The sequence below is a fragment of the Microtus pennsylvanicus genome, chromosome 5, assembly GCF_037038515.1.
Source record: "Microtus pennsylvanicus isolate mMicPen1 chromosome 5, mMicPen1.hap1, whole genome shotgun sequence".
NCBI classification, from domain to species: Eukaryota; Metazoa; Chordata; class Mammalia; order Rodentia; family Cricetidae; genus Microtus; species Microtus pennsylvanicus.
The window spans coordinates 66452-210630 of record NC_134583.1 but is presented as its reverse complement, the minus strand read 5'-3'; the positions used below and the strand labels follow the sequence as shown (position 1 = coordinate 210630).

Genomic DNA, 144179 nt, shown 5'->3' with positions numbered 1-144179 from the left:
TGATTCATGGGACCTGAGGCCATCACTCTGCATTGCTGGATGCCATTCTGAGCCGCTTCCGGAAACTTGGGACACACACAGTCACAGAGGTCCTGCTGTACGATGACTACAACTTGCTTGCAGTCTGAATCCTGTTTACTTTGGAGCTGAAATGCAGACTGAAATTTTGACTGTTTTAATCTTTGGGACACAGAACTCATTTTGATTAAAATATTGGACCTGCAAACTAAGACCTAAGCTTTCTCCTCATGGAAGGAAAGACACAAAATTAGAAATGATTGAAGCCCTTCTTCACTCAAGAGGGGGGCAGGCCTGAGGGTTTAACTGTGGCCCAGAGACTGGAACTGGTATTTGATAGCAGCAGTGTCGTTGGACTCTCACCTATCAGAAAAAACTTTTATTGTCTTTTGATTAATATGGATTTAAAAATATGTCATATGTTAAATTGTGGGTTTATTGTTAATTCCCATTCTAGAATTATAGTATTGACCTGATAATGTTTGTAACTGCTTATAAGATGTTGAGAAAAGTTTTGACATGTCCTGTAAATGTTTGGACTTAATGCATGTGTTAAGAAGTCTAGATTTTGAAACAGTATAAAATTATCAAGAGGTGCTCTAGACCAGCAGAAGAAACATTTTCAACTCAGGCGATCTTCCTCTCCTTTAAATAGGAGACTATATCTTATAGGAGCATGATTATTCATAAAACATTATGATCTCTCCTGACAGAAAAAGTATGGCTCCGAAACACAGAGCCCAAAGGTATTTCTCTCCCTTAATCTCTTTTATTCACAGAGGTCGGAGATGGGTTTGAAGCTTCTCCCCAGATGCCTAAGACAGGAACTCCATGATTAGAATGCTAGTTTCTGATGGTAAGTGTCGGTAGATGCAGGAGTCTTTGCCTAAGGCAAACACAATCATCTGCCCTGTTGCAGAAGCAAGGCTTTATTAAAGTTAATATAAGGGAACGGATGGTAGAGGGTGGATTATACAGGCCCATTTTCTTACATTGTATGGCATTCAGAATTCTGAGTGGCCTGGCAAGGCACAATTTGCATCTACTACACAGAAAGGAGTCTCTGCCTTTTGAGAGTGAGACAACTTGACACCATCCTAAGTAAGTGGTCAGGCTATGCTAAGGCCATCCTGTTCCTTCTATTGTGATTTAAGAGATCCCCTGGGGAAGAGGTGTTTTTCAGTCTACGTGACAGAGCAGGCACAGGTGTGGATGTGACCTAAGTCATTCTCCCTGCTATCTAGGAAATGGAATGTTAATGAACATTACCCTCGGTTTACATTTTGATATAAAAATGGTTTAAATAATAAATGCAGGTGAATTTCAGAACGTGAATTTAGGATTTCATGAAGGATCTCTGAAACGTCCTCCCTATAAAGTCGTGTGAGTTGTATTTTCAAATCTACACCGAATAGTTTCCAGAATTTAATAGTTTGGGAATATTATGAGACATATGCGTCTTTATGTAAGTGTAGGGCTCACTTCTCTAGTTTCATTAGGAGTGGTATTACTAAGTTTCGAGGTTAATTTACGTGTAACTTCAGGCTAACCTGCCCTTAGCTCTCCATATCCTCTTCAGTGCTTGTTGTTTGCAGCATAGTCTCGTTATGGTTTTCAGTGGTATTTCCCAAATGGGTAAAAATGTTGAATTATCTGCAGATATGCATATTTGTCACCTGTCAATCTTTTGTAATGAAGCATCTATTCAGAATGTATGTCTACTTTTATTGGCTGGTATGCACATTTTTGTAGTAAATTTGTAGGCATAGGTTTGAAGTTTTCTTTTTATTAAGAATAGCTTTAGTTTTATTTGCATCAGATTCTTCTGTGTCATCTGAACAGCTTTACACATAGATATCATCTTCAAATAAATGAAACCTTTTTATTTATTTATTTTTAATTAATTAATTTATTTATTAAAGATTTCTGCCTCCTCCCCGCCACTGCCTCCCATTTCCCCTCCCTCCCCCAATCGAGTCCCCCTCCCTCATCAGCCCAAAGAGCAGTGAGGGTTCCCTGCCCTGTGGGAAGTCCAAGGACCTCCCACCTCCTTCCAGGTCTAGTAAGGTGAGAAATTCTCATCACAAAACATTCAGGTTTGAAGTTTTCAAAGACCTTGTAGACATCTCATTCCTAAAAATCTTCCTTTATGCTTTTGTTCAGCCTCTTGGCAACTCAAATGGCTTCATTTTTCTCATCCAGTGGCTCTCCAAAAAATTATCATCCTACAGACAGCTTAGTCCCTGAATGAGCTCAGAATGAGGTCACATAAAGTAAATCTCAGTAAACAAGTGTTAGCGAGATAGCTTATTTTGCAAAGGTGCATGCTGCCAAGCCTAACAAGCTGAATTCAAGTTCTAGGACCCAGATAATGGTACAAAAGACCTGACACTAAATGTATGATTTAGAAAATGTACATGTGTGCACACCCTCATGAGCACACACACACTTAGACACAAAATTAATAAGTTAATTAAGTAATAAATTAATATGAAAAAGAGAATCTCTGTAAATAAATCTTTTCCATGTAGTTACTGGACTGATCAAGTGGTTTAACTATCTGGAGAGGGTGTGGGTAAGAATCCCAAACCTCTCCCCCCCTTCCAGTGGTTTCTAGGGTGCTGTTTTTGGCATGGATTGCTTGTTTTAAATGCCAGAGTATAGTCTGTGCTATTAAAGCAAACTGGCAGCAAGACCTAGAGTTTAAAACAAACTAAAATGACACCGATGATTACAAGAATGAGGAACCCTTGTTTTCTGTAAATGATGTGTATATAATATATATTATATGCATTGTGACTGATTTAATAGGCTGATAACAGTCCATTACTTCATACAGTCAACAATCGTGAGAACATTTGAGATGCCCAATCTAATCCTTAGAATCTGTAAATATGTTAATAGCACATGAAAAGGGAGAATTAAAGTTGTGTAAGGTTTCATTAGATGGCCCTTGGAATAGATTATCTGTGTGGGTTAAGTATAATCTCTAAGTTGCTTTTAAATGCAAGAGGGAAATATAGAGGGAGTGCCAATGTGATACCATATGAGAGACTGAACCAGACTCAACACTCTTGCCTTTTAAGGGGAAAGGGGTTGTTAACCAAAGAAGGCAGAAAGTTTCCAGTGATAGGAACATAGATTTTCTGCTAGAGTTTCAGAAAGTTCAGCCAACACCTTGACTTTAGTGATGAGAAATGAAGGCTGATAGGCTTCATCTTACATTCATACACAGTTGTATGCAGAGTTCAGTATCTCAGTCTATTGGGCTGAGGACCTAGTTTCTTGCTGGCTCTTGAGCAAACACTTCTCCCCGTTCCCTGTCACATGTTCCAAGACATTTCACAGCATTGTAACTGACTTTAATCAGAGGAAAGGGAGAAAAAAGCCAGTTTGTTTATAGCCTAATCTTGTGAGTTCTTTTTTTCACCCAGACTTTGAAGGGACTAATTGACAATTAAATGTTGCATTTTTATAAGTATAGCATATTTGATAGGCATGTGCATTGTCCTGACACTACCTACCATAGGATTATTTCTATTGTGGGGGCCCACAGGTGTGAGTCCATTCCACCTTGCCTAGTGGTTAATGAGTTTGAGCTTGTTTTGCTTTCTCAGAGTTGTTAACTATGGGTGGCTACAACACAGAGATCCTGACCTAGGCTACAGCTATTTAGTATTTTGAGTATAAAGGTGTATCTGCTCCACACGGACAAAGATTGTGGACGCTCTGTCTATTCCTTGTACCATGTTAGTGAAGTATGCTGCATTCCCCATCCCCTTTTGGAACGGGGTAGAAAAAGGTGTGGAACATAAACAAGAACAGATTCAGGGTTCATTATTCACTGAATTTCTCTCCCAAGTGCTAAGATTAAAGGTGTGTGCCACCATCACCTGGCAATATTCATTTTTATAATTTTTTTTATCATAGTGAAAATATTCAACAGTATGCCTTCCATAATTCACTGTTTGAACAAGATATCATAAGTGTACTTTAAACTATGGAAGAGCATTGTTTGCTTTTGTTCTCTGTATATCTTTGTGGAGAACAGAGTGTCCTTAAATTTAGTAGTGGATATAAGCTGATGAGCTTCCCAACTTCTCTGTTGAAATTTGTTAGAAATAGCTTTTGTTTCCTGCAAATAATATCATCCCTTCATTCTTCTAAACCACTCCCCATTCTTATGCATATTGTATATTGAACAACTGTACACACAGACAGTTACATTTTATATAAAATTCTGGACAGTGAATAGAAATTTTAAAATTTATTTCTGTAAGCAACAATATCATTGCAACCAAATTTTCAATCTAAAGTAATTTGATTCAATTTCAAAATGAAGTAAGCCAAACAAGAATATCTGAACAGCTGAGCAACAGTAGGAAATAGCATACCATCTTGCTCAGTCCATGGTCAATGCATATATGCATTGAAGAAAATTTTATGCCCTCATTTCAAACTCTCCCAGTTCTGGATCCTAAAATAGTGAGAAATACAAAGCTGGAAGTTTCTGACTTTAATTTTTTAATTAGAATAGAATTATATAACTGACACTTATATTAAAAAACAATTAAATTTGATGAAAAATAATTTTTCTAAATTGAAGAACAGTATCTAATGTTATGAAAAAGTCAGAAACCTCAGTTTGTCTCCTAGTTCCCATTACTCTAAAGGATGAAGTTTCTCTTCATGATCAAAAGCTTTCTGTTCATTTTAGTACTGAGGCTATTCCTTTTTGGTAGACTATATTTTACTAATGAAACATTATTTTAGGAAATTAGTTTAAAACTATTGACAGTCAAAAGAAAGGAGAGTGTTCATAAATCTATAAGATGAAAGTAATGAAAGCATGCCAAAATAAAGTTCTCTTAACAGCAACACTGTGTGTCTGTAACACCCTATTCTGTGTTACCCCCTCGGTACAGTTCGTGTGCCACTGTACACGAGTTGGTCAAGGGCCTGGAAATTGAAAGAACACACAAAGAGACCTGGGTCATTCAAAAGGAGATCAGTGGAATGCTGTTTATTTAACCTTGGGGAAATTCTTATATACCTTGCTGCTGTGCAAAGATTTCCACCTAGGCAGGTAGGAAATTACCACACCAAAGATGGAGTCAACAATGCCCTACAGCTAATCACCAAGTGGGGCAGAGGGAGAATAGGAATGAACAAAAAGCTTTAGTTAGCTGACCAAAAACTGTTCTCAAGATGAACCCCAGGAACAAGAGTAGACCAGAGCCCAACACTTGGCCAGTGACTCAGGCATATTTCTAGCTAGCTCTTACACCTTGAATTAACCCATTTCTATAATCTATGTATTGCCACAAGTCTCTGGCTTACTGGTAAAGGTTCTGGGTGTCTGTCTCCTTTGGCAATTACATGGCATCTCCTTGAGTCCACCTACTCTCTTTCTATATTTCTGTTCAGATTTCCTGCCTGACTTTACTCTGCTAAGCCACTGGCTGAAACAGTTTTATTCATTGACTGATAAAAGCAATACTATACAGAAGGACTTCCTACATCAATCTTGAATGAGGGAGCAATTTGGAGGTTATCATGAAACCTGGCACCAGAGAAATTCCCAGGAATCCACAAGGATGATACCAGCTAAGACCCTAAGCAATAATGGAGAGGGTGCCTGAACTGGCCTTCCCCTGTAATCAGATTGATTACTACCTTAATTGTCATCATAGAATCTTCATCCAGTTACTGATGGAAAAAGATGCAGAGATCCACAGCTAAGCACTGGGACAACTCTTTAGAGTCCAGTCAAAGAGAGGGAGGAGCAATAATATGAGCAAAGGGGTTAAGACCATAATGGGGATACCCACAGAAACAGTTGACCTGAGCTAGCAGAAACTCACTGACTCTAGACTGATAGTGGAGGAACCTACATAGGGCCAAGTGAGGCCCTCTGAATGTGGGTGACAATTGTATGGCTTGGAAAGTCTGTGTGACTACTGGCAGTGGGACTAGGATTTATCCCTAGTGTTTGAACTGGCTTTTTGGAGCCCATTCTTTTTGGAGGAATATGGGGCCCCGGTCTACCCTTGTTCCTGGGGTTCATCTTGAGGACAGTTTCTGGTCAGCTAACTAAAGATTTCTGTTCATTCCTGTGCTCCCTCTGTCCCACCTGGTGATTAGCTGTAGGGCATTGTTGACTCCATCTTTGGTGTGGTAATTTCCCACCTGCCTGGTCAGAAATCCTTGTGCAGCAGGGAGGTACAAAAGGATTTCCTCAAAGTTGAATAAACGGCATTCAGCTGATCTCCTTTTGAATGACCCAGGTCTCTTTGTGTGTTCTTTCAATCTTCAGGCCCTTGCTTGACTCATGTATGGTACAGTGGCGTGCGAACTGTACCAAGGGGGTAACACAGAATCGCGTGTTACAGAGGAATACTTTGCTTAGCCCAGATATACAAGGGAGAGCCTTGGTCCTGCCTAAGAGAGATGTGTCAGACTTTGTTGACTCCCCATGGGAAATCTTACCCTCTCTAAGGAGTGGTTGGGGGTGGGGTGGGGGAAAGGTGGGGTGAGCGGGAGAAGGGAAGGGAGTGGGAATGGAGATAGATATGTAAAATGAGAAAAGATTGTTTTAGACAGATAGATAGATAGACAGACGATGGATGGATGGATGGATGGATGGATGGATGGATGGATGGATGGATGGATAGCATGATGCTAACAAATCTTCAGGTTACAAAAGGGGATTTATTAGAGTAGCATGCACAAGCACGAGATGCTTTACAGTCTCCTCGTTGTCTGTCAGGCTGGAAAGCCAGAGAATCTAGTAGCTGCTCTGCTTTAGATACAATTAGTGATGCAGTCCCACCCTGAAGATGAAGGTTAGAAGCCTCTGAGAGCTACTGCTGTAGGGCTGTGCTGAGGGACTGGAGAATGAGATGACATCCAAAGGCAACAGCAGCATATTGATGCGCTTTCTGCAGAACAGCGGGGTTAGCATGTGATGGCTGTTTCTCCTCTTTCACACACATGCTGTTGGATGGCACTGCTCCCATCCATCCTGGGTCCTCCCCTGTCCATTTACTGTCTTACATGTCAGTCATCTCTAGAAATGCCTTCAAAGACACAGAGAGATGCTTTATTAATCTCACAGATCATTATCTAATCACATTGATGTTCAAGATGAGTCATTACACAGCCCAGGCATGGAGGTTGGAGATAACGTTTGTCTTGAATGAAAGAGTTTCAAATTCACCTTGAGCCAGAGGATAAAATTCGGGAATGTTTGTAAAGCAGAGAGAGAGAGTGTCCTGTGCATGTGTACTCAAACCTCACAGCTCTCATGGGTCACAGATTCAGAAAATGTTGGCGTTAATGTGAGGTGAGGTCCCCAGGGGACACTTTGCACAGACCAAGTGAAGGGTTGATGATTTTAACAGAGACATCCTTCACTCAATTCCTCCAAATTAACCACCACAGATGCTTTAGAAATGGATAAAGCATGACCATTCTGGGGTGGCTAGGTTTCCATCTAAAACTTGGGGCTTTATTTCAAAAACTGGGAGAGTAGTCCTAACTAAATAGAAGAATAAGCTCTTTTAATTGGTACAACGACAATCTGAGGTGGGTGTTCTTATTCCCATTTTACAGATGAGTACACTGTAGCTCAGACTGGCTGAAGCAACCTGTTGCTAGCTGAAGGACAACCCTGCAGTCCTGAGAGAATTTGGCTCAGGCTCAGATACTGCTTCCTAGAATGTCCTAAACAATGTCTTTACTCTGTGCACATGGTTCCTTTTAGCTCCAACCTTCCGCAGTCACACAAGTCTGAGGTAGCACAGCTTCAGAGATCCAGAACCTACTATTTCCCAGCCAAGGATTACTCTAGGGCTTGTCTAAGCCCATGTTAGTAGACACCTGGTCTCCATCACTCCCACCATATTCACCAATATTCACCAATATCCACCATATTCACCAAGGCCATATTCACCAATTCCCATATAGGAGTTTGGGGACCATCCTTAACTTTTTTTTTAACTCTTTCCTAATATCTGGTACTGACTGAGGAAACAGAATGATTAGTAGAAAAGGAACCTAGCTGCTTTTATACCTGAGGGAGATTTGGAAGAGAAAAGGGAGCATGGAAGGGGCTAGCCCAGTGCACAGAGGGGGTTCAGCAGTGGAGCAGTGAGGTAGGAGGGGAAGGGGAAGGTGGAAGTTGAACCTCCACATTGGGAAAGCGAGGGGAAAGAAAGTAGCTCCATAGGAGGAGGTTGGGAAGTGTGGGCTTGAGGGAGTGGGGGAGGGGCCAGTGCCTCTGGCAGCATGGTGCTGAGAGAGACTGGCTACTAAGGGAAGGGAGGGGTGAAAGCACAGAGACCAAAAACCATGGGCACATATATATATATATATATATACAAAAGTCTTTTAAAATTGAGCCTGTCTGATACAAATGAACAGAGCAGGCTCAATTTAAAAAGATTTTTGTAAGAGGCTTACAGGGGAAGAAGCGGACTTGGCTTTGAACTGTATAACGCAAGCTCTCCGGTGACCCAAAAATTCCCAATCAAGCCAAATCAAAACAAGCCGAATTAAGAAATATCCAGGTTTAGCTGGGACATTGATGGAGGAAGGTCATTGGCTAATAAAGGAACTGCCTTGGCCCATTTTATTGGTTAGGACAGAGGTAGGTGGAGTAAACAGAACAGGATGCTGGGAGGAAGAGGAAGTGAGGTCAGACTTGACAGCTCTCCTCTCGGGAGCAGACGCCTCAGCAGAGACGCCATGCTCCCCGCTCCAGGGAAGATGCACGCTATGAAGCTCCGACCCAGGATGGACTTAGGCTAGAATCTTCCCAGTAAGACTGGTGCTATACAGATGATAAGAAATAGGCTAGTCCAGGTGCGAGAGTTAGCCTAGAAGAGGCTAGGTAGAAATGAGCCAAGCAGTGTTTAAATGAATACAGTTTGTGTGTTGTTATTTCGGTGCAAAAGCTAGCTGAGCAGGCAGCTGGGGTGTTGGGGACGCAGCCCTGTCGCTGCTCCTTATTACTACAGGCCATGGTGGCACACGCCTTTAATCCCAGAACTCGGGAGGCAGAGGCAGGTGGATCTTTGTGAGTTCGAGGCCAGCCTGGTCTACAAGAGCTAGTTCCAGGACAGGAACCAAAAGCTATGGAGAAACCCTGTCTTGAAAAATCCAAAGGAAAAAAAAGAAATATCCAAGTTTAATCGGAGATCTGCGCTCTCAGGTGACCCCAAGGGGAGCTGCAGGAATACGATCCCCAGGAGGAAGAAAGTGAGACCAAGTGTTCCTCTTTCTGGAGATCACTTAAGTACCCTGGGGACCTGGCCTGCTGAGATTTGGAGTCCAGACCAGGCCTTGGGGCTGGGATAGATATGAGGGACTGGGGCCTACGCTCCCAACTTGACACTGTGTTGTGCCTATTATGCTTTAAGTATTTGAATGTGGTATTGAGCCAAACACCATCCACTCATGCATTCATGGTTTTATATTTTAAACTTGGAACCTTAAAGAATCATCCAGCAAGCTGACATTCCAGATCCATTCCTGATGTTGTGACCCTTTAATACAGTTTGTCATGTTGTGGGGACCCCAACCATACAATTATTCTTATTGTTACCTCATAGCTGTAATTTTGCTACTGTTATGAATCATAAACACCTGACTGCTCTGAAGGTCCTGGCTGACCCCTGTGGAAACGTTTCTCTTCCCAGGGTCCATGATGCACAAGACTAAAATCCCTGGCTTGCTGGGTAGAGAGGCTTGATGCTGAGCTGCTAAACAATGTCTTGTAGCCTGAGTTTGGCCTTTGGTGCAGGAGGGCTGAGGAGCCGGGCCTGTGCCTTGCGCACGTCCCTGGGCAGCTCACCCTGCTTTGCCAGTTTCTTTTGCCTGAGCTTCGCAGCATTGGGGACCTGGTGTGCGAGGATGTCTTTGGGAGCAGGGATCTTAGACTGAAAGAAGGAGCTATGGGAGAAACTGAACTTGGGTCTCTGCAAGAGCAGCACCTGTTCCTAACTCCTGAACCATCTGTCTATCTTTTCTCTTTTGACTTATAAATACATGTTTTGTTTTGTCTTGTCTTTTTGACAGCTCTGTCAGATCCACACAGGCACTTCAAATATATTTCTGCCTGAGAGGCTCAGTCTACTACCCCTGTGCACGTTTGAATGAAGAATCTTTGCCACAGGCTCACCTGTTTGTACCCTTGCTCATATTGGGGAGGTTATGGAGGATTTAGGAGGGGCAGTCTTCTGGAAGAGGTGCGTGTCACTGGGGGTGTGTTTTGACAATGTGTTTCCCACCTCACTTCCGTTTTCTCTCTGTGTTTTCTGCATGTGGTTGAGATGCAACTGCTCAGTGTTCTGTTTCAGCTGCCCCACCATTATTAACCTTCCTTTGGAGACGCAAGCCAGAATGAACTCTTCCTTCCACAAGGTACTTTTGATCATGATGTTTTATCCCAACAGTGGAAAAGTAACTGCCATTGCACACGCTCAGACAGACTTCCTCCTTCAGTCCCCATATGGCATGGTGGTTTCATCAAAGTGTTTTCCAACAAATGAGACTTGTTCCTGTTCTCTGGCACCAGTACCAGTCTAATCACTCATCTTTGTTTGTTTGAGATCTTCTGCACCCAAGGATGACTTTGAATGTTGATCTTCCTGCCTGCACCTTCCACACACTGACTTACAGACATGTACTACCACACGGGGCTAATCACAGAGTCTGAAAGCTTTTGCCTCAAAATGTTCCTGGTCCTGGCCATTTGTCTCCATGTGCAGCCCCAGTGGTAAACTGATGCAGCCAGGCCCACGTCCAGTCTGTCCTCTACACCCTACGACTGCAAGGTTAGAGTCCAGCAGCTGCTCAGGCTGCAGCACTACCCTTCAGGTCTCACAGATACACTACTGAGACACTGTGACTCTCCAGCTGACATACTTCCATCCAGGCCCAGGGTTTCTCAGCTGGGGAGTGACTTATGTCAGAGGGCATTAGTGGCCACACATCCTGCTCCCTTTCCTCCCTCCTTCCTGGTTTAGGCTTGTGCAGTAAAACCACCACTATTCTCAGAAGGATGCCATGTTGGTGGGGCCTGAAATCTTATAGCCCCACTGCCATGCTGACATGCCACTACCTTTCTGACTGTCTGTGGCATTGGTAACTCTTAGTAAACACCTTTCTCCCCAGTAACCAGTCTCAGTGACACTCTTAAACCCTGAGAACTTTCACACATGCTGATGTCATCACAGCAGGGTGCTGAGGTGGCCACTTCATTTGCCAGTGGTATCAGAGGCTTGGGGACTTGACTTACAAGGTTCCCTCTTGTCATCTCCTGTCACCTTCGCCAGCACCATACTACTCAAGAGTTCCTGATATGGATTCCCTTTCCTGGAAGGCCAGAGAGAGTCCTACATGACTTCCAGCACTTTCTTGGCTATTCTGTGGAAGGGAGAGAGTTTGAGATAAATTCTCATGTAGTCAAGATTCTCCTGCCTCCACTTCCCAGGTGCACAGACTGAGGTGTGGATCACAGTGGCTGTCATTGTTTTAATTTTTAATTGTATTATATTTATTTATTCACCATATGTGTGAGTGTGAACAGGCCATGGTGTGTGTGTGTCAGAGAACAACATACAAGAATCAGTTCTTTCCTTTGGTCCTGTGTGTTCTAGCATTTCCAGTGTCTTGACCTCCTGAGCCATTTCACTGCATTTCGCTGTCATTATTTATTCTTTGACATTGTATGCAATTTTTCTTTCTCTGAGAGCTCCCCTACCCACTTGTCTCTGCTCTGACTGTGTCTGTCAACACCACAGCTCTCTCTGAAATGAACAGTCAATCTTTGGGATGCCTCCCCCATCACCCACAGTTACTGTGAAGCTGGAAATTCATCTACTTGGAATTCTCCAGTTTCAAGTCAAACTTTGGGAAGTAGAGCAATACTTCTGAGCTGAGGGTACTTCCGGTCCCTTCTGCTTTTCCCTCCCCCGGCTTTCTCCTAGGCAGGCCCTTTCTCCTCTGTAAAAGGGGTGGACTGATGATGAAATGACTGAGTCAACAGAGAAGAACTGAGCTGTGACTGGACTGTGTGCTTCACAGACTGAACCCTCAGAGGTCTCACTTGGGGAACCGGCTTAGAGCAAATTTCCAGTGGGGTTAGCAGTGCACGACTCCAGCAAAACTAAACTGAAACATCAGCAACAAAAGACCCCAGCTACTCTAAGCGGAAGCCTCAGAAACTGACTCTGGACTCTAGAGGAGGCCATCAGGGATCTGCCTTGGGGAGGCCGAATGCCACCCTTAGCTATTACTACTCAAAAGCTGTCCACCTTGTTGTTTTTAAAGGCAGAATCTCTTACTAGGACCTAGGGCTCAATAATTAGGCTAGTATGAGTAGCCATCAGCCTCGGGGGTGATCTTGTCTCCTCCTGCTCAGCACTGGGATTACAAGGATTGTGGTGATAGATAAGCAAGCTTGCATGGCAAGCACTTTACTGACTGAGCCATTACCTGAGTCCTAGGATCTGTGCTGTCAGCAATCCCCTTCGATGACTCTGATGTAGATTTTCCTGTGAAAACACATGAGGAAGTGTGCTGGGATGCAGTCTTGGACCACTTACTGTTCCTCCTCTTCCACCTGAGGAACACCAGCAATCCCAAAACCCCATCCAGGAGTACAGCAGCAGCCACTGCCAACCCAACTCTGGTTCCCAGATTAAGGATGTAATTGTCTTCACTCATCTGACCTTCTGTGGCCATGAGAGCATTTTTGCTGCATACAGAAGTTGTAGGATGGGGCTTGGAGAGGTGGACCTGGGGTCTAGGAAGAGATAAAGGAAGTCAGCATAGAACTTTCCCAGTAGGAATGAAGATATTCTAAAGATACTTCTCAGAATCTTTGCCATCAGATACTGAAGCAATGGATTCCAAGGAACTGGCATCACCAAAGAATTCTGAAGAAGCTGGGAGAAGGAAAAGGCAAAGCTTGGAGCCAGTCAGTGAAAGAACTGATCTCCCAGAGAGTTCACACAGTTCTGATAACCCCTCAGATCAACTTGCAGGAGAGACTGGAGACAGAGGATGATGGCTCACAGTGGGTGGAGCTACACCAGACCTGAGATTGCTTAGCTATGCATATGTCTTGCCTTCTATTTAAGCCTAAACCTCATGTCAGATGTGTCAAATCCCAAATATGGTTTTGTCACTGGACCTCCTTGTTCCTCTTCCCAATCTGGCCAAGCTGAGTGCTGCAAGCTGCTACATTACATAGAACTGCCCAGTCATCTTTTCATGAGCGACTTATCAGAACCAAGGGATCCATTAAAGGCTAAGCCCAAAGGCAAGGCTTTTGGTGTTCTTGTTTTGTGAATAAAGTGGCTGTCCTTTGCCGTAGATTTTTCGCTATAGCTGGCTTCCCTTCTGTTACATATTTGGGAGTTAATTCCCTAGTTCAGAACAGTTTCCCACGGCCAGGATTTTTTCCTCTCTCCAAGGTAAGCACAGAGCTCTACTTTCCTGCAATTATCTTTATCAGCAGGCATTTGGTCAGTGCTTAGGGTCCAGGCATAGATCATTACCTGCCCACGCTGCTGCTCTGCTTTTATCCCACTTCAAAGATTCTTAACTCCTTTTGCTCACCTCCACCTCAGTTCACTGATGACTTTAGTTCAGGACCCTCAAGGACAGCAGAAGAAATAATTTTTCTGCAATCCAGAGAAAGACCCACAACACCCACAATCACAACAACTGATAACAGCATAGCCCAGAAGCGTTAATTTAGAGGTCTGGCTGTCTTCTTGGTTTAGAGCACTAAGTCTAACTCCTGACCTAGACTATAAAGACTGCAATGTCTGGTGTGTGTGCTATCTGATCAAGGGTCATCAGCTTCTCCCTGACTGTTTATGTAGGTTACCTGGTAGCCTCTATGCATGCTGGGAAGTGGTAGTCTGATTTAAACAATCTGTGCCCTGTTCATAATTTTACTGAAAATAAACCTTTTAGCTCTTTCTACCACCTAAAAATGTAGTGTAGTACACTAACCTTCCCAATAGAATTCTCTGATTTAATTCTCTTAACCAACTTTCCCCATTAAGGAGTTCATATACAGACTCTCTCTCTCTCTCTCTCTCTCTCTCTCTCTCTCTCTCTCTCTCTCTCTCTCTGTGTGTGTGTGTGTGTGTGTGTGAAAACCTTTATCTGACTTTCTATGGGGCAAAAGAATCTGGCCCTGGAACCTGCCAGGGCTGAGGAATTGCTGGTTTTAAGGATATATATGTCTGGGAACATTTGTAACAGGTAGAACTGAGAACAACATAGAACAAGGAACAAGGGAGAACAAGAGGAACCATGAGAAATAATGGATTGAAGAATAAAAAATTATGGATAAACGGAACCTGTTGGGAGTAGACTTCTTTCCCCTAGATCTTTACCCTCAGATTTTTAGGCCCCCTTTAGCTCATCCTGGCATCTTTAATTGAAGCCTGAATGGAGAAATCTTAAAGGCAAGAACTTTAAGGCTCCTGTAAGCTGAGAAAGCCTCTTTCCTATGTTTTTCACTGTGATCTGCCTCTCTAATTGTCCTGTTGAAGACAAGTGGCCAAGACTGGATTGTTAGAGCTGCCATGGCTCAGGCTGGGATCCTACACTCAAGTAACAAGTGGGTTCTTGTCAGATTGGGGGAATGGACAGAAGGGCATGGGTATCTTTTCTCTTTTGGGGGATGCAGGATGAGGAATAGCTCTTTGAACCTCACACAGAAAGAAGGGAACAGATGCTGATGCTGAGAACTGGGTGAACAATGACAACTTTACTTCCTGGTAGGAATGTCCTCAGACGCTCATGTCATCCCTTACAAAGAGCAATCTCTAAGTCATACAGATCTAAACAGTCATTTTCTAGTAACAGTCCTTGTTAGAACAGAAGTAGCCAGCCAGGGTGGACAAAGATGCTCCTTGGATATGAGTTATTGAATCAAAATCTCAGTGCCAGAAATGGCTTGCCTCCCCATGCCTTATTGGTGAGCGTGGCTCAGAGCCCCCAATACCACACAGACTATTGCCATTGCTCTTGGTTCCCTACATAACTAGATGTTAAGAACCTATTGCTGAAGATGCTGCTCGCTTTTGGTGTAGATACAATGAAAATACATTGTAAAATGTGTGAAATAATCAAATACTACTAAAAATCTTTTAGCCATTTCTTTTATGTATGTCTGCAGTATGTGTCTGCTGAGTGTACATACACGCAAACAAGCAATGAGCACACACACACACACACACACAGGATAGAGTTGAGCACCTGAATATGATTTTGGGGACAGAAGAGGCTTGTGAGTCCTCTTGTACATTCTCTATCTTTTCCTCAGGAGCAGCATCTCTCTGTGATATGGGGGCTCAAGTATCAGCTAGACTGAAAGCCAACAAACTCTGCAATCCTCCTGCCTCCACCTCCTTAGTGTCACAGCATATGCAGGGACACCTAGCTTCCTCCATGGGTGATGGGATTTGAACTTTGGTCCTCACAATCACAAAGCCAGTGCTCTTAACATTTATTTAAAGTTGAAGTCCATGCAGCCCAGACTGGTGTTGAACTTGCTGTGTAGCTAATGACCATAGACTCCTGATCTCTTTGCCTCCACCTTCCACTGGGATCACAGGTTTGCACCACCCAACCTAAAAATCACTTTAAAATTGACTGTGGTGGAGCACACCTGTCACCCCAGCATTCGAGAGGCAGAGACAGACGGATCTCTGTGAGTTCAAGGTTCATCTAGTCTACATAGCAGGTTCTGAGCCAGCTAGGGCTACATAGTAAGACCCTGTCTCAGGTATAAATGGATGTAACATACGATATATCATTTGAACTCTGCAGTATGTGGTCCAGTGGCTTACAGCACATTCATTTTGCCGAGCAGGCACCATTACTATTCATTTCCAGACATTTCTTATATAACGAATTTCTTTGTTGTCCCAATCTTAACAGGGAGTGTAGCCAAACATATATATGTATGTGTGTGTGCAAATGTAGGTGCATATATCTATACATATATTTCACCTTCTTTCCCAGAATGTCTCAAAAGAACAAAACAAAAAAATAAAGTTGTTGGAAGCATAGTGGTTGAGTAATGACTGAGAAGGAAAGAGTCACTTCAGCCACTGTCATGGATAAGGTTAGAGTCACTAAGAAAGTGTAGTCCTGAGAGGAGAAAAGGCAGGTCAGCTACTGAGGGGATGGCTCAGTCCAGAAAGCACTTGCCTTGTTAGTTATTTTGTCAATTTGACAAAGCTGTAGGTATCTGAGAAGGGGAACCTCAACTGAGAAAATGCATCCATCAGATTGCTCATAGGCAAGTCTGTAGAACATTTTCTTAATTTGATTGATGTGGGAGAACCCAGCTCACTGTGGGTGCTACCATGTCTGGGCTGGTGGTCCTGGATGCTATGATCAAAGCAGGCTGAGAAAGCCACAAAAAGCAAGCCAGTAAGTAGCCCTCCTCTATGGCTTCTGCTTCAGTTCCTCTTCCAGGTTCCTGCCTAGAATTGCTGCCCTGAGCTCCATTGATGATGGATTGTGATTGGGATGTGTAAGTGAAATAAGCCTTTTCCTCCCTGAGTGCTTTGGTCATAGTGTTTATCATAGCAATAGGAACTCCATCCAGGACACCTTTTAAGCACAAAGGCCTGAGTCACATCTGGAGGGACTGGTGCCTGTCACCATGCACTTGTAATCCCAGCACTGCAGAGGGAACATGGGCAAATCCCTGGGCTCACTGCCAGCTGGTTTGGCCTACTTGGTGAGTTCCAGGACAGAGAAAGACCACAGGAAAAAAAGAAAGAAAGAAAGAAAGAAAGAAAGAAAGAAAGAAAGAAAGAGAGAGAGAGAAAAAAAGAAAGAAAGAAAGAAAGAAAGAAAGAAAGAAGAAAAGGCATAAAGGGTCTAGGGAAAGGTTTCCAAGGTTGTTACCTGGCCTCCACATGTATGTCCACACAGACACTTGCTTCTAAATATGTAACCACACTGACAATAACATACACATAAATTAAAAATTAATAAAAAAAATTAACCAGAGTTACTAGATAAAACATCTTCTGTGAGGTTTGATCCCTCAGAACCAACATAAAAAGCCAGATGTCATGAGCATCTGCAACTGCAGCACTGCTTTGGGGAGACAGGAGGCAGAGGTGGGAGAATCACAGGGAGGCTGTCTCAGCAGCCATCTTGCACTCTGTGGTGAGGAGGCACAACAGGGGGAGACCCTGCTTCAAAGCAAGTTGGAAGGAAAGAATTCAACTCCAAAAGTCCTCTGAGCATCCCATTGAGACACCCATGCCCACATGCCTGTGCACACACAAACAGTAAGTACAAATAAAAATGAAGACAGTGGAGCAGGATGGGATAGACAGGCCAGAAATGCATGCTGTTCTACAAGAGTATCTAAAAACCATATCTGGATTTGCACCTAAGTATACGTTATGGCTGCTAGTTTGGTGTTTATGGGGGACTCCTACAGTGGGAGTGGTGTGTCTCTGGCTCTTTAACTTGCTTATGGGACTCTTCCTCCTACTGGGTTGTCTTGTCTAGCCTATCACAATAGAAGGGCTTTTGCCTTGTCTTATTGCGTCTCACTTTGTTCTGTTTGGCTGTGGTTTCTTGGAGGTCTGCTCTTTTCAGAAAACCAAACGGGAGTGGAGTGGGGTGGATCTGATGGAAAGGAAAGATGGACAATGTCGGGGGGGAGGGGGAGAAGAATCTATTTTCATTGAGAGAAAGAGAAAGGGGCGTGTCATCAGGGGTCTTTTTGCTTAGAAATAAAAGAGAAAAATTTGCAAAGGAACGTATTATTGAATTTGACTACAAAAATAAAATTATGTGAAAAATAATAAACCAACTGAAGGATTCTTTCTCAATACTTGTTGCAAATATTTCTCTGGTTGTGACTTCTTTACACTAAATGTGGGAATTTTGATCAGATAAACACATTTCTTTTGGGGGTCTTTGGCTGTAGCTCAGTTGGTAGAGTGCTTGCCTATCATGCATGAGGCTCTGAGTCCCATCTTAAGCACTGCACACAGGAGTGGAGACACACCCTTGTGATCTCAGCACTTGCGAAGTGGAGGCTGGAGAATTAGGAGTTCAAGATCATCCTCAGCTACAGAGCAAGTTTGAGGCCAGCCTGGGCTATATGAGACTCATCTTTAAAAATGGAAAAAAAATGTCTTTTTATCATTGATTTTAACATTTTAAAAACAATGGGCGGGAATATTCAGTTAATGAATTGATTTTAAAAATATAATGGAAAGAAAATGTCTTTTTATCATTTATTTTAACACTTTAAAAACAATGGGCAGGAATATTCAGTTAATGAATTAATTTAAAAAATACTGATGGAAGAACCCATGGTGACCATGAGGTATAACTCAATGACAGAGCCCTGGTCTCACATGCATGTGGCCTTGGGGACCATCTGAAGTCCTTCTAAAGAAGAACAACATGGTGTGTCTGACTGAAGCACAGACAGGCACGGCTGCTTTAAATTGGTCGTTCTGTCAAGCACCTAACAGGTTATCTCAAGGTCCAGGAGAAATTAGGAAAGAAGGAAGAGGGAGGAGGCTGAGAAGAACAGAAATCTCAGAAAAGTTCACTTAGGGAAATGTGTTGGGGCACAGGAAACACAGATGTAAGGTGGCCTGGCCAGTTCTGGCTGTGGACTTTATCCTGAACCAGCACAGGGGTTAAGATGAGGAGTGGTTGGCCAGGGCGAGGCAGGTGGGCCCAACTTGGAGGGCATAAACCCGTTTATCGCTGGCACCCTGAGAATTGACAATGCAATTAATGATAATTGATTATTATTTGGTTCTTAATTTTATATTTTATTTTCTAAATGTTTATTTTTATTAAATTTTTGCAAACACATAGTGGTATGTGCATGTGTATCTGTGTGTGTCACAGATTAACCTTAGTTGTTCCTTCCTCAGATATCATACACCTCACTTGTAAGACAGCATGCACCAGATGCTCAGGTACCTATATTGGATTGTCAGCATCCTGTGGGAAAATACAAACAGCCCTCTTCCCCACACCAGTACAGGATCTGGACCATACCAGTTGCTGTCTGCTAGATTCTTCCATTTGACATGAGGCATCCTGGAAGAGTCTGGCCGCCAATGCCAGTCAGCAGCTGTATGAGATTGAGCATCAACAGTCCAAAAATTTAAAATGTATAAAATAAAAGACAAATGGTCTCTGGGGTTGGAACCATATTCCTCCTTTTTGTTTTATGCAAATAAGCTTTGAGCGTACAATGTGCTCGCTCCACTATAGCTTGTCCTTGAAGCTTATAGGGTATTTTTGTCTTATGAGAAATGGAGAACTCAGAGCAAAATTTAGCAAAGCCTGTTTTGGTGTAGGCTGGCCCATTATTAGTTTTTACAGTTTTTGGAACTCCCGTGTATGCAAAAGCCTGGAGACAGTGACTTCTAACATCCCGTAATTTTTTTCTGTATGAGCCGAGGCAAAAATAAGATGAGAATATGTATCCACAGTTACGTGAACATATTGTATGTGCCCAAAAGAAGGAACATGGGTAACATCCATTTGTCATAAATGAGTAGGAGCAAGCCCATGAGGATTAACTCCCAAATGGGGAACAGTTAAAAGTTCTGTACACAGAGAGCATTTTTTAAACAATATCAGTGGCCTTCTCTCAAGATATCTTAAAATGAAGTCTTAAACACCCAGCATTGAGATGAAAATGATAATGAGTGTTTTCTGCAGCTTCATAAGATTCTTGACTAACTGCACAAATTTGGTGAGTAAACTGATTAGACAATGCATTCCCCTTGCTCAAGGGACCAGGAAGGTCAGTATGAGCCTGCAAATGTCCTATGTAAATGGGAACAGATTGGGCCCAAAGCAAAGTTTGAATAGTCAATAACTGCATTTGGACTCAAGATACAGAGGCAATGTAAGCTGCAGTTTCCAAAGGTGCAAGAATTTTGCTTATATACTGACTGTTAGTAAAAAGGTTAAATGGAATATCAGGATATTTCTCTAGGGCCATCTGGACAGCAACCAATTCAGCCACCTGAGCCGATTTAACATTAACAGGCTGAATATCAAAATCAGGAGGGGATGATTTTTGAAAAAGGTGACCAACTTATAAACACAAGGTCCAGTTTTTAGCAAAATTCTGTAGCCAAGTTATTTCTGCCTGGGTATATGGTATAATAACCTTATCAGGTAACATTTTAAAGTTGGTAAACTAAGTTTATACCCTTTCTGAATAACACGTAGCACAGCTCATGGATATGAGATAACAATTTTTACAGGTGACACATGTTCATGTACCCATAGGATGGGTCCTTTCTGCCAAAAAACTCCAGTAGGACTATGTTGAGAGGGAAAATTATCAACAGCAGCGGCTGACTAAAGTCAATATAATGAATATGAGCAGAGGCAAGCTTTTCTTCAATTAAAGTAATACATTGGATTGCCTGAGGCATCAACTCTTAGAAGGAGGTTGGGTCTGGATTCCCCTGCAGAATGTCCATACAACCATTTACTGCTCTAAGATCTCACAGCAACTTCCATTTATGAGACTTTTTTAAATAACAAAGTATTTTTACAAGAGTATTCCAAGGAGAAGTGGATGCCACTATGCATCCTGTTTTTAGCTGTTCTAGGAGCTCACTCTGTAGACCAGGCTGGCCTTGAACTCAGTTTTGCCAGTCTCTGTCTCCAGAGCTGGGATAAAGTTGTGCACCATCACATCTGGCTTTTTATCTGGGCTGATTAACCTGCAGGGCAGTTTTTTTATGCATCCTGACCTTTGCATTGAAAACAATTTCTTGATCTAGCTCCACCTTGACCCCCCCAAGGGCAGAAACAATTACCTGACACATCACATGTGTAACTGGATAAAGTCATTTAAATTTCCATTTCTATGGGGGTGTAAAACCTCTTGCCAAAATCTGTTAGTATTTTTAATAGGTCAATTGCTTTATGATTGGTATAGCTGAGTCCACATCCCCAAAAATGTGACTTCCCATCGGGTCAACAAACTCAGAATAAGGTTCTTGAAGGCCCTTGAAGGATCTTAGAAAGCTGTTCTCCTGCCCCTTGGTTAAGTAAAGCTTTCCAGGGTTTACTGCAGCTGAGTGTAAACAGCAGGATCATAAGTGATCTGTGCTGCTAAACCAGCATACTGTCCTGCACCAGTTAGCATGTCAAGGCATTACAATCCTTCTGCATTTTACCTTCCATGACAATCTCCTCCCAAAAGACAGGCTCTGTAAAGCTGCCTTTTTTCTTTTACTAACTTTTTTAACAGTGCAATCTTTTTTTAAAAAGGTTTTTCTTTCTCTTTTATATTTTTCAGTACTCTTAAACTTCCTGCTCCTCAAAACTCTTAATAGAACTCACAGATTCTGCATCCTGAATCTCCTCAAAGGTTTTGTTCAAATTCTCTAATTGCTCTTTTACTTTATATCATCACTGAGAAGAGCATCTCTGACTAAATGCCACAGTGAAAATATCACTATGGAAAATCCTTCTGGCACTCACACTTTTAATACTTTTACCATTACCTGCTCCCAGTTAGTAATATTAAAGCCCCCTGCATGTAGAAACCAGGGACTAAACTCTCTCAAAAAATTGGCAACAAACTACCTTACACAAAAGAAAATTGTCTTAAGGAACTCTTGTGCTATCTTATTTTAATACCGGTGCCTTCCTTGCCTTGCTTCTCTAAAAGCACTATCAATTGGCCCTTTAGTCAGCCATCAATACCAAAACAGAATTACTTGCACCCATTACCAATACACCCTCACCACTCAATTTCTTACCTGCTGGCCAGCCTTCTGAGGGCGACCTCTCAGGGATCCCTACTTCTTCGACTGCAGTTGCTGATGATCCCAGAGTGACCTCCAATTGTAACACCCAATTCTGTGTTACCCCCTCTGTACAGTTCTCGCACCACTGTACCGTATGCGAGTCGGGCAAGGGCCTGGAGATTGAAAGAACACACATGGAGACCTGGGTCATTTGGAAGGAGATCAGCCGAATGCCATTTATTTAACCTTGGGGAAATCCTTATATACCTCGCTGCTGCACAAGGATTTCCACCCAGGCAGGTGGGAAATTACCACACCAAAGATGGAGTCAACAATGCCCTACAGCTAATCACCAGGTGGGACAGAGGGAGCACACAAACAAACAGAATGTTTTAGCTGGTGACCAGAGACTGTCCTCAAGATGAACCCCAAGAACAAGGGTAGACCCGGGCCCTACACCCCTCAGAAAACCACTGCCCTGTGGACACTTTAGCCCTGAATGCTTGCTGCTGCTGAGTCTGTAACCTCTCTGGGCTTCTTGGGTGATCGTTTCCCTCACCTCAACAGTGACTTCATAGCTACTCCAGTTTCTGAAGGAACCTTTCTGCCTCCCACCAACCTTAACAGACACTATGAAGAGGAAACCAAGTATCAGAGATGCCCTGGCACATGTCACGTGACTGGCACATGGTAGGTAACTGCATTTCAGTAATATCGAGTTTTTGTATTGCTCCACTCCACACTGACTTCTGGCTGCCTGCTTGGTGCAGCCTCTGAACTCTCCTCAAAGGCTACGGATCTGCTGCTGTCCCCCTGGGAGGCTGTTCCCACAAAACACTTGAGTGGTTTCTTCTAGCTGTGCCTGTTTTAGAGCCTTCTTGGGATGAAGTGGGCAAAAAAGGCTCACAACAGCAATGTGTCTCTCATGACATATTGCCTGGGACATCTCTGAGAGTGGACACAACTGAGTAGGTTCATGAGAGATGGAGCGGTGGCTGTGGTGGCCTAAGGGCTGGTTCTGTAGGAGGGTCATCCCTACCCTTTTCCTTGACAAGGTGCCATCAGTTCCCTGAAAGGCAGGAAAATGTGATTGTACCGGAGGAAGTGGCATCATTCTCTCTGAGTGACAAGGGCAGAGGTGGCTTCCCATTCCCTTAGATTTCCTGGCATTGATTGTCTTCTCCATGCTTCTCTGCAAGTGGCTATTCAGACTGCCCTCTGTCATATCTGCTTTCTCTGGCTTTCTCACAATTTCCATGGTCCTCATATCCCATGACCTGAGCTCTCTTGGTCATGGACTCATTCTCTTGGCTTCACTGCCAACTGCACATGGACACACTTCTATATCCATCCACCCTGTCCTGGATGCAGAGCATAGAAACTTTGGGATGATTTAGGCCCAAATAGTCCATCAGTCAGGAGAGGGGACAGGGCCTATTGTACCTTTCAGAAAGTCCCACTTTATTGGATGTGGTCTCATGTAGCCCAGGCTGGGCCTTGAACTTGTTATGTAGCAAAGGATGACTTTGGATTCCTACAGATCCTCCTCTTCCCTCCCATGTGCTAGGTGACAGGTGCACCCCATCATGCCCCTTTGTCCCCTGCTGGAAATAGAACCTAGGGTTCTGTGCGTGTCAGGCTGGTAAGCATGCCACCAGATGAGCCTTGTCTTTAGTCTTAGTGGAACTGAGAGGGGGCCCTCTTGGTCATGAGTATTCACCTCTGGGCTTCACCTGGCCTTGCTTTACAGTCTAGGATCTTTAGGAAAGGTTACTTGTTGGCTAAGTTTCTCAAGAAGGGGCTGCCCCCCCCGCCATGACCTGTATTATGTCAGTTGTTGGTCTCCAGCATTTTTATACAACAGGCTCTGGATGGTTCTTCAGGAACCCAGCTTTGCCTTGTGTTCAGCCTCACTGCTTCCACCTGCTGGCCCCTCAGTCCCAAGTCATGGGCTCTGTTCAGTTTCAAGACCTGGACTCAACTGGATCCCCATAGGGACACTGCTATGGGATGTGATTTCTGTCCAGGATGCTATAATCAGACTCCTGCAGTTAGAACCCAGTCTCCTCTAGTAGCAATGACTGGGCCATGCAGCCATGATGCTTTTACAGGGGAGGGGTACTTTTTTTGGAAGAGCATCCTGGGGCTGTAGTGTGCACAGATGGGGCTTTTACATACATGTAAATATGGGAAGTATCAGACTGCAGTGTTAGAACCTGGCTGCTGCTCAGGCTATACCACAAGTGTGCCCTGAACCCACAGAATAAATAAGCATAATTTTAAAAGTTAAAGCAAAGTGAGCTAGGCATGGTTGTGCATGCCTTTCATTCCTTTGGGGAGGCAGAGGCAGAGGCAGAGGCAAACATGAGTAGATCTTAGTGAGTTAAAGGCTAGCCTAGTCTATATATCCAGCTCCAGGCCAGCAATGGCTATACAGATCTTGTCTCAAAAAAATAAACCAAACAAACAAACAAATCCAAGTGGAATGTGTCCTGAGTAGTAACACCTAAGGTTGTCCACTGACCTCCACATTGGTGTGCACACGCTTGCACACATATGCTCCTGAATACAGACACAGACATATGCAAGGAGACATCCATAGCTGATGTGCCACCACATGTTTACCCAGTCCTCATCCTGAGTAAGCATGGCCTCCCGAGGCCAGTCTCTGTGACTCTTCAGACTTCAGTTCCTGATGGTATCCCCAACATCCAGACTCTGATTTTATACCCAGCTGTGTTTTCCCATGACAATGGTGGCAGAGAACAGGCACAACCCTTCCTATTTCTCTCTGACCCATCCAACTCCAAAAACTTCCCTCAAATAACACACAGTGAAGGGCAGATGGGCCCTAACCCAGCAGATAACTCATAGATGCAAACTGCCCATCTGTCCACTAATATGTCCCACCACCTACTCTCCCACTCCTTCAATTATTTTCCCCAGTGACAACTAAGACAGCCCAGAAGGAATCCAGAGTAGCTGTCCAGAGTGGGTCCTGAAGAGAGGTGAGGAGATGCTAGAGTGGGTGGAAGGATGGAGGCTGGTGGTGTAGACTGGATACTTAGGCTGCAATTAGAACTTCACAATAGTATAGTTGCCCTGGACCCATCTGAACCCTTCTCTCTCCCTTAGGATGACACAATCATCTTCATCTCTGTCATCTGCTGCTCAATCTCAGCAGGAGCACCTTTCTCCATCCCTGTAGAGGAAAGCCACCAGAAGAGACTCTCTACTATGTCCTAAAGTCCAGTGAGTGGCAGGGTAACGAGGGCTGTCACCTACTCCTGTGATATGAAATCCCCCAGATTCTACAGGTAGCCAAGGCAGAGGAAGGAAATCATATGTTTGAGTTTGAGGTCACAGAAACTGAGAAACCCAATCTCCTCTTCAACTTTATATACTGCTTAAATGAAGCTATTAATAGTCACAAAATGTGTTTCAGTGATCTAAAGAAAAACTGGTTACATCTTCAAGTTCTCTGTCTTCAATCAAAGTGAAATAGTGGATGACCTGCCTCCATGACCTCTCTACTGTTTGGAGTTTTGGTTAACTTTGGTTTGTTGGTCTCAAGGCAGAGTCTCATGGAGCCCAGGTTGACTTCATACTCTACAGGTACCAATGATAGCTTCCAATTCATAATCTTGCTATCTCTACCTGTCAGTCCTTGGGATTACAGGCTTGTGGCACCATGCCCGGAATCCTGGGTGGGGAACACAAATCCTAGAGAGTGGCAGCCCGGCTAGACCCCATGTCTGCTCCCATTCAAACAGCCATGTTCCCTTCATCCTGAGGGAATTTGACCTAAATGTTGTTGAGAATGTTGGTTTTGTTCAATGCTTTGTTATAGGCCCCTTTGTTGTTCCTCCCTTTTGAATAATGGAAACTTGTATGACAAGTCACATGACTGTTGGAGTACCATCCATGAGGCCTCTTCTCTGTTCCCAGCTACCTAGACGGAGGAGATGGTGAATGGACCTTTCTTCAGATGACTGGACAGACAGTCATCATGGCAGTCTGCTTGTATGAACACTTCATGGGTGCTCAGAGGAGTCACTACCCCAGCTACCAAGGTTACTGTGACCACAGCTGATGCTAAGTTCAGCCTCAGAGGGTTGGATCCAGTTACACCACAGCAGACATCTTGCAGCTGCCCCAGAAGACTCTACTTTAATCAGGAGAAGCCTTGGTGACTTCTCCATCTCTCCTATCTTCAGCTAGTCTGATCAGGAGGGGACAATTTTTTCCACTGACTCAGCAAAGAACCCAAATTGATATAAATTAGAGGCTTGTCATTGAGGGAATAAAAGCTCCAACTATGCAGGGCTGTGATTGTTGAATCTTAATCCTGCATGTCTGTCTTAGGGTTTCTATTGCTGCCAAGAGAGACCATGAGCATGGCAACTCTTAAAAAGGAAATAATTAATTTGGGGTTGCTTACAGTTTCATAGATTTAGTCCATGGTGGGACATGGTTGCATTGAGGCAGACATGGAGCCAGAGCAGGAGCTGAGTGTCATCCATCTGGATCCACAGGCATCAGGAAGTGAACTTCATCTACCATAAGTGTAGCCTGAGCATAAGAGACCTAAAAACAGCCCCCATGATGACTCACTTCCTCCAACAAGGCCTCACCTATTCCAACAAAGCTATGCCTCCTAAGAGTGCCACTCCCTATGGGCACATGGGGGCCAACTACAGCCACACTGCCACATGCCCATGCACCACCTCTGGCTGTCCTTATTGGTCAGTATGGATGCTGTCCTTATGTCCCAGTGGGCCCTTTGGTAGAAACTGACTATTAAATGTTAAGACAGACTGGACTTGGGAAGGAAGTCTTGTCCTAGAGGAGACCCCAGATGTCAGAATATCATCATGGCAGGAAATAAGGAAAGAGAGTGTTTGTAGATGGGCCTGTGAGGAAAGGAAGCTGAATATGAACTCAAGCAAGCCATGGTCTGTCACCTGATGAGGAGCATGGAGGACTTGGGGCCTGTAGCTGAGATGATGCTGTCTGTGGAGTAAGGGAGGAACCAGAATTTTCAGGCAGTGGTTCTCACTGTGGTCCATGGTCCCTGCCACTCTCAGTGTCCCTGCTTCTGGACACAGTCTGATATTCTCTAAGATTTCACGTGGAGTACTAAGAGAGACATGAGATGCATTGTTGGGAGGAAGACATTTGTTAAAAAGTGTTATTAACTCCATGGACAGAGAGGAAACAGCAGAGTTGGGATCTCGGGACCAGACACAGACAGACTGACCTGGGTTCTGAGGAGAGGAAATCAGAGTCCACACGGCAGATGTGGGGGTTCTCTCCTTGTACCTGTCCAAGGATGTGTGTCTCACAGCACAGGCCTGCAGCCCAGCTCTCTGATCCTGAGGCAGGAAACAAGGAAGCTGGTTAGATGTGTAGTCAGCAAGCCCTACTTTGATGGAAACTCACTACCCTGGTGAGAGATCCTGGCTCCTGGAGTTCTGTTAGCTGGGGATTCACAGACAGTGTTGTGCTTAAGAAGGAGAGGACTGTTTTCCATAGTCTGTTTTCTACTTCCACAATTTGTGTCCCCAAAATGAACTCACATCATTGGGCTTGGCTGCAGACACCTTTTCCCACAGAGCTATCCCTCTGCTCCCCACTCTTCTTTCATCCCTTAATATGTTATTTTCAAATGCTTTATTCAAAATGAACTTGGAAAATACCATATCCATGATTTATGCCCTTGAAGAATCTACATTATTTTTTAAGACATGGTCTCTTATTGGCCTGGAACTCAGCAATAATGCTATTCTAGCTGGACAGACATCACCATGACTCTGAATGTCACTTATTTGTCCAGAACTGGGACTACAAATTTATAATGTGTGTGCTCCCAATTAAACTCAAGTCCTCCTGCCCATGTACAAGGGCTTTCTAACTCCACTGTCTCTTTAGCTCCTTTGCATGCCTCTTATAACAAACTTCTCCTTGCCTGCTCCATGGGATGACAGTCGCTGACCTAGCTGGGGTTTTGGCTTCATTCTGTTGGCCTGTAGGAGAAGAAACATTGTCAGTGCAGCAGTCATGCTGATCCTCTATCTGCCTCTCAGCTGTTCTCTGTGTTCAGAAACATTAGGGGCCCAGGGCAGCTCTGCAGCAGACATTCAGGCACAGGTCTGACAGTCACCAGGATCTGAGGCTAGTTCTCAGCTGTCCTTCTCCAAAACACAACCCATCAGAGGAACACTCCCCAGCTCCATGGTCCCTCATCCATGCCCTTCTTCCTTTCCTTCCTTCTGCTGCGTTGAACTCATGTCCCTCCCCTGCTCTCCCTGCTTTGCATTCACAATGCCTCTATTGTCCCCCTGGAAACGGGCTCTCTGACTTTCCCTGTGAGTACAAGCTGTTGAACCCTGCAGATTCAATCTAAGGTTTAGAATCCCAGTCAGACTTCTGCTGCCTCCCAGTCTGTTGCTCTCCAGGCCTCAGCTGTTCTTACCTATTGAAGGGCTGAGCCCTTCTGAAAACCAGGGCCTGCAGGATCAAGTCTGTGTTTCTGTGCTTTCCACTGCACTCCACTATCTGCTCATCTCTGCTCCTATGCTGTACTCTTCTGCTTACCATGGATTTAAGTCTGTTCCTAATCCAGTCCACACTTTGCTTTTTTTTTTTTTTTTTTTTTTTTTTTTTTTTTTTTGGTTTTTTCGAGACAAGGTTTCTCTGTGGTTTTGGAGCCTGTCCTGGAACTAGCTCTTGTAGACCAGGCTGGTCTCGAACTCACAGAGATCCGCCTGCCTCTGCCTCCCGAGTGCTGGGATTACAGGCGTGCGCCACCACCGCCCGGCCCTTTGCTTTTGTTTTATGTGTGTCCAAGGTCTTGTGGAAGCCAGGGTGATCTTCAATTTTCCATGTAACTTCAGTTGACCTTGTACTCTTAGTTCCCCCTGAGCACTTCCCAATGTTGGTATTAGGGTGTCACCTACTGTGTCCCCATATTTGTTTCTTATAATCCTTTTGATTTTAGAAGTCAAACCATTTATCTTTACAAAAAAGCATTTGGGATTTGTATAGGATTGCATTGAACTTTGAGACTGTTTTGCATTGTAAGGAGTCATTGTATAACATTTACCATTATACAAATATCCTTACATATTTCAGTATTTTTCTACTTTTCAAAAATTTATTTTCATGCAGCATGTATATGTATGTGACTCTAGAGAACCCTGACTAATACATTTACCCATCTCCATGTCCCACAACTGTGAAAACTCAGAGGGATAGCTCAGGTGAGGCCCTCTCCTGGGCCATTTACCTTTGTTTCCACCATAGGAAGATTATCAGCACAGAGACTGGTGTTATGAACACAGCTGCGGCCACTGTGGTTCTCGGGTTCACATGTGAAGGATTCCTCTGGTCCTCTAGTCCAGCTGTGGTGACTGCGGAGGTGACAATGGAGGGGCTACGCATGGTGGCTGACTGCTGGAAAGAGATGAGGAGTGAGCATATCCTCTCTGGAGGAGGAGGAATGGGGAATGAAGTTCACACAGAGAAGGGAACAAATGCTGAAGGCTGAGACCCTAGGAGAGCAAGCTCAATGCATGCTTTCCACCTGTCCTGGCTGAGTGTCCTTAGATTTACATTGTTCACAGATAATTAAACCATTGAAATAGAGTTGTTTTAGTCATAAGTGTATGGAACAAGCATGTCTCAGTCCATATTGTGTTTGCTATTGGGTACTTGTATTCTGAGCTTGATCCCTAGTATCCATATGGAGAGCCTGGTGAACTGGGCATGGCCTTTAATATTAGCCTTAGAGGCAGATGCAGCCAGATCAAACAGAGCTGAGTGAATTGTGTCCCAGTAAAAGGAGGCTGAGACAGTTATGTCCCTGCGGCTCAGAGTGGTTAGCCAGCCCAGTTTACTTAGCAAACCTGTCTCAAAAAATAAGGGAATGGCTCCTCAATTTGTACTCTAGCCTCTGCATGCATATGAAGAAATGTCAGCATTTGCACACATACATATACACAGAGAGACACGTATACACACACCTGAATTAACAGACCCTCGTGACCACACACACACAAAATACATAACAGAAAATATATAACTTTGATCATAAGTGTCCAGCCCAGTACAGGGAAACACACATTCATCTGGTCTTCAAACATCACCAAGGTCACTTTCCACATTTACCTATTTGGAGACACTAGACCAACAGGTTTCAACCTGGGGTTTGCTACCCCCACGGGGGTAGATTATAAGATAACATGCAGTCAGATATTTACAGTACAATTCATAACAGTAGCAAAATTACAGTTATGAAACATCAATGAAAATAATTTTATGGTGGGAGGAATCACCACAACATGAGAAACTGTATTGAAGAGTCTCTGCATTAGGAAGGTTGAGAATCACTGCTCTAGATCCAAGAAACAGCTCCTTTCTCTCCTTTCCCTGAGCACTGGCAGCTGCAGTTAGACATTACATCAGGTCAATATGGCAGCTGTAGAGAACTGTGCTGTGGGCGTCCTCCCAGAGGTTGGCTTTAATCCAGTCAAAAGTCACTGTTGGATGTGGTGGCACTTGGGAGACAGAGCTAGGCAGATTTCTCTGAGTTCTAGAAGAACCAGCACTAAAAGGTGAGATCCTGTCTTATAAAAGCCAATATAGCACATGCCACAGAACAAGGTTTTCGTCACCAATGAAGCCTACAGAGATCACAGCTTCTGCTGGATCATTTATGTTTTCCTTTTTTAATTTTTATTGAGTCCTACATTTTTCTCTGCTCCCCACCCTGTCTCTCTGCTCCCCTTCAACCATCCCACATTGTCCCCATGCTCCCAATTTACTCAGGAGGTCTTGTCTTTTTCTACTTCCCATGTAAATTAGATCTATGTATGTCTCTCTTAGGGTCCTCATTATTGTCTGGCTTCTATGGCACTGTGATTTGTGTGCTGGCTTTCTTTGCTTTATGTCTAAAAACTACTTATGAGTGAGTACATGTGATAATTGTCTTTCTGTATCTGAGTTACCTCACTCAAAATAATGTTTTCTAGCTCCAACCATTTGCCTGCAAGATCTTTTTCTTCTGTGTAGTACTCCATTGTGTAAATGTACCACATCTTCCTTATCCATTCTTCAGTTGAGGGGCATTTAGGTTGTTTCCAGGTTCTGGCTATGACAAACAATGCTGCTCTGAACACAGTTGAGCACATGTCTTTGTGGCATGATTGAGCATCCTTTGGATATATACCCAAAAGTGGTATTACTGGGTCTTGAGGAATGGTGTTTCCTAATTTTCTGAGAAATCACCACACTGACATCCAAAGGGGCTGTGCCAGCTTGCATTCCCACAGTCAATGCAGGAGTGCTCTCTTTACCCCAAAACCTCTCCAGCATTAGTTGTCATCCATGTTTTTGACCTTGGCCATTCTTACAGGTGAAAATGGAATCTCAGAGTTGTTTTGATTTGCATTTCTCTGATGACTAAGGGTGTTGAACATTTCCTTAAGTGTCTTTCAGCCATTTTAGATTCCTCTGTTGAGAGTTCTCTATTTAGGTATCTACTCCATTTTTTATTGGATTATTTGATGAGCAATTTCTTGAGTGCTTTGTATATTTTGGAGATAAGACCTCTGTCTGATGTGGGGTTAGTGAAGATCTTTTCCCATTCTGTAACCTGTTGTTTTGTCTTGTTGACCGTGTCCTTTGCTTTATAGAAACTTTTCAGTTTCAGGAGGTCCCATTTATTAATTGTTTCTCTCAGTATCTGTGCTGCAGGGGTTCTATTTAGAAAGTGGCCTCTTGTGCCAATGCGTTCAAGTTCACTTCCCACTTTCTTTTCTATAAGGTTCAGTGTGGCTGGCTTTATGTTGAGATCTTTCATCCATTTGGACCAGAGTGTTGTGCACGGTGATAGATAAAGGTCTATTTTCATTCTTCTACATGTTGATATCCAGTTATGCCAGCATCCTTTGTTAAATATGCTTTCTATTTCCCCATTTGATATCTTTTGCTTCTTTGTCAAAAATCAGGTGTTCAAAGGTGTGTGGATTAATATCCGGGTCTTTGATTTGGTTCCATTGGTCCTCCTGTCTATTTTTTGTATCAGTACCAGACTGTTTTCAGTACTGTAGCTCTGTAGTAGAGTTTGAAGTCAGGGATTATGATGCCTCCAGAAGCTCTTTTATCATACAAGATTGTTTTGGCTATCCCGGGTTTTTTGCTTTTCCTTGTGAAGATAAGTACTATTCTTTCAAGGTCTGTGAAGAATTTGCTGAGATTTTTATAGGCATTGCATTGAATCTGTAGATTGCTTTTGGTAAGATTGCCATTTTACTATGTTAATTCTACTGACCAAAGAGCAAGGGAGATTGTTGTATCTTCTGATGTCTTATTCAATTTCTTTCTTCAAAGATTTAAAGTTCTTGCCATACAAGTCTTCCACTTGTTTGGTTAGAGTTATTCTGAGCTATTTTATGCTATTTGTGGCTCTTGTGAAGGGTAATTTTTCTCTCCTTTTTTTTTTTAACCCCATTTATCATCTCTGTACAGGAAGGCTGTAGTAAGAGCTGCGGGCCTCTTTTCATAGCCTGACTCCTGGCTGCCTGGCTAGCTTATGCCCCGAAACAACAACACACAAATCATATTCTTTTAAACACTGCCTGGCCCATTATCTCTAGCCCCCACCGGCCAATTCTCACACCTGGACCAGTTCATTTCTAATAATGTGTGTAGCACCCCAAGATGTGCTACCAGGAAGATTCTAGCCTATGTCCATCCTAGGTTGGAGTTTCATCACATCTGCCCTGGAGAGGGGAGCATGGTGTTTGAGCTCACTTCCTCTTCCTCCCAGCATTCTGTTCTGTTTACTCTGCCTATCTAAATTTTAACCTATCAGGGCCAAGGCAGTTTATTTAACCAATGACCTTTCTCCATCAGAGGGCTACTAATGTTTTTGAGTTTATCTTGTATCCTGCTACATTACTGAAAATGTTTATGATTTGTAGAAGTTCCATGGTAGAATTTTTTGGGTTGCTTATGTAAACTGTCATATCATCAGCCAATAATGAGAGTTTGACTTCTTTTCCGATTTGTATCCCCTTGATCTCCTTTTGGTGTCTTATTGCTCTAGCTAAGACCTCAAGAACTATATATCATAGATATGGAGAAGGTTATGGACAACCTTGTCTTGTTCTTAGTTTCAGTGGGTTAGCTGTGAGTTTCACTTCATTTAGTTTGAGTTTGCCTGTTGGCTTGCTGTATATTGCTTTTATTATGGTTAGGTATGCTCCTTGTATCTCTGTTCTCTCCAAGACATTTATTATGAAGGGATGTTGTTTTTTGTTGAAAGCTTTTTTGGTAACCAAAATTCAAATTCAGACCATGGATGAGTATATACTATACTATTAAGCACTGTATAACACCTTCTTTACTAGTCCAAGTAGCATTTTGAATTGTTCCAAAATAATGATGTCCAGTATCCTATGACTAAACCATCTCTGTAGCACCAAGAAATGAAGCCCGAGGAAGGAAAGAGATGTTTTAACTCACATCTGATGAAGATGGGATTGAGACCAGATCTTCTCATTCCAAATATTATGGTCTTTTAGCATTAGGATAATAGGAACATTTCTCTTTCAAAGACAAAGAAAATCCTTCTGTCTACATGGAGATTTCCTTAATTCTTTTTTTATTCAGAAATTGTGTTAGCTGAGTCAGCCACCCGTGTCTCATTTCCAGCCTCCTACTATATGAGACCATGCGGTGTCAAAGTCTTGTTACTACTCATAATTCCTCACTGAGGATCCTCATCATATGAACAGGTGTCCAAAGCTCAGACCTGTCAATAACTTTCTATGATTACATAGCAAGTAAGTGTGAGGACCCAAATGATTACTGAAGGGATCTTAGAGAAGACGGGCTTACAGTGATCTTTACTACTTTAAAGGAGATCTTTATTTACTCAAAGAGATTTTCTTGAAAAGACTTGCATTGACAAGTGTCATAAATATGGATATGCGAAATCAAATCTGTGTCACCGTCTTTTCCTTTCAAAGACACCTCTTATATCTGCTCTAATGGATATATCAGAGATGCCAAACAAATGGAAAATTTCCTTCTGTGAGCTCTGGGTATTCTCCACCTAAAATACACCAGCCAGACAAGATGACATCATTCAGATTGCACACGTCCTCAGGGAATGATTAACATGCTCACTGTGAGTGAATCACCTTCCTTTGGATGTCAGAATCAGGCAGGATCAAATCTAATAAACATTGATAGGCCAGAAAGGATGCTAATGTGTTCAAGGAGGTCAAACAAGTCCACTGCCTGAAGCAGAGGCAGTAGAAACTCAGTTTTGTTTCTCCTCTGAAACTTCACCTTTTACTTTTAATGTATTTTGAGATATTCAGGAAATAGAAAAAAATAAATAATAACACAGAGAAGTAAATATATCTCTGGATGAAACTGAAATGATTTCATCGTTTCTTCCTCTACTCAGTCTTAAGAATTGTAAAGAACCACCACTGTGTACCAGATACATGCCACTGGGGAGCATGCCATGCTTCTGCGTGGTGCCAAACATGAAATCATTTCGAGAGTCACACCAGTTCTAGGAACTTGATTTGTGGCTTAAATGGTGGCTCTGTGGTTGCAATGCTCCCTTACAAAAGGTAGCATTTCTGAAGAAAAACTGTTTCCTTTGTTTACTGTGTTTGTTTTGCTCATAAGAATATAGAACATTTATAGTTACCAGGTTTATAAATCTTCATGGAGTCTAAAATATCTGGTTTGGTCTATCTTTCCCCTTCTAGCTGGAAGTATCAGCATCTGCATTCTACTGTTCAGTCCTAGGAATGCATCCCTTTTTCCTTTTGAAACTTTTGTTTTCTTTTTCTTTATTTTCCCATTATATATTACATCCTGATTGTAGTTTCACCTCCCTTCTCTCCTCCCCGTTTCTCATTGCCACCTCCTTTCTTCCTCAAACCCATGCCTCCTTTCCCTTCAGAAAGGGCAGGCCTCCCAGGAATATCAACCAAACATGGCATATCAAGTTACAAGACTAGGTATTATCCCATCATATTAAGGCTGGGTGAGGCAATCCAATAGGAGGAAAAGGGTCCAAAAAAAGCAGGCAAAGGAGTCAGAGGCACCTGCTCCCACTGTGAGCAGTTCCACAAGAACATCAAGCTACACAACCCTAACATATATGCAGAAGACCTAGCTCAAACTTTTCCAGGCTCCTTGATTGTCACTTCAGTCTCTGTGAGCCCCTATGAGCCCTGCTAAGTTGGTTCTGTGGACCATTTTCTTGTGATATCCTTGAACCCTCTGGTGCTCTGATTTTTCTCCCTCATCTGTAAAATTCCTAGAGCTCCACCTAGTGTTTGGCTGTAGTCTTTGCATTTGCTCCCATAAATTGCTGGGTGAAGCCTCTCTGATGACAATTATGAGGGACTCTAGGGCTCCAATCTACGAGATAGCAGGGTATCATTAGGGATTATTTCATTGATCTCTCTCTCTCTCTCTCTGTTTCCCCCCTCCCGTTCGTCCCTCCCCCCTCCCCCTCTCCCTCTCTCTCTCTTGTTTGGTTCTATCCTAGGTCTTTGGGATACCCAGACTCTGTTTCCTGGCTATCCAGGCAGTGCATGGGCTCCCTCTCGTGGCATGGGTCTCAAGTCGCACCACTCATTTGCTGGCTACTCCCACAAATTCTGTACCACCTTTATCACAGCATAACTTGCAGGCAGGACAAAGTGTAGCTCAAAGGTTTTGTGGCTAGGTTGGTGTCCTAATCCTTCCACTGGAATCTTTGCCTGGTTACAGAAGACGTCTTGTTCGGGCTCTGTATCCCCCATCACTAGGAGACTTTGCTAGGGTCACCCATATGGAGAGGTAGGTTTCTACTCTCCCCTAAATGCCCCTCAATCTCAGTAATCTCTTCCAGTATTCTGTCCTCCCACCCCCATACCCGATCCCTTCTGTTGGGGAGATCAACAGTACAAGGCACCTATCCAAACATAATAAAGGCAATTTACAGCAAGCTTATAGGTAACATGAAATTAAGTGTAGAGAAACTCAAAGTAATTCCACAAATCAGAAACAAAACAAGTCTGTCTACTCTTTTCATATCCGTTCAATGCAGTACTTGATGTTCTAGCTAGAGCAATAAGACAATTAGAGAAGATCAAGGATATACAAATTTGAAAGGAAGAAGTTAAAGTATTGCTATTTGTAGATGATATGATAGTATACATAAGCAACCCCAAAATTTCTACCAGGGAACTCTGCAGTTGATAATACAAGGAGAGTCCATCAACCAGTAATAACTGGGCTACTTTAATCTTATTCCCTGACCTTAAAGAGTTCTGCATTCAGCTATGTGCCTTTCTAAAACTTTAGATTGTCTTCTGGGGTTTTTCAACTCAAAGTTATTTAAGAAAACCATCTTAGTCTAACTTTCTTATTTTTAAAGCTTGGTTTCAGCCGTGATGCACTACAAGACCTGTGAACACATCTCCCAACAATAAGGTTAAAAGAATTTAAACCAGCTGGGCTATGGAGACTCAACTGTTAGTCATTACCTTGAGCTCCAACCCGTGCTGCTCCTTAGGTGAAACTCAGACCCTGGCTGTGAAACACATCCTTTTATTTATTTTTATTTATCAAAACTCTATGTAAGATATGATTATTATTATTCTTATTATAAAATTAGTACAACATGGAGGGTCATCTTCTTGAAAATCCAAAGGTAAACATGCCCAGTAGAACAGGATGCTTTCAAGAAATAGACAACCTATATTGTAGGCAGTGGAGATATCCCTACGTCTACTCACACCATGCTAGAGACCAGAGAAAGATAGCCACAGCAAACATGTAAAGGCACAGCAGAAACAAGAGACATTCTGGGACCTGCAGTCCCGTGGCCTTGCCTTAATGAGATGGGCCCATCAGAGCATTCCCTTCTGCTGGGCTGATACCTGCAACTTGAATTGCATCTCGCTGCTTCTTTGGCCAACCACAGTTTGCAGACTTTAATAACACTGACTGATTTCCACCCAGCTCCTCATCCATCCTCCTTATTCTCCTCCTCAGTCACCCTTCAGCTCTTCCATAACTATGGCTCCTGTAACTCCCTTGATCTCTTTCCTCAATATTCCCACAGCTGATTTCACTTCCTTCCTTGATTTCCCACATTTTAAACTCACAATCTTCTCATGCCCTTATTTGGGATAAAACTTGCCCCTAGAGCTCCCTGCCTTTCCTTGCCATCCCTGAACACATGGCCCTCTACTCTCCATTATCCTCATGAACTTATCAAGGATTTTTCTTTTTTCTTTCTTCATTTCCTTTTGGATTTTAATCGTAACAATTTTCCCCTCCCTCCTCCTCCCAGTCTCTCCCCCATCTCCTCTCTTCTCCAACTCATGCACTGCTCCTTGCCAAGCCAAGATGGACAGGCCATCAAAATTCCTGCATCTCAAAAATGTCTGTCAGATATTCGAGGCCTGTAGGTCAAAATTGGATGCTCCAAAATAATGAAGTTTGGGTAACTGTCCAGGCATCCAGATGTACCTGTCATTAGATAACATTTCCCCCTTCTGGGGTCCTTGATGGAGTTAAGGTCTAAATAATTAGACTTGAAGTTCTCCTTAGAGGAAAGGACACAGCTAACCTGAGTTTTCTGGTATAACTAAATTTTATGACAATGTCTTGGATGTTATAGAAACTTCTGAGAGAAAAAATAGTTTATGAAGTGATTTTTAAAATGATGTTTAAATAAATAAATAAAATATTTAATAAAAACTGCAGTGAAAATTGTGATTCATCATTGGAAATCAAAGTCAAAATCATGAAGTCTTTCAGTATATTTAGTACATAAAAGTGTAAGTATAAAGAAGACTAAAATTATTTGTTTTCTTTAATTTAACTCTTTTACATCCATACGGCAGTGTCCCTCCCTGTTCTGCTCCTACTCCCTCCCCATCATTCCCTCTGTACCCCCATTCATCTCTCCTCTGCTTCTGTTCAGAAAGGGGCAGGCCTCACATGGATATAAAGAGAGCATGGTATATCAACTTGTGCCAACTAAATATTTTGAAATCATATCTATTATTTATTTATTGATAATTTCATGTGTAGAGTCTAACTTTATTACTTCATTCCTGATTCCTACACTGATTACTGAATTATTGCAGCACAATTCCTTCCTTTTAATTCTTAAGGGGGACCTCTCAGCTAAATTGGAAATGCCCATGTGCGATCGTGTGGTTCCATCCAGTGGACAAAGAGCAACATTGCAGCTATTGTCTAACCAGGAAGGAAAGGTATTAGCTTCAACAAAGAAAACTATATACATAGAGTAAGAACAATATTGAGAGATATTTGATTATGCTGTGCAGAGACATGTCACTGTGATTGGTTTAGTAAAAGGACAAGTGGCGAATAGCTAGGCAGGTGTATAGCAGGAACTTCTGGAAAAAGAGCTCTGATAAGAAGAAAGAGTCGTCAGTCAGAAGCAGAGGAAACAGGAAGGGAAATACAGAGTAAAGGTAACTGAGCCAAAGGAAAATCTGTCTACAGTAACCAGAATATTTTGTAGTAAGACATCTTTTGTCAAAAAGAGAAAAGGAATAGAACCTGTTAACTGACAGCGTATACAGCCCTATCAGAATGTGGTGTTCCATTCTGAACAGAAGTGGGGAGGGAGAGGCAATTCTAAAGTGTCCCGAAGAATCCAAAACCAGAGAAGAGGCACAGCTCAAGTTTAAAACAAAACTGAACTGAACGCCTGCTCTCTGAGAGCTTCGTCTCTTCCCATGGAGTGAACATATATGAATAAACACGAAAAGGCTGTTTTCTGTTTGTCAATGTTAGCCTCAAGATCATTGTGATATCACAGATAAACAGCAGTTTCTTAAAGACACTGGCTTGACGGTGGATTAGTTGTCTATAAAACTGTCCAGGCATCCAGATGTACCTGTCATTAGGTAACATTTCACCCTTCTGGGGTTTGATGGAGTTAAGGACTAAATAATCAGACTTGAAGTTCTCCTTAGAGAAAGGACCCAGCTAAACTGAGTTTTCTGGTATAACTAAATTTTATGATAATGTTGGATGTTATAGAAATTTCTGAGAGAGAAGTATTGTTTATGCATTGATTTTTTTAAATGATGTTTATTAAATACATTTTAATACAGCAATGAAAATTATGATTCCTCATTAGAAAGCAAAGTCTTTTAGTGTATTTAGTACATAAAAGTGTAAGTATAAAGAAGACTAAAATTATTTGTTTTCTTTAATTTAATTATTTTACATCCATATGGCAGTGTCCCTTCCTCCTTTCCTCCTACTCCCTCCCCATCATCCTCTCTGTACCCCCATTCATCAGAAAGGGGCAGGCCTCACATGGGTATAAAGAAAGCATTGTATATCAACTTGTGGCAAAAACGAAATATTTTTAAACTATATTTTATTTTTTCATTTATTGAGAATTTCATGTGTACCGTCTAAATTTATCATTTCATTCCTGATTCCCCCTCTGATTACTGATTTATTGGGTACCACAGCACAATTCCCTCCCAACTGCTTGTCCTTTTGTTTTCTTTCTTTTTTTTATTGAAAATAAAAAAAAAAAATTGTGCTTCCTCCAGCCTCCCATTTCCTTCCGCTTCCTCCTACAGCACTCCCCTTTCCCCCACTCCTTTCCCCATCCCTCCAGTCCGAAGAGCAGTCAGTGTTCCCTGCACTGTGGAAAGTCAAAGGTCCTCCCCCCTCCATCTAGGTCTAGGAAGGTGAGCATCCAAACTGGCTAGGCTCCCACAAAGCCAGAACATGAAGTAGGATCAAACCCCAGTGCCATTGTCTTTGGCTTCTCATCAGTCCTCATTGTTCAGAGAGTCCGGTTTTATCCCATGCTTTTCCAGCTGGCCTTGGTGAGCTCCCAATAGATCAGTCCCTCTGTCTCAGTGGGTGGGTGCACCCCACACGGTCCTGACTTCCTTGCTCATGTTCTCCCTCCTTCTGCTCCTCATTGGGACCTAAATAAACGACATTGAGTCTAAAATTTGTGATCCTAAAGAACCTAAATAAGAAGGTGAACCCAAAGAAAAACATATCCTCCTGGATATGGGAAGTAGACAAATTGCCGAGCAAAAATTGGGAGTGGGGTAGGTGTAAGGGGAGATGGGGAGAGAAATGTGAGAAGGGGAGGATGGGGGGAACTTGGGGAATTGGGATGGTTGGGATAAAGAAAGGATCGTTATGGGAGCAGGGAAGCATATATCTTAATTATGGGATCCAGCTTAGGGTAGGAAGAGACCTGAACCTAGAGGGGCTCCCAGGTGCCCAGGGGGAAGTCCCCAGTTAGAGCCTTGGGCAGCTGAGGATAAGGAAATTGAAATGGCCCTAACCTATAACCACACTGATGAATATCTTGCATAACACCATAGAACCTTCATCTGACGATGGATGGAGATAGAGACAGAGACCCACATTGGAGCACCGGAATAAGCTCCCAAGGTCCCAATGAGCTGCATGTCCTTTTAATTCTTAAGGTGAACCTCTCAGCTCAGTTGGAAATGCCCATGTGCGATCGTGTGGTGCCATCCAGTGGACACACAGCAACATTGCAGCTATTGTCTAACTAGGAAGGAAAGGTATTGGCTACAACAAAGGAAACTATATACATACAGTAAGAACAATATTGAGAGATATTTGATTATGCTGTACAAAGACATGTCACTGTGATTGGTTTAGTAAAAGGACAAGTGGCGAATAGCTAGGCAGGAGTATAGCAGGAACTTCTGGAAAAAGAGCTCTGAGAAGAAAAAGTCGTCAGTCAGAAGCAGAGGAAGCAGGAAGGGAAATACAGAGTAAAGGTAACTGAGCCTTGTAAAAGACTGCAGATTTTAAAATACAAGTTAATTTAAGTTTTAAGAAGATGTTAGGAACAACCCTAAACCTAAGATGAGGCCAAGCTTTCACGATTAATAATAAGTCTCAATTTCATTATCTATGAGCTGGCAGTCCAAAGGAAAATCTGTCTACAGTAACCAGAATATATTGTAGTAAAACATCTATAGTAAAAAAGAGAAAAGGAATAGAACCTGCTAAATGACGGCGTATACAGCCCTATCAGAATGTGGTGTTCCATTCTGAACAGAAGTGGGGAAGGAGAGGAAATTGTTTTTTTTAATTAATTTATTTATTAAAGATTTCTGCGTCCTCCTGCCACCGCCTCCCATTTCCCTCCCCCTCCCCCGATCAAGTCCCCCTCCCTCATCAGCCCGAAGAGCAATCAGGGTTCCCTGACCTGTGGGAAGTCCAAGGACCACCCACCTCCATCCAAGTCTAGTAAGGTGAGCATCCTAACTGCCTAGGCTGCCCCAAAGCCAGTACGTGCAGTAGGATTAAAAACCCATTGCCTTTGTTCTTGAGTTCTCAGTAGTCCTCATTGTCCGCTATATTCAGCAAGTCCGATTTTATCCCATGCTTTTTCAGACCCAGGCCAGCTGGCCTTAGTGGGTTCCCGATAGAACATCCCCATTGTCTCAGTGTTTGGGTGCACCCTCGCGGTCTTGAGTTCCTTGCTCGTGCTCTCTCTCCTTCTGCTCCTGATTTGGACCTTGAGATTTCAGTCCGGTGCTCCAATGTGGGTCTCTGTCTCTGTCTCCTTTCATCGCCTGATGAGGGTTAATATTCAGGAGGATGCTTATATGTTTGTCTTTGGATTCACCTTCTTATTTAGCTTCTCTAGGATCGCGAATTATAGGCTCAATGTCCTTTATTTATGGCTAGAAACCAAATATGAGTGAGTACATCCCATGTTCCTCTTTTTGGGTCTGGCTTACCTCACTCAGGATAGTGTTTTCTATTTCCATCCATTTGTATGCAAAATTCAAGAAGTCCTTGTTTTTTACTGCTGAGTAGTACTCTAATATGTATATATTCCATACTTTCTTCATCCATTCTTCCATTGAAGGGCATCTAGGTTGTTTCCAGGTTCTGGCTATTACAAACAATGCTGCTATGAACATAGTTGAGCATATACTTTTGTTGTATGATAGGGCATCTCTTGGGTATATTCCCAAGAGTGGTATTGCTGGGTCCAGGGGTAGGTTGATCCCGAATTTCCTGAGAAACTGCCACACTGCTTTCCAGAGTGGTTGCACAAGTTTGCATTCCCACCAGCAATGGGTGAGTGTACCCCTTTCTCCACAACCTCTCCAGCAAAGGCTATCATTGGTGTTTTTTATTTTAGCCATTCTGACAGGTGTAAGATGGTATCTTAAAGTTGTCTTGATTTGCATTTCCCTGATTGCTAAGGAAGTTGAGCATGACCTTAAGTGTCTTTTGGCCATTTGAACTTCTTCTGTTGAGAATTCTCTGTTCAGCTCAGTGCCCCATTTTATAATTGGGTTGATTAGCCTTTTACGGTCTAGTTTCTTGAGTGCTTTATATATTTTGGAGATCTGACCTTTGTCAGTTGCGGGGTTGGTGAAGATCTTCTCCCAGTAAGTGGGTTGCCTTTTTGTCTCAATGACAGTGTCTTTTGCTTTACAGAAGCTTCGCAGTCGGGAGAGGAAATTCTAAAGTGGCCCGAGGAATCCAAAACTAGAGAAGAGGCACAGCTCAAGTTTAAAACAAAAATGAACTGAACGCCTGCTTTCTGAGAGCTTCGTCTCTTCCCACGGAGTGAACATTTATGAATAAACACGAAAAGGCTGTTTTCTGGTTGTCAGTGTTAGCCCCAAGATCGTTGTGATATCACAGATAAACACCAGTTACTTAAAGACACTGGCTTGACGGTGGATTAGTTGTCTATAAAACTGTCCATGCATCCAGATGTACCTCTCATTAGGTAACATTTCACCCTTCTGGGGTTCTTGATGGAGTTAAGGACTAAATAATTAGACTCGAAGTTCTCCTTAGAAGAAAGGACCCAGCTAAACTGAGTTTTCTGGTATAATTAAATTTTATGACAATGTCTTGGATGTTATAGAAACTTCTGAGAGAGAAGTATTGTTTATGCATTGATTTTTTAAATGATGTTTATTAAATAAATAAATAAAATATTTATTAAAAACAGCAGTGAAAATTATGATTCACCATTAGAAATCAAAGTCAAAATCATGAAGTCTTTCAGTGTATTTGGTACATAAAAGTGTAAGTATAAAGATGTCTAATATTATTTGTTTTCCTTAATTTAACTATTTTACATCCATATGGCAGTGTCCCTCCATCCCCATCCTGCCCTCTGTACCCCCATTCACCCCACCTCTGTTTCTGTTTAGAAAGGGGCAGGCCTCACATGGGTATAAGGAAAGCGTGGCATATCAACTTGTGGCAAATATGAAATATTTTGTAACTCTATTTTTTTTTATTTATTTATTCATTGAGAATTTCTTGTGTGCAGTCTAACTTTATTATTTCATTCCTGATTCCCCCACTGATTGCTGATTTATTGGGTACCACAGCACAATTCCCTCCCAACTGCATGTCCTTTTAATTCTTAAGGTGAACCTCTCAGCTCAATTGGAAATGCCCATGTGCGATCGTGTGGTGCCATCTAGTGGACACACAGCAATATTGTCTAGGAAGGAAAGGTATTAGCTTCAACAAAGGAAATTATATACAGTAGGAACAATATTGAGAGATATTTGATTATGCTGTGCAAAGACATGTCACTGTGATTGGTTTAGTAAAAGGATGAGTGGCGAATAGCTAGGCAGGAGTATAGCAGGAACTTCTGGAAAAAGAGCTCTGAGAAGAAGAAAGAGTCGTCAGTCAGAAGCAGAGGAAACAGGAAGGGAAATACAGAGTAAAGGTAACTGAGCCTTGTAAAAGACTGCAGATTTTAAAATACGGGTTAAGTTTCAAGAAAATGTTAGGAACAACCCTAAACCTAAAATGAGGCCAAACTTTTACAATTAATAATAAGTCTCCATTTCATTATCTAAGGCTGGCAGTCCAAAGGAAAATCTGTCTACAGTAACCAGAATATTTTGTAGTAAGACATCTTTTGTCAAAAAGAGAAAAGGAATAGAACCTGTTAACTGACAGCGTATACAGCCCTATCAGAAAGTGGTGTTCCATTCTGAACAGAAGTGGGGAGGGAGAGGCAATTCTAAAGTGGCCCGAAGAATCCAAAACTAGAGAAGAGGCACAGCTCAAGTTTAAAACACAAATGAACTGAACGCCTGCTTTCTGAGAGCTTCGTCTCTTCCCATGGAGTGAATCTTTATGAATAAACACGAAAAGGCTGTTTTCTGTTTGTCAATGTTAGCCCCAAGATCATTGTGATGTTCCAAACAAACACCAGTTTCTTAAAGACACTGACTTGACGGTGGATTTGTTGTCTATATAATCTCAGAAAGAGAGCCACCTCTTAAACATAATATAATCACAAACTTCAATATCAAATAGTCTTTAAATTGCAGAAACACTCCTATACTCACAGGGTCTTTATATTTTAAAGGACTTAATTAGAGTCTGAAATGTATTTTCTAAAGAAAACTATACCTAGTTTATCTTGCCTGGTATTTTCCAATAATGTATTGACATGACAGTTCCTTTTTTTGTCACTTACCTGGCTTAAGATGCTGACATTGGACAAGAATGTGAAGCAGTGAGAAAGGAGGTTTGAGGAATTTAAGTGTGTGAATAAATAAATCTCTGTGTGTCTACAAATATGTAAGGATGGAAATTGTGGATTGTGTCCATTAGAAGGGTGCATACATTAAGTACTATCAGGTGTGTAGAACCTTTTCAATGTTGAGATTGGCTGTATGAAGAGGTCATGTTTATTGTGGAGTAGATTATAAGGAGAGATCACTATACATACAGCTGCATCTGGAGCAAGAGAACAGAAAATAATAATAATTCAAGATGATCACAAAAACAGAAATATTTATAATGCTTATTATCATAAAATTCACAGTATAGAAGCCCAATAATATTTTAGTAAGAGAGTAAATGAGTATCACAAGATAATAAACATGATTAATTCACCCCAAGAATGGCCTAAGAAGTTCTGAGAAGAGGGTAGTGGGGCAGTGGGATGTATTTGAGATATCCCTTGTAAAAGACCTTGCAATATCATATCACAGAACTCAGAAACATAAGAGCGAATACTATTCAATCACCATCATGTCCCTGAGTACAGTGAGAGTAAACTGACATGAGTCATCCTTGAAGAAGATGTGGAGATCTCTGTAAGGCATACAGAAGTAGGGTCATTAAGTTTCTGAGGCTTCCATAATATTAACTGGACTTTTAAGCCAATGGTGATGTGTGTAGTAGTTTTACGTAGCTGAAGTATGGGTAGTACTTAAAGAAGTTCAGGAGAATAACTTCTAGTGGCCTTTTATACAGTGAGAAGGTTTATCATGGGCCTAACACGTAAGTTTAATGTGATGGTGTAATCACCAGAGGGTAAGAACAGGTTTGGGGTTCTGAGTGTTTAGTCTGTGACAGCTTAGATCATTAGTCCTAGTTATAATACATCGAAACAGTGAATGAGCCTATTTCTCTAGCAGGGGTTGTTAAGAACAAGGTTGTACTCTAAAGGACTTCAATGAAACTGAGTTGACTTTGGGACATGGAAGTGATGCAAGATCAAAAAAAAATGAAATAAGTAAAAAGGAAAATAAATTTTACAGATAATCTTTAATTATAATAGACAATAGACTAAGGAAAAGTCATAATTATATGAACACATAGGTTCCAGCATGTCTGTCTCTGGTTGTGGCTCCATGGTGTCCCACTGACTCTTCCTTCTTTCTCCCAGCCTTCAGTTTAGTTTTCCCCATCTGCCTCTTTCTCTTCTGCTCTGCACAGGCCCAAGACCAGTTTCTTTATTAACCAACGGTAATCATGGCACACAGAGGGGAATCCCAAATCAGTGTTTCAGCTCCATCTTCTGAAAGTAGCCCATGTTCAATTTGATGGAAAATACCCCCAAATCAAAGTCTACAGGTGTGCCTGAGACTAGTCTACTATTCAACTTGGGCTTTTAAATTACTCTTAAAAATAATTATTAATATTATTTTATGTAATTATAAGATTTAATGTCTAGCGAGTATGTTATTTCAGAAACTAAACATTTTTATGGGAGAATAATGTAAAGTAGAGGAATATCATGGGTAAACAGAATTCCATAGTGCTTTAAAGCTGGCTTTATAGTTTGGCACACATGATGTTCCTAGTATGCCAGTTAAGATTCGTATCTCACTACAATTTTTACATTGAATATATATTTATGTATGCATAAATAATGCATAAGGAACACTTGTAGTACAGTCTTTTATAATTAGCAGGACATCAAAGTGGACTAAGATCTATGCACATAAGAATGATCCATTACCAGCAAAGTGAACTTCTGCTTTGGGACTCATCATGGAAAAAGATTCAAATAACAAATAATTGGTGTTTCTTGGGTGAATTTTATTGGTATTTGTGGCATTACTGGAAAATGCTTAACAGCATTCACATGTGTGGCAGTGGAGGTTTCATTTCAGGTGATTTATATATTGATATCTGTGTCCATGAAATGTTTAGAATCCTGAACTATGTTCACTGTCCTCTGAAACATTCATTTTATATTCTCCAGATGCACCCAGTGGGAGGAGTGATAATGGTACCTGCGCATTTCTTAAATGGCAGTTACCCTCGCATCCATGATGACCAGCATGTATAAAAAAAAGAGAGGAAGCAAATAGCTTCTATCCTGTATTATCTTATTAATCTACTATAATGAATATCTGATCTGATCCTGTGTTGACATTGTAACCCAGCTCTTTAGAATGCTATGGACCTAATGGGGGCATTGGTAGACTACAATATGGCCCACACTATGGTTACAGAGATAGAGGTTGGAATCAGATATCGTGGCTCATTAATGACTTGAACTTATTATTTGTTTTCATTTTGTATTTTTTGAGACGAGTTTGACACTGTAGCTCAGGCTGGTATGGAAGTGACTCACCCAATTCATGAGCACATGCTTCTCGTGGTCCCTAATTGTGCCCTTAGTTATAGAACTGAAGCTTCTGGGAATCTCAAGGAAGTAGAAGTTCTCAACTCTGAAGAGCCTCCAAGGGATTAATTTGTTTCTTCACAAACTTTTATCAACTCTTCAGCTCCTTCAGGTATAATTAGTTGCTGAAGCCTGCTGCAGAGCCAAAAAGCCTGGCGCATATCAGAAGCAGAAGACTGGTGGCTGACCTCAGAGAATAGAGGACTAATTAGTCCCTCCTTTCCCTGGAGACCAATGTATCAGAGAACATTTTCTTCTGAGCTCAGAGGCTGTTGTCTGAGTTACGGATGGCTGGTGGGAACAACTAATCGTTTCTCCATTTATGGTAGTATCACATGTATAATTCTGCAACTTGCTTTTTTATTCATAACAATGCATTTTGGAACCTTTTCCAATGTGCACACACATATTCATTATTTGTGTGTGTGTATTTTCAAGTAACCTCTATTTTACTTAATTATTTTTCTTTTATTATTATTTTATTATTATTAATTATTTTTCTTTTATTTTTGAGAGTATAATAACATCACATCATTTCCCCCTTCCCTGTTCTTCCCCTCAAAACCTCACATATAACCCCTTGTTCTACAAATTCCTGTCATCTTTTTTTGTGAATTGTTATTATATAGATGTATACACATATATAGACCTCAGTCTGTACACTGTTACTTGTATTATGCTTTCAGGCCTGACCGTTTGGTGTGCTCCTTCCAGGAGAGGACTATTTCGCCCACTCTTAGGATTCCTTAGTTGCCTGTAGTTCTTTCTGTATGGTTGATAAGACAACACCTACTTTTTAATATTTACAAATATTTTATCTTATGCACATCATTAAGTATGTGTGTGCGTACATTTATATATTTATATATTTTTGTGGTAGGGGATATACATTAGTTTAGTCAGTATGAATGTTAAAGGCATTTCCTTCAAAAAATCAAAGCAGAACTACCAGATTATCCAGCTGTGCAACTCTTGGGACTGTGCCCAAAGGAATCTAAATCCTTATAAAAGAGAGAGATTTGCAGGCCTGTGTATTTGCTGTGTGGTTCACAATACCCACGGTGTAGAAACAGCTTAGGTTTTTGTCACAGATAAATGGGTGCAAGGGAGAAAGACAGAGATGAGGGGACAGGGAGATGAGTGGGACCAGAATGAATGATGTGAAATCCACAAATAATCAATAAAAAGTTAATAAACAAAACTCTGTCATGTGTGTATATCACATATATAAAGAGGAATCAAAATATATATAGTGAGAGGCAGGCGTAGATATCACATTTTTCTGCACCCATTTATCTGTGACAAAAACCTAAGCTGTTTCCCCTACCACAAAAGTATGATACAGAAGGAGGAGGACAGAGGGATGAATAACACCAAAATAACAACTGTGCTGCTGAAAAGTTCAAAATAAGCAGGCTCTTTTACCCTGCACTATAATGTCTTGAATAATTCTTCATTGTCTTAAGATTTACTGTTTTAATGATTATTTGTTTGTTTGTCTTTTCCAAAGACTTGAAAGTCAGAAGAAGAGAAAATAGATGGTACAATTAGTGTTGGGTAAGCACAGTTAAACAAAAATTCAGAAGAATCTTTGGTGGTGGCATAGAACATCTTTGTAAAAATTCACAATTTTAAAAGTATTATTTTGGTATTTTTTGTCTCTCCTTCCTCCTTCTCCTTCTATATCAGACCTCCTATCTTCTCAGTTCATATAAGAGCATGAACAAGGCAAGTGGATGGCCCTGGAACTGTGACAGGCTGTTTGCTCTAGCACTTGGGGCTTTTGAAGCTTCTCTGTACTTCAACAACACCTGCCTCTGAGAAGCAAGTATCTGCAAACACTAACAAATGCCCACAGAGCACAACATAAAACCACTTACTCAATGCTTCCTTAAGCACAAAGAACAACCAGAATTTCTTACATTCACTTACAAAGGTGTGCTTCATGAGTCATCAAATTGTGTTCTAACTTTTAAAAGGAGTGATGTACTTAAAGGCAAGACATTCATTTCCATTAAGATGTGAAAGTATATTCTAGTACAAATGTAAAACTACATTCAGTAGACTCTACTTTGTCTACACTTTAAGGTGTCACAGTCCCAGTTATCCGTGGCTAACCTCAGCCTCCAAACAATCAGTGGGAAATTTCAGAAGTAAGAATTGTAGGTTATAGTCCTCACGTTGTTTGACTGCATCCTCCTAAGGACACGAATGCCCACTTTTCCAGTCTTGTTGCTCTGTACGCCTCTCAACTCGCAGTCTGATACTGTGCCAAGCCCACAGCCTGGCACCCAGCTCTTCCATTGCAGGAACTCTTATTTGCCCCATTGTGTTCCTAAAGAACAATAGTCATGCTGCAAAGGAGTTGCCAGGATAAAGAACCTGGAGTGTAGAGCAACTCTGTGCTGTGTGACAGATCCATGGAGCAAACAAAGAAAATCAAATCAAATAAAATACCTCACAATCATCTGTTTTATCTACCTTCTACTCACTGGGGTATATTAAACACTATGAAAACATGAGCTAGTTTAAGCAAACATAAACATAACATGTATTTTTGAGAAAGGAAAAATTAGTTTGAAATAATAAAAACACATCTGAAATTCAGTGACCTGTCTTCACGTTAGTAGATTAGTTTAAGAACTAAGATTTAAGAAAAACTGAAGTACAGGGCAAGTTACCTAGTAAAGTGCCATGATTAAATTTCTACTACAATTCTTACTAGATTTTTTCTTAGAAAGAAAGAAAAAGAAAAGAAAACCTTACTAAAAACAAAAGCCATTTCAATAAGCACCAAAACCAAGACATATTTGTAATTTGTTTGTGGTCTCTCAGTTCTCTGGTTGTCTCCAAAACTTCCTTATGGCATTTTTCATCTCTGCATTCCTTAATTTGTAGACAATGGGGTTCAGCATGGGGGTGATGACTGTGTAGAACACAGCCACAAGCTTGTCCACAGTGTAGGTAGAGGAAGGTCTCATGTAAATAAAAGTGCCAGGCCCAAAGAACAAGAGGACCACCGTAATGTGGGAGGCACAGGTGGAGAGGGCCTTGCGCCTCCCCTCTGCAGAATGGTTCCTCAAGTTCACAAGGATGGTGATATAGGAAGTCACCAAAATAAGGAGAGAGATAATAGAGATTAAACCACTGTTGGCCATCACGATAACCCCTTCCATAAAGGTGTCAGTGCAGGCAAGTTTAAATAATGGCTGGAGGTCACAGAAGTAGTGGTCAATTACATTGGGACCACAGAAGGGCAATGGAATGGTGATGAGGATCTGGATTGTGGAGTGAATGAGGCCCCCCAGCCAGGAGCCAGCTACCAGCATGTGACACACTTGATGACTCATGATGTTCATGTAATGGAGAGGTTTGCAGATGGCCACATAGCGATCATAGGCCATCACCACAAGCAGAATGACTTCAACAACTCCAAATAAATGGGAGAAAAATATCTGAACCAGGCAGCCCTTCAGAGAGATGGTTTTAATCTTTACAAGTAAGTCAGTGATGAATTTAGGGACAATGGTAGAGGAGTAACAAATCTCCACCAGGGACAAGGAGCTGAGGAAAAAGTACATAGGAGAACGCAGACTCTTACTGATGTTGACTGTCACAACAATGAGGCCATTGCCCAGCACTGTGGCCAGGTACACAGGAAGGAAAAGTACAAAGCATACCTTCTGTACTTTTTGATCTTGGAAAAGGCCAGTGAAAATTAACTCAGTGACATTATTTTCATTGGCCATGGAGTCAGCTCAAGTGTGTTGGACATCAAATAGAATGAAGGCTAGAAAAAAAGCCAAAAATTTTTAGCACAAATTAATTATACTAAAAGCATTCTAGAAAGAACAAACTGTTTTACTATACGTTAAAATGTAACTCAAAATAAGTCCTTCTAACTTTCAGCCAGGTATTTTTCTAATTTATCACAAGGAATTCTGAAGTTAAAATTTCAAGATATATTATAAGCAGATAGATGATAGATGCATATACAGAAACACAGATCATGTGTTTGTATTATATTCATTGCATTTAATAAGTCTTCCTTTTGAGTCATCTCTTGGATACTGTGCTGGTTGGAATTCTTTATATCCTTTTTTTCTTCAGAGAAGTACTACATCTGTAGTATAGACTTTGTAATTAATAAAGAGTACACATTTGCTAGCTCATGATTCTACAAGTTGGGAAGTACAAAGCAAACTCAGACTCAATGTGTAGTGACATGGCAGACATTATATGATGAGACAGACAAACATGACAAGGAAAGCTCCCTTTGACATGCAGTCTTCAAGTCTGCAGAGTGATACATGCGCAGAATAAGCTGTGGTGATTCAGTTACAACCAGAGATCCAACTTCCAAAACCATAAACTCACCAGGAAACAAAGCTACACTTTCGCAAGAAATAATTTTCCTGTTGTTTCTGTCATTTCCCAATGTCTTCCATGATGTTTTCTCTCAGTTGTCCCAGTCCTCACTGTACCAAAGCAAAATCCTCTACATCTTGCCTCAAGAAATATGTTTCTACAACAAATGTTCACATCTCTGAGAGTGTGGAACTAACTATATTTTCCACCCTGTTCCACAATTGTTTCCCACCATCTACCACCAAATCTACTGAGAGATGTTCATTCCAAAGAAACAGAGAAATTTCAAAATAGCTAAGTGGAATTAGGTGAGTGAAGCAATAGAGAGTGGATTCCATAGAGAAAAGAAATGCTGAAAAGGGAAAGGTTATGTTCCCAAACACAATAGTGATGAGGTATATATGAACTCACAGAAACTGACAACATGTGCAAGATCTGCACAAAATCAAGATAGACAAAATCCCGGCATGGAAAAGGACCAGTGGATGAAAAAAATCCCACCACAGACAAAAGACCTATTTGTAACTGATACCCACTGAGAGAGAGGAAAATCAGTTTTCTCCCATAGAGTGACACTGTGTATATCAACCATACTCCAAGTTCACCCAATGCCCAGAATTAATGAGGCAACACAAAACAGATTCTATATTAGGAGGGGGGTCTTGTGGAATCTATGGTAGTTTGGGGTTAGGTGGGATTGTTACTGTTGTTGTTTGGTTTGTTAGCTGATTTTTGTTTAGGTTAGCTCATTTTTTGAAGAAAAAAAATACAAAGTTGGTTGGGTATAGAGAGGGAGAATCTGGGAGTAGTAATAGGGGACTGGAAAAGAATATGTTTAAAATATGCTCTAGAGATGAATACTTTGCATTGTAATGGATCTTGGTTTATTGATACAATTTAAGGTCAATTCTTTTATATGTATATATTTTCTCTTTTTTTAGGGTATGATGTGTTTGTGAATTCATAAAAATTATGAATTGAAAGGTAGTCATTTATAATAATGAAACTTTTAGTCATGTTAATTAGGTTTTCTAGATATATAGAGATATATTTCTTATGAATAGGTATTCTTCAAATCTTTCAAATCTAGGAATATTGCATTTAAAGTATTTTAAGAACTTAGGATGTTTTATGACAGTGAGATGTGTCTGCTTCTGGCAGCACCAATTACTTCGGAGAGGTGGTGGGCATTGTATAAAATGTATTAATTAAAATAAATAAGAACTAAAACTTTTGAGACGGCAGAAAACATCTTTATCACTGACAAAGATAAGAAGGGAGATGGAAGTTTATGTATATTACAAATAACCTTGACAAGGTTTAATCTCTGAATTAGGAAAACACACAAAGTTGCATAGCTTCTTATGTTTCATGGATCAGTTCCTCCAACAGGAAGACATCTGACATCTGATAACCTTTTTTTAACACAACCTGGTCCTATTCAGCTCTGCCTTTTCTACATTTAATCTTCTCTCTCTCTCTCTCTCTCTCTCTCTCTCTCTCTCTCTCTCTTTCTGTCTCTCTCTCTCTCTCTCTTTCTCTCCTCTCTCTCTCCAACCCCCAAACATTAGCAATTGAGAAATTCCTCCTCTTTCCCCACAATGACTGACGCACCAAGGAAAATGCAAACCAGGAGAAAAAGTTTATAAAGTCACACCAGCAGATAGACATGTACTTTATACAGACAGGGGTAGAGAAAATAATGAGTTACCTGATACCTATTGCAGCCTGTAGACTCTAATTCTTACTTCAAGTCGCTTCACCTACCTTCTGGTCAGAAGACCTGGTGTGCTCCTTGCTCCCAGGTAGAGCAGTATTTAGACCACATAGACTTCAAATAAATTGTTTCTAATTCATCATAAAAATTCTCCTCTCCCATAGAACATGCTATGCCTCAAGGAGAGGTTTGCTCTGGGGAAAAAATCTATATAGAGAAGGAGCATCAGATTCCTCCTTACAGATTCTGTTTTCTTTCATAAGTGAAGTCCCTTGACTAATATCATCACTGAGCAGATTTCCTACTGAAGACCCAAACCAAGTCACACTCAGCAAAACTACATTAGGAGTGTTTTCTTAAACACTTTAGAGAATAATTTATAATAATCTTATATTAACTTCTGAATGTATAAAAAAGGTAAAAGTCTGAGAAAGGTGAATTGATTTCTTAAAACCACACTCTGTTCTTTATTTGGTACTGTCACAGGAAACAATTCTCTCTCCAAATCATTAGGCTTTGGGGATATGAGGTGGAAATGTTACTGCCTTTCAAAAGTTGGATCTGTCCCCTATGGAGTATTTAGAAAATAAAGTGATGACGAAGACAAATCAGAAGGAAAAAATATTTAGACTTACAACTTTAGAATAAAAATAAAAATTCATGAGACTAGGAAATTCAGCGGTAATAAAATCCTGCTTTGATGCCCCAGTCATGTCTATCCACACAATGTCCAAAGGTTGTGATTAAATGCTCAGATTCTTGGACTATTTATGATGAATGAGGCCACACATATGATCAAGAGACCGACTTCCCCATGGAATTTCTTTTACCTGTAGGAAAACTTAGGCAAATAAAGAATGACTTAGGGAAATTTTCTAAATCTTTTGCAATCATTTTAATGTCATTTCAATATTGCTTTACACCCAACAAGGAGAAGGTACATAAAAAAGTAAAGGTAATAGGGCTTATTGCCTATGGTTTCTGATTGATATAGCAGAACTTTTTTTTTTAATTTTTTATTTTTTTTATTGAAATAAAATTTCCGCCTCCTCCCAGCCTCCCACTCCTCTATGTCTCCCCCCACTCCTCTTCCCCTCCCCCCACTCCTCTCCCCCTTCCCCCACTCCTCTCTCCCTCCTCCCACTCCTCTGCCCCTCCCTCTCCAGTCTGAAGAGCAGTCAGGGTTCCCTGACCTGTGGAAAGTCCAAAGTCCTCCCCCCTCCATCCTGGTCTAGGAAGGTGAACATCCAAACTGGCTAGGCTCCCACAAAGCCAGAACATGAAGTAGGATCAAAACCCAGTGCCATTGTCCTTGGCTTCTCAGCAGCCCTCATTGTCCGCCATATTCAGAGAGTCCGGTTTTATCTCATGCTTTTCCTGTTACAGTCCAGCTGGCCTTGGTGAGCTCCCAATAGATCAGCCCCACTGTCTCCGTGGGTAGGTGCACCCCTCGTGGTCCTGACTTCTTTGCTCATGTTCTCCCTCCTTCTGCTCCTCATTGGGACATTGGGAGCTCAGTCTGGTGCTCCAGTGTGGGTCTCTGTCTCTATCTCCATCCATCGCCAGATGAAGGTTCTATGGTGATATGCAAGATATTCATCAGTATGGCTATAGGATAGGGTCATTTCAGGATCCCTATCCTCAGCTGCCCCAGGAACTAACTGGGGACCTCGCCTTGGGCACCTGGGAGCCCCTCTAGGTCCAAGTCTCTTCCCAACCCTAAGATGGCTCCCTTAATTAAGATATGTGCTTCCCTGCTCCCCTATCCAACCTTCCTTTATCCCAATCATCCCGTTTCCCCAAGTTCCCCTCATCCTACCCTTCTCACTTTTCTCTCCCCACCACCCTTTACCCCCCTCCCAGCCCACCCCCAAGATCCCAATTTTTTTTTTACATTTTGCTTTATTGATATGAGACTGAATCAAGATCCCAATTTTTTGCCCGGCAATCTTGTCTACTTCCCATAACCAGGAGGATAGCTATATGTTTTTCTTTGGGTTCACCTTCTTATTTAACTTCTTAAGGATACCAAATTATAGACTGACTGACCTTTATTTATGGCTAGAAACCAAATATGAGTGAGTACATCCTATGTTCATCTTTTTGGGTCTGGTTTACCTCACTCAGGATAGTGTTTTCTATTTCCATCCATTTGCATGCAAAATTCGAGAAGTCATTGTTTTTTACCGCTGAGTAGTACTCTAATGTGTATATATTCCACACTTTCTTCGTCCATTCTTCCATTGAAGGACATCTAGGTTGTTTCCAGGTTCTGGCTATTACAAATAATGCTGCTATGAACATAGTTGAACAAATGCCCCTGTCATATGATCGGGCATCTCTTGGGTATATTCCCAAGAGTGGCATTGCTGGGTCTAGGGGTAGGTTGATCCCGAATTTCCTGAGAAACCGCCACACTGCTTTCCAGAGTGGTTGCACAAGTTTGCATTCCCACCAGCAATGGATGAGGGTATCCCTTCCTCCACAACCTCTCCAGCAAAGGCTATCATTGGTGTTTTTGATTTTAGCCAATCTGACAGGTGTAAGATGATATCTCAAAGTTGTTTTGATTTGCATTTCCCTGATGGCTAAGGAGGTTGAGCATGACCTTAAGTGTCTTTTGGCCATTTGAACTTCTTCTGTTGAGAATTCTCTGTTCAGATCAGTGCCCCATTTTTTTAAATTGGGTTAATTTGCATTTTAAAGTCTAGTTTCTTGAATTCTTTATATATTTTGGAGATCAGACCTTTGTCTGTTGCGGGGTTGGTCAAGATCTTCTCCCAGTCAGTGGGTTGACTTTTTGTCTTAGTGACAGTGTCCTTTGCTTTACAGAAGCTTCTCAGTTTCAGTAGGTCCCATTTATTCAATGTTGCCCTTAATGTCTGTGCTGCTGGGGTTATACCTAGGAAGCGATCGCCGATATAGCAGAATTTTTAAAAAGGAAGAGAAAGTCCTTGGGCATTAGGTTTTGATCAGCTACTGAATAAGTAGACAACTGAGGACAGCCTATCCTTTTTACCACTTTTATATAAAACTATAGTGATGATTGACATTATTTTATTTTCATCTTCTCATTCTCACATTTGCATATTTGTGTATTACATACATTATAAAACTACTTGCCCCCTATCCTTCTGCCTCTGTATCTGTGAATGATAGTTGACTATACCCACTGAATATGTCAAGAATTGGACTCTGAAAGATAACATTCATCAACTTGTCCACCCAATAAATAATCCAGCAAAATCTCTAGCTTTATGTAGTCCTTCTGCTTAGCAGGTGATCATGAGACAGGAAATCACACAGGCTATAAATACATTCTTAGTTTAACAGTGAGAGAGCAAGACAAGCTGACTAGACATGGCCTGTGGATGCTGCAAATGCTCCTTCTCTCCAGCCACCCTGAGATTTGTGTGGGAATTTGGGAGTGATTAGAAAGGATATGTGAGAATGAGGTAAAGAGCTGGTTAATGAAACCTGAGGTTAGAGGCAGGTAGACACAGAACCATCAAGGTAGTAGGATAGAAGTCTTGCCTCTAACACTGAGAAACCTACAAGTCTTAGGAAAACACACTTATGCTACCAACTTTCATAGTCATATGGTGTGTACCTATGTAGATTTAAGTAAGTTAAAATTAAATTTTAAGAATTCCAGGTTTTAGTGACATTAATGATACATAAATTTAAATGTCCATTAGCCGTGTGTCTTTGACTATCATGTATTATCACAGACACACATGTTTTCATCAACATATGAATTTGTCTATGCCTTGCCCTGCAGCCACAAATTCCTCTATTATATGATCTCGGAGCCCAAACGATACTTGGTGGAAACACAGCCTACTCTGGCATATCACAACTTGAGAAAATCTGGGTGAATGGATGCAAATCAGTGCAATTTTATACAACTCCTAAGCCAAGACAGAGCAATTGTAAGATACACTCAAAACTTTTCATAGTGGGGAGATACAATGGGGCATTGAAGAGATTATGAGAAATATAACCGTGCAGATTAACAAAGACTCTTTTAATCTCACCTCACTGAAAAAAAATCAGTGGATATTACAAGAAATAGCTGTGGCATGGTCACTCATAATAATGGGAAAGAGATATGAATTAAAAAGTTATGACCCTGTCCTTAATTCTTCCAGTGAAAATAGTAATCATTTCTCAACAAAAAGAAATGCTGATTTTTGAGATAATAATAGTCATAAAATGGTTTGTATACAATGTATGGAAGTACTAAAGTATACTTTACCCAATCTTTCAAAATACTACCATGTCTCAAGGAACATACAAGCATGTTTCTATATATTCTTTGAATTTGCACTTGCTTTTTAACTATGCAGCCAATCAAATTCAGTGAGAAAATCAGACCTCTGTCCTTGGAGTATTTGTTTCCTGAGAGAAGTACAGCAGTAAAAGAAACACGCTCTTCTAACTACTCTTTTATTTGAATATGCACCAAACAGCAAAATCTACATCAACAACAGACTAAGTTTTAAAATCCCTTTTCGTCATTTATTACTCCATTCACTCTGCCTCTGAGCTCTTTTTGTCCCACAACTTCTTTATGGCATTTTTCACCTCTGCATTTCTAAGGGTGTAGATGATGGGGTTCAGCATGGGGGTGATGACTGTGTAGAACACAGCCACAAGCTTATCTTCAGTAAATGTAGAGGAAGGTCTCAGATAAAGGAAGCTAGCAGGTCCAAAGAACAAGATGACCACTGTAATGTGGGCAGCACAGGTGGAGAGGGCCTTGCGCCTCCCCTCTGCAGAATGGTTCCTCAAGTTCACAAGGATGGTGATATAGGAGGACACCAAGATAAGGAGAGAGATAATAGAGATTAAACCACTGTTGGCCATCACGATAACCCCTTCCATAAAGGTGTCAGTGCAGGCAAGTTTAAATAATGGCTGGAGGTCACAGAAGTAGTGGTCAATTACATTGGTACCACAGAAGGGCAATGGAATGGTGATGAGGATCTGGATTGTGGAGTGAATGAGGCCCCCCAGCCAGGAGCCAGCTACCAGCATGTGACACACTTGATGACTCATGATGTTCATGTAATGGAGAGGTTTGCAGATGGCCACATAGCGATCATAGGCCATCACCACAAGCAGAAGAATCTCAGCAACCCCCAAAAGGTGGAAGAAGAATATCTGAGCCAGGCAGCCCTTCAGAGAGATGGTTTTAATTTTTACAAGTAAGTCAGTGATGAACTTAGGGACAACAGTAGAGGAGTAGCAGATCTCCACCAGGGACAAGGAGCTGAGGAAGATGTACATAGGAGAACGCAGACTCTTACTGATGTTGACTGTCACAACAATGAGGCCATTGCCCAGCACTGTGGCCAGGTACACGGGAAGGAACAGTACAAAGCACACCTTTTGTACCTTTGCATCCTGGAAAAGACCAGTGATGATCAGTTCAGTCACGTTATTTGTCTTAGCCATGGCTTCAGTTCAGGTGCGCTGGATGTTATAAAATTCTGTTGAAAAAAAACAATTTGAACACAAATTCATGACATGTATAGTATGGCAGATAATGTAAAACAATTTACAATATGTATATCATTTATTTAGTCAATAAATACTAGTTACATGTATATTCAAGTATAACATTTTATACTATTTTAATTTGTTTACTTTGTAACTAGAAAATGAATATTCAGAAAAACTTATTTGACCATAGTAACAGAAGAAGTAGAGAATTCTAGGGCTCACAACCATTCTACCAGGCTTTCACTCTGGGATCCTCGTCATTTCCAGTGCAGTCGATATTTGGAGAGTCATTAGAATTAGGACCCTATTTAGTGGTCTAACCTTCGGGGACACTCCTGTGCTCCCAAGTAATCTCCTCTTACCTGTGAAGAAATCAAATTCCCATTCAATTCTGGGATGATTCTCCTTGGTGACTCTAAAACAGTAACTCACAGAATCCAAAAACCTAAAAGAACTTTTAAAATACTTAATTTTATGCTGTATTTTTCATTGGATAAAAATTACTAATTTAAGTAGGTCTGCCAACCCTAAAATCATCAAATGCAGCCACTCAATAAAAGTGAGACTTTGTAGGTCTAAGAGGAAATTGAGGTTGTCCAACAAACAATGGCTAAGAAACTCTGTATCTTATTTTTAGTCACTTTACCTTGCTGTAGATCAGAAGGGATGCTGTGTTCTTTATCTTCAACAAGGAGTTAGATCACAGATTTTAAGTAAACTCAAATTGTCTCCAACCCAATATGAAGTATGTCTCTGCTTAAATACAACATGAGTCAAGTAGAAGTTTGGTTTTGGAAAAATTCGGCTGGGAAGGAACAAGGAATAGTTTATGAGTCCTGGTACTTGAGCAAACAAGGTCCCTTAAATATCACCACCCAACAGATTCCTCATTGAACACCCAGTGAGCCATGTACCAATCATCCTCATCTTAACTATGTTAGAATAATGTGAAGTAGATTTAAAAGAATATCTCCTAAATTTTTCTGCTCATGGATGAAATGACAAAGGCTGAGAGAGGAGAACTGGCTTCCCAAAATCACCTTCAAATGATTTTTCCATGCACTAAATCAAGGATAATAGTCTCAATAGCACTGAATTTTCTGACTTTACTGGGTGGAGGTTGTCATTGCAATTTAAGGGCTGCATTTTCTCTCCAAGAAAAAAAATCATCACTAGTCTTAGTACCTATTAAAAAGGAATGTAACTGGTACCTAAAGCTAATTATAAAATAAAGAGGAAACTCAGAAAGCTACATGAAGTTGAACATTTGAATGTAAAAATTAATTGCAGGCATAAGAAGCAGCAAAGAGAGAAATCTTACATTTTTTCTTTTGACAAGAAAATCTACCCACTCATTCTTTATCCAAAGGTGTGACTACACACTGAGGTCCTTGCATTCTTTATAATAAACTAACTCACAGGCTATAATCATGAAACAAATGTCCCCCATGGAATTTCTTTTCTCCAGAGGGAAACTTTGTGACTAAACTGGAACAAAAAGAAAAGGTTTAAATTTAATCTCAAGTACTTCAGTGACTTTTACATGAAGCTCTTTAAAATTAGGAAGGCAAAGACAAAAGATGAGAATCAGGCATGTGGGACTCATTTTCCTCAGGTTTGTCTACTGAAAATAAGTTTACATGATAGTAGATAAAAGAGACAGGACTGGAAGCCAGGACGTGAACTAACACGTGTTTAGCAGTAAATTAACTATTTGCTTATAACTATCCCATTTACCTCCTACTTCTCATTTTTCCATTTCTACTCCTATATAAATTAACAGTTAGGCTATATGTGCTACACTGAATTTTCTAATTCTCATATTTATGTGCCATGTTTATATTTTAAAAATCACTTCAAAAAAATCACCTCAGTTGCCATAAACCTCATTGCTCCCTCGATGAGGATAGTGGTCGTGATCATGAAAGATGGGGACAACTTCCTCTGGAGAAAGTACCAATCACCCTTTCACTCTTTCATTCACTTACTCAACAAATACTGGTGAATACTACAAATCACCAAGAACTAATTTAAGGGCTGGGCTTAAGAGGCACAAAAATGAAACTCTCTGGACATGTGAGACTTAAATTTTCTCTATTTCTCTATTCTAAAATGAAGGTTGTACCTTCATTTTATAGAGGGGGACGGTGATCAAAAAAGAGCAATAAAAGCAAATATAAGTAATGATTTTTGTAACATGTAAGTCAAGGATTTACGAGAACCATAAAACGTTTGTAAATTTCTCATGCTCTTCTGTCTTTTATTATTGTGTTGTTATATTTATGTATATATAATATATGTGTACTATTATATATAAGACATGTGTAATAAGTCTGAAGCTATAACATATTTAAGATTTCCCCCCAATATATCAGTCATGAGGTTGTGTTCAGAGTACCCACTGATATAATTTTAAGTTTTGTTTTGTGTTGTTTGGTTTTTGTTTCTGTTTCTATTTTTGGTTTTGGTTTTCAAGACAAAGTTTCTCTGTGTGGCTCTGGCTGGCCTATAATTTGCTCTATAGACTACACTGGTCTTGAACTCAAAGATTCACCTGCTTCTGCCTCCCAGTACTGGGATGAAAGGTGTGCGGCACCATGCCCAACTTCACTGTTCTAATTTCTATCGTCTGGAGTTCCTATAAATGGAAGCTTGAACATGCACTCTTCTGTATTAGTCATTCTGCTATGAATTACAATAATTAGAGGTCACATATACAATGTATAGGTATGGTGTGTGTGTGTGTGTGTGTGTGTGTGTGTATACCCATGTGTGAGGATGGCTGCACATGCATGTATATGTGCATGTGGAGAAGCCTGAAATCAAATTTAGGTATTTCTAAATCACTTAACCATTTGTTCTTTTTATTTCAACGAAGCCTCTCACTGAACCCAGAGCTCATCAGTTCAGCAAGGCTTTCTTGCTAGCAAGGCCCAAGGATTCTCTTATCTCTTGCCTTGCACTCCACCTCCAAGTACTGTGCTAGTATGTTAGTCTAGTCTAGCTGGTGCACAGTCTGTAGGCTTGTACATACATGAATGTATGATGACATACAACCATGATAATAGCATATTTTCACTACCTAAAAATCTTCTGTGTTCACTAAGCATCGTGGCATTCACCCTTAATCCCAGTACTCAGGAGACAGAGACAGATGGATCTCTGAGTTCAAGACCACCCCTATCTACATAGATTTCTAGGCTTGGCAGGGTTACATAGTGAGACAATTTTTGGGTTTTTTAAAATCTTATTACAGGAACCTTAAAGCACAAGCAGGTATGGTCAAAGCTGTGTAATTCATCACCCAACTTAAATGATTATCCATTCAGGGATTTTTTTAAAATAAATAGTAGGGCAGTACAACAAGTCTGTGGAGCCCTTTAGTTATAATATACAGGAGCATCCTATGCATTGTAGGATACTTCATGAATCTCTGACTTTGTGTCTCCTTAATGTCAGTGGCACTCTCCTCCCTGGCCAGACTGGTCAAAAATCTTTAAACATTATCAAATGTCTTGCACAGGCATAATCACCCCTCAGTTGGAAGCTACTGATGTATACATCTAATTCAGCACAAGTAGTATCATCCCTTCTGTGATTCCGAAATCCCTGAACCACCTTTAATCATCTCTGATCAGTGGGTGGGTTTCATTGTTTCACATTTCTCACTGGTTTCTAAAGTTTTTTTCCCACAGAGACTTTAGGGTCCTACTTCCAGTAAGACATTTTTTCCTAATTAGGAAGGGGTGAGTATGAAGATCTCCAAGGACTCCCCATTTCTCACTTAATCATAACTTCTCCCTTGGCTTTTCTTGGAGTGAACTTAAAGCTGAGTTTCCTGAGTTCTTAGTTCTCTGAGGAACATCTGAGAGGCAAATTTGTTTTACTTTTATTTTAAATTCATGAGAAGTTGAGGCTGAGGATCTCCACATTTCCAAGACTAAGGCTGCATGGGGACATATCCTCATCTCGTTACTCCATTGAGGCAGAAGACGGGGCCACACCTGGCCCATGCATCTCCATCAGGTAACTGGGAAATTATCATGAGCCAGCAATGTTGTCACAATTATTTGTGCTTATGTGTTAGAACATAAAATATCACTGTGCTCACAAGAGCAAAGTAACTGAAACACTGGTGTGAGCTTTGTGGCCATAGGTTTAATTTAGCTGTGATAGTTCATTTGAAAGCAAAGGGAATGGTGCCATGAGACACATGGCATTTCTGAGAGTATGCCTGCATGAATATTTGTGAAAAGTACTGTCTGGACCCTGGGTGAGACTCCAGAATTAATAAGGTATGATATCATACCATAGAGGCTTTTCCTCGTTTGGTAGTTACTGAACACCTACAATGTGTGCAACACTAGACTAAGGAGACCAAGTTTAGATGTCAAATATTCATTTATTCTCCCGATGTTCACTGAATGTTATCTCTTGAGATCAACTTCAGTGAGCATTGAAGATGAAATGAAGAGCAGGGCATATTCTGCCCTCTGGGAACTTATACTGTAGTAGGCAATAAAATTCATTGTGATAAGTGCTATGGTTACAGAATGTCCTGAGAGAAGGCACAGTGGCCACAAGAACCCATGAATGGGAAGAGATGTCTCATCCCTGAAAGATGCCCAAAAAATCAAGGGCTGGAACTTAGCTTATGGGAGAATTGGGCAGGACTTAAGATTTGTGGTTTCTTCCTCTGAGGTATGCGCCATCTGCATGTTAATTTGAATCTTGAGTATCTGAAAACTTAAAGAACTCTGTAAATGTTATAGAAATTACTTCCTGAGAACAGCTGAATGGAAACCCAGCTCTTTTCTCCACAAGTAGCTTCCTGAGAGGATTGCCGGATGACCTGGGAATTTATGTCTGCTCTCCACCCTCTGTGTCTATAATTGTAAGGTGTATTTCCTGAGTTCCCTCTGGTCTGCAGAGGTCTTCCTCACAGGTCTGGATCAGTGAGGAGAGAGCTTTTGTGAGATGGGCAGAACCATCTAGCTCTAACCTCAGGAGCCCTGGAGTCTTGCTGGAGTAAATACACACAGTCTCAGCTATGTTGGAAAAAGCATAGTTTTCAAGCCAGACACTATGCAGTCTAAATAATGCTCGGACGTGTTACATAGCTGGGCCATGAGCAAGGCTGTTGGATCATTGCTGCCGTTAAGAGAAACAGAGGAAATCAAAATGCCAGGAGAAAGAAGAAAAGTTAATGGATTGAAGTGAAGGAAAAAGAAAAGATCAATAAGTAATCGAACAGAGAATAAGGACAAGAATTAGAAGACATACAGGCACAGCCATGTCTGTGGTGAGTTCTGATCCCCTTGAGGTATACTGAACATCAAGGGAGCTACAGCAGGGTTATGTATTCTGAAAATACTGGTACCATGTATTAAATGGTTGAGAACTTGGTTCTGCTAACCAAAGAAAGAAGTAACGAGCTAAGTCTTCAGGAGAAAAAAATACCAAAAGCCATTCAAAGACAATAGAAAGACATGCAGCACAGATGGAAACAGTGTCCTGGCAGCCTCTTTTTGATGAGGAAATACAACTTTTTAATGCCTTTCCTTTTTGGTGTTTCCACAACTCTACATTCTGCATACAAAGTGACTTACTACTCATTGGATAATAGATATTCTTGCTGATGGACCTTGGCTTCAGGGTAAAGTCCGAAGTCCCTAGCAGCCTTTCTCAGACTGATGGCAACTCTCCTATAGCATCATACTTTGCCATTCCTCACTATTCCTGAAATAACAACACATGTGCATTTCTCTCAGTCCTCATGGTATGTTCTTCCTTCCCCACATTACTAACTCCTCATTTTTCATTTCAGATCATACCACACAACTTGCTCCCTCATGGCTAACATACACAATGTAACTGAGTTCATTTTTCTGGGACTCTCTCCCAATCAAGAGGTACAGAGAATTTGCTTTGTGATATTTCTGCTCTTGTACACAGCCATTGTTCTTGGGAATCTCCTCATGGTGGTCACTGTCACAGCCAGCAGAAGTCTTGGATCCCCCATGTACTTTTTCCTTAGTTCCCTCTCCTTTGTGGAGATCTGCTACTCCTCTACAACAGTGCCCAAACTCATCTTTGATCTCCTAGCTCAGAAGAAATCCATATCTGTATGGGGCTGCATTACACAGCTTTTCTTCATCCACTTCTTTGGTGGTATTGAGATGTTCCTGCTCACGGTGATGGCCTATGACCGCTATGTGGCCATCTGCAAGCCCCTGCACTACACCAGTATCATGAACAGACAGGTGTGTGCCGTCCTTGTGGGAACAGCGTGGACGGGAGGCTTTGTGCATTCTATTGCCCAGATTCTTCTCATCTTTCACTTACCTTTCTGTGGTCCCAATATCATTGACCATTATTTCTGTGATGTGCTTCCTCTGCTCAAACTTGCCTGCTCAAATACCTTCCTCAATGGCCTGCTGATTGTTGCCAATGGGGGAACACTGTCTGTGATCAGTTTTGTGGTCCTCTTAGCATCCTACGTGATTATCTTGTTTCATCTGAGAACTCAGAGTTCTGAGGGACGACGCAAAGCTCTGTCCACCTGTGGATCCCATGTCACTGTAGTTGTCTTATTCTTTGCACCCTGCGTCTTTATCTATCTGAGACCGTCAGCCACTTTGCCTGTAGACAAGATGGTAGCTGTGTTCTACACAGTGATAACTCCCCTCCTTAACCCTATCATCTATTCCCTAAGAAATGCAGAAGTGAAGAAAGCCATGAAGACTCTATGGATCAGGACGGTGAAAGTAGATAAAAAATAGAGGCTGAGTCTTTGTATGGTCATGAGTTTGGAATAATGTTGAATTCCTAATTTGCAAAATGAGTAGAAAAAATTCATAGGGCTTGATAATTCTAGAGTTGTTCTTTATGGTCCATCCTAAATTTTTCTTTTTAAGCATCTGTAAAATATATCCTGCTAGGGCTATACTATAACACATATAGCCATTTTGGAATGTTTCAAATCTTTATCCCTATAAATAAACAGTGAACTTACTTTTTTGAAGAATATGAAGCCCTTTGTTTCTCTGTGAAATTGAACTGCATGCTGTGTGAAAGTGTTCCTCACAGAATCAAGATTTTGTAATTTGGTACAGTGGGTGACTGAGAAAATGCCTCCACAAGATCCAGCTGTAGGTAAGCCTATAGGGCATTTTCTTAATTATTGATTGGTGTGGGAGGGCAGAGTACACTGTGGGTGGTACCATCCTTGAACTTGTGGTACATGGTTCATGGTACTAGGAAAGGAGGATGAGCAAGACATGAGGAACAGGCCAGTAAGCAGCACTCCTCCGTGGCCTCTGAATTAGTTCCTGCCTCCAGATTCCTGTTCTGCTTGAGTTCTTAACCCTATTTCCTTCAACGATGAATAATGATATGGAAGTATAAAGCAAATAAACCATTTTGTTCCCAAAATGCTCTGGTCATGGTGTTTTATCATAGCAATAGAAACCCTAACTAGGACACTAATTTAATGTAATTATGTGTGCAAGTGTGTATTTATTTGCTTGCACAAAGCACAGCACAATAGGAGGTCAGAGCACAAGTTGTCAGAGTAAGGTCTTTCCTTCAATCAGGTGGGTCTTGAAGATCAAACTCAGGTGATCCTCCTTGAAAGCAAGCACTTTTACTTACCAAATCATCTTCATGGCCCTCATTTAACTTTATTAAACAACAACAGCAACAACAAATTAAACAAAATAAAAGGCAAAGCCACAGGATAAGCAATCAAGCTTTGATTAATCTTCCTTGCTTCCTTGACTTATTTTCTTTTACTCCATCAAAACTTATGTAAATCTTGTGAACTCTACCTTCAGAATATATCTAGAGTCTTAACCTTTCCTAAATTCTTAATTGCTACTATTTTCATTCTAGTCATTACAACGTCTCAACTGGAGTTTTGTGATGGCCACTTACTGTTTTTTTGTTGTTTTGTTTTTCTTTAAATTTTCAGTTTCCCTTCGTTCTTGTAATGGCATCAGCCAAAGTTCCTGGCACGGGATTCTCTTTTCTACTACCTTTATAGTAGATAATATCTACCAATGTTTTATTAAAAATTAAAATGTGTATGTAGAATTATGTCAGGGTTTTCAATTCCAATCAATCAATTATCAATGTGCCTTTCTTTGCAATACCATGCAGTTTTCATTACTATAGCTTTGTAGTGTAACTTGAAATTGGGGATAGTAACAACTCCAGCAGTTCTTCTTTGTTTAGGATTGTTTTAGCTATTCTTGATTTTTTTTTGTTTCTGTTTCCAAATGAAGCTGAAAATTTTCCTTTTAAGATCTGTGAGGAATTGTGTTGAGTTTTTCATGGAGAATGCATTGATCTATAGCTTGATTTTGGTTAAGATGATGATTTTTACTATATTAATTCTATGGTACATGAGTATGAAAGACCTTTCTATCTTCAGATATCGTCTTCAGTTTTATTATTCACTGCCAGCTTATGCTGGCAAGGATGTGTTGTAAGGGGAACATTCATCCATTGCTGCTAGGAGTGCAAACTCATGTAACTACTATGCAAATCATTGTGGTAGTTCCTCAGGAATATGGGATTCAATCTATCACATGGTTCACTCTTGGGCATTTACCTGAAAGATGCTTCATTCTACCAGAAAGACACTTGCTCACTGATGTTCAGTGGTATTTTCTCATATTTTAGGAATCCAACTTTGCCTGTTTTATTTGCGATGTAACTCAAAAAATTTAATTGAACCTAATTTGAATGTACTGAAGTATAAAAATTTTATTCTTGATGGTAAAGATATTATGAAACTCAGAATGTGAAATACATAATAATGTATAAAGAATTACAGGCTTAGATGATTAAATTTTTGGTGTGCTAGCCTAAATGAATCATTTATTTTTTCTTAAAAACGTAAAAACATTATTATTTGAGAGTGTCACATATAAATACAAAATGTATTTTGGCCATACCTAATTTCCATCTCCCCATCTCCTCCTAGACTCATTCATAACATATTCTTTTTGTATCTTTATGTTCTCATCTTTCTGGGTTTTTTTTTTTTGTTGTTGTTCTTTTTTTTTTTTTTAAATTTAAAGACAGGGTCTCTCTATGTAGTCCCAGAACTAACTTTGTAGACTAGGCTGACCTTGAATTCAGATAGATTTGCTTACCTCTGCCTCTCAAATACTGGGATTCAAGGTGTATACCTCTGACACTTCTCTATTAAAGAAATATTCTACAAAATCTAATTAATTTGTGTCATATGTACTTGAGAGTGGAGCCATCTGCTGGACATGGTCAACCTATCAACTGCAACATCCCCAAAGAAGGATTCACCCTCCCCTAGTAGTTATCAACTGCCAATAGCTCCTAAATTAGGAGGACCTCATTAGCTCCTCCTCCATTCATACTGGACCATTGACTGGCTTGATTTTTGGGAGATCTTGTGCTTGGAACCACAACTTCTGTGAGTTAAAGAGTGCAATATCCATGCCATAGCTAGATGGCAGAATTTCACAGGCCTCCTCCCCATCTTCTTCTACTTATCTTTCTGCCTCCTCCTCTGTGACGTTCCCTGGGTTTCAGGACGGGGGTTAAAAAGATCCCTTTAAGGGTTTAATATTCACAGTTCTCTATTCTCAGCACTTTGACTTGTTATGAATCTCTTCACTGTATGTTACCCACTGCAAAAAGATTTTTATGACCATGGTTGAGAGTAGCCCAGGTCTGTGGGTGTATTAGTCAGGGTTCTCTAGAGTCACAGAACTTATAGAATGAATCTCTCCCCCCTCCATATATACACACACATACATACATACATATACAAACACATACACGGGAATTTATTGGAAAAGACTTATGAGCTTCAGTCCAACATGGCTAAGTGTTGTAAAAGGAAAGTTTACAAATCCAGTAGTTTCTCAGTCCCATGAGGCTGGATGTCTCAGCTGCTCTGTGTATGCTAGAACCCTGAAGAAGTAGGCTCCAGTGCCAGGGAAGTAATGGATGTGCTGACAAGGTGAGGACAAGCAGGCCAAGAATGAATGAACCCTTTCTTTTTACCCTGTTCTTATATAAGCTTCCTTATGTATAGGTTTCCTCATATATAACAGAAGGTGTAGCCCAAATTAAAGGTGTGCCTTCCTGCTTCAAGATTCTGATCAAAGGCACATTGTCTTCCTGCCTCAAGATTTGGATCACAAGTGTGCTGTCCACTTCTGAATTTTAGTTCAATCCAGATATAGTCAAGTTGACAACCAAGAATAGCCATCACAATGGGTATAAACACAAACATAATATTTAGAAGGTAGTTTGACTACATGACCATTTAGCAACAACAACAACGACCACAATAATTTTTACCTTAGGGTCTATGACCCTCCCAGCTATGGGCTTTTGATCAGGTGTGAATTCCCTACAGTGGAACAGGTCTCAAATCTATTCAGAGACCAGTTGGTTACTCCATAGCTATCACGTCACTATTGCACAAGCAGGCATATTGTTCCCGGTATGCCAGTATTGTAGCATGTATGTCCCAGCACCGGGTAAGATAACTGAGCCTGCATAGCACCTTCTGGAACTAGGAAAGCTATGCTCTAGGGAGGGCTTAAGATTCATTTATCTCTGTTGTTGTGCAAAACTGTGTGATGTCTTCCACAATAAGGTCTTACCATGTGCTTTTCTCCACTAGTATTTTTGTCATATTTATTTTTTTTCTGTCCTTGAAAGGATTGAGTTGACTGTCTGGAATCATTTTTTTTTTCATTTCCTCTCTAACTCAGTTATATCCTAAAAGGAAAATTAAGGATGCTGCATTCATGAGGTTTAGTGACTTTATTTTTATACAGTGTATTGTTTAGTACCTATAGCAGAATTTAGAACATTATAGAATTCAGTATTATATTAATGAATGGATAAATGGACGGATCAACAAACCACCCCTGTTTCAGAAGAAGTTCGTGCTATATTTCATGACTGGACAACTGTTGTTGACAGAGGGAAAGAGCTACAAAGTGATTAAATGCTTTTATACACAGAATATACACAAAGGCATGGAGGTGGAGTTTGAGGGAAGGACTTAGCATTGATAGGCTTGGTAGACAATTATGACGATGAGAAATTTAAATAAAAGAAAGTGAGAAGGGAAAGTGGAGTGGCATAGCTATAGGTGGATAGTGAGTCCAGTATTGATCACACCAGTGTCCAGTGGGCTTCTTTTCTTTCCTTATTCATCTGGAATTTATTTTCAGTTGGTAAGTTTAGTCAAATGGCCCCTGCATGCCTTGCTTTCAACACTTTCTCTCTAGTGTGTTCTTTCTCTCTAGTGTGTGCAAAACAACATGGAAGAGACAGAAAAAATAATTGGAATAGATTGAAACTTTTTTTCAAGTTTATTTGGCAAGTTTTACTCTAGGGAAAAGAAATTCCATGGAGAAGTTGGTCTCTTGGTTATAACATGAGGGCTGATTTACTAAAAACAGTTCTAGTATGTGGGAATTCAATTGCAATGCTTGCACTTGGTGTGAGTGGGTAGTTATTTATTAAAACAGGATCCAGAGACTCTCAGTTTACTATTCTTAAGGATTTTTTTCCTTCAAAATTGCAAATCTAAGTGCAGATGCTGTGAATTTTCCCCGTTTGTGATTTAAATTAGACTCTGCCTACTGTCTTTTCTTTTGAAAAGCTGCCAGGATCCTTTTGATGATATGTTCTAGGAGACAAAGCCAACTCCTTAACAATAATCACCACATATCACCAATGATAGCCTAGTACTTTTTGACAGAATGATGATTTCTTACATAGTACCCAGAAATTATTAGAGTGTGTGGGAAAGACAACTGTCTCCTCTTAGCCCGTGCCACCCCATATACAAAAAGAAGGAGTTGGAACAATCTGTCTTTAAATTCTTTTAAGCACTATTCCCAGAGTGGCTTAGTTGAGTATGAGTGGATGGTCTTCAATCAGCTGGGTGGTAACAGCCCACAGATCTTGCTTGCTCCAGGACCAGCATTTCCAGGCAAGAAATCGAGTTATTTTTCCACTCCAGTTTTCCTAAGTCCAAACAAACCGTGAGTAGTGATGTGTTCCAGCAGGGTTCCTAACATCATGCTGACTTGGAAGCACATTGAGTTTATTTGAATTCATGCTATTCATTTTTATTTGTTGTTCAAAGAATGCATAAGAGCACAGCAGCTGTTCTGATATAAAGGTAGGTGGTGTGACTAGTGGCAAGGTGCAGAGTTTCTCAGCTGACATAGGATTTGGGACTAGTTAATTTTGTTTTATTAGAGCCATAAGAATTCACTTTCGAGATGAAGAGGTGGTTGAGTAGAGAATAATGATATAAAATCCATAGCATGGGGGCTAGAGAGATGGCACAGTGGTTTAGAGCACCGTCTGCTCTTCCAGAGGTCCTGAGTTCAATTCCCAGCAACCACATGGTGGCTTACAACCCTTTGTAATGAGATCTGGCACCCTCCTCTGGCATGTGGGCATACATGGAGGCAGAATGTTGTATATATAATAAATAAATAAATCTTTAAAAAAATCCATAGCATGAAATGTGATGTTACTGAAATTCCTTTACAGTTATGCATACTATAATTTACTATTTGGGGATTGCCAGGTTGGCACCTATATTGGTAGAGGTTCTTTACTTCATTCCAAGGTCAGTCACATTAGTACATCAAGAGATCTCATATTTTTGATTAGTCATGGTCTATATTCTATCATTTGTTCTAGTATGAAGCAAAGCAGGAGGTATTTCTTACCATCTCAGTGGCAGAGGGAGTTTGAATGGGTGAGTGGGGACAGGGAGAGGAAGAAGAACAGGCAGGAGAGGGAGAGAGAGACAGAGAGAGAGACAGAGAGAAAGAGAGGGAGAGAGAGAGAGAGAGAGAGAGAGAGAGAGAGAGAGAGAGGAGAGAGAGAGAGAGAGAGAGAGAGGGAGGGAGGGAGGGAGGGAGAGAGAGAGAGAGAGAGAGAGAGAGAGAGAGAGAGAGAGAGAGAGAGAAATTTTCAGAGGCAAGGGTCATTCCCAAAGGAGTTATAAATGAAGCCTGGAACACTGTGGAGCTCCACAATTATTCTATCTCCAAGTGATGTCTTATATTTGTTCTAGTAAATTTATCTTAATTTCTGTAATAGATCAAGATTAAATTGTGTTTAAGCTCACAGAAAAGTTATGTGTTTATTTAAGTAAATGCACCTAAAATTTCTAACAGTGGTCATATTTAATTTGAACTCTTCTCTTATACCTTTGTCTATGGATTCTGTTAATGAATGACTAGTTCATTTCTTCTTTTGTTAACATAACAATTGCTTGCTTGCTCAGTAAAGTTAAGAGAGTATGCTTCCTATTTGGGTAGATACATAGTTCCACCATAGGTTTGGTATGTACTTAGATGATTTAGTTTATCGTGTTGTAAAGTGGCATCAGTTCATACATTCTATGTTTGTGGGAAACTTAGTATACCTGCTCCTGCCCCCATGAAAGCTGAAGTAATTCAGAAGGGATGCACTTGAGTGAGCAGAAAGTATTGCCTTGTTGATGAAGATGATAAGGGAGATGGTGGTTTACATCTGTCCAAAGAGCTGTTGTGTAGTTTACTCATGAGTGTGAACAACATATGCACACAGGCATGGCAGCATTGGATATACACAAACACAGAGATAGATGCTCCAAGGAAAAAGCATGCTATCTAAAATACTCGTGAGGAGGAGGAGTGAGTAAGGACCTACTGTGTATGCCTAGTCTCTTCTTCTAAGTCCACTCAGATCTCCTACAGCATGTGGCTGAAGTGTATTTTTACTGTAACAGGGAAGAAAAATCTCTCTTTGATAGTCTCTACCAAGTTGTGTGATTGAAAATGAGTCTTCTTAATAAAAATAAAATGATTTGTTGTGTTTGGTGATTTACAATATGTAAATACTGTGGCTTTGACTGACAAACAGATATCAAGGTAGTGCTCTCGAATACAGAGCTTGGGAATGATTTATTAAATGGTTGTGACACACTGCCCCCAATACTTGTGTTGGCTTAAACTTCTTTGCAACTCACTTGTGGAAGTGCCTGTGCATCCATTTGACAGAAGTTTGTTCTCTGGTCTTCAAGTCAATAACTAAACATGAGGCCAACAATAACTTCAACATTAGTACTTACTATCTCTCATTTGTTAATCATCTTTCCAAGTAAAAAGAAATGTTGATCGATTTTTACAGTGTGTATTTCTTTTTATATATTATGGGAATTTACTTGATAACTGGTGAGATATTTTCACATGCATTAATACAACAGGAAATGGATAGTTCTTGAGAAAGAGAAGAAAGAAACAAAGAATAGAGGGGAAGAAATATGCCAATTCCCCAGAAGAAGAAGAGATATCAAAATACAGTAAAGGAGTACAAATGCAGGTTCTTAGCATGAACGACTACCCAAATTCAGAATACGTTGTCATAAATATGTACCAGAAGCTAGAAAGAATGGTCCTGGACTGAGAAGTGACCTTTGCCTGTGTGGTTATGAGCAAGCAATTATTCCTCTGAATTTCTGTTTTCCAGTGATAAAACTAAGTAAAATATAAAATGTTAGAGTGCCATGTTGAATTCCGAATTATTATCTATTGGGTAAAGAATGATTAGTAAGTGGTTTGCTGGTTTGCTTCCTCTGAGATCCTGTAAATTGTATAAACTGGTGCTACATTTTTTTTTTGAATTTCAGGCTGGTCCCTGCCTGATGTCCACTCCTGAACTGAAAACATGGGCAAGGCAAATAACGTGACTGAACTGATCATCACTGGCCTTTTCCAGGATCCAGAGGTGCAGAAAGTGTGCTTTTTGCTGTTCCTTCCCGTGTATCTGGCCACAGTGCTGGGCAATGGCCTCATTGTCACAGTAGTCAGTGTCAGTAAGAGTCTGCGTTCCCCCATGTACATCTTCCTCAGCTCCTTGTCCCTGGTGGAGATCTGTTACTCCTCTACTGTTGTCCCTAAGTTCATCATTGACTTACTCGTCAAAGTTAAAACCATCTCCCTGAAGGGCTGTCTGACTCAGATATTCTTTTTCCATTTTTGGGGAGTTGCTGAGATATTTTTGCTTGTGGTGATGGCCTATGATCGCTATGTGGCCATCTGCAAACCTCTTCACTATATGAATATCATGAGTCATCAAGTGTGTCACATGCTGGTGGGTGTTTCGTGGCTGGGGGGCTTTTTGCATTCTCTAGTTCAGGTTCTTATCACTATTCAGTTGCCCTTCTGTGGTCCCAATGTGATTGATCACTACTTTTGTGATCTCCAGCCGCTATTCAAGCTGGCTTGCACTGATACCTTTGTGGAGAGTGTCACCGTAATGGCTAATAGTGGCTTAATTGCTCTGTATTCCTTCCTAGTCTTGGTGTCTTCCTATGTCATTATCCTTGTCAACTTGAGGAATCATTCTGCAGAGGGGAGGCGCAAGGCCCTTTCCACCTGTGCCTCTCACATCACTGTGGTCATCTTGTTCTTTGGACCTGCCATATTCCTCTACATGAGACCTTCCTCTACTTTTACTGAAGACAAACTTGTGGCTGTGTTCTACACAGTCATCACCCCCATGCTGAATCCCATCATCTACACACTCAGAAATTCAGAGGTGAAAAATGCCATGAGAAAGTTGTGGGTCAGAAAAACGTAAGGATGCTAGTCATGGGGAAGGGGAAGGGCCTTAGCCCTGCCTCAATGAGGGAAGAGGACAGTCCTAGTTGACTTCCCAGGGGAGGCCTTAAGTTCTCTGAGGAGCGTATTGGAGGTCAGATGGGGGGAAAAGAGGGGAATGGGAGAAGAGGGAGGGGGAACTGGGATTGGTATATAACAAATAAACAACTAAAAAAACCCCTAGGGATGGAGTGAAAGACAGCTAAAAGAAGGAATTTATTTTAAAATATGTAAATTATCATTGGCATGAATCTATTTTCTGTGAGATATTATAAAATGGTGGTCATAGACATAAGGATATCACATTGCTGCTTCTGTGATTCTTATTAATAGGTCAAAACTCCATGGTAGCCTAGTGTTGCCTACAAACACAATGCTGATCTGCCCCTCTGGAAGTTTATGGAATTTGATTATCTTCCTGGTAACTGCTTTTATCATGCCTTGAGTGATTTGAATATTCAAGCCAAGTGAAAATGTAAAGCCCATTAAAAAATTCGTAGTTTTAGGTAAGCCCTGAAAGCATACATACAAATAACATTTTACAGACTGAACGGGATTATATTTAGGAATATTTATGTATATAAACACATATGCATGCAATAATGATTAGTGAAAAAAAGAGGCTGTGAATTTGAAGGAGAGAGGGGAAAATTAAATTGGAAGGTTTGGTGGGAGGAAAGCGAAAGGGAAATGTTGTAATTAAAAGAAGAAAAAATGAACCTTTTCTCCCAAAGAAAAACATGTGTTTTAAAAAGAAACAGTAACAAATTTATGGGGTAGAATATAATAATCTCAATATATGTATGAAATGTAAAGTAATCTATCTGATTGGGGAAATTGTCACGTGTATCACCTTGACCACTTAGCATTTCTCATGTTGGAAAAATTCCTCATCATCTCTACTAGCAATTTTGAACATTTAATTATTGTTTACACCTGTAATTATTATGAAGCAATGCAAATCAGTAGAAGAAATTTCTTTACCCAGATGCACCCAGCATAAGGTGAATATTTTTATAAATACCCTATGAGTAAATTTACTCTTTGCTTTATTTATTTAAATACCTCAGGATAACAACTTAAAAAAAGAAAGTTCTTTACATTTAACTTAGAAAGGGAATGAGCCAGAGGAATTAATCAGGAGATATTGGGGGATAAGGCTAACAATCTGATTATCCCTTCTATGTGGAAAATGTATCATTTAAATTGCATCCAAGGATTTTTCTGTTATTCTGATTGCTTCTTAGGATCTTGTATGATATACCAATTATGATCACTAGACAAGTCCTGTGAACAATTTCAGTTCTTGTGACATTTTGGCATTTAAGAAATTACTTTAGTGCCTCTTACAATGTTCAAAATTTATAAATGAAGATGATACTAAAAATAACATACACATTCCAATTTGATCAGCATCAGCATCATTTATTGGAGATGATGTCTTTTTTTCCAGTGTCAATTTCTGTCTTTGTTATAAAAAATTAGGTATCTATAGGTATGTGGATTTATGTCCGTATGTAGAAGATTTCAAATAGACCATACTCAGCACCCTGGACAAAAGTCAACCCTAAGTGGACCAAAGACCTCAACATAAAACCAGACACACTGAACCTGATAGGAGAGAAAATGGGGAACAGCCTGAACACATTAGCACAGAAGAGATGGCTTTCTGAACAGGAACACTGTCAATACAGGCACTAAGATCAGTAATTAATAAGCAGGTCCTCACAATAATAAAAAGTTTTTGCAAGACAAAGAACATATCATGAGGACTAAGAGGCATCCTCAGAATGGAAAAAGATTTTTATTAACTCCGCGTCTGAGAGAGGGCTGATATCCAAAATATATAACTCAAGAAGCTAAGATATCCAAAACCCAAATAATTCAGTTGAAAATGGGGTACAAACCTAATCAGAGAATTTTCAATAGGAGAAATGCAAGCAGTTGAGAAACATTTAAGAAATGTTTAGCATCCTTAGCCATGAGGGAAATGTAAATCAAAAGTACATTGAGATTTTATCTTATACCTGTCAAAACGGATAAGATCAATAACACAATGCTGGAAAGCATGTGAATTAAGGGGAGCACTCATCTATTGCGGATAGGGGTATAAACTTGTACAGCCACCATGGAAATCAGTATGATAGTTACTCAGAAAGATAGGAATCAATTCACCTCAAGATCTAACTATACCATTCTTGGGCATATACCCAAAAGACACTCCATTGTACCACAAGGAAACTTGCTCAGACATGCTCATCACTGTTCTACATAATACCTAGAAACTAGAAAGAACCTAGATGTCCCTTAACAGAAGAAGGGAGCAAGAAAAGGTGGCATGTTTACAATGAAATATCACTTGACTGTTAAAAAATAAAATCATGAAATTTGAAGGTAAATGGATGGATGGTACTAAAAAACATCCTTTCTTAGTAGAGAGATGGAGCATCTTTGGTGCCACTAAATCTTATGAATTTTCCTGTTTTTCTTTTTTGTATGTGTTGTTTGAAGCTTTAGGCGAATAGTGTGTTTAATGGCAGCACAGAGTCTTCATTTTCTTGTTGCTTCTGCTGTTTCTTGTTCATGCATGAATGTTCACAAGTGACCATCAATTTCCCAAGAAATTGCTCTACCTGGGATGACTTTATTTCCTTTCCTTTTTTTTTTTTTTTTGGATTTTCGAGACAGGGTTTCTCCGTAGCTTTTTGGTGCCTGTCCTGGAACTAGCTCTTGTAGACCAGGCTGGCCTCGAACGCACAGAGATCCACCTGCCTCTGCCTCCCGAGTGCTGGGATTAAAGGCATGCGCCACCACTGCCCAGCTATTTCCTTTTCGTATACAGAAAACTTGTAGAGTCCTGATTTAAACCACCTGCTTTGTGAAGGATTGCTTTCCTTCTTGAGAAGAATTGTTTCCAAAATTTTTATTGCTCTATCAGTTTTTAGTATAATGATTATAAATGTGTTCCTCAAAATATAATTTTTCAAGTAGAGGACTATTCATGGTCTCTTCCTAGTAGATGTGAATATCATAGCTAATGCTTTGTAACTATTGATATGTAAACAACTCTTGTGGCTGATGTGCAATTCTTGATGCTCAAGCCTTACAGATGCTACTTGAACATTTTCACACTGAAGAGCACATTTTTTTCATTATTAAATTTTAAAGGATCTCTGGCTCTGAAATTCTTAGGATGTTTTGATTGTCTTCCAGCTATAGCCAGAGAGTTAAGGTGCCCAACTTCTGTGAACAACAGTTTTTACCTACATTTATCAATACAAACACTAGTAAGCATCAATATGAATATCTTGACTATTTAATCTGATAATATACATGTTGAATTTTTTTGAGTGTCTGTGTGAATATGCATGTGTGTATGTATATCTGTGTTCACTAGCATCTGAAGGCCAGATCTCAACTTCAAATATTATTTCCCATGTGTTGATCACTTGGTTTTTTGTTTGTTTGTTTGTTTGTTTGAAAACAGAATCCCTTATTTGTCTAATGTATGCTGATTTGGCTAAGCTGGGTAACCAATGAACCTTAAAATCTTCCCTCTCTCTTCCTATCTGGAACTTTTAAGCGTTCCACATCTATTTGTGTTCTGGTTGTTATACTCAGCTCCTCATACTTACACTAAGTACATTACTGAACTAGCTTGTCAAATCACATATAACACCTTTGGGAGTTGTGTGGCCTAAATTTGGACCAGCATATGAGCCCTTGTCCAATAGGTTCCTGCAACGTAAGACCCGTGGAGTCGGTCAGTCACTCAGCAAAACCAGTGGACGTTGCCACGGAGCAGAATATTGCTGGGACCGTGAGGCCTGAAAGCTCTCTTGAATATTGTTGTTTTTGAGAATATGTGCATATGTTTTTCACCTTTTACCTTTGTAATTACAAGATGTTTTGATGAACACAGATGAACACTTCCAATATGTATGTTTAGTTTTGATTCATAATAATAAACTTAACTCCACAATCGAACTAGACTTGGAGAGTGATGAGGATAATATGGATTATAAATAAAATTAGTGAGAGTGGTTGTTCTGGTATGGTGAGTAGAGGGGGCAGAGATGCTTTCCTGAACTACAGAAGGAATGGTCTTGTGGGTAATATGTCTGAAAGTCAAAAGAATTAGAGTTGTTCATAGTCAGCAATGGAGATATTCTTTCTGGTCTTACCATTCTTGGACCTTAAACTCTCTGTAGCTTCCACAATGCTCATGTCTTCTTTCACTTTCGCTAACATCACCTGTTTGCCATCTAGCCACTCAGTCTTGGAATGCAGTTGAAAAACTAGGAACAGCTGGTGATTGGTCCAGCATTTTCCATGGGCAAGATGCCAGTGTCTGTTTGCTTCAGGCTGAAGTTCTCTTCCTCAAATTTCTTCCTATAGATGGACATGCTACATTACAACATGTGAAGTTGTCATCCTGGAATAAGAATTTTGGAATAATTCTGTGAAAGGAGTGATCCTTTCTTTCTAGTTTTTAAAGCATAAAATTTTCCTGTTGTCTTTGGAGAGTTTTCTCCAAACAGCTCAATGAAGATGTGGCCCAAGGGCTTGCTGTCAGCCACAATGTCAACGATCATGGTGAAGTTGACCATGGCTACAGCAAACATCAACAGGGGTGAGTGGTGCTTGCAAAGCCAACATTTTCATTTCAGAAGAAACAGGTATGATGGTATGAGTAGAGTGGCATAGTTCATCAACTGCTTACCCTGATTTAGTGCCTTTGGGCTATTTTATTTATGATCTGGTATTTATTTTCAGTGGAAATGTATGGGGGAAATACATTGAATTTGTTTCATTCATTACCTTTCCATTGCATCACTAAAATTGTATGGCTATGTATGTAATTAATTGAAGCCGTCTGATTTTGTCCTTGCATCATATTTCATTTGGTAAATTTTTACTCTAGAGAACAGGAATTCTATGGGGAAGTTGGTCTCTTGACTACAGTGTGTAGCTTCGTTTATTTTAAATATTATAAATTCTATGCACTTAATCACAACTCTTGGAGTCTGAGTTAGGAGGTAGGATTCCTGCAATGCAACTGGATCTTAACTTTTCAGGTGCTTTTTGTGGCTTTTATTTCTTAGATTCAAATATCATCATCTATTCTAACCCCTTGAATTTTCTTTGGGATTTGTCTTAGGTGTTATATTTGTTACTTTATAAAGCTCCTAAGACCACTGGTGATTTATCCTTGAGGATAGGTCAGATCTTTGAGTCATAGTTGTACCCACCACATAGTTCCTTTAAGGATCCAGATGTTATGAAGAAGCACTGTTTTTTGAGCTGGTAATTGGAAATAACTAGGATGTGGACATAACCTCTCTCCATTTATGTCATTCCATCTTTGAATAGGAAGTAAAATATCTCCCTGAATTCTTTCCGTATCACCCTTAGAAGGTTTATCTGATATTGATCTGGATTTGGTGCATCATGCAGTTGGTGAGATATCTGTTGGGTGGTGCTCTTAGTTACATGACTTTATTTGCTAAGAACATGATTTAAAGGGAAGTATACAGAGGTCATCCTCATCTCACTGCATTATAAATTTCATGTTGGGTGCATCTTGGGAGTCTTTGAATTCCCTACTGTTCTACGATTTTTTTTTTAAGGCAGAGCAAGCACACAGCAGCTCTTCTGACTTAAAGGTAGGTGATCTGCCAGGAAGCAAAGTGCAAAGTTTCCTAGCAACCACATGATGCTGGACATGAATTTTGCTCCCAGAGTCAGAGCTTATTTGTTAAATGAGGTAGTTTCTTTTGGATATAAAATTTTGGAGACTGTTGTTATTTAAATTGATAATTTTACACAGCATTACAGAGTCTATTTTTAAAGTCCTTTGTAACTTGGGGGTTCTTGTGAGGTACCATTTGAATTTAAGGAAGTTGGAGCTAATAATTAAAATAACAGTCCCATTGCTTCACATCGTGATCAGGCATAATTGACACACAAAGTTCTGCTTTCTGTTTTTTCTCAGGCATGGTACTATTTGGTGTAATGCAAATTCAAAGAGATTATTTGATATATAGTTTCCATACTCACCTACTGATTTGTGCTTCCATATCTTGATCACTTTGTCTTCTCTATTTCTAGGTGAGGCACCATAGTGGACTGAAATGATGTATTTATTGTCTGCTATGGGAAGGAGTAGGAACAGAGAATTGGGCATTATAGAGAGAAGAAATAAGAAAAGTCTCAGATGGTAGATAGGTAAATAAGAGTTACTTTTCATTGAGGAAAGCTACAAATGTATTCTTCCCCTTGTTGACAAAGCTTGAAAACATCGGTCCTTACATGAATTTTCTTCTCTCTGAGTGTCTCAGAATGGTTCTAATAAATTTACCTTTGTTTTTGTAATGAATCAGAAATATTTCAATAGAACATCAGGTAAGAGTTGTGTTTGACTTGTCAAATGAATACATACCCTGCTTCTAATAGTTGGCCATTTTTATTTCTCTTTACTTACATGCTGCACACATGGCATGTCCTTACTATGTACAGTGTTGTAGTTAAAGAGCACAGGTGTGGTACTCTGGTTGCCAGCTTTCAAATCCTGGCTATGCTGCTGTGTAAACCTAGACAGTCTAATTTACTTCTATGTGTTTATGTTTTCTCATTTGTAAAAAGGGAGAGACAATAATCACACCAATTTTACAGGTCTGTTGTACATGCTAAATATATTAATTCATATAGAATACTTATAAAGGTGCGATATGTTAGGAAGTTTTCTATTAACACCAAGATGCAAACAATTGCAAAAAAAATTGTAATTTCAACATTAGATGATTTATTTCTTAGTAAGGGATAAAAATACAGAAGCAGAAATAATAAAAGATCATATTAATTTCTTTGAAACAAATATGGGGTACTAATGAGACAGAATTCTACCGAGCTTTATTCTCATAGCAGTGATGTTCATTGTACAACTTAGAAGGAATACCAAAGAAAGAGGTAAGAGCATTTTAAGTTAGAATAAAGACTCATAACGTTCAGATAGCAGATGACAATAAGGGTGCAAGGAGTTTACAGTCAGCTTAAGAAGGGCCTTACATTTCCTCTAAAGATATCAAAACTCATGCTAAAGGTAGTAGGGAATAGTTGGTAAGATTTAGTAGAGAAGAAATGCGGTTAGATTTGTATGTAAGGAAAATGGTTGAAGTATTTCCCCAGTGTTTAGAGAGGAGAAGATATAATATGAGATCGTGTAATTAATACAAACTCACTGAACCAACAGGACTGCAGTTGCTCCGAGAAGATGCATAGGACCAGAAGGGACAAGGAGTGGGTGTTTCTGGTGCAATGAACAGTGTAGGTTTATAGAGGCAGAGAGGAGTCTGACTCCAAAATAGATAAGTTGAAGTTTGTTGATCAATAAAAAGAATTGTTGAGGTGGCTCATATTTGAAAGCCATTAAAAGTCAGTTAGAGGGACCAGGTTTGCCCTGGTTATTTCCAGGTGACATGTTATTAAACACTAGTGAGAGGAACTCAGGCTTGTCCTGGTTATTTCCAGGTGACATGTTATTAAACACTAGTGAGAGGGACTCAGGCTTGCCCTGGTTATTTCCAGATGACATGTTATTAAACACTAGTTAGAGGGAGTCAGGCTTGTCCTGGTTATTTCCAGGTGACAAGTCATTAAATACTAGTTAGAAGGAGTCAGGCTTGTCCTGGTTATTTCCAGGTGACAAGTCATTAAATACTAGTTAGAAGGAGTCAGGCTTGTCCTGGTTATTTCCAGGTGACAAGTCATTAAATACTAGTTAGAAGGAGTCAGGCTTGTCCTGGTTATTTCCAGGTGAAAAGTCATTAAGCACTAGTTAGAGGGACTCAGGCTTGCAGCAGAGTGATCTGAGGAAGGAAGGGTGTAGTAAAGCAATTTTCTGATTTCCATTACAGGAAGAATGGGGCAGGGCAGCTGGAAAGTGAAGGACTTTGGTAATTTAGTTATCAGCTTTCTGGGTGTGAGGAGATGACCCCAAGATGGGGGAGGAAAGAACACACTTGGGATCTGGTATGCATACAGGTGAAATTAATGTGATGTGCTGGTTGGATATGGGAAATGAGCTAGGCATACGAATGACAGGTTGACATCAAAGCTCTAAAATCAGGCAGCTTAGAGGGTAATGGGATCACCAGAACACGTTCTAGATCTTACTTGCTCTTAGAGGGTAATGGGATCACCAGAACACGTTCTAGGTCTTACTTGCTCTTAGGTCTTCTGTGAAAACACAGTGTAGCCCAACATTTGTACGCCTAACCCGTCCATATCTTTTTGCTTCTGAATGAAGATGTGGTAAAGTGATTCTGCATTGTCTCCCTATTTAGCAACTTGATTTCTCAGGTGACCGGATATTCTTGGTGTTTCAAAAGCCTTGCACTAAATTATTGTTCTTATTTCATAGCACATGCCATGATGAATTTGAGCATATTCCTTGTTGTGTCCTTGAATTTAAATGTAATTTTGAAGTTGAATAAGGTTTCTTTAAAAGCATTAGCTCTTTGAGTCAGTTTGTTTTTGGTTCTATGAATTTCTGACTTCTCTTTCTCTTCTGAAGTCTTGCCTTTTATTTCTGCCACACAGAGATATTCTTCCTAAAATATTATTGTGACTCTTGTTTGAGTAGAGAGAATATTTTCACGTATATTTAATGCTTTGCATTTTTTTCCTGCTTTAGAAAGTATGAGAAACATTGTTTTGGTGTCTGATAAATTTGGTTTGTCATTTTGTTTATATGGGTGTTAGCCTAACTTAACAAAAATAGCATTTGAGTTTGAGGAAGATTGCCTTTCTTTCTTACAAAGATGGCAACAAATATGGTCTTATATTAGTTATCAGTGATCTTCACACAAGGAGACATACAGCTATCAGCAGCAGCTTTGGATACATCCAACCAGCTGTGGCAACTTCAGATCCCATCAAAGGGAACACTGTCTCTATAGCACTCAGACAGAAGTTGTCCTTGAAGTAGATTTGGAAGTTCGTCCTGGAACATTTCACACAAAAGAGGAAAAGAGCCCAGTTGGGTGTACCCAATTTTTCCTTTCAAATTCAGTCCACACCTCTATGTCAGGGTATGGCATATATACCCTATGTTATAGATATGTTTCTACAGCATCCTCTCCTTGGAAGGAGACATCAGGGGTAGAGAGGAAATGCTCTTCTACACACCTTTAGCAATGTTTTAACAACTCTTTCTCCTTAACAAAAACTTAGCTCTGAAGTGTTGCTGGTTTCCAATGTGCAAATACTGTCCCCACAACCTCATCCCATTTCAATCAACCAAGGTGACATCACTGAAAGTGCACTTGGGATAAGATGCATCCAAAGCCAGAATGTCCTGGTATCTAGACACCATACCCTCAAAACTTGTATACAGGGGCCATATCTGTTTACATTATTGGAAGGGGAAAGAGTGTGTGTAGCCAAGGAAAGAAGACAGTGCAGGGGACTTTGGTGGAAAATAATCTGTGAGAAAATAAGTTCCTGAGGTGCAAAAAAGAAAGATGGGGAACACGGGTCAGTCATAGATGTACCCAGGGGATTTCCTAGTGGGAGGGCATCTATTTAAATGCTATGCAAATGACACAAACAGGCTTTCCACGTGAGTGTTTCACTGCTTTTTGAATATCTTATGTGCATTAGAGAGAATCCCACAGTCAGAAGCACTTGTCTGAGTCTTAAGTTTTACCACATTCTATGTGATCTTTGGCAAATAAATATTGATTTCTCTAACTATTCATTTTCTACTGATTTTCATTTTCTAATAATTAAAAGAAAGGTAATTAAAATAAATTGTTAAATAGACAATGTTTAATATTCAGTAAGCTTACCTCAACATATTGTAAGCAGTTTTTCACTCTTTGATGTGATACAAACATTGTGGATAATGTCATAGCTATTGCTTGTTTTGTTGTAGGTCCCTCAGCTACTGGTTTCTGGCACACTTGATCTGACGCCATGGTCAGCATTAATAACGTGACTGAACTGATCATCACTGGCCTTTTTCAGGATCCAGAGGTGCAGAAAGTGTGCTTTGCGCTGTTCCTTCCTGTGTACCTGGCCACAGTGCTGGGCAATGGCCTCATTGTTGTGACAGTCAACATCAGTAAGAGTCTGCGTTCTCCCATGTACATCTTCCTCAGCTCCTTGTCCCTGGTGGAGATCTGCTACTCCTCTACTGTTGTCCCTAAGTTCATCACTGACTTACTCGCCAGAGTTAAAACCATCTCCATGAAGGGCTGTCTGGCTCAGATTTTCTTCTTCCATTTCTTTGGGGTCACTGAGATCCTCTTGCTTACAGTGATGGCCTATGATCGTTATGTGGCCATCTGCAAACCTCTTTACTACACAGCTATCATGAGTAGGAGCATGTGTCACCATCTGGTGACTGGTTCCTGGGTGGGGGGCTTTTTTCATTCCATAATTCAGATTTTTATCACTATCCCCTTGCCATTTTGTGGTCCCAATGTGATTGACCATTACTTCTGTGACCTCCATCCCTTATTTAAGCTGGCCTGCACTGACACCTTTGTGGTTGGGGTTATTATGTTTGTTAACAGTGGATTATTCTCTGTGTTTTCCTTCCTTTTCTTGGTGTCCTCTTATGTTGTCATCCTGTTCAACTTGAGAAATCATTCTGCTGAGGGGAGGCGGAAGGCCCTATCTACCTGTGCCTCTCATATCATGGTGGTTGTTTTGTTCTTTGGACCCGCCATTTTCCTCTACTTAAGACCTGCCTCTACCTACACTGAAGACAAACTTGTGGCTGTGTTCTACACTGTCATCACCCCCATGCTGAACCCCATCATCTACACACTCAGGAATGCAGAGGTGAAAAATGCTGTGAAGAAGTTATGGGGCAAGTTGGTGAACTCCAGTGTGGAACAAAATTAGAAACATGAAATTATAAACAGCATGCCTAATATGTCAAGAACTTGAATCTGACTTTCATAATCAGTGAAGGCACAAGTCAAAATCTATATGCTCATGTTTTGTGTTTATTTGACTTCCATCATGTCATAGGTATCAGTATTTTGGAGTATTGGGCTATTTTACAACTCTTCTCTAGTGATCTGTAGTGTGTAAGATTGATGAATAGAACTTCTGTAACATGTGTATGCAAAATGTAGCTCTCACATCAAAAGGAACAAAACAGTTTTTTTTTCTTGAGCCAATATGAATTAAGTGAGAACGTAGACTCAGGTTACATGAAACACTAGGTTTCACTGTGGTGACAGGTTAATAGAACCAAAAGTCATACATCAAGACACTTTTCAAATACATTGGTGAGAACTTCAGGTTGATTGGTTATGGAACACTGTGTGCATGAAATCTCTACTATAGGCTTCAGATAGTGTGTGCTGGTATTTTTGAGTTGGTGAAGTCGGTGGTCTTTTAAGTAATTAAATACCTCAAAGATTCATGTGATAGTCACAAGGACATTAGGTTAGCCACAGAGGTAGACAATGGATGGCTATTAATGACACTAAAGCTAGCTCATGATAATTTGGCATGAGTCTAACACCCCAGCAACCCATAATTATAAAATTCGAATTGATCAGTCAGTTTTTTAGAATCTTTTTTTTTTTTTTTTTTTTTTTTTTTTTTTTTTTTTTTTTGGTTTTTCGAGACAGGGTTTCTCTGTGGTTTTGGAGCCTGTCCTGGAACTAACTCTTATAGACCAGGCTGGTCTCAAACTCACAAAGATCTGCCTGCTTCTGCCTCCCAAAGTTTTTTTAGAATCTTAAACACGTGTGTGGCTTTCCTCTGGGAATCTTAATTTACAAATGAAATCCTACCCTGCCAGTTTTGTGACATTTCTCCCTAATGTTAGCATACTCTGGGATGTGAAAGGAACTTGGCATCTAATGACAAAAGTTCATATTTCACCTTGTTTCACACTTGCAATTTTGGAGGTACTCTTAGGGTACCTTTCCTGATTTTCCACATATATTTCCTAGGCTGACAGTACTGAATCATCAACCTTTTCCTTACCCTCTACATCTGTGTTCTTTCCAGGTAACCTTACATGGCAAGTCATATATAACAGGAACTAAGCTATATGATGAATAAAGACATCAAGGTGATGCTAATAGTATTTACCATTTGGAAGAGGATTGGGGCAGATATGAAAATACCAAGAATCAGGGAAGAATTTTCTTAGCAGTTGCCTTAATTGAACCATAGATATTAAAATGGCATTAATATATTATCTTGTTTAAAAGATAATCAGCTTTATGAACTCCATGGGAATGTCCCAAATCTCTACTTGAAAATTTTATCGGAGTGATTGATATGAATTCTATGTGAGTAAATAGCTTTTGCATATTTCAAGGCCTTTCACATTCATATTACTTCTTAAAATCTTCAAAGCAACTCTATGATGTTAATGGAATAGTAGTTAATCATTCAGAAAGTATAGCTTCAGATATTTAAATGTCATTTAGATTCAGTTTGGGTTGCAAGAAAGAGAATCTAAAATAAGAGAGTTGTGAAGAAGTAAACAATTCAGCGTAGAAACATTCTCTCTCATGTTTGTCCGTCATCAAGCCTTTCTTTTCCAAGTTTAGTTCCTGTCCCGAGATGAGTGCTGAAGTTTCATTCACAACGGTAGTATTCAATTGATACAGAATTTATATCCAGTGAAATTTAAAGATCTTAAGAATGCAATCCATTGATTATTGACAAATTTACACACTGTTTTCCTGAAATCTAAGAGAAGACATGTGCGTTATCTTGTGTACTTTCATGTATACCACCTCCTCCTCACCCAACAGCGGTGGCTGCTCTAATTTCTATCATTAGGTGTTAGTTTAGCATCTTGTTGTATACACAGAAATACTTGGATGATGGTTTCTCTCTTTATATTGGAACTTTTTCACTGATTTTAATGTCTTTGAAACTCATTTGTACTATGGATTACAATAATTTGTTATTTTCTTTATTGAGTGGTGTGCCACTGCATGAATACATTACAGTAAATAAAAGGTATTATGTTGCTGGACATTGGTCATATTTCTAATATATAAGACAAAGAAGGGTTGGTGAAGATGTGTGGTATAAAGTAGTCCCACACTAGCTCAGAACTGAGTATAATAAATGACACTTTATTGAGGAGTAACCTTGCAGATCATAGTTCTCTGTATGGGTGGGGAACAGGAACTGAATAGAGGAGCAGAGCAGCCTAGAGAGAAAGAGTGAGGGCACACAAACTTCACAACTGCATTTATACTGTAAGAGACCATGCCCAAGTGGGCTTGTATCTTAAAGGCTATGTTGGCTGAAAGAGTTCCAACAGCATCTTCCCCTTTTGTTTAAATAAGAGAGTTACAAGCCTAATATAAAATTATATACAATAAGAACATATTTCAAGTATAAAAATTAGAATTACAACCAGCACAAACAATATCAAGCAAGAAACATATGCTAAATGTTTCAATAATTATCCTATCCTAAGGAGTCTAAGTCTTGTGTGAGAAATGGCTTGGCCAAGTCATGAGAGGAAAGTAACTACAACTATCTAGTCTTCAACCCCATCAAAGACCTGAGAAGGGAAATGATATTACTTGAGTAAACAGGAAATACAATCAAGCAACTTCCAAAATGTGCAATAAATGAAAAAGACAACTGGCTACCTGGGCAATCATCCAAAGTCTCATTTGCAGTGTTGGAGCAACCAACTTTGGCTAAGGCCTAGAGTAACTGACAGACCATTTTCAGAGGCAGGAAATATTTCAGAATTGTCTTACGCTGTCTTGGCAAGGTTTGGCAGTCTTTTCTCTTATATCCTGCTTGTCCTGCTTAGACACCATGCATTTTGTCAGTGGTCAGTGGCAGTTCTTTGCCCAAAGGCCAGTTTTGCCAAGAAGAAAACAAGCTTCAAGTGGAGTGTCTTCAGTGCCCAACATTCTCTCAGGAATAGATTGGTGATAACACTAGTAATCGTGTCTCACGTCAACAGAAACCTAAGTTATTTAAGTGCCATATTCTACAGATCTTTGAAGTGACTGAAGATTGCCTATCTATGTGGAATACAATCTCTATATATCTAAAGAATCTGATTAGTCCAAGTGTGACAAACTTGGACAGAATTATAAGGGCTTTGTTCCACCTTACTTAAGTCTTTGGATTTGTAACTTTTTTTTTATTTATTTGCATCAGTACAAAATGTATAGGCTCCAGTTAATGGTGTGTCATGTACAATGTGGGGAAGAATCCAAGTAGTTCTTTTTATAAGGTTAATTCTGTCACCTTTGGGATAATTGCTATTAACCTTTCCTAAAAAATTGTGCAAGCTCTTTGCCAGCGTTTATTGCCTTCCCATAAATTTTAATTTCATCAGTAGTAAAAGGGACTTTATAATCTTTTCTGGGTCTATTCCTGCTAGTTGATAAAGTGTGAATTTTACTTTTATTAATTATATAATTCAGAGGCCTTTACCACATAAGTTTTTAATTTTCTCTTGATTTATGTGGTAAAAATATCCATTCTAAGATAATACCTTCGCTCTGCATTAAAATTACTGTAGGGGAAATTCTGGAAGGTAATATGACTAGAATGCAATTAAGATTTGGATTCACCTTGACCACATGTGCCTTCTATAATTTCTCTTCAACCCAAGTCAACTCTTTCTCAGTATAAAATATCAATTTCAATGTGTGGGTGCACCCCTCGCGGTCCTGAGTTCCATGCTCGTGCTCTCTCTCTTTCTGCTCCTGATTTGGACCTTGAGATTTCAGTCCTGTGCTCCAATTTAGGTCTCTGTCTCTTTCTCCTTTCATCGCTTGCTGAAGGTTAATATTCAGGAGGATGCCTATATGTTTTTCTTTGGGTTCTCCTTATTTAGCTTCTCTAGGATCACTAATTATAAGCTCATTGTCCTTGGTTTATGGCTAGAAACCAAATATGAGTGAGTACATCCCATGTTCCTCTTTTTGGGTCTGGCTTACCTCACTCAGGATAGTGTTTTCTATTTCCATCCATTTGTATGCAAAATTCAAGAAGTCCTTGTTTTTTATTGCTGAGTAGTACTCTAATATGTATAAATTCCATACTTTCTTCATCCATTCTGCCATTGAAGGGCATCTAGGTTGTTTCCAGGTTCTGGCTATCACAAACAATGCTGCTATGAACATTGTAGAGCATATACTTTTGTTGTATGATAAGGCCTCTCTTGGGTATATTCCCAAGAGTGGTATTGCTGGGTCCAGGGGTAAGTTGATCCCGAATTTCCTGAGAAACCGCCATACTGCCTTCCAAAGTGGTTGCACAAGTTTGCATTCCCACCAGCAATGGATGAGTGTACCCCTTTCTCCACAACCTCTCCAACAAAGGCTATCATTGGTATTTTTGATTTTAGCCATTCTGACAGGTGTAAGATGGTATCTTAAAGTTGTCTTGATTTGCATTTCCCTGATCGCTAAGGAAGTTGAGCATGACCTTAAGTGTCTTTTGGCCATTTGAAGTTCTTCTGTTGAGAATTCTCTGTTCAGCTCAATGCCCCATTTTATAATTGGGTTGATTAGCCTTTTACCGTCTAGTTTCCTGAGTTCTTTATATATTTTGGAGATCAGACCTTTGTCAGTTGCGGGGTTGGTGAAGATCTTCTCCCAGTTGGTGGGTTGCCTTTGTGTCTTAGTGACAGTGTCCTTTGCTTTACAGAAGCTTCTCAATCTCAGGAGGTCCCATTTATTGAGACAATGGGGATGTTCTATTGGGAACTCACCAAGGCCAGCTGGCCTGGGTCTGGAAAAGCCTGGGATAAAACCGGACTCTCTGAACATAGCGGACAATGAGGACTACTGAGAACTCAAGAACAATGGCAATGGGTTTCTGATCCTACTGCACGCACTGGCTTTGTGGGAGCCTAGGCAGTTTGGATGCTCAACCTACTAGACCTGGATGGAGGTGGGGGTTCCTTGGACTTCCCACAGGACAGGGAACCCTGATTGCTTTTCGGGCTGGGGGGGAGACTTAATTGGGGGAGGGGGAGGGAAATGGGAGGCGGTGGCGGGGAAGAGACAGAAATCTTTAATAAATAAATAAATTTAAAAAAAAAAGAAAAAAAAATAAAACCCAAGTAATGCAAAAAAAAAATAAAATAAAATAAAATATCAATTTCCTGGGACTATTTAAGTCTTTGTCACCATCTAAGGTTTTGTTTAAATGAATTATTATATCAGGTGTTATGCCAACAGTGGGTAATAGATTGAAAATGTTTCCAAACAATCTTTGAAAGTCATTAAGAGTCTGTAATAGGTCTCTCCTAATTTGAACATTTTGTGTTATAATTTTCTATAAACTTTTATAAGGTAGGTAATTGGTAGAATCTCCTCTTTGCATTTTTTTCAGGAGCAATTTGTAATCCCATTTAGGCAAAACTTTCTCTACTTCTTCAAACATTCTTTCTAAGGTATCTGCATTTGAATCAGAAAGCAAAATGTCATTTGTTGTTGGAGACTGTTCATTTGTTCCAGGCCACTCAGACCCAAAATAATCATGCAAAAACTATATTATTTGCAATACTGTTTGGACAATAGCTTAGTTGTATTTTCTAGCTAGCCCTTATATACTAAAATAACACATTTCCATTAATCTCTGCATCACCACAAGGTTGTGGCCTACTGGAAAAGTTTTGGTGGGCTCCAGCAGAGACATCTGTCTCCTGCTTCTACTACAAGGCTTCTCACCTGACTCTGGCTTCTTTCCTCCTCTATCTGCTTGGCATTCCCACCTTTCTCTATTCTGCTAAGCCACAGGCTTATTCATTAACCTATAACTAAACAGATAATGAATAAAGAGATTTATTCATTAACCAATAAAAGCAACAAATAGACAGAAGAACTTCTGACATCAGTCATCCATGTAATGGTAAATTATAGATTAAAGAAATTGTTTACACCCATAAATTCTCCTTTTCCATAACTTACTTGTATAAGACAACAAAAAACAAACCTAAGACCTAACAAAGGTAGTCCATATGCCTGATCACATTGCAAGATTTCCAGTTATGTAAAAGTTCAAGCCACTGTCTTCTCTCCAAATGTTCCTAGTTCTGTGGAAATGTTTGTCTTTTTTAAATTTGCTGGTATGTATATTTCCTAATCATTAGTGTCATTTTATTCGAAGCCACCAGATTAAACTTATGATGGGTATGTGAATTATCACCTATTAACAGACCCTCATGGGTCAGTGTTCTGTGAACACTGGATAAATTCAACTGCTTTGTATTTCCCTCTATCTAATGTTTTCTATAGAGCTTTTTGAGGTTCTGCTTCCCATGAGGCATTCTGTCTTATTTGGAAGGGAAGAGACTACAGATCTCTGGGGAACTCCTTCCTCTCACCTGATCATGCCTTCTCCCTCGGTGTCATTTAGGCAACATGAACTTAATGCTGGGCTGTCTGACTGATCAGTTTTCTATGGAACATCTGGGAGGTAAGTCTACTTTTCTTTTACTTAAAAATCAGGTAGAGTTGAGTCTTTATACATATTTTCTGTATCTCCAAGTCTAAAACTGAAAGAGGAGCAGATGTATTCTGCTATTTCAGGGAAGTAGGGGTAGGTTATAATTGGCTTAGTGTTTATCTATTGGCTCACCAAGAAACAGTGTGAATTCAGACTTTTGCATATGTATAGTCAGAGCAGCAAACTCAGAAGAACTCTGGTGTGACTTTAGTTTTTTGTTCATGGGTTTCTTTCACGTGTGGTTACTTAGTGTACTTTGAAAGAAAAGGGAGTGGTGCCATGCGATATATAACATACTAGCAATGAAGTAGTGAGAAAGAAATAGTCTCTACCTTAAGGAAGCTCACACTATAGCTAGACAGATGACTACATAAATAATTATGATTCAGTGTGATTGTGATAAGTGCTGTCATTTCAAAATGTCATGAGATAAGAAAGACCATTGTCTGTAAGAACCTATGGATGTGGCACAAGAAGTCATATGATGATAGCTTAACTTGTACCAGGGGATTGGGAGTGGCACTTATCTAGGGCCTCAATCCCTGAAGCATGTGTTATCTGCATGGTATTGTTTGGCAACGTAGCGTCTAAGAAGTTAAAGAACTTTCTAGATATCACACAGTTGACACGTGAGAAAACCTGAATGTGTGAGCCCATCTTGTGAGCAGTGCCTTCTACCATGAATGGACTTTTTGGTGTTTACCCTCTTTTACTTCTGTGTTTCTACTAGGGTGTCCCTTTGGGCCTGTAGTGAACTAAGGAGGCGAATCTTTGTGATATGATTGGAAGTTATCTGGCTCCTATTGTCAGGTACCCTGGATCTTGCTGTAGGAGAGACTCTATGGATGCATAAAGTCCTCAACTACTTTGGACAAAGTTTAGCAAGTACCAGGATAGTTTCAAGTCAGTTAGTGGCAGTCTGGGTGATTTCCTGAGGAGATAGATAGCTGTTTCTAGGAAATGCTGCCCCAGAGCATCAGTGGACACTAGAAAAACGATGTCAGGCTACTCACATGGGGGCACAGATTTAGAGGAAATGAGCATGCCCTCAAAGAAGAAAATTGTGCATGGGTGAAACTATGGTGATGTCATCAAGTAAACAACTATATAAAGTGAGAATTCGAAGGAGAAGCAGAATGAAGATCACAGACTATGACTGTGTACAGGATTGTGGTCTCTCTAAGGGGTGTGGTGTGTCAAGGACCACACCATCGACATGTCTTCTGAAGACACTAATGAGTATTTAAGAGGTTGAATACCAGCCCCGCTGCACACCAATAAATGAAAATGAGCTCGGAGAAAGGCAAAGAAGAAAATCTGTATAAAGATGTTCAAAAGTACTAGAAAAGCATCTACCTTGGATGTGACGATTATCCTATCCTGGATGCCCCATGTTGTAAAATAAGTGGATTTATTGAGTTTTTAGTTGGTTTTCCCTCTTTGACTCCACTCTCTGCAAATAAGTCTATGCTCCTCAGCTGACATATCCTTGATTATTGCTCATTGACTATAGGTGAAGTCTGAAGTTACTACACCCCTTCTTATGTCAGGGGTACTCTTTTCCCACAGCTTTACATTTAGCTATTCTCTCCAGAATTCCAGTCATACACAATGCGTTAACACTTTATCTCTTTGGTACACTCTTCTTTCTATTATTAACTCCTACTCAATTTTAAATGCTTAGTTCACAGGTTTCCTGCAAAGGATTTTATTAAAAATTTAATTATTTTATGTTGTCTTTTGTATCATTTCAGATCATACCACCCAACTTGCTCCCTCATGGCTAACATACACAATGTAACTGAGTTCATTTTTCTGGGACTCTCTCCCAGTCAAGAGGTACAGAGAGTTTGCTTTGTGATATTTCTGCTCTTGTACACAGCCATTGTTCTTGGGAATCTCCTCATGGTGGTCACTGTCGCAGCCAGCAGAAGTCTTGAATCTCCCATGTACTTCTTTCTTGGCTGCCTCTCCTTTGTGGAGATCTGCTACTCCTCTACAACAGTGCCCAAACTCATCTTTGATCTCCTAGCTCAGAAGAAATCCATATCTGTATGGGGCTGCATGACACAGCTTTTCTTCATGCATTTTTTTGGTGGCGCTGAGATTTTCCTGCTCACGGTGATGGCCTATGACCGCTATGTGGCCATCTGCAAGCCCCTGCACTACACCAGTATCATGAACAGACAGGTGTGTGCCGTCCTTGTGGGAACAGAGTGGATGGGAGGCTTTGTGCATTCCTTTGCCCAGATCCTTCTTATCTTCGACTTACCTTACTGTGGCCCCAATGTCATTGACCATTATTTCTGTGACTTGCTTCCTGTGCTTAAACTTGCCTGCTCAGACACTTTCCTCATCGGTCTGCTAATTGTTGCCAATGGGGGAACACTGTCTGTGATCAGTTTTGTGGTCCTCTTAGCATCCTATGTGGTTATCTTGTTTCATCTGAGGACTCAAAGCTCTGAGGGGCGGTGCAAAGCCCTTTCCACCTGTGGGTCCCATGTCACTGTAGTTATATTGTTCTTTGGTCCCTGTGTTTTCATCTACATGAGACCTTCTGCTACACTGCCTATAGACAAGATGGTAGCTGTGTTCTACACAGTGATAACTCCCCTCCTCAACCCTGTCATCTACTCCCTGAGAAATGCGGAAGTGAAGAAAGCCATGAAGACTCTATGGATCAGGACAATCAAAGTAGATGAGAAAAAGTCTGGATATTGGCTATCAGTATTGGAATGGTGCTGAGTCCAAATTGATGGGGCCCTGTGAGTGGAAGGAAAAGCATTATTTTAACTGAAGAACATCTTATAAAATACTTGTAAATTAGTTCCTTTTATAAAAATACCTTTACATGACTACTTTAGATTGTTACATTCTTACCACTCCCCATAATACTGTAGCAAATATTTGCAGCAGAATACTAGATTATACTTATTTTAGTTTAGATTCACTTCCTATGGTAATTTTACTGTGACATAGGACAGAAAGATCTTTGCTTCACAAGGTCAGTTACTTTGAGCAAATTGTCTTACAAATGCAAGTGTGATAGAAAAAAAGCACTTCACTTGATAGAATAGTGAAGATAGAATAGATAGAATCCTTTTTGGCAAAAAAATGAATGAATGGATAAACTATCTCACTGTATCTTGACAGATGCTTGTTAATTGCAAAAGGAAACATGTAACTTCTTAACTGTCTCTTACATAATTTCCCAATGTGAACATCACTCCAGTAACAAGATAAACTGATGGAGCATAGCTCATTATATGGTGTGCTCTAGAGACACATAACATTATTACTGTGCTATTATTTCCAAAATATGCAACCTAAGTATAATTTTGTTATAGGTTAAGAGAAAATCAAGCTGAATTGTGTTTTGCAATATTGCTGGCATTTACTATTCAAAAAAAAAACACAGAGAAAGTGTCAGGAGCCAATTTCCTCCTAAAATCATTACAGGAACCATCACCCTGGGGAGTCTGCAGAGAACCCCACACCCCTAATTGTGTTAGGAATCGCTCTATTGACAAAGCCTACCCCACACCCAAATTGGCTGTTAATGAGAGCTATCTGTTAGCGGAACCCACCCCACATTCCAAACTATCTAGGGAGCTAGGTGTGTCAAGTTCCAGGCCTACAGTGACCTGACCGAAGATAACCTCCTGCCTACGTGACCAACGAGGACCATGTGACCAACGTGAACCACGCGGCAAGAGCCCAGAACCCTGTGCCCATCCCCCAACTCCTTACCCTATAAAAAGTTGTATCTCATCCCTAATAAAGGGAGGCTCTGACAAACTTTGCATGGCCTTCTTCCTGTCTCCTAGCCCATATCTTCCAGGTAGTGCCTCTCCGTGACCCTGGAATAACTGAACTGCCAGGCGGGCTACTAACCCTAGACTAAGTAGCCCGCCAAGGCAATCAACAAGAAAGAAAGACTGAAAAATTGTTTCCCCTTCTTAACTACTCTTAAGGGTAGGCTGTATGCCCAGAAATAGATGGCCAACAGAAAGCAAACTCAGTGAGATCTTTGGATGTTTCTTGTTTCATAATGTGCCAGGGCTTTCTTTTTTCTTTTTAAAAATTTTATCTCTGGGTGGTGGTGGCTCAAGGCTTTAATTCCAGCACTTGGGAGACAGAGGCAGGCAGATCTCAATGAGTTTGAAGCTAGCCTGGTCTACAAAGTGAGTTCTAGAACAGCCAGGACTGTTGCACATAAAAGCCCTGTCTACACACACACACACACACACACACACACATATTCTTTTTAATATATATATGAATATTCTTTTAAATATCATAGGTCTTTTGCATATATATATATATATATATATATATATATATATATAATCTTCCTGTTTAGTGTTTTTATGGGATTCCTAACTGTTTAATGAGTGTGTCTCTGCTTCCATATCCTTGTCATTTGTCTTTCTTTTTTCTTTGGTTCTTTTCCTTTGTTTTGTCCTATTCCTACGCATTAGTTTTTGTTTTGTTTTATTGTATTGTTATTCCTTCAAAACATGTTTGTTTTCTAATGAGAGATTGAAGAAGGGCTTATCTGTATGGGAGGGAAGTTTTTCTTTATTTTTTTTTGTAAAAGGAAAATATAACATAATTTATTTAAATGATTGATAGATAGTTGTCATTATAGTATGTATATGTAGGATCACATCCCTAAAACTACCTGCTCCCATTAAAGATGTAACAGGTACCATATAAATCCTGGATAACATTTTATAGCCTGTTATTCAAATGCTCTGCAATCAATAGAAGAATGGATAAAGAAGGTGTGGCACATATACACTTTAGAGTTCTACTTAGCAGTAAAAAACAATGACAGCTTGAATTTTGCATGCAAATGGATGTAAATAGAAAACACTATACTGAGTGAGATAACCCAGACCCCAGAAGAGGAATATGGTATGTACTCACTCATAAGTGGATTCTAGCCATAAACAAAGGACATTGAGTCTATAGTTCCTGATCCTAGAGAAGCTAAATAAGAAGGTGAACCCAAAGAAAAACACATAGTTATCCTCGCCGGGCAAAAGTTGGGAGCAGGGGGGGTGGGTTGGGGGGAGAGAGAAGGGAGAAGGGGAGGATGGGGGAGAGCTTGAGGGAAAGGGATGGTTGGGATGGAGGAAGGGTGGCTATGGGAGCAGGGAAGAAGATATCTTAACTAAGGGAGCCATTTTAGGGTTGGCAAGAGTCTTGGCTCTGGACGGGTTCTCAGGAGTCCAAGGGGATTTCCCCAACTAGGTCCATGGGCAGCAGAGGAGAGAGTGCCTGAACTGGCCTTCTCCCATAGCCATACTGATGAATATCTTGCATATCACCATAGAACCTTCATCTGGCGAGGGATGGAGATAGAGACAGAGACCCACACTGGAGAATTGGACTGAGCTCCCAAAGCCCAGATGAATAGCAGAAGGAGGGAGTACATGAGCAAGGAAGTCAGGAAGGCAAGGGGTGCATCCACCCATGGAGATGGTGGGACTGATCTATTGGGAGTTCACCAAGGCCTGCAGGACTGGGTGGGTCTGAACAAGCATGTGATCAAACCCGACTCTCTGAATGTGGCTGACAATGAGGGCGGACTGAGAAGCCAATGATAATGACACTGGATTTTGATTCTACTGCATGTACTGGCTTTTTGGGAGCCTAGTCTGTTTGGATGCATACCTTCCTAGACCTGGATGGGGGGGGGGCTTAGACTTCCCATAAGGCAGGGCACCCTGACTTCTCTTAGGACTAGAGAGTGAGGGGAAGGGGGTGGGGGGAGTGAGAGGGAAATGGGAGGATGGGAGGAGGTGGAAATTTTAAGTTAATTAATTAATTAAAAAAGACTCTCCTAAGTACCTCTGGAGGTATTTCCAAAGAGAGGGTGGTGTCCACACATAGTTGTTTCTTTCATGCACTGCAGGTAATTAAAATCCCTCCAGAGGTGCTTAGGAGAATCTTTTGATTGCAGAGCATTTGAATAACAGGCTATGAAATGTTATCCAGGATTTATATGGTACCTGTTACATCTTTAATGGGAGTGGGTAGTTTTAGGGATGTGATCTTACATACACATTCTATAATGATAACTATCTATTAAAGATGCCTTTTACTGCTTGGCAGACCACAATAAAATCCAGCTGTTAGTAATGGCTGTCTGTGGAAATCCTGTCTAGGACTCTCCAGGAAATCACATGTGGGAGCCTAGGGTTCCTCTGAACACCCTTCAACAAATGCCTACAGCTGAAGTTTCTTCTTAAACTGTTTATTCAGGAAGAAGTTAATTGAGTAGCAAGACTCAACTATGTCCCGAAAGATGCTTAAGTGAACGTGTCACTATGATGCTACATGTTACATTTTATCACATGTAGATCTGTGTGTAAACCCAATTGTTGACAGAGGTTTTTCTCCAGCCCATTGTTTCATAGCACTTTCCCTTTTTATCAAAAAAAAAAAAAAAAACCAAACCAAAACTGAATCTAATCTCCTTTGTTTAGCTTTCTTCCTGATGATTATCCATAACAACTTCTAATCAACTCTCTAAAGAAAGAAAAACATCAATAATCCACTTTTTGGGAATGTGAACATTGTTTTCCAGGCTACTTCCTGCTGATTGGGGGCACTGATAAGCTTATGCAGCTTCCTAGCATTCTGTCTTCTCTGTTTCCCTCAGCTTCTCTTTGGGCTGTCGACAGTGTTCCCAATAGTTCACTCCGGCTTCCCACTTAGGGATGCAAGCCTCAAAATGAATGTATTTACATTCTCCACTTTTGAAAAAAAAATTCCTAATGATGATTCCTGAGTTGAACCTTGTGAGTCTTTCCCATCTATTTTTAATTAAAGGGGGAAAAAAAAAGAAAAACAAATGGCTAAGAAATGGCGTGTTATCACACAAAAGAGCTTTTTTTCCCTTTATGAATTGATGACAGCTGAATATGATATATGCTCTGGATCAAATCTCTGTAGATGAAGTAGTGGGATTGTGTAAATATTAGTTTGCTAACTTTGAAAATGACACCATCTATCTTAGAGAGCATCTTTGGAGTTAGGAATTGCTCACTGAAGTACTAGGGATAAAAAGACATTGTGTGGAAGTTTTCAAAGATTTTAAAATATATACATTTGTCACAACAATTTATTAGTAACATAAAGTAGAGCAGACAAGGAGAGTAACTGTGATTGGCTTACATAACTATCTGGATGGATATTAATAATAATTAAAGTTGTGGTTTATGTAGTATATATTGATAACAATAAACCACTACAGAAACATTGAAACATAAAAATTAGATTTAAAATAAATCCAATAAAATGTTTGGAGATGTGCTGTGATAATTGGATTCTTTATTTTAAGAACTATGAAACTATAAGATATACATTATATAATAGCATGATTTAATGAACTACTTTTCTTTATATTAGGCATAATTGACAATGATATTAAATGCTTGAATAATATAATATACATGCTGTATATATGATATCTTATTCATGACAGAAACATTAAATCTTTAGAACTGAACACAAATTATAATCTTGTGAGTAAGCATAACTGGGTGATTAAGCAAAATTAAAACAGATGAACTCTTCTGATTATATGTATTTATTGTATTTGCTTGAAGATTTGAAAATCAATATTTGAAATCTATACTAACAGTATTTTAAGCAATCTACTTTAAATATTGAATAATAAATACTTTTGTGGTGCTTCTGTTTATCACACGTGCCCTTTTGCCAGCACAATTACTAAACTCTTTAAAACCATATGTAGACTATAAAGTCCTAAAATATGGAACTTTCTAGTTAAACATAAAAAATATTCAAGGTATTTTGGGTATAAATATAGGTTATTAAATTTGTGTATGTCATGTGCTTAATTATTTTATTACTGGTGAGTTAGAGATAGGATCCTGGATTTTAACTCAGAGCCTTGTATATAGTAGGGACAGGTTTTATTTATTTTGAATACATTTTTTTTGTTGATGTGCCAATGCAGATGGGGAAAATTCCACATGGTTCCACTCCTAGGTGAAGAGCTACATGAAGTCATCATTTTCTAAGGGTCAATTGTCTTCAGATACAAATTTCCACATAGGTTGTCCAATTCAAAGTGGTTAGGGTTGGGCATATAACATGAGTAAAGCTAAATGAACTCAGTAGGTTATATATACAGGTGTGCACATATGTGTATATATATGTGTGTGTACGATGTGCATATATATGTATATGTGTATATATATACACACACTTATGCATGTGTATATAACTGGGACAATTAAAAAGTGATTGTGATTTTGGGAGGGGTGTGGAGAACTTGGTGGAAAAGAAGGAGAAGGGTGATAACGATGCAATGTTCTCATATATAAAATTTCCAGAAAATATAAAAAACTATTGAATAAAAAAGAAGCACCACTTCAATTATATTTGTGTAAGGTATACAACACCCTCTTTTAATGTATTTATATCCAATGAAAGTTTTAGTACAAGGAAGAAAATTAAGGCTATCTATAAACTTTATTTTTATTTTGCTGTGAATATTTTTATTTATCAAAAGCCAACAGAGTCCAGCGCTGCAGACTTTCTCCCAGCATTTGGTTAGGTTGCCTCAATGTAGTGGAAGAGACTTTGAAAAATTCTAGTCTAAGAGAAAATGGAATGAACTCACATGCTTGTAGTTCCAGTCATGTTTGTTCACTGTTTTGTTTTAATTATCATTTTCTTGTTTTAATTGTCTATAGATTTTTAGCTCTTATTATGTCTCAGTTCCAATTCTCTGTTACAAATTTCTGTTCCAGTTCATTCTTGTTCTAATTATTCTACATTCCTTTCTTCTTCTCCCATTTCTTCTTCTCCCATTTCTTCTTCTTCTTCTTCTTCTTCTTCTTCTTCTTCTTCTTCTTCTTCTTCTTCTTCTTCTTCTTCTTCTTCTTCTTCTTCTCCTTCTCCTTCTCCTTCTCCTTCTCCTTCTCCTTCTCCTTCTCCCTCTCCCTCCCTCTCCCTCTCCTTCTCCTTCTCCTCCTCCTTTTCCTTCTTCTTCTTCTCCTACTTCTTCTTTTGATTCAATAGAATCATTTATGAGTTGTATAGGTTTGTGATTTTGGGAACAATTTTCCTTACCTTTCTGAGCTCTCTTTGCTTAGTCTATCAAATGGGAATGCCAGTTCTTGCAGGAGAATGTCACTTTCCCTATATGGGACATTAGAAAAGTAGAAAGATACAGAAATGCAAATTCAGTGTGCTGTTGCTTTGGAAATTACACCTTGTAGTAAAGGAACTCTACTCTTTCTGATGCCCCTTCACCATGTTCTGGGAATTTGTTGGGAAATGCTTATCATTGTAAGAATGAACAATTAGAAGACTCTTACAGCAGATTTTAAGGGACAGCTGGGGTAGCTGTGCTACTATTTCCACATTACTCTCTCATCTTTACAATGATTGAGTAGATGATCTCAGAGATCATTCTATGTCCCGGTGTTGTTTAAAGTATGTGTGTGAGGTAACCTGGATTTCCTTGACTGAAGTTTTCCTGGCACTTGTTGATATTGTGGGTACAATGAGGTGTGACAGGGTAGCAGAGGCCACCTGGAGACCCCCTAAGGATGTCCTGGTAGTCTGAGATGGTAGATCCTTCTCTGTCACTAACCAGAGGATAGAGAAAGGAGGACCATTGGGGCCAGATCACCTGAGACCAATCATGAGGGGCAAGTATAAATCTTGGATTTCTAATTGGATTAATTAGAGAGAGCTCTCTTAACTCTGAATGAAGTAAATAAGAACTTGACTTTCGCTGTTGTTAGGGACTCCCTGGGCATGATACGCTCAGGGGATTCAGCTCTCTGATTTAAATTCTTCATTCCTCATACCTTAAATGGTTCAAGACCCTTCACCCAGCAAACATTTCCAACTTCCTTTTCACAGGCTTTAGGGTAGAATTATCCCATTATATTTCCCTATCACTTTCTGAATGAGAAGGTTATTAAGTGTGAAGTTGACACACAGGGGTATCAGCATCAATGACAACTGGTGAGTCCCTTTGTGTGGAGCAGATTCCAAGTCTTGTATTCACTGAGATCTTCCATGGATGGACAGACACTAGGAGGTGGGGGGCTTTCAAACACTGACACATTTCTTCTACTCTTTCTTCTTTCCCTATCTCCTTAATTCTTCAACAAGATCTCAAGTATCCCAGGTTGGCCTTTGTAATTTCTAGGTAGCCGAGGATCATCTTGAACTTCTGATCTTCCTGACATCACCTCCAAGTGCTGAGATTATAGGAATGAACCACCACATCCAGTTTTATGTGATGCTGGAGCTTTTTGAATGCTAGGTAAGCACTCTACCAGCTGTGCAGCATACCTAATCCCTTCATTGACTCATTTCATTGTTGATATCCCTGCTTCACAAGCCTTCATAAACAGAAAGCCTCTCTCAGAATTGCTCTCTATTAGCTGATGAGATCGCCTTATATATCATTTTGTTACAGTCTTGCCCTTCTGACTAAAAAGCTTGCAGCTTGACTTAGAGCAGATGATAGAGTTAGTTTTTTTTCCCATCTTCTGGTTGAATAATTTGCAATGATAGTTTTATAAGTAATTGCTGCTATGTTTTTTAAAAATATATTCTTTTGAGAAATTTAAGTGCCTTGGCCAAGGCCTGACATTTTCTGGAGGACATAATGGTATTAACATCCATCATCTGAGCCTGAATGGAGACCAGCCTATGCAGAAACCTGAATTTGGAGTCTGGAGATGGGATGCAGTGAATGAGTGCTTATGTAGCACGAATGAGGTATTGGTGGTTATTGACAGTGCTACAAAAAGAAAAAAGAAATAGAGCCAAATTTTGCTGAGGAATAATTTGAAAGGTTCTCAAGGAAATTGTTTATTGGGTGAGTTTAATTTAAGCTTCTTTTTTTAATTAATTAATTTATTTATTTTTATTTATTTATTAAGGATTTCTGCCTCCCCCCCTCATCTGCCTCCCATTTCCCTCCCCCTCCCCCGATCAAGTCACCCTCCCTCATCTGCTCGAAGAGCAATCTGGGTTCCCTGACCTGTGGGAAGCCCAAGGACCGCCCACCTCTATCCAGGTCTCCAAAGGTGAGCATCCAAACTGCCTAGGCTCCCCCAAAGCCAGTACGTGCAGTAGGATCAAAAACCCACTGCGATTGTTCCTGAGTTCTCAGTATTCCTCATTGTCCTCTATGTTCAGCTAGTCCGGATTTATCCCATGCTTTTTCAGACCCAGGCCAGCTGGCCTTGGTGAGTTCCCGATAGAACATCCCCATTGTCTCAGTGTGTGGGTGCACCCCTCGCGGTCCTGAGGTCCTTGCTCGTGCTCCGTCTCCTTCTGCTCCTGATTTGGACCTTGAGATTTCTGTCCCATGCTCCTCTGTCTCTGTCTCGTTTCATCACCTGATGAAGGTTAATATTCATGAGGATGACTATGTGTTTGTCTTTGGGTTCACCTTCTTATTTAGCTTCTCTAGGAATATGCATTATAAGCTCATTGTCCTTTATTTATGGCTAGAAACCAAATATGAGTGAGTGCATCCCATGTTCCTCTTTTTGGGTCTGGCTTACCTCACTCAGGATAGTGTTTTCTATTTCCATCCATTTCCATGCAAAATTCAAGAAGTCCTTGTTTTTTACTGCTGAGTAATACTCTAATATGTATATATTCCATACTTTCTTCATCCATTCTTCCGTTGTAGGGCATCTAGGTTGTTGCCAGGTTCTGGCTATTACAAACAATGCTGCTATGAACATAGTTGAACATATACTTTTGTTGTATGATAGGGCCTCTCTTGGGTATATTCCCAAGAGTGGTATTGCTGGATCCAGGGGTAGGTTGATTCCGAATTTCCTGAGAGACTGCCACACTGCTTTCCAGAGTGGTTGCACAAGTTTGCATTCCCACCAGCAATGGGTGAGTGTCCCCCTTTCTCCACAACCTCTCCAGCAAAGGCTATCATTGGGGTTTTTTATTTTAGCCATTCTGACAGGTGTAAGATGGTATCTTAGAGTTGTCTTGATTTGCATTTCCCTGATTGCTAGGGAAGTTGAGCATGACCTTAAGTGTCTTTTGGCCATTTGAAGTTCTTCTGTTGAGAATTCTCTGTTCAGCTCAGTGCCCCATTTTATAATTGGGTTGATTAGCCTTTTACGGTCTAGTTTCTTGATTTCTTTATATATTTTGGAGATCAGACCTTTGTCAGTTGCGGGGTTGGTGAAAATCTTCTCCCAGTAAGTGGGTTGCCTTTTTGTCTTAGTGACAGTGTCCTTTGCTTTACAGAAGCTTCTCAGCCTCAGGAGGTCCCATTTATTCAATGATGCCCTTAGTGTCTGTGCTGCTGGGGTTATACGTACGAAGTGGTCTCCTGTGCCCATGTGCTGTAGAGTACTTCCCACTTCCTCTTCTATCCAGTTCAGTGTGTTCGGACTGATATTGAGGTCTTTAATCCATTTGGACTTGAGTTTTGTGCATGGTGATAGATATGGATCTATTTTCATTCTTTTACAGAGTGACATCCAGTTTTGCCAGCACAATTTGTTGAAAATGCTGTCTTTTTTCCATTGTATACTTTTAGCTCCTTTATCGAAAATCAGGTGCTCATAGGTTTGTGGGTTAAAGTCAGGGTCTTCTATTCGATTGCATTGGTCGACTTCTCTGTTTTTATGCCAATACCAGGCTGTTTTCAATACTGTAGCTCTATAATAGAGTTTGAAGTCAGGGATGGTAATGCCTCCAGACAATCCTTTATTGTATAAGATTGTTCTGGCTATCCTGGGTTTTTTGTTCCTCCATATAAAGTTGATTATTGTCTTCTCCAGATCTGTGAAGAATTTTGATGGGATTTTGATGGGGATTGCATTGAATCTATAGATTGCTTTTGGTAGAATTGCCATTTTTACTATGTTGATCCTCCCAATCCAAGAGCAAGGGAGGTCCTTTCATTTTCTGGTGTCTTCTTCAATTTCTTTCTTCAAAGACTTATAGTTCTTGTCGAATAGGTCTTTCACTTCCTTGGTCAGGGTTACCCCAAGATATTTTATGCTGTTTCTGGCTATCGTGAAAGGTGATGCTTCTCTGATTTCCCTCTCTGCTTCCTTATCCTTAGTGTAAAGGAAGGCAACTGATTTTTTGGAGTTGATCTTGTATCCTGCCACATTACTAAAGGTGTTTATCAGCTGTAGGAGTTCTTTGGTAGAATTTTTGGGGTCACTTATGTATACTATCATATCATCTGCAAATAACGAAAGCTTAACTTCTTCCTTTCCAATACAAATCCCCTTGATCTCCTTATGTTGTCTTATTGCTATTGCTAGAAATTCAAGCACTATATTGAAGAGGTATGGCGAGAGTGGACATCCTTGTCGTGTTCCTGATTTTAGTGGGATGGCTTTGAGTTTTTCTCCGTTCAGTTTAATGTTAGCTGTTGGCTTGCTGTAAATAGCTTTTATTATATTTAGGTATGATCCTTGTATCCCTATTCTCTCCAAGACCTTTATCATAAAGGGGTGTTGAATTTTGTCGAATGCTTTTTCAGCATCTAATGAAATGATCATATGATTTTTTTCTTTCAGTTTATTTATATGGTGGATTACATTGATAGATTTTCGTATGTTGAACCAGCCCTGCATCTCTGGGATGAAGCCTACTTGATCATAATGGATAATTTTTCTAATGTGTTCTTGGATTCGGTTTGCCAGTATTTTGTTGAGGATTTTTGCGTCGATGTTCATGAGTGAGATTGGCCTGTAATTCTCTTTCCTGGTTGAGTCTTTGTGTGGTTTTGGTATCAAAGTAACTGTAGCTTCATAGAAGGAGTTTGGTAATGACCCTTCTGTTTCTATATTGTGGAATACATTAAGGAGTATAGGTATTAGCTCTTCTTGGAAGTTCTGGTAGAATTCCACATTGAAACCATCTGGTCCTGGGCTTTTTTTGGTAGGGAGGTTTTTGATAACCTCTTCTAATTCTTCGTGACTAACAGGTCTGTTTAGATTGTTCACCTGGTCCTGGTTCAACTTTGGTATATTGTATTTATCTAAAAAAGTGTCCATTTCTTTTATATTTTCCAATTTTGTGTTATACAGGCTTTTGTAGTAAGATCTAATGATTCTCTGATTTTCCTCTGTGTCTGTGGTTATGTCCCCCTTTTCATTTCTGATCTTATTTATTTGTGTGTTCTCTCTCTGTCGTTTAATTAGTTTGGATAGGGGTTTGTCGATCTTGTTGACTTTCTCCAAGAACCAGCTTTTTGTTTCATTGATTCTTTGGACTGTTTTCTGTGTTTCTATTTTGTTGATTTCGGCCCTCAGTTTTATTATTTCCAGTCTTCTACTTCTCCTGGGCATGTCTGCTTCTTTTTTTTCTAGAGCTTTCAGGTGTGTTGTTAAGTCCCCAATGTATGCATTCTCCGTTTTCTTTAAGTGGGCACTTAGTGCTATGAACTTTCCTCTTAGCACTGCTTTCATTGTGTCCCATAGGTTTGAGTATGTTGTCTCTTTATTTTCATTAAATTCAAGGAAGACTTTAATTTCTTTCTTAATTTCTTCCTTGACCCAGGTGTGGTTCAGTAGTTGACTGTTCAGTTTCCATGAGTTTTTCGGCTTTCTGTGGGTAGCATTGTTGTTGCCTTTTAACTTTAATCCGTGGTGATCAGATAGGACACAGGTGGACACTGATATTTTTTTGTATCTGTGGAGGTTTCCTTTGTTTCCAAGTATGTGGTCAATTTTTGAGAAGGTTCCATGAGCTGCAGAGAAGAAGGTATATTCTTTCCTATTTGGGTGGAATGTTCTATAGGTGTCTGTTAAGTCCATTTGCTTCATTACCTCCAATAATTCTCTTAATTCTCTATTAGGTTTCTGTCTGATTGACCTGTCCCTTGGAGAGAGAGGTGTGTTGAAGTCTCCTACTACTAGTGTGTGTGGTTTGATGTCTGCTTTGAGTTCTAGTAATATTTCTTTTACATAAGTAGGTGCTTTTATATTGGGGGCGTAGATATTCAGAATTGAGACGTCATCCTGATGAATTGTTCCTGTTATGAGTATAAAGTGACCATCTCGGTCTCTTCTGATTGATTTTAATTTGAAGTCAGTTTTGTTAGAAATTAATATGGCCACACCTGCTTTTTTCTTAGGACCATTTGCTTGAAACACCTTTTCCCAACCCTTTACTCTGAGTAGGTGCCTGTCTTTGTGGTTGAGATGTGTTTCTTGCAAACAGCAGAATGTTGGATCCTGTTTTCGTATCCAATCTTTTAGCCTGTGCCTTTTTATAGGTGAATTGAGCCCATTAATATTAAGTGATATTAATGACCAGTGGTTGTTTACTCCGGTTATTCTTATTGCTTTTGGTAGTAGAGATTGTGTGTCTCCCTTCTTTGAGATGTGCTGGTGAAGGGTCACTAGATGCCTGGGTTATTGTAGGCAGTGTTGGCAGTGTTGGATTCCTTGGGTTGTGATTTTCCTTCTATTACTTTCTGTAGGGCTGGATTTGTGGCTACGTATTGTTTAAATTTATTCTTATCCTGGAATGTCTTGTTTTCTCCATTGATAATGAACGATAGCTTGGCTGGGTATAGTAGTCTGGGCTTGCATCCATGGTCTCTTAGCTTCTGCAGTACATCTATCCAGGACCTTCTGGCTTTCATAGTTTCCATAGAGAAGTCAGGTGTAAGTCTGATCGGTTTACCTTTATAAGTTACTTGCCCTTTTTCCTTTGCAGCTCTTAATATTCTTTCTTTAACCTGTATATTTTGTGTTTTGATTATTATATGGCGAGGAGATGTTTTTCTTTGATCCAGTCTGTTTGGTGTCTGTATGCTTCTTGAATATTTAAATGAATATCTTTCTTTAAGTTGGGAAAGTTTTCTTCCATAATTTTGTTGAATATATTTTCTGGGCCTTTGAGCTGTGACTCTTCTCCTTCTTCTATTCCTATTATTCTTAAGTTTGGTTTTTTTATTGTGTCCCATATTTCCTGAATGTTTTGTGTTGAGAATTTGTTGGCTTTGCTGTTTTCTTTGATCTGTTCGTTTATTTTCTCTATGGTGTCCTCAGCATCTGAGATTCTTTCTTCTATCTCTTGTATTCTATTGATTATGCTTGTTTCTGTAGACTCTGCTCGTTGACCTAGGTTTTCCATATCCGGCTGGTCCTCAGTTTGTATTTTCTTCCTTGCCTTCATTTCAGTTTTCAATTCTTGAACTGTTTCCATTACCTGTTTGATCGTTTTATCTTGGTTTCCCAGGGTATCATGTACATATTTACTCATTTCTTCAAACTTTTTGTTATACTTCTCATCCATTTCTATAAGGGCATTTTTTACATGTTGTTTAAGGGACTCTATTGCGTTCATAAAGTCAATTTTTTCCACTTCTTCTGTGTTAGGTTGTTCAAATACTTCTGTTGTAAGATCCTTGGGTTCTGGTGTTTTCATGTTTTTCAGATTATTGGGTGAGTTCTTGCCTTGGCGTCTGCCCATCTCCTCCTATTAATCCTATCTAATGGGTCTTATAAAAACCGGATCAGGTTTCCCTGCTGGCCCAGGGCTCCACTTACAAAATGCCCTCGCTCTGTTTCCTGGTTCCTGCCGCTGGCCAAGAACCCTCTCACCCCTCCGAAGGGTCTTCAGGACAGGACCAGGCTCCCTGTTTGCCAGTGACCTGGCCAACCAAAGGCCTACCTCTTTGATTTGATTGTAGTAGGGCGATCTGCTCTCCTTATTGCATGCCTGACCCTGCAGCTTGCGTCTGCTGCCGCGCTGGTCTCCCAAAGCCTCTTCCTGAATGCGGTGTCGCTCCGCCGCGTCTGGCGTCGCCGCTCCGCCGCGTCTGGCCTAATTTAAGCTTCTATATTCATTTCTGTTTAAAGCTTTATTAACTACAAATCCTAGAAATATCCAGTTAGCTTTCTGCTTGATAAGAATCTTCACTTTTAAACTTTTAAACTTTTACTTTGCCTCCAACAACTAAGAAAATATAATTAAAATTATTTATACCCCATAGGTGAAATGTCATCATTGTTGTCCATGTTTAACTTGCCTGATGACCCTTTATGAAATTACTTCAAACACTTTTTTTATTTCCACTTAGATGTTGGTTCCTTTATTGTTGTTCCACCCAAATACATTTAATTTTTAGCTTTTTAAGATCATTATATTATAAAGATTCATTAAATATCAATAATCTTAAATTGAACCCAATCTAAGCCAAACCAATCCAGTCCAGCCCAACCCAAATCAAACCAGGGATGGGAGATAGGTCAGTCGGAAAAGTGCTTGCCATGAAAGAATGAGAACCTGAATTTGATCCCCAACAACCAGGTGAAAAACAAGATGTAGTGGTGCTTATTTATAATCTTGGTGCTGAGGAGGCAGAGACAGGTGGATATTTCAGGTTTACTGGGCAGCTAATCTAGTAGAATTGACAAGCCCCATGATCCAGTGACAGACACTATCTCAAAAAAAATGTGAATGGAACTTCTGAGGAATTTCACCTGAGAGTTACCTCTGGCCTTCATACTCACCATTTCTGTGTATGGGTTGGGTGGAAGATTCTTGTATCAGAATCCTGGAATGCTGAATAGTACTAAAAGTAGTGCTATGCATGCCTGCAATGCAAGAGTACTTTAAGGAACTCCCCCACACCGATGCCAGGAATGGTGTGATAATGTAGACAGAAGAGTACTCAATTATGCTCTGATACAATATAATTTGATTTTAGCATGTATAAACTCTGGAGCCTCGTAAGTTTTACCAACTGCAGAATAATTAGAGTTGAGAAATCACTCCTTGTAGAATGTTGATCCTGTTCTGTTGTAGGGCAGGACTATGTCATCAGTTAAGTCACTATGAGTCAGAGATTCAAGATTTGGGCTGTATCATGCATATCTTCACTCCAGTTTTGAGGATAGTCAGGTAATTCCTACATATGTAGATTATTACAAAGTCAAATTGCAGCCTGAGACTAACATCCAGCAGTAGGCAATTGCTATTTTAATCACTGTGTCATGGAATCTTTGCTTTGGGGAAACCCAAATCAAACATGGAGGGAGGGAGGGACAGAGGAAAGGAAAAGGGAGGGAAGAAGAGAAAGAGATAGGGGGGAAGGAGAGAGGGAGGGAGGGAGAGTGGGGAGAAGACCAGACCATAAAGTCAAGAGAATGCCTCTCATTTCTAATGGATTCTAATTCTGATTTCTGTGATTCTAGGTTCTCAGAAACTGTGCTTTAAAACATGGCAGTTACAAGTAACATAACAGAAATAATTTTTCTGGGATTTTCACAGAGTCAGCATGTACAGAAGGTTATTTTTGTGATGTTTCTCCTGATGTATATAGCCATTGTGCTGGGCAACGGCCTCATTGTGGTGACTGTTATGGCCAGCAAAAGGCTCTCTTCCCCTATGTATTTCTTCCTCAGCTACTTGTCATTGGTAGAGCTCTGTTACTGTTCTGTCACAGCCCCCAAGCTCATCTTTGACTCTTTGCTCAAGAGGAAAGTCATTTCCCTTTAGGGCTGCATCACACAGATATTTTTCCTCCATTTCTTTGGTGGCACTGAAATCTTTCTTTTGACAGTGATGGCCTATGACCGCTACGTGGCCATCTGCAAGCCTTTGCACTATGTCACCATCATGAATCGAAGAGTGTGTGGTCTCCTGGTAGGGGCAGCATGGAGTGGGGGCTTGTTGCATTCTGCGGGACAAGCGTTCCTCATTTTCCAACTGCCCTTTTGTGGTCCCAACATCATTGACCACTACTTCTGTGACGTCCACCCAGTGTTGAAGTTGGCTTGCTCAGACACCTTCCTCATTAGCCTGCTAGTCATCATCAATGGTGGCTCCATCTCAGTGATCAGCTTTGCAGTGCTTCTGGCTTCTTATGTGGTCATCCTGCATTCCCTGAGGAGCCACATGGCAGAAGGATGGCGTAGGGCACTGTCTACCTGTGCCTCTCACCTTGCTGTGGTGGGTCTGTTCTTCATACCCTGTTCTTTTGTCTATATGAGACCCTGCATCACCTTCCCTGTGGACAAGATCGTGGCTGTGTTTTATACAGTTGTCACACCTCTCTTGAACCCCATTATTTACTCTTTCAGGAACTCTGAGGTAAAAAATGCCATGAAGAGACTTGCATGGAGGAAGATGACTTGGGAAGAAAAGTAGAAAATTTGGGCAAAACAGGGACAGTAGATGGGAAGTTGGGGATAGCTCAGGTCTCCCTAGATCTTTGCCTTGTTTGACAGTGGCCTTATTGAAATTTCCATTTCCTCATATTTATGTCAATAGAAAAACAGTGAAGATATCTAGAATGGAGTAAGAGGGATATTCTAGTGCCAGAATGGCCTTGAGGTAGATTGGCAAGTCTGGAAAAGTGAACTTCTTCAGTATCCCAAGTAAGTCTGGGAAGTTTGAGGAAGGAGACAAAGAAAGAGGAAAATGAAGAGCCAGTGTTCATAGTTTTGTTCTCTGATGTGTCTCAAGTATCTAGAACATTTCTTGGCACTTTGTTGGTATTCCATTAATATTAACTGTTCAAATGAGTGAATGAATATATACTAGTTATGGAAAATGAAAACAATGAAAGCAACTAAAATATGTTACAGAAATATATTTTCTTATCTTGGAACTTAGAAGTTGTGTAGTAACACAATACAAACAGAATTCAAAACTCTGAGAAAATAACAAAGCTATTGTAAATGCATGAATATATGAAAGAATAAACAAATGTCATAGATTCAAAGTAACTGTAAATAAATATAATATAATTATATTATATTATATTCACCAAAACTATTCAGAATCATATCAAATGCTTCCATGCACCTTGACTATTGTAGTGATAAAATGTGTGTGTATGTGTCTGTGTGTGTGAGAGAGAGAGAGACAGAGACAAAGATAGAGAAAAAGAGAGACAGAGAGAGAGAGAGACAGAAAACATGAATCCTTGACCCAAAGGCTGAGTTTCTTCTGGGTATATGAATCAATAACTGAAAATCAGGAAAAAAAAATTTTTCTTTTTTTTTATTGAGAAAATGAGAAAAAAAAGTTTCCACCTCCTCCCAGCCTCCCATTTCCCTCCCCCTCCTCCCACTCCTTTCCCCCTCCCTCTCCAGTCCAAAGAGCAGTCAGGGTTCCCTGTCCTGTGTTAAGTCCTAGGTCCTCCCCCTCCGTCCATATCTAGGAAGGTGAACATCCAAACTGGGTAGGCTCCCACAAAGCCAGCACATTACGTAGGATCTAAACCCCTTGCCATTGTCCTTGGCATCTCATCAGCTCTCATTGTTCGCCATGTTCAGAGAGTCCAGTTTTATCCCATGCTTTTTCAGTCACAGTCCAGCTGGCCTTGGTGAGCTCCCAGTAGATCAGCTCCACTGTCTCAGTGGGTGGGTGCACCCCTCGTGGTCCTGACTTCTTTGCTCATGTTCTCCCTCCTTCTGCTCCTCATTGGGACTTTGGGAGCTCAGTCCAGTGCTCCAGTGTGGGTCTCTGTCTCTATCTCCATCCATCACCAGATGAAGGTTCTATGATGACATGCAAGATATTCGTCAGTATTGCTATAGGCTAGGGTCGTTTCAGGTTCCCTATCCTCAGCTGCCCAAGGAACTAACTGGGGACCTCGGCTTGGGCTCCTGGGAGCCACTCTAGGTTAAGTCTCTTGCCAACCCTAAGGTGGCTCCCTTAACTAAGAATTGTGCTTCCGTGCTCCCCTATCCAACCTTCTTTTATCCCAATCCTCCTTTTTCTCCAAGTTCTCCCTTCCTCCCCTTCTCCCTTTTCTCTCCCCATCTCCCCTTACCCCCATCCCACCCCACCCCCAAGATCTCAATTTTCTCCCCGGCAACTTTGTCTACTTCCCATAGCCAAGAGGATAGCTATATGTTTTTCCTTTGGTTCACCTTCTTACTTAGCTTCTTTAGGATCACCAATTGTAGGCTCCGTGTCCCTTATTTATGGCTAGAAACCAATTATGAGTGAGTACATCCCAGATGAATATAGGAAAAAAAATTTAAGAGTGCATCAGTACCTGGGGTAGTAGAATTATTGTAGGTCCAATGTCAAGGGCAGGTTGGTAGAAGGTTGAGACAAAGCAACTGAAATCCTACATTAACAGCACCTAAGTACTGCTTTTGAAAATTATTTCCCCTTTCATCTCCTCTCTTCCAACCATTCTATGTAGCATCCTACCCCACTCCATGTAAAATTTATGTCCTCTTTTTCTTTAATATATATGTATATATATACATATATATGTGTGTGTATTTTAAAATAAATAAATACAGCCCATTCCGCCTATATAAATGTTAATTGTATTTATATGTTTTCAGGGCTGACCATTTGGTTTTGGATAACAAGTTGGTGTGCTCTTCCTGAGCAAAGACTATTTCTCCCACTCTCAGCATTCCTTAGTTGCCTGCAGTTCTTTGTCTAGGGTTGAAGCCTAGTAAGCTTTCCCTCTTCCATGCTGGCATGTCCATTGGTGTCATTTTTGTTCAGCTTTGTTTAGGCAGCCATGAAGGGTAAGACTTGATGGTTGTAATTTTTGACATTTCTAGGAGACAACCTCATAACAAACTCCCTGCTTCTCTGACTCTTATAGGTTCCCTCTTCTACAATGATCTCTGAGCCTTAGGTACAGGAGTTGTGTTGCAGTTGTGCCTATGATCTACCTAGCAATGTGTTCTTTGCTATTTTGGTCATAACATAAATGAGTTGTGTCTCACGAAGTAGGTCTGAATGGTTTAAGAGATCCTTTTGCTATATACCTTTGCCAGCATGTGTATCACCATGACATCTTTTGGTAGTTTCAGGCATTCATGCAATGTACATTCTTAGTTTACCTGAGAGGCTACAATAAGAATACTGGTTTGAAATAGCTCAACCACAAATATTTGTTTCTTATTGTTTTGCCAGCTCAAAGTGAAGGCAGCAGAAAAGTAGGTGTCTCTTCAGGACTTGTTTCAAGACACAAGGATACAAGTTGAATTATTTGCCCAAAGAGAAAAGCTAGGAATAGAGATCTGGGTGAGAATGAACCCACAGGCATCTAAGACTGGGCACTGAACTTTTTTTGGATGGTAAAGTGTGACTTTGCAAAGCTGGAAAATCTGGGGTCACAAGTTCTTTCAGACTTTGTCCACTTCTCTATATTATCACACCTGGGCTATGGCCAAGACAGGGCCTCAAAGGCCTATCGTGCTTAAATTGCTGGTTTAGTGCCAACTTTTTCCAGCTTGGGAGGTGGAAGAGACTGTTTTCTTTTAAGAGTTGGGTCTTCATTTCAGACACCTAGGAAAGACATCTTCAACTTACTCTGGTTTTCAGAACAGGAATGAAAACAGAGTGACATTGCTCCTCTTCTGGTTGATCATCTATTAGTGACTTAATCCAAGAAGTAAAACATTGGGCTTCAGGGCAGGATCTTTAGGGAGGAAGAACAGCCATATATTCCCCCAATTCTCTTCTTACTTCTGGCTTCAGAGAGCCAGAAAAGCACAGTCCAGGGTGTAGGGCATCTGTAGCCAAGATGAGACTATGTTGTAACATGAAGCATGTTGGGAACTACTTTTATAGTCAGAGCCCAAAATTACAACTGAAACTTCAGAAAATTTCAAGCCTTCAGCACAAGGATAAAATTATTAGTTAAGACTTTCAATATTCACCACAAGTAAGTTTTTCTCTATTGCTGATAACTTTTTGCTTAGTTCTATTTTATGTTTGTTCTTATATTATAATGCAACAACATAATTGAAAATTGTGTGGTATATATGTGTTGAATTGTGTGTGTGTGTGTGTATGTGTGCATGTGCACACACATGAGTACATGTTCTTGTGAAAGGCAGAGGCTCATGTTAGAATTATTCCCAGTGTTAGAGTTGCAGATGTGTGCTGTTTATCTTTTAACATGGATGGCAAAGAGCTGGACTTAGGTCCTCATGCTTGCACTACAAGCGTTTTACTGATTGAGTTCACTCCCCAGCTCCCCTCTTTGGCTATTAAAATAACTCTAGGTTTACTTTTCTCTCTAAATTTTTAGTGAAGTTTCTGAAATTGTCTTTTATACTTGATATAAAGTTTAAATTTAGAAATGAGACAGACTAGTTAATAACAAGTAACAACTTAATTTTGTTTGGAAGGTTTTTGGTGGCCACAGTGTGCTCCTATATTTTCTTATGTGACCCTTCAAAACTGTCTGGGACAAGTGACTTGAAATGGCTACTTCATCATTCTGATTCAAATTTTTGACCTTTAAGAATCAAAACGGTTATGTAAGATTACCATTGTCTTGATCAGTGATCTCTAGAACAGTGGTTCTCAGTCTGTGTGTTGTAACTCCTTTGGGAGTTGCATATCAGATATCCTGCACACCGACGTTTGCATTATGATTCATAACAGTAGCAAAATCACAGTTATGAAATGGTAACAAAAATAATTTTATGGCTGGTTGTCATCACAACATGAGAAACTTAAACTTAGTAAAGGTTTGCAGCATTAGGAAGACTAAAAACCACTGCTCTACAGTAATAAAAATTACAGAATGAATGAATCTCTCTCTCTGTGTATACACACACACACACACACACACACACATATATACATAACTATACATACGTGCATATGTATCCAATTCTAATATCCCCATATATACATGGGATATTAGAATGGTTTACACACTGTGGTCCAGGTCGTCAACAATGACTGTGTGTTGATGGAAAGCCCAAGAATCCAGCAACTGTTCAGTCCACAAGGTTGGATATTTCAGTTGGTTTTAGTGTATGCTGGAATTCTGAAGAAGCTGGCTCTAAAATGCCAAGGAAGAAATAGACTTGCCAGTGAGAGCGAGAGTAAGCAGGCAAAGAGAGAGCAAGATTACCTCTTCTGTGTGGATCTTCCTGCCTCAAAAGATTTGGTTTAATCTTCTCACCTCAAAGATCCTGAGTAGAAGTAAGTTTACCCATTTTAAATGATTTAATTAAGAAATATAATCCCTTACAGCTGTGCACAGACATTTGGCTTCTAGCTAATTCCAGTTGTAGACAAGTTGACAAATAAAAAAAAAGCCATCCCAATCCTAAAAACCCTTTCCTTTATGGACTTTTAAGGGAAAAACTGGGACGTGATAACCTAAGTGGTTTCCTGAAGCTCAAACATGGATGAAATCCTTTTTCTTTTCTTTTTCTTTTTTTCGGTTTGTGAACAGGGTTGCTTAGACTATGATAGATTTCCAAGCCAGAAAAGAAAATAGTAAACTGTAACTTCTCACTGGATCTCTCTCCTTGTGGGAACTTTCTTTAATCCCAGATAGGCATTTAATGACTGCAACAGTCAATCAGGAGAAGGAAGACCAGACGATGTGGAAGGAATGCATTTGATTTTGTCACTTGCTATGTCAGGATGAAAAAGAATTTTGCTAAGAAGGTCTAAATTGCTTAATTTCTGCTTTTATTAAGTTTCCTAAATCTTTTGGTTTTTGTTTTCAGTCATTCAGCATCTATTTCATTACGAACCATTGGAGATCTGGCAATATAGATATTTTAATGCAAATAATTCCTTGTGTTTTAATGATCCACAGAATACAAAGTGCGAGAATGGAGATACACCTGACTACTAAAGGAGCATTGTGGCTTTATAATATAGGGTAAGAGATTAAATTTCTTACAGAGATGAATGGTATTGGCACCCAGTTTTAAAGAAATCTGCTAGAATAGAAAGGTTATATAAGGCCAGGGTCATTTCTCAAATACTGTATTTGGAAAATTATGACTGAGGATAACTTAGGGAGTTAGAGCAGTATGGGGTGACTGTAACACATGGCAGTGTTCAAGAATGGATGCTGAAGAATAATATGGGCACACCACCAACAAAAACAACAGCCTAGTGAGGGGGCCAGAATGCTGGAATTTTATTTCAATGGTAAAGAGAGCTTTAGGAAATTAAAATGGGTAATGATATGATTGGATGATTGACTAATGTCACTATGACTACCATGTTTACGGCTGAGCCAGAATTTGTCTGAGTGATAAGGTAGAAGAGAGTGCCTATGATATTACTGGAGCTTTAGCTCATTTCAAGAATTGACCTTCATCAAAAACTGAGGATGGTTGGTCCTTGGTAATGGTTTGTGGAATATTTTAGAATTAATACAAGAATAAATGACTGCATAATGAAGGTATTCTCTCTCTGTGTGCATGCACATGTGTGCTTGTTTGCATATGTATTAGTATGGTATATTCATACATGTATGTGTAGGTGTGTAGAGGCAAGAGGAGGATGCCAGGTGTGATATTCTACCAATCTCCACTTTATTCCCTTGAGGAAGATTTCTCACTGGTATCTTACCCTTCTCTGTCTTTCAAAACTATTCTAAGAAGAAATTTGCTTTATTTAAAATGAAAAAGTACCTGGTTGTATAAAGGTCTAAATATTCTATGGTTTCATTGACTTTCACCTAAACAGTGTGTACCAGAATATTTTATACTTATTATACCAAGTCTATACAGAGTAACCCTGTCTATAAAAAAAATAAAAACAGACCAACCAACCAAACAACCAACCAATCAAACAAACAAAACCCCATTAAAATAAAAAAATGAGAACTCAGGTGATGACCCAGCAGGAAAAGTGCTTCCTATGTGAGTGTGAGGACCATAACTCAGATTCCTATCACTTTAGTAAAAACTAGCAGATGTTGCCACAGCATGCCATATCATGCCACAGCATGCAGGAGGAAGAGAGTTCAGTATCATCAGGGCAAGTTGTCTAACTGGATTAGTTGACTCTGAAAGCTCTGGGTCCAAATGAGAGAGACTTTGTCTCAACATAAGATGGGGAGTGACTGAGAAAGACACCGACGTCAACCTCTGCACAGACAGGTGAACAACCATACATGCATGCATGCATCTCTCTCTCTCTCTCTCTCACACACACACACACACACACACACACACACACACACACACACACTAAAAAGAACTGTTTCTTACATGCCCCAAGCAAAAATTGCAGTAGTTGACAGGTATATATTTTACTTTACACTTATTTAAAATAACTATCTGGAAATAACTCAATTTACATTACTAACTGGTTTTAATAAGGGATCTAGAATTTAGATTAATTATCTTCCATAAAAACTGTTTTCCTCCAGCCCCCAATCTCTTGAAATGTTTCAAAGAGACAGTAGCTGAACTTCCCAGGTAAGTCTCTGGATGTGGCTGGGACTTCATGGATAATCCACGCAATATCACAGAATTTTTCATTCTGGGACTCTCCCAGAACCCCCGGGTGCAGGGGATGTTGTTTGTGATTTTTCTGTTTGTCTATTTGGTCTCTATTGGAGGCAACCTACTTATAATTATCACAATCATTTTCAGTCCCACCCTGGGCTCCCCTATGTATTTTTTCCTTTCATATTTGTCCTTTATTGATACTTGTTATTCCTCTTGTATGACACCCAAACTCATTGCTGACTCCCTGCATGAGGGAAGAGCCATCTCTTTTGAGGGCTGCTTGGCCCAGTTCTTTGTGGCTCATTTATTGGGAGGAGCTGAAATCATTCTGCTCACAGTGATGGCCTTTGACCGCTATGTAGCCATCTGCAAGCCCCTGCACTACACCACCACCATGACCAAGCACCTCTGTGGTGTGCTGGTGGCAGTGGCTTGGCTGGGTGGTTTCCTGCATTCATTGGTTCAGCTCTTTCTGGTTCTTCAATTGCCCTTCTGTGGACCCAATGTAATCAATCACTTTGTGTGTGATTTGTACCCTTTACTGGAACTGGCCTGCACCAACACACATGTCATTGGCCTGCTGGTGGTGGCCAACAGTGGTGTGATCTGCCTGCTGAACTTCCTCATGCTGGCAGCCTCGTACATTGTCATCTTGCGCTCCTTGAGGTCCCACAGTGCAGAGGGTAGACGGAAAGCTCTGTCTACCTGTGGGGCCCACTTCACCGTTGTTGCTTTGTTCTTTGTGCCCTGTATATTTAGTTATATGCGTCCATCAACTACTTTACCTATAGACAAAAACATGGCAGTATTTTATGGTATTCTGACACCTATGTTGAATCCACTCATTTATACTCTGAGAAATGAAGAGGTGAAAGATGCCATGAGAAAGCTCTTCACACACTCAGAAATTTTAAGTACCTGAGTGCTAAGGAAGGTAATAGCAGGGACTCTATTTCTCTAAATGAAACAACTAAAGTTTGCTGTTTTCACTCCCAAATATCACCTTGTTACAGTTATCCATCCTATCATCATCATAGGCTTTAGGGCTTACAATCTTTTTGGCTGAAATTGCACAGTTTTATTATGGACTTGCTGTTTAAGATATATGACCTGGATTTTCATTATTGGTTTAGAAATAAAAAAAACTATGTCACCTGTTGTGGTCAATTGAATTTTCAAAGTTATCTAGTTTCAAAACTCAATCAGTTATTTTTGGGAAATTATAACCCATTATGACAGGGTTTTCTACTTTTTAAAGGTATTAAGTGTATATCTCAATAAACTTGGAAAATATGTGAAGACAATTTATGTTTCCCAGTGTTATTTCAACAAATGATCTAGACAAAACTTTTAACGCAGTTTCCAGACATACGAAAGCAGTATCATTGTCATTAAATGGCATGACAAGTTGGGTCTGTGTGATAATTGAGCTACAGAAAAGGAAGAAAAAGCACATATGAAAATCCTTGAGGCTTAGTCACATATAAAGAGTCTTGTGGGCATACCAGATCATATCCATCATCGTCCTTTGTGACATTGGCAATATTGCTTTCACACTAGTTCAGACAGGCCAAGAGCTAGGCTCTGGAGACAAGCCAGATTCTCCATCTTAGTTCCTATGCTTATTGCTGTAGTGATCATGAATAATCGACAAAAGTCCAAGTGAGATCGTGTCTTACTTACCTTGATATGTATGGTTTCTTCCACTTAGCATTATCTTTTTTCTGTCTACTCAAGCTGCAGTGAATGATAGTATTTTCTACTTTTTAAAAGTATTAATATATTTTATAGTTTATATATATTGTCAAAGATGCACAACTTCAGCATAAGACTAAAATATATGACAATGTCAGTGCTGCCAAGAACGAGGACTAGCAGCTATCTGACACTCTGTTAGTGACATAGTTGTATAGAAAGCCATTTGATGATATTTATCAAATACAGAAGTCAAGCTGTTTGATTTGCCTATAGGTATTTTTTTAACAAAAATCTCATGCATATACGTGCAGAATTACAAACAACCGTATTCACCACAGAACTGTCTTTTTTTTCTTTTGGTAATAAATAATAGATTTTGGGACAGGGGTGCTAGAGAGATGGCCCAAAGTTTAAAAGCACTGTTTTCTCATCCAGAGTTCCTGAGTTCAATTCCCAGAAACCACATGGTGACTCCTAACCATTATAATGAGATCTGGTGCCCTCTTCTGTCAAATAAGCATATATGCTGGCAGAACACTGTATTCATAATAAACAAATCTCAAAAAATAGACCAGACAACAATAACAAAATAACAACACATAAACAATCAAGTAGGGAATGTTTTAATAATATACACTAGATATGATGAGTTACTTTATCGTCATTCAAAGAAAATTAAATCAGGTCTATGTGCACCAACAGAGATGGTCTGGAAAGCAATATCGACTGAAAAAATAGGTTGAACACAGATATAATTAGTTATATTGGTATATGACTGTAATACCAGCACTTAGGAGTAGGGATAGGAGGATCTTAAGTTTGAGAGCATCCTGGTTACATAGCCAGACCTTGGTGAAATAAAAAACAGAAATAAGCTGGGTTGTGGTAGTACACAACTTTAGTCTCAGTACTCAGGAATCAGAGGTAGACAGATTCCTCAGTTCAAGGCCAGGCTGGTCTACAAAGAAAGTTTTAGGACAGCTAGTGCTACACAAAGACACCTTGTATTGAAAAACCAAAAAAAAAAAAACCCAGAAATAAAATGACAAACAAATGAACAAAGAAACAGTGTGTGTGTATGTGTGTGTATGTATATGTTATATACATGAATATATATGTGTATATGTGAACATGTATGCAGGTGTATATATGTATATTTATACATATATGTGTGTAGGTGTATTGTATGCATTATATGTTTATATGTATATAGATGTGTGTATGAATATGTATGTGCATCATACATGTATGTGTATATATATGTGTATGCTATAATATTAATATGAAAAATTATTGAGTATTGTGGTTTATGTTTGTGTATATCAAACATGATTGAAGAAATGCTATCAAATTCATCATATTTTCTTTATTCAAGACACAGAAAATACGAGATTTTTCCACATGCGAACGCATTTATATATGATTAATACAAATGCAAAAATAAAATTAAAGAGACCTGGTACTCGTGAGAATGTTGCCTTTCAACGCTCAGAAAATGATAATTGTCTTTTCTCTCAAAACAAGGCATTTTAATGCTTGACAAATTACTTGGAAGTTAAAAGCACTTACTTCTCTCACAACAGGACCTAGATTCAGTTACCAGCACCCAAATGGCAACTCATAGCTGCCTGTAACTCTGGTTCCCGGAGAATCTAAAGCCTTCTTCTGACCACTTTAGGCAACAGGCGTATATGTGGTACACATGCACACATTCAGACACTAACACATACACATAAAATAAAAAATAAATATTCAAAAAATCCAAGATACTCTGTTGCAAGTCTGCTCCCATTGCTAAGAATTTCCCGTGTCTCCACACATTGAAGCACGTCTGCACTCATGACACATCCTGTCTGAAGTTAGCCTTCCTGCGGATCTCTCTACATCTCACCACCATGACTTCTTTACTCTTCAACCATTTTTATTTTTTCTCTCTACTCTTCAATTACTGCTTCTTTGATATATAACACTAGATACAGCTAAAAAGTTTGTAAAGCCTCTGCTGGCCTAAAAGGTGGTGACTACACCCTGGGTGTAAAGTGTTCATTCTTCAGCTTAACAAAGCAGCCTAGGCATCTACACCTTCCTGATGCTGTTTCCTTGCCCCCAGATGAGCACTTGTGCTTAGGCTACGCCCAGTATAAGGAGAGACAATATGCAAGGAACAATAACTGATGTTAATTGGAGCTTGGTTCATGTTAGACAAGGAAATGAAAGACTACAGACTTGAAATAAAGTAAAAGTTCAGTTTTAAATTTTGTGGAAAACATGCCAAGAAATGGAAAGAGAATAGCAATGCTTGAAACTTTTATGTACAACAGTCTTGTGGGCTGGAAAAGTACTTAAAACAGTGTTTTCTTCATTTCCCCAAAATAGAATTTGGAATTTGAATGGAAATGAGAGTGAATACCTGTGTGTGTGTGTGTGTGTGTGTGTGTGTGTGTGTGTGTGTATGGGCAATAAGACACACACATTTACAAACACTGTTTCACAAACACAAGAAGACAAACAATGCATATTCTCACTAATATATCAAAGTCAAAGCACTTGATCTCACTGAGGTTGAGAGTAAAATAGTCACAGACACTGGGCTGGTTGGAAAAGAGGAAGAATAAGATGAAATTAGATAACAGGAACAAGACTACACTTATTTAGCAAGAGTCGGTTCTAAATACAGTGGGTGACTATGCTCACAACAATTTGTCATGTATTTTATGAAGAACAACAGAGGAGTTAAAGAGTCTCAATGCAAGTGGATGACAAATAATTTTAACGGGGTTGATAAACTTGCTATTCTGATTTGAATACTGACTTTGTTTATTATATTGAAACCACATCATAAATATACATATTAATTATGCCAATTAAACTTTGAAGCAGAAGAAAATTAACTATCTTAAGTTTTATTAATTTAAGGAGAACAAATATCCAAGAAACAGCATCAGACATTGTTTTTAAAAACACAAATCACCAGGCTTATGGATCACCAGCTTTGCACATTTGACCCCAGAGCTTCTTCATAACCTTTTTGACCTCTTCATTTCTGAGGGTATAGATTAAAGGGTTCAACATAGGTGTCACCAGAGTACAAAATACAGTCACGGCTTTGTCAGTGGGGAAGGAAGTCATAGGTCTTAGGTACAGGTATGAACAAGGTACAAAGAATAAGACAACGACAGTTACATGAGAAGCACAGGTAGACAGGGCCTTGCGACGACCTTCTGAACTGTGATTCCTCAGGGAGTGAAGGATGACTATATAGGAAGCAACCAACATAGAGAAAGTAAGGAAACACAGTGACCCACTGTTGGCAGCAATCAGGGGCCCAAGAGTGTGAGTATCAGTGCAAGCCAACTCGAGGAGTGGTATTAAATCACACATAAAGTGGTTGATGGTGTTGGGGCCACAGAATGGTAACTTGGCAATAAATAAAATCTGTATTCCTCCATGGATGAATCCCAAAGTTATAGCAGCTCCCACCAAGGAAACACACACAGAACGGTTCATGATGGTCATATAGTGCAAGGGCTTGCAGATGGCTACATAGCGATCATAAGCCATGGCAATCAGCAAGATGATTTCAGCTCCTGCAAAAAAATGCTCAGCAAAAAGCTGGGTCATGCAGCCATTGAATGATACAGTGCTCTTCTCAGAAATTAAGTCATAGATCATTTTGGGTGCTATGGAAGAAGAGTAGAAACCATCTATGATGGACAAGTAGGACAGAAAAAAGTACATGGGAGTAGAAAGGGGTGGACTGATGAAGATGGTGACTGAGATGAGCGTGTTACCTGCCAGTGTAATCACATAGATTACTAAGCACACAATAAATAAGAGTTTCTTCAAATTTTGATCTTGAGTCAAGCCCAGGAGAATGAATTCTGTGACATTGCTCATGCTTTCCATCAGTTTACATAAGGCTCTGAGCATACGGTCACCTGAAAAGAAACCAGAGTGTGTCTCAGTGATGTTATTTTAAAAGAAACACTAAAATACTCCATCATCTCATTACCTCTGGTCCCTGAATCCGATGTAGCTGCACTTCTTCTTAACCCTGCCAATAGTATCACATCACATGCAGTAATAAAGAACAGAAGTAGTTTGCTTTATTTCTAATAAGTTTCCATGGAATAGTGACATAAATTACAAATACTGAAAGAATCCCTTTTCCTATTGGTTTGACTTGTCCAGCCTCAATATGAGTGCTTTTACCTTGTTTTATTGTATACTGTTTGTCCTGTTGACATTGTCTATTGGAGCTCTGCTCTTTTTCTGAAGAGGAAAATGAGGGGGAGTGGGTCTGGGAGTTAAGTGGGGAAGTGGTTCACGAGCTAGGAAGAGGAGGAGGAAGGAGAAAATGTCATTGGGATATATTGTATGAGATAATAATCTATTTTCAATAAGAAGAAACCCATTTGTCGTAATTAATGACATAGGACACTTCTAAATTATAAAAGTCCCTCATATTTCATTGTGATTTTTGGAGGGTAAATATCAATATCAATTATTTTAAATTTATTTTTGTCTATTAAAATCAATTCAAAAATATCAATACTCTATGAAAGTCAACTGTGGACATCATACTAAAACACATCCGTCTAAATTGAAAGTACCTGCACTCTGTGTCCTATTGTTCCTCTCTATACCCCTAAAGACAGACATGGCTGCAGACTGAACTTTTTCCTTTCTTAATGTCCAGGACCTGTTTTTAATACAGTTCTTTTTAATGCCATTCATTTCATAGCCACTGGTTTCATGCCCAGTTCACACTTACTCTTGTGTTCTTTTCATATATATCTTTGAATGAATACATACATGTAAGTTGTACAAGCCTCCTTATGGGCCCTCAGGATTTATAAAGAAAATGTGTTTGAATTTAAACTTCTATCATATCTAGTCTAGTAATGTGATTCTATTATGTTGAACTGTCTTCTACACTCACATTTACAAATGACACATCATAGGCTAAGGTAATCATAAATTTATTATTGACAGAACACAAATGAGAGGATTAGTTAATGTAATAAGCTTTTAATTTTTGGAATAACTTGTGTAAAAAATATAAATTTGTAGTTTTCATTGTAAAGTGCTAGAAATTTTGAGGCTATACAGCAATGTGTTCTTTTAAATGAATTAAATTTGGCTTTTTCAAGTGCTGTCAGTGTTCAAATTTTAATCTTTCCCTGTCTATTTCTTATTTCCTCATTATCTGTTAAAAATGTCATGAAATTTTTACAACGGTTTTGGCTACCAAGGTCAGAATCTTGACATTTCATTCACAATAAAAGTGAGAAAAATCACATTGGTTTTCTGAATGGCTAAGTCCCTAAGTGTCTCTATTCTTTTCATGGCTTTTGAAAATAGGAGTTTTGTTGCTAATAGTTCTAAATGGGTTTACTTCATTCACAAATCCTAACTTCAAAGTGACGGTGTGGAAATCATTATAAGAGGGAAATCTTCAAAAAAAATAAAAAAAGAGGGAAATCTTCATATGGTCACAAAGAGAACTATTGACAGTATACTTGTGAGATGTTATAGAAATGTCGTCACTCCAAATACTACCTGATTTAGATGAATTACAGAAAAGTACTTTCTATAATAAGTTGATATTATCATGTTACACTTATGAATTTTCATAGAAAATACTAAACTTTAAGTGATATAGAACTACAAGTTCTCTTCAGTGAGAATAATTCAATCCATTTAAAAATTTAGTGGAAAAGATGTATTTTACACTGACCTGTCTAGTTGGTTCTGGATTCCTGTTATAGATTGAATACATGATTGTTTCTTTTTTTCTGGGCACATACAGAATGGGATTCAGTAGACTCTATAAACTGACACTGGAATTACTATTGTTCCAGTCACTCTCCAATTTAGATATTATTGTCCATTTGATTCCCATTGTAAGCCAAGATTGCTCCAAATATGAGCTATGAAACAGCTCCTTGGGACATTTTGACAATTCTAGGACCTCGTTCTTATTACTTTTCATTGTTTTCTTATTATATTCATTCTTAAGGCAAACATGGTTGAGATCAGGAGATACCACTATATTAAACTACAAAATAAATAAATAAACAACTTGATTTTCCTTAAATATTTGGCATGAGCTTTGCTTCCTAAGTGTTTGTGAAGCCTGTGAACAGAGAATTCATTTAATTCTTAACTCAGATTCCCCTTTATCTCTGTCTTCATATACACTCACCAACATCAATAACAGTGTCTCCTAAACAAATCTTCATTTGTTGATATTTGCTTGCATCAGTCGCTTGCTCACTGACCACTCTTCATCTTTTTGATTCTTCCTTGATCTTAAAACTTTAAATCAGCAGTTCTCAACTATTGGTTTGAGACTTCCTTGGGAGGGGTTGGCTAAGACCATTGGAAAATAAAGATATTTACATTACAATTCATAACAGTAGAACAATTACTATTATGAGATAGCAATGAGAATAATTTAATTGTTGGGGAGCACCACAACATGAGGGTTGCTGCTGTATTAAAGGGCTGCTGCATTAAGAAGGTTGAGAAACACTGATTTAAATAGATTTCCACAGTCTGTAGAATCTGGTCATACTTTGTCCTCTCAAACACCCAGAGGATTGGTAAATAATTAAGGCTGAAGTCTTTGCCAAGGCAGCTGTCAAGATCGTTGGGTTATACTCATTTGGCACTCACCAAGACCATTAGTAAGGACTACTTTTAGAATTTCAGCTGGCATTAGGTAGAAATCAAGGTTGTAGTTTAGATTAAACTCAGTCGCAAGACTTTGGAAGCTTCCTTCTTGGTCTTGTTTGCTGATTGTGACATTGTGGATCCTGGACTAGGAATAAAATGTCAGTATTCAAGAGTATGTGTTTGATTACTACTATAGATTGTGATGTATTTTATTTATTTTACCAGTTACTGAAGAGATTAAATGGCAAAATTACCAGAGTCAAAGATTGTGCAGAAATTAAGAAAAACCATAGTACTGCCATATTCTCCTGATAAACCAAGGGGAATGTATCTTTTGGTCTCTACTGGCAGAGGATGCTGAATGGTGTACTATGCTCTGGATCAGCAGTCATAGACAAAGTCACACACACAAGGACTTGTGTAAAAATATATCAGAGCAATGGACTGAGATCTCAAGGTCCAGTTGAAAGGCAGAAGGAGGGAGAAGACGAGCAAGGAAGTCAGGACTGCGAGGGGTTGGTCCACCAACTGAGGCAGTGTGCCTGATCTAATGGGAGCTCACCAAAACCACCTGGACTGGGTCTGAATGAGCATGTGATCAAACTGGACTCTCTGATTGTGGCTGACAATAGGGGCTGACTGAGAAGCCATTGATAAAGGCACTGGGACTTGTTTTTATGGCATGTTCTGGCTTTTGGGGACCCTAGTCTATACGGATGCATAGCTCCCTAGGCCTGGGTGTAGGAGGGAGGACCTTGGACTTCCCACAGGGCAGGGTTCCCTGCCCTCTCTCAAACAGGGTGGGAGAGGGAGGAGAGGGGTGTGGGAGAGCGGGAGGGGATTGGGAGGAGGGAAGGAAGTGTAAATAATTGAATGAAAAATGTAAAAAAGTTTAAAAAAAGATTTAGAAGACCACAAAATATTTGGGGCAATACTTTATTTTAGTAAGTGTCTACAACCTAAAAGCCATCATTCCAGTCTCCTTTACCATTCTAAGACTAAAGCATTTTCAGCCACAGCCAATGTGAAAGCAAGCCTACCTACAAAATATGCTGAAAATTAAAGCTCAAGAGATTTACGAAATAAATTTTTGCCTGGAGAGATGGGTCAGTGGCTATCACTGGCTGCATTTCTAGGGGAATGGTGTTCAATTCTCTGCACCCACATTGTTGTTCAGAACCATGTAACCCTAGTTCCATGGTATCTGATGCCATCTCCTAGCCTCTGAAAGCATGTGTGACAACCAGACATACATGTGGAAAAAACATCTACACACATAAAAGTAAATAAACAGGAATGATAAATTAATAATCAGTTAAAAGCAATTTCAAAGACTGTTCAGACATTTAGGACAACTGTAAGACAATAGCTTGTGTCCATTCTGTGAAAATGTAGTCTCCACGTATTAAGGAAAAAAGTGGGTTTGTTGTTTTGTTTTTGTTTCAGAGGAGTATTTGAAAACCTCTTAAACTTAGGAAAATAGAAAGTTATTTGATAAACACTACTTTTCCTTTCTCATTCTAGCTGCAGTGCTGACCATAAAATATCAACAGAGTTAATGCTGGTCTATTTCCTAACAGTCAACAATCCAGCATATAGAAAGAAAGGTTCACAAGCCTGAACATCTAAGTGAGGTGCTATTTAGACTTGACTGCTTCAGGGGAAGGGAAAGACAGTCTTCTGTAAGGCTATGACCTCTGCAAAGTCACCATTCTTCAATAGATGTCCCACAACCATGACTACATACATGCATATATATTCATGTGTGAATAGGTATGTATGTATTCATGTATGTATGTAAGTATGTATAGGCAACAAAAATTTGACTCAGTGTGCTATTAATAAAAAGGACATGAAATTGGGGGTATCGGAGGTTGGGAAGGATCTGAATAGAGTGTATGTTGAATATGATAAAAATAGATTGCATGATATTTGATATTCTCATATTAAATATAATAATTGTTTGAACCCTTGAAACTTTATTGTCATAGAAAATAGTAAAAATTGCACTATATGGCTGTATTGGTAAGTGATGATTAGTTCAAGTTGAATTTAGATTGTATTTACTTATTTTTCTCATCTTAAAGAAATTGAGCATTGTGAAAATACCTAGATTTATGTGGCCTCTTTCCACTGTCCCTACTTGTCTTAATGTGCCAGACTGGTCAATTTATACATATTTCTAATATAAGATGACATATCCATCAACTGAACACTGGATTACGAAATATAGTTTATATCCTAAGAGGAAAGCTCATAGCACTAAGTGCCCACTTAAAGAAAACGGAGAAAGCACACATTGGAGACTTAACAGCCCACCTGAAAGCTCTAAAAAAAAAGAAGCAGACTCACCTAGGAGGAGTAGAAGACTGGAAATAATCAAACTGAGGGCTGAAATCAATAAAATAGAAACACAGAAAACAATCCAAAGAATCAATGGAACAAAAAGCTGGTTCCTGGAGAAAATCAACAAGATTGATAAACCCCTATCCAAACTAATCAAATGGCAGAGAGAGAATATGCAAATTAATAAGATCAGAAATGAAAAGGGGGACATAACCATAGACACAGAGGAAATTCAGAGAATCATTAGATGTTACTACAAAAGCCTGTATGCCACAAAACTGGAAAATGTAAAAGAAATGGACACTTTTTTAGATAAATACCATATACCAAAGTTAAACCAGGAACAGGTGAACAACCTAAATAGATCTGTTAATCGCGAAGAATTAGAAACTGTTATCAAAAACCTCCCTACCAAAAAAAGCCCAGGACCAGATGGTTTCAATGCAGAATTCTACCAGAACTTCCAAGAAGACCTAATACCTATACTCCTTAATGTATTTCACAATATAGAAACAGAAGAGGCATTGCCAAATTCCTTTTACGAAGCTACAGTTACTCTGATATCAAAACCACACAAAGACTCAACCAAGAAAGAGAATTACAGGCCAATCTCACTCATGAACATCGACGCAAAAATCCTGAACAAAATACTGGCAAACCGTATCCAAGAACACATTAGAAAAATTATCCATTATGATCAAGTAGGCTTCATCCCAGAGATGCAGGGCTGGTTCAACATACGAAAATCTATCAATGTAATCCACCATATAAATAAACTGAAAGAAAAAAACCATATGATCATTTCATTAGATGCTGAAAAAGCATTCGACAAAATTCAACATCCCTTTATGATAAAAGTCTTGGAGATATTAGGGATACAAGGGTCATACCTAAATATAATAAAAGCTATTTACAGCAAGCCGACAGCTAACATCAAATTAAACGGAGAGAAACTCAAAGCCATCCCACTAAAATCAGGAACATGACAGGGCTGTCCACTCTCTCCATACCTCTTCAATATAGCGCTTGAAGTTTTAGCAATAGCAATAAGACAACATAAGGGGATCAAGGGGATTCGAATTGGAAATGAAGAAGTGAAACTTTTGTTATTTGCAGATGATATGATAGTGTACATAAGCAACCCCAAAAACTCCACCAAAGAACTTTTACAGCTGATAAACATCTTTAGTAATTTGGCAGGATACAAGATCAACTCCAAAAAATCAGTTGCCCTCCTATACACAAAGGATATGGAAGCAGAGACGGAAATCAGAGAAGCTTCACCTTTCATGATAGCCACAAACAGCATAATATTTTTGGGGTAACTCTAACCAAGGAAGTGAAAGATCTATTTGACAAGAACTTTAAGACATTGAAGAAAGAAATCGAAGAGGATACCAGAAAATGGAAGGATCTCCCTTGTTCTTGGATTGGGAGGATCAACATAGTAAAAATGGCAATTCTACCAAACACAATTTATAGATTCAATGCAATCCCCATCAAGGTCCCATCAAAATTCTTCACAGATCTTGAGAGGACAATAATAAACTTTATATGGAAAAACAAAAAACCAGGATAGCGAAAACAATCTTATACAATAAAGAAACTTCTGGACGCATTACCATCCCTGACTTCAAACTCTATTACAGAGCTACAGTAATGAAAACAGTGTGTTATTGGCATAAAAACAGAGAAGTTGACCAATGGAATCGTATAAAAGACCCGGATTTTAACCCACAAACCTATGAACACCTCATTTTTTATAAAGGAGCTAAAAGCATACAATGGAAGAAAGAATGCATCTTCAACAAATGGTGCTGGCACAACTGGATGTCAACCTGTAGAAGAATGAAAATAGACCCATATCTATCACCATGCGCAAAACTCAAGTCCAAATGGATCAAAGACCTCAATATCAATCTGAACACACTGAACCTGATAGAAGAGAAAGTGGGAAGTACACTACAACAGATGGGCACAGGAGATCGCCTCCTATGTATAACCCCAGCAGCACAGACATTAAGGGAAACATTGAATAAATGGGACCCCCTGAAACTGAGAAGCTTCTGTAATGCAAAGGACACTGTCACCAAGACAAAAAGGCAACCTACTGACTGGGAGAAGATCGTCACCAACCCTGCAACAGACAAAGGTCTGATCTCCAAAATATACAAAGAACTCAAGAAACTAGACTTTAAAATGCTAATTAGCTCAATTAAAAAATGGGGCACGGAACTGAACAGAGAATTCTCAACAGAAGAAGTTCAATTGGCCAAAAGACACTTAAGGTCATGCTCTATCTCCTTAGCGATCAGGGAAATGCAAATCAAGACAACTTTAAGATACCATATTACACCTGTCAGAATGGCTAAAATAAAAAAACACCAATGATAGCCTTTGCTGGAGAGGTTGTGGAGGAAGGGGTACCCTCATCTATTGCTGGTGGGAATGCAAACTTGTGCAACCACTTTGGAAATCAGTGTGGCGGTTTCTCAGGAAATTCGGGATCAACCTACCCCTGGACCCAGCAATACCACTCTTGGGAATATACCCAAGAGATACCCTATCATATGACAAAAGCATTTGTTCAACTATGTTCATAGCAGCATTATTTGTTATAGCCAGAACCTGGAAACAATCTAGATGTCCTTCAATAGAAGAATGGATGAAGAAAGTGTGGAATATATACACATTAGAGTACTACTCAGCGGTAAAAAACAATGACTTCTCTAATTTTGCATGCAAATGGATGGAAATAGAAAACACTATCCTGAGTGAGGTATCCCAGACCCAAAAAGAGGAACATGGGATGTACTCACTCATAATTGGTTTCTAGCCACAAATAATGGTCATTGAGTCTATAATCTGTAATCCTAAAGAAGCTAAATAAAAAGGTAAACCCAAAGAAAAACATATAGTTGTTATCCTGGGTATGGGAAGTAGACAAGATTGCCGGTCAAAAAATTGGGAACTTGGGGATGGGGTGGGATGGGGGTAAGGAGAGATGGGGTGAGAAAAGTAAGAAGGGGAGAATGGGGGGGGGAACTTGGGGAAACGGGATGATTGGGAGAAAGGAAGGTTGGATAGAGGAGCAGGGAATCACATAACTTAATTAAGGGAGCCATCTTAGGGATGGCAAGAGACTTGAACTTAGAGGGGCTCCCAGGTGCTCAGGGCGATGTCCCCAGTTAGCTCCTTGGGCAGCTGAGGATAGGGAACATGAAATGACCCTATCCTATAGCCATACTGATGAATATCTTGCATATCACCATAGAACCTTCATCTGGCGATGGATGGAGATAGAGACAGAGACTCACACTGGATCATCGGACTGAGCTCCCAATGTCCCAATGAAGAGCAGAAGGAGGGAGAACATGAGCAAGGAAGTCAGGAACACGAGGGGTGCACCCACCCACTGAGACAGTGGGGCTGATCTATTGGGAGCTCACCAAGGCCAGCTGGACTGTGACTGAAAAAGCATGGGATAAAACCAGACTCTCTGAATATGGTGGACAATGAGGGCTTATGAGAAGCCAAAGAATATGGCACTGGGTTTTGATCCTACTTCATGTTCTGGCTTTGTGGGAGCCTAGCCAGTTTGGATGTTCACCTCCCTAGACCTGGATGGAGGGGGGAGGACCTTGGACTTTCCACAGGGCAGGGAACCCTGACTGCTCTTTGGACTGGAGAGGGAGGGGGAGAGGAGTGAAGGGAGGAGGAGAAGAGTGGAAGGAGGGGGAGGGTAATGGGAGGCTGGGAGGAGGCAGGAATTTCTTTTTTTTTTCTTTCAATAAAAAAAGAAATATAGTTTATTCACAGATTGGAATATTATTCAACCATGAAATGAATGAAATCCTAGCATTTGTGGGAATAAGGGTAGTCAGGGGGACAGGATGTAAAAGACTTAGGCAAACACAAGAAGCCAAACATTGCATATTCTTACTAATATGTCAAAGTCAAAGCATTTGATCTCACTGAGGTTGAGAGTACAATAGTCACAGAGGCTAGCATTGGAAAAGAGGAATAATTAGGTGAATAGATAATGGGAACCAAAATACACTTATTTAGGAACAGTGAGTTCTAAATACAGTGGGTGACTATGCTCACAACAATTTGTTATGTATTTTATGAAGAACAAAGGGGAGTTAAAGAGTCTCAATGCAAGTGGATGACAAATAATTTTAATGGGGTTGGAAAACTTGCTACCCTGATTTGAATACAGACTTTGTCTATTGTATTGAAACCACATCATCAATAAAGATAGTGATTATGCCAATTAAACTTTGAAGCAGAATAAAAATGACTATCTTAAGTTTTATTAATTTAAGGAGAACAAATATCCAAGAAACAGCATCAGACATTGTTTTTAAAAACACAAATCACCAGGCTTATGGATCACCAGCTTTGCACATTTGACCCCAGAGCTTCTTCATAACCTTTTTGACCTCTTCATTTCTGAGGGTATAGATTAAAGGGTTCAACATAGGTGTCACCAGAGTACAAAATACAGTCACGGCTTTGTCAGTGGGGAAGGAAGTCATAGGTCTTAGGTACAGGTATGAACAAGGTACAAAGAATAAGACAACGACAGTTACATGAGAAGCACAGGTAGACAGGGCCTTGCGACGACCTTCTGAACTGTGATTCCTCAGGGAGTGAAGGATGACTATATAGGAAGCAACCAACATAGAGAAAGTAAGGAAACACAGTGACCCACTGTTGGCAGCAATCAGGGGCCCAAGAATGTGAGTATCAGTGCAAGCCAACTCGAGAAGTGGTATTAAATCGCATACAAAGTGGTTGATGTTATTTGGGCCACAGAATGGTAACTTGGCAATAAATAAAATCTGTATTCCTCCATGGATGAATCCCAAAATTATAGCAGCTCCCACCAAGAATACACACAAAGGTCGGCTCATTATGGTTATGTAGTGCAAGGGCTTGCAGATGGCTACATAGCGATCATAAGCCATGGCAATCAGCAAGATGATTTCAGCTCCTGCAAAAAAAATGCTCAGCAAAAAGCTGAGTCATGCAGCCATTGAAGGATACAGTGCTCTTCTCAGAGATCAAGTCATAGATCATTTTGGGTGCTATGGAAGAAGAGTAGAAACCATCTATGATGGACAAGTAGGACAGAAAAAAGTACATGGGAGTAGAAAGGGGTGGACTGATGAAGATGGTGACTGAGATGAGCGTGTTACCTGCCAGTGTAATCACATAGATTACTAAGCACACAATAAATAAGAGTTTCTGCAGATCTGGGTCTTGAGTCAAGCCCAGGAGAATGAATTCTGTGACATTTTTCATCCTTTCCTTCACTTTAGTTAAGGCTCTGAGCATATGGTCATCTGAAAAGAAACCATAGGGTGTCTCAGTGATGATATTTAAAAAGAAACACTGAAATACTCCATCATCTCACTACTTCTGGTCCCAGAAGTTGATGTAGCTGCATTACTTCTCACCTTTGCTGATAGTATCATATCGCATGCAGTAATAAAGAACAGAAGTAGGTTGTATCATTTCTAATGAGTTTTCCCAGAATAAGGACAGGACATTAAAATTACTAAAAGAACCCCCTTTTTTCCTATTTGTTTGCCTTGTCTAGCCTCAATATGAGTGCTTTTACCTTGTCTTATTGTATACTGTTTGGTCCTGTTTGATTATTGATATTGGAGGTCTGCTCTTTTCTGATGAGGAAAATGAAGGGGAATGGGTCTGGGAGCAGAGTGGGGAGGTGGTGGTAGAGCTAGGAGGAATGGAGGAAGGTGAAAATGTTGTTGGGATGTATTATATGAGGGAAGAATATCTATTTTCAATAAAATGAAACCCAACAGTCATACTTAATAACATAGGTTACTTCCAAATTCTAACCAGTCCCTCATATTTCATTGTGTTGTTTTGGAGGGTAAATAGCAATATCAATGATTTTGAAGTTATGTTTCTCTACTAATGTCAATTTGGAAATAGCAGTATTCTAAGAAAGTCACCTGTGGACACCATACTAAAACAAATCTTCCTAAATTGAAAGCACATGCACTCTGTGTCCTATTGTTCCTCTCTATCACAAGAATGCTATACCCCTAAAGACAGACATTGCTGCAGACTGAACTTTGTCATTTCTGAATGTCCCAGATCTATCTTTGTTACAGTAATCTAAATGTCCCTCATTTCAATGCCCAATTCACACCTACCCTTTCATGTTGTTTTCATCTATATCTTCGAATGAATACATGTAAGTGGTACAAAGCCTTCTTAGGGGCACTCAGAATCTATAAAGAAATGTGTTTGAATTTAAACTTCTATCATATCTAGTTTAGTAATATGTTTCTATTAGGCCAAACTGTCTGCCACACTCACATTTACAAATGACATAGCAGAGGCTTAGGTAACCATATGATATTACATAAATGAGAGAATTAGATAATATCATAAGCTTTTCATTTTTCAGAATAACTTCAGTGAAAAATAAGATGAACTTGTAGTTTTCATTGTCAAGCAACAAAAATTTTGAGGCTATAGCAGTATATTCTTTTAAATGGACTATATTTGGCTTTTCAAGAGCTGTCAATGTTCAGATTTTAATCTTTCTCTGTCCAATTTTTTCTTCTTTCCTCACTATCTGTCAAAAATGCCACATAATTTTTACAGCATTTTGGCTACCAAGAAAAGAATCCTGACCTCTTACCCCCAATAAAAGTGAGAAAAAATACATTTGGTTTTCATGATGGCTAAGTCCCTGAGTGTCTCAATTCTTTTTATGGCTCTTGTAGATGGAAGCTTTGTTGCTAATAGTTCTCAATGGGTTTACTTCATTCACAAATCCTAACTTCAAAGTGACTTGTGGAAATCATGAACAGCGGGAAAACTTCAAATGGTTACAAGGTTCACAGTATACTTATGAGATGTTATAGAAATACCTTTATTCCCAATACTCCCTGATTTAGATGAATTACAGAAAGTATTTTCTAAAGATAATTTGATGTTATCGTGTCACACTTATTAATTTTCATAGAAAATACTAATCTTTAAGTGTATTAACTTATTCAGTGAGAATAAGTCAATCTATTTAAAACTTTAGAGGAAAAGATGTAGTTTAAACTGACCTGGGTCTAGTTGGTTGTGGATTCCTGTTTGTAGATTGAGTACATCATTTTTTCCCTGGGCATATACAGCATGGTATTCAGTGAACTCCATAAACTGAAACTGGAGTTAATATTTTTGTAGACACTATCCAATTTAGATATTATTATCCCGTTCAAAGCCAAGATTGCTCCAAATATAAGCTATGGAATAGACCTTGCAACATTTTGACAATTCTAGGACCCCATTCTTATGACCTTTCTCTGTTTTCTTATTAAATTCAATCAAAAGGCAAACATTATTGAAATCAGGACATACCACTATCTTCAACTAAAAATAAATAAGTAAATAAACAACTTGATTTTCTTTAAATACTTGGCTTGAGCTTTGCTTACTAGGTGTTTATGAACCCTGTGTAGAGAGAATTCCTTTAATACTTAACTAAAATTCCCCTTTATCTCTGTCTTCATAGACACTCACCAACTTCAATTGCAGCTTTTCCTAAACAAATCTTCATTTGTTGATATATGCTTGCTTCAGTCACTGGATCACTGACCACTCTTGATCTTTTTGATTCTTCCTTGATCTAAAGAAAACTTTAAATCAGCAGTTTTCAACTATTGGTTTGAGACTTCCTTGGGAGGGTTGCCTAAGACAATTGGAAAACAAAGATATTTACAATTCATAACAGTAAAACAACTATAGTTATGAAATAGCAATGAAAATAATTTAATGGTTGGGGAGCACCACAACATGAGAGTTGCTACTGTATTAAAGAGTTGCTGCATTAAGAAGGTTGAGAAACACTGATTTAAATAGATTTTGACAGTCTGTAGAATCTGGTCATGCTTTGGCCTCTCAAGCACCCAGAGGATTGGTAAATAATTAAGGCTGAAGTCTTTGCCAAAGCAGCTGTAAAGATCTTTGGGTTACTCCCATTTGGCACCCACCAAGACCATTAGCAAGGACTAGTTGTAGAAATGCATCTGGTATTAGGTAGAAATGTAGGTTGTAATTTAAAGTAAACTCAGTTGCAGGACTTTGGAAGCTTTCTTCTATGTTTTTTTTGTTTGATTGTGACATTGTGGAACCTGGACCATGAATGAAAATGTTAGTATTCAAAATTATGTGCTTGATTACTATTATAGATTGTGATATATTTTGTTTATTTTATTTTACCTTATCAGTGACTGAAGATATTAAATGGCAGGATTACCAGCATCAAAGATTGTGTAGAAATTGAGAAAAGTCAAAGAACTGCCATCTTCTTCTGCTAAACCAAGGGCCGTGTATCTTTTTCTCTTTACTGGCAGAGGATGCTTAGTGGTGCTCTAGATCAGTATTCATAGAGAAAGTCACACACCCAAGGATTTGTCTAAAATATATGTCAGTTAGGGGCAGAAGCACAGAAAAACTCTACAAATGAGATTCTACTATTTTCTCTTCTCCAGCTTCCAAGCTGATAAAGAACTGATTGTAACTGCAAGTGGAATCTTTGTTCTTTCTTAACAACTTTTGATTTTAAATAAAATTAGCAGATACTCCTCAATTCTTCTTCCCTAAATTGTATAGTTGATTTCTACCTCCAGTTCTTATCCCACCTTCCTCTGAAGAGGTAACACTAACTACCAATATGGAATTGTGGTAACTGCTATTGTCTTGAATCCCAGCTAGGTGGTCCTAGCTATTGATGGACTCTGGGTGGCAATAATGAGCCCCAGTAGTAGGAAGTTTACAGGTTCTTTCAGTGTGGGCCCATATTTCGATATGGCACAAAAGCCATTAGCCCGGTCGGAGCTGATCACATAGCTCTGCAAACAAGCTGTCTCTGCCCTAAACAAAAGCCAGGATGCCTGCTCCTAGCTTCTTTTGTTAAAATGTGGATTACCTGAGAAGAAATGTTTGACTGAAGCTGATGACTTAAGAGTTCAGATGTTTGGTGCTTCCTTTCTTTTGTAATTTGGAAGGTGTCTTATAGAGATGCTAATTCAGGGCCTACCAGATGGACGTGACTTGACCCCAGGCACCTGGTTGCCTAGGTGATGGCATAATGTGTTTTCCCCCCTCCCCGCTCAATTTGGTGTGGGTATATAAAATGTTTGGACAATAAACGGGGGCTATCTGGCCTTTTCCATGATGACGGTGTAAGCTGTGTCGGTCCTCACAACTCCGTTCCAGCCGGGTTAGGGAATCAGAGAATTTATGTTGGATCCTCACGGGCCCCGACATAATTGGCGCCCAACAACATAATGGGGCTGACCACTGAACCCCAAGATTAAAGACAACTGGAGCTGACCCCTGAACCCTGAGACGAATGCCGGAGGAAGAAGTAAGAAAAAGGAATACGGTGCTGAACGTCGAACTCCATGACCCCAGAGAAGAGACAACATGAGAGAGATGGTAAATGCTGTCTGCTGAACCCCAAGAGAAACCGGAGAATGGATGGAGGAGAACGTGAGGCTAATCGGCGCTCCCCAAAAAGCAAGGAAGACGTGACCAGACGTGAGAAACCCACGAGAGAAGAAATCAGTGTATGTGTGAGTAGTGAGCGCTCCAAACTAGAGATGTAAAATAGAGAAAGAAATGTAGAAAAGCGGGACAAAATTTAAATTGGGAGTAAAAATTTGTAAATAAGTTAGATGTGGGATAAGTAAAAATTATCCAGTTATATATTTTGGTAACTTAAAGTGGAGCAGAACAATGGCAGAGTTATTGAGAATCTGCAAGCATGATAGACCCAGAATTGTAACTTTTATTGCTTGCTAAATGGGTAGAAAAGGTGAAGGAAAAATGACTTTTGGCCTAAGAATCACCAAGTTGCTGCAGAGATTGAGGTGCCACGTGCTCAGTGTAGCCAGTTAATCTAACCCACCTGTAAGTAAAAGGCAAGGAGAAGCAAAAGTTAGTTTAGAGAGCAAATTTAACCTCACACAGTCTATAGAACAGAGGAGAGGATTCAGAAATTCTCCTAATTTTATGATTTACAAGTTAAAATAAAAAAATAGTTAAAAATCTGCCCGCCAGAGCTCAGGAAGGCAGTCTAACAGACAAAGAGAGCCCGTGTTCTACCCCCTGCTGTGCAGCGCAGCTTCAACTGAAAGAAAAAAGCCAGATTTAAATTAAAGTAGCCTCTGAGATAAGCAGGTTAAAATGCTTTTTCATTTCACAATTTTGCCTTTTTGTCAAAAGTCTGCTGTTTGTAGGCAAGTGAATTCGTATCCAAGGTGGATTGATTTCAGTACTGTGCCTCTAGTAAAGTTTAAAGTCAGAGATTGTGATGCATTCAGAAGTTCCTTGATTGTACAGGATTTTAAGATTGTTCAGGCTAGCCTGAGTTTTTGTCTTTTCTCACAAGGTTAAGGATTGTTTTTTCAAAGTCTGTGAAGAATTTTGTTACAAGTTTAATGGGCATTTGCATTAGATCTGTAGATTGCTTTCAATAACATTGTCAATTTTGCTATGATTGGTGCTATCTTTACAAGAGAATAGGAAATCTTTCAATTTTCTGATGGCTTAAATTTCTTCCTTCAGAGATTTAAAGTTCTTGTTATACAAGTTTTTCTATTTGTGTGATTTAGAGTTACTCAAAAATATTTATGATATTTATGACTATCTCGTTTATGATATATGTAGAGGAGATACATTTGAGTTGTTTTCAGATTCTATGTATGATAAAGTAATTCTGCTATAAACATGGTTAAGCATGTGTCCTTGTATAGTTGAGCATCTTTTGTATATATGCCCAGAAGAGATAGCTGAGTTTTAAAATGGTTTGTTGCCTAATTTTCTGAGAATTCAACAGCAGTGGAGGAGTTTCTCTTAAACATAAGTTGTGAGTTTTTGATCTTGGTCATATTACAGAGCTAAGATGGAGTCTCAGAGTTGTTTTGATTTGCATTTCTCCAATGGTTAAGGATATTATATTTGAGCAATTTTTGGATGTTTTCAGTCATTTTAAGTTCATCTATTGAGAGTTTTCAGCTTAGGTCTGTTGCATATTTTTAATGGATTAATTGTTCTTTTGGTGACTATTTTCCAGAGTTCTTTGTATATTTTTGAAATGGATTAGTGATTGGTGAGGATATTTTTCTGTTATATGTTTCTGTTATATCTTGTTGATTATGTCCGTTGCTATACAGAAGCTTCTCAGTTCAAGAGATCTTATTGTTTCTCAATGTGTATGCCACTGAGATTATGTTAGAATTGTGCCAATGTATTTAAATGTTAATTCTAAAAATTTTTCTTTTATGAGGTTAAATATTGTTGGTTTTATGTTGAGATCTTAAAAAGAAAAGAGAGAAGATGAATTTGGTTCATCTGATGCATTTTGGGTACAGACCATAGGTCCTCAGAGACCAGAACTCACTTTGTTTATAAATGGAAAAAGATTTTCTGGCCTCCTGGATACTGGCACAATACTTCCATCATAACTGCCAGTCAGTGGCCTTCTAAGTGGCCAAAACCAGAGACTATTACACAGTTACAAGGAATTGGTCAGACTAGAAATCCTGAACAAAGTAGCAATGAACTGCATCGGGAAGATGAGGAAAGACATGAAGGAACCTTTAAGCCATATATTATTCCCCATTTACCTGTGAACTTATGGGGCAGAGATATCATGTCCAGAATGGGAGTATATAGTCTCCCAGCACGGCTGTTACTAATCAGATGTTTCAACAAGGATTATTACCTAATCAAGGTCTAGGAAAAGATAATAAGAGAAAGATTGATCCTGTCATATCAGACAGTAGACCTTCTAGAGCAGGATTAGGGTATTTTTAGGAGAGGTCACTGAAATACCTGCACTCCATGCAGACCCGATAATATGGAAAAGTGATGACCCTGTATGGGTGAGTCAATGGCCTCTAACACAAGAAAAATTGCAAGCTGACCAACGGTTAGTGCAGGAACAGCTGGATAATGGACATATTTCACCATCTAATTCTCCATGGAACTCTCCAATTTTTGTTATTAAAAAGAAATCGGGAAAGTGGAGATTAATTCAGGATTTAAAAGAGTTAATGCAACATTTCAGGATTCTCTTGTTTCACTCTAAGGAGATGTAAGGATGACCACAAACAATGCTATGGTGAATGTAGGAGCCACTGCCCCCAGAACAGGAAGAGCAGGTTGGCTGAGCTTTCAGATCTGCTTGGACAAGGATGAACCATGAGCCAGACAGGTTCTGTTGTTCTTTGTGGTGACCTGGGTATTGGCCATTGGCCTCTGATCTTTGTTGAGTGTGGGGAAGGCTCTGCCATTCTGTCATGGGAGTCTGTGAGCTTGTAATATTGTTTCCTCATGCTATCTAATTGAGTATTTCTTTAAACACCTAATCCTGCGTCTGCTGCCCAGTGCTGGATAGCCTTTAGGACTCGGCTTTGAGTGGTCTATGAGAAGGAAAAATAAACCAGCTAGAGTGACCTCCAGTCTCTCTGACTTTTCGTGTTTGATTGTAGATAAAGAGGGATCTGTGCAGGAATTGAGTGCATAGACAAAGCTTCAAGCTGGTAGATGCACAGTACAGAAAGGGAGAGACAGGACAGTGGTTGAGAACTTTCATACTTCAACAGTTGCTGAGATTAGTAGTGTGGAACTAGGTAATTAATTTTGAGGCCCAGCATGGTGGTGGTAGCCAGTGAGGGACTCTGGGAAGGCTTAGCAAGCAGGAATAATAGTGTGGGCTAACTTATAGGTTGTTCTTTTCATGAATCTTTACTGCTTCCCTTGTAGTGACTTGTAAGGAAGACCACAAACTATGCCATGGTGAGTGCAGAGTGTTTAGACAAGGTCTGTTGAGCTGCCATTTCTTCTGGGGTTGTTGAACCATGAGCTAGGCTATGGTTCTGTTGGTCTGTGTAGAGACCTGGTCAGCGTTCCTTGTACTCTGAGCCTCCCAGTGTATGGATTTCCTGGGAAGAGGGAGATTCTTCAGCTCTTGTAGGATATTATGCTTGTAATATCATTGTCTAGTGTACCCATACGGGCGTTATTTTGGTGTGCAGTGGGATGTCAGATTCGAAACCCAATGTTGTGGTTTCTAGAATTTCTGAATATTGTATTTTACTTTCAAGTTTGTCTTATAAATGTTTCAAATAGTCTAAAAGGTTGTAGAACTATGGTGATGTTGATTATCTTTTGCAATACATGATGAGAATGGTTCTAACTTTCTGCTCTCTCTAGCCACAATGATATGATTCAGTGATAGTTCTAGGGGACAAAAGGAGCTACCAAAGTTTCTCAGGTGTGTGGATGTGGTGGACTCCAGTGATAAAGGGTATGGAGATTTCATGTACATTGCCCTTTTTATGTGGGTAGGTGATGGGATCTGGTACTGGATCATGGGGCCAGCATTTTAATATGCAGCATCTTTAAGAGAGACTAGATTTCCTTTCTCCAAAGCTCAGAAACATTGCAGAGATAGAATCTAAGAGCCAGAGAATGGGAAGGAATGCTGGGAAATTATCTTTTCTGGACATCACCAGGCTGCCGCACTTAGGAAATCACAGCAGTGGGGGTTACTTGAACAAAACTTGGAGAAGACTGGGCCTATTAACATTCCTTGATGAAAGGTGGAGAGAGGCTCATGAAACCCCACGCCACCCTGAGGAGTTATAGGCAGCTAATGGCTGATAGAGGAGGGAAGTCATATTCCATAGCTCTGTAGTGCTGGTAAGCTGACCTAGTTCAAGTAATAGATCCCTACCTATGTTCATGTAAGTGACTCTAATTAAATGTGATAAAGTATGCACACATGAAAAGACATGAGGACTAGAGAGATAGCCCGGCAGTTAAGAGCACTGGTAGCTCTTCCAGAGAATCTGGGATCTATTCCCAGTACCCAAATGGTGGCTAACAACTGTCTAACTGCAGTCCCAGGGGATCTGACACCTTCTTCTGGCCTCTGCAAGAATGTGGCAAGCATGTGACACACAGACGTAAAAATAAACAAAATACTTATATACATTAAATAAGTAAATAAATAAAAAGATGAGAAAAAGTATTTGGTAAGAGGGGCATAAGAGAGGACAATGGAAGGGAATGAATTCAAAGTACATTATATGTGTTTATAAGAAACTGAAAGACAAAAGTAGAGACCAGATTTGGTAATATTAGAGTGATCTGGTCACCTTCCCTGCAGCCCCAGGCACATTTCTGTCTATCATTCCTGCTTCAGCAAGAGCAACCCCTGCTTTATGAGCTCCAGATACAGTTATAACCCTGATCCTTGTTTTCTCTGCCTTTCTGACTTCAGGCATATAGCAACCCCCCAAAATTTGAGCTTGTACAAAGCCATACATTGCCTTAGATTACCCACCCTCTCTAGAAACCTATAGGTTAACCTATAGTAAAGAACTCTCTTTAGTTGGGATTCAGAACAAACCCCCATTGCAGTGACTGATGTAACTAAGCTGTCCTTTCTACCTGAAATAAATATCAGCTCCTATTTATACCAACCTGGAGCAGAATGGGTGATCAGAAAATTAAAACCAAACAGAAGCATTTCTTGTTTTCTGTGGTACCAGGCAGACCAGAAACAGGAAAGAGTGATGAGTAGGATAGGGCTGTAAGGTCCACGCTTTCTTCATCATAGCTTAGACTTTCAGTCGAGAGTCCTAGGTGGTGATAAGGCCTGAGTGAACAGTCTCTCTTTCAGCCTTTCACCTGGAGACAGGCTTCCTGGGATGCAGTTCCTCTCATTGTCCTATGAACTCCTATAGTGTTTGTTCCCTGAATGTAGCGTTTTTTGCCTAGTCACTGGCGGATCCGATAGTGTTTGTTCCCTGAATGCCTAGTCACTGGTGGAGGAAGAGCCATTGTTAAAAGTGTGGTGGAGAGGGCCTTTTCTCTTAGATGACGTGATTGGACCAAACTCACTTTGTTGTGCTGTCTTTGGGATACATTTAAAGTGATTGTTTACAAAAACTTACCTGATTTTTTGAGTCTAACTATTTCTTTTAGGCTTCTCCGACTCCTACTTTATGAGTCTCTTGCTGTGCGGCAGTACAGTAGACGCGTGCTGCCACCATGTGGCTAAATAGTGCAATGACACATTTTACAGTTCTGGAAGGCTGGCTGTCAGGTCTTGAAGCTCAGCAATATACTCTTGAGCTCAGTGAAGCTTAGGGCAGTAATTGTCAGAGTTTTATCTGAATTGTACCTATGGAATTCCTGAATAATCTTACGATTTTCATGTATAAGTTCTCTGCTGGTGCTGGTGCTGTCCTGATAGGTCCATAGTATTGATTCAACTGCCACAGACTCTGCCTTCCTCCCTGTAAAAGTTGATTATACTGTTGAAGAGATGGCCTGTCTCCCTGCAGGGAAATTATTCAAACTGTCTATCTCCTCTTTGTCATTAGGAAGGCTCGAAAGAGCCTGGGGAAATAATAAGAAGACAAAAGGCTCTCTGCCACAGTTATCCTGTTCACTGGGTACAATGGGGGCATGGGCAGAGTTAGATTTGTTTAAGTTCTAACTTTGCAAAAACCCTTTCTGCTTTCTTTGCAC

General features: G+C 39.8%; 8 protein-coding genes and 2 pseudogenes across 8 annotated transcripts; 6 read left to right on the top strand and 4 right to left on the bottom strand.

The window, feature by feature from the left end:
• Window positions 1–49691: 49691 nt before the first annotated feature.
• Window positions 49692–50609, bottom strand: LOC142850691 (olfactory receptor 4B13-like). The gene has a single exon (XM_075974611.1). The coding sequence runs from the start codon at window positions 50607–50609 to the stop codon at window positions 49692–49694; it is 918 nt and encodes a 305-aa protein (XP_075830726.1).
• A 6869-nt stretch (window positions 50610–57478) lies between these two features.
• LOC142850690 (olfactory receptor 4B13-like) lies at window positions 57479–58405 on the bottom strand. The gene has a single exon (XM_075974610.1). It carries the CDS (start codon window positions 58403–58405, stop codon window positions 57479–57481), a length of 927 nt encoding a protein of 308 aa, XP_075830725.1.
• Window positions 58406–64305: 5900 nt separating this feature from the next.
• Window positions 64306–65235, top strand: LOC142850689 (olfactory receptor 4X2-like). Its single transcript, XM_075974609.1, has one exon. It carries the CDS (start codon window positions 64306–64308, stop codon window positions 65233–65235), a length of 930 nt encoding a protein of 309 aa, XP_075830724.1.
• Window positions 65236–73186: 7951 nt separating this feature from the next.
• LOC142850680 (olfactory receptor 4B1-like) lies at window positions 73187–84110 on the top strand. The gene is made up of 5 exons (XM_075974605.1): window positions 73187–74112; window positions 77350–77423; window positions 77871–77956; window positions 78678–78769; window positions 84074–84110. The coding sequence occupies exons 1-5, from the start codon at window positions 73202–73204 to the stop codon at window positions 84108–84110; spliced, it is 1200 nt and encodes a 399-aa protein (XP_075830720.1). The 5' UTR covers window positions 73187–73201.
• A 4-nt stretch (window positions 84111–84114) lies between these two features.
• LOC142850679 (olfactory receptor 4B1-like) lies at window positions 84115–85050 on the top strand. The gene has a single exon (XM_075974604.1). It carries the CDS (start codon window positions 84115–84117, stop codon window positions 85048–85050), a length of 936 nt encoding a protein of 311 aa, XP_075830719.1.
• An 8352-nt stretch (window positions 85051–93402) lies between these two features.
• LOC142850678 (olfactory receptor 4X2-like) lies at window positions 93403–94368 on the top strand. Its single transcript, XM_075974602.1, has one exon. It carries the CDS (start codon window positions 93403–93405, stop codon window positions 94366–94368), a length of 966 nt encoding a protein of 321 aa, XP_075830717.1.
• Window positions 94369–109869: 15501 nt separating this feature from the next.
• Window positions 109870–110799, top strand: LOC142850688 (olfactory receptor 4X1-like; annotated as a pseudogene).
• Window positions 110800–117855: 7056 nt separating this feature from the next.
• Window positions 117856–118782, top strand: LOC142850687 (olfactory receptor 4C3D-like). The gene has a single exon (XM_075974608.1). It carries the CDS (start codon window positions 117856–117858, stop codon window positions 118780–118782), a length of 927 nt encoding a protein of 308 aa, XP_075830723.1.
• A 3752-nt stretch (window positions 118783–122534) lies between these two features.
• On the bottom strand, window positions 122535–123464 carry LOC142850677 (olfactory receptor 4C45-like). The gene has a single exon (XM_075974601.1). It carries the CDS (start codon window positions 123462–123464, stop codon window positions 122535–122537), a length of 930 nt encoding a protein of 309 aa, XP_075830716.1.
• A 9509-nt stretch (window positions 123465–132973) lies between these two features.
• On the bottom strand, window positions 132974–133901 carry LOC142849298 (olfactory receptor 4C45-like; annotated as a pseudogene).
• Between the last annotated feature and the right edge of the window lie 10278 nt (window positions 133902–144179).

Coding starts and splice junctions, on each gene's coding strand:
- LOC142850691 (XM_075974611.1), bottom strand. CDS start 50,609: ATGGCCAATGAAAATAATGTCACTGAGTTAATTTTCACTGGCCTTTTC.
- LOC142850690 (XM_075974610.1), bottom strand. CDS start 58,405: ATGGCTAAGACAAATAACGTGACTGAACTGATCATCACTGGTCTTTTC.
- LOC142850689 (XM_075974609.1), top strand. CDS start 64,306: ATGGCTAACATACACAATGTAACTGAGTTCATTTTTCTGGGACTCTCT.
- LOC142850680 (XM_075974605.1), top strand. CDS start 73,202: ATGGGCAAGGCAAATAACGTGACTGAACTGATCATCACTGGCCTTTTC. Junction 77,424..77,870: donor ATTTATCAATACAAACACTA/GTAAGCATCAAT, acceptor CTTGTCCAATAG/GTTCCTGCAACGTAAGACCC. Junction 78,770..84,073: donor TACAGCAAACATCAACAGGG/GTGAGTGGTGCT, acceptor GTTTTGTTGTAG/GTCCCTCAGCTACTGGTTTC.
- LOC142850679 (XM_075974604.1), top strand. CDS start 84,115: ATGGTCAGCATTAATAACGTGACTGAACTGATCATCACTGGCCTTTTT.
- LOC142850678 (XM_075974602.1), top strand. CDS start 93,403: ATGGCTAACATACACAATGTAACTGAGTTCATTTTTCTGGGACTCTCT.
- LOC142850687 (XM_075974608.1), top strand. CDS start 117,856: ATGGATAATCCACGCAATATCACAGAATTTTTCATTCTGGGACTCTCC.
- LOC142850677 (XM_075974601.1), bottom strand. CDS start 123,464: ATGGAAAGCATGAGCAATGTCACAGAATTCATTCTCCTGGGCTTGACT.